This window comes from Rosa rugosa, chromosome 1 (assembly GCF_958449725.1).
Source record: "Rosa rugosa chromosome 1, drRosRugo1.1, whole genome shotgun sequence".
In the NCBI taxonomy this organism is placed as follows: domain Eukaryota; kingdom Viridiplantae; phylum Streptophyta; class Magnoliopsida; order Rosales; family Rosaceae; genus Rosa; species Rosa rugosa.
Window position 1 is genome coordinate 27,184,811 of NC_084820.1, and position 141,726 is coordinate 27,326,536.

The window sequence follows — 141,726 nt, forward strand, 5'->3', positions numbered from 1 at the left end:
GTCTCAATCATATTAAGATTTGGGGTTGTCCAGCTTATGTCAAAAGACTAGAAGCAGGCAAGCTTGAAGCTAGATCAAGCAAGTGTTTATTTGTGGGATATCCTAAAGATAGTTTAGGATATTATTTCTATCAACCTGAAGAACAAAAGGTGTTTGTTAGCAGGAATGCCACTTTCCTTGAAAGGGACTATGTCCTTGATGGAAATGTTGAGCAAATGGTAGAACTCAAGGAAGTGTCCAACAAGCCACAAACTAACACTCCATTTCCCATTGAACAACTTCCTGAACCAACTATAACACAAACTCTAAGAATTTCTAGTAGGATCCGGATACCTCCCAAGAGGTATGGTTTGTGTCATGAAAGCCTTGGGGAGTTAAATCTCCTTGGTGACAATGAAAACCTGTATGATCCTTCTAGTTATAATGAAGCAATGTCAAATGTTGACTCAAAGCAATGGCAAGAAGCCATGGAATCCGAGATTGACTCTATGTATACCAATCAAGTCTGGACTCTCGTTGACCCTCCACCTGGTATTAGACCAATTGGAAACAAATGGGTCTTCAAGAAAAAGATAGGTTCAGATGGTAAAATAGAAACCTACAAAGCAAGGTTGGTGGCAAAGGGCTATAAGCAAAGAGAGGGCATTGATTATGAAGATACGTTCTCTCCTGTTGCCATGGTTAAATCTGTTCGGATATTATTTGCTATAGCTGCTCACTATGATTATGAGATATGGCAAATGGACGTAAAGACTGCCTTTCTGAATGGCAACCTTGAGGAAGACCTTTATATGGATCAACCTGAAGGCTTTACGTCTAAAGATGACATTCATAAAATGTGTAAGCTTCATAGGTCCATCTATGGACTCAAGCAAGCTTCAAGGAGTTGGAACATCCGTTTTGATGATGCAGTCAAATCTTTTGGTTTCACACAAAACATGGATGAACCTTGTGTTTACAAGAAGGTCAGTGGGAGTGCTGTTGTGTTCCTTGTACTTTATGTAGATGACATCCTACTATTTGGGAATGATGTAGGAATGTTATCTTCAATTAAAGTTTGGTTGTCCAAGACCTTCCTTATGAAGGATCTTGGAGAAGCTGCCTATGTACTAGGAATAAAAATCTACAGAGATAGATCAAGGAGATTAATTGGATTATCTCAATCCTTGTACATAGACAAAGTGTTGAATAGATTTCACATGGAACAATCTAGGAAGGGTTTTCTGCCTGTCAGACATGGCATTCACATTTCTAAGAAAATGTGCCCACAAACGATTGAGGAAGTGCAAAAGATGAGCAAGATCCCATATGCATCTGCAATAGGGAGCCTCATGTATGCGATGCTATGCACAAGACCTGATATCAGTTATGGCGTAAGCATAACTAGTCGATATCAGTCCAATCCAGGTTTAGAACACTGGAATGCTGTTAAGAATATCCTTAAGTACTTGAGAAGGACTAAAGATTTATTCCTCGTTTATGGAGGTGGTGATTTGCAATCAGAGTTGCAAGTGGAAGCATACACAGACTCAGATTTTCAATCTGATGTGAATGACAGAAAATCCACATCAGGGTTTGTCTTCACCTTGAATGGAGGTGCAGTAAATTGGAGAAGCTGCAAACAAAGCGTTACTGCAGATTCCACTACTGAGGCAGAATACATTGCAGCTGCAGAGGCTGCAAAGGAAGCAGTTTGGATGAAAAAGTTCATCACTGAACTTGATGTTGTTCCTACCATTGAGTCACCGATTCCACTTTACTGTGACAACAATGGGGCAATTGCTCAAGCCAAGGAACCAAGGTCTCATCAAAAATCCAAACACATCGAAAGACGTTTCCATATCATAAGGGAGATTGTTAATCGTGGAGACGTTAACATTCTCAAAGTAGCATCTGTTGATAACATATCAGATCCATTCACTAAGCCTTTATCACAAGCAAAGCTAGAACAACATCTTGAGAAGATGGGTGTACGTTTCATGGCTGATTGGGTTTAGTACAAGTGGGAGATTGAAGGAATTGTGTCCTAAAACAATCATTTTGATGTAATTATTATTGTAATTATTATTATTCAAAAGGGCAAGTTTATTGTTCATTGCTTATATTTAATATTTGATTGAACAAGGTCCAAGGAATATGAGTTAAAGAGAAAGTAATCTAAAGAGTTAGATGTGTGAGACCTTTACTCTTTCACACTCTTATCCTAAAAGGTTCCTAGTCATAGGATTATCACTTGGACATTGATAATCCGGAAAGACTAGCACATACTATGTATGCTCAATATGGAGGATGATATGTCTCTTGTCATTTGTGTAGAGACACTAATACAAGTATGTGGGTGCTCTTAACTTAAAGAGTACACTGAACGCGATCATTAGAGTTCTTGTATGGAGTCTTACTTACATGTCAAACTTGAACTCTAAATTGCAATAATACAAATTAGTCCTTTGACCTGAGACACCATAGTTGTCTTATGAGTGAATGGATTATCTCTTGATGATGCAATAATATTGTGTCCCTTAATGGATATAATAGATGCATTCATTGGTATAATCAATTCGGTCATGGAGACATGTGAGTGTACAATAAGGAATCTCTATCCTTAAGTAAATAAGGTGTATGTTCAAAGATGTGATTCAATGAGTCTTTGGCCAAAGCATTGAATGAGATTAAAAAGGAGTTTTTAATCACATTCTAAGAATCACATAAGAATGAAAATCACATTAGGGGATTGACATATCAATTCCATACCCCGATGATGTGATTTAGAACATAGTGTTAGAGAAGGACCGTATTGTATTGTAATTCCAATTGAATAGGTTCTTTGTCATTCTACATTAACTAGGGTAGTCATGATATGTTGCAAGACGTCACTCATGACTTGTGAAGTCCCCGAGGATTAATAAACATTTATAATCCTAATAACAAGGGAGAATCAAAAATGGAGTTTTTGATTCGTAAACAAAATAGAATGGTTTCTATAAACTTCACTGCCTTGTTAATTAGAACCTAAGAGATCGCACACCATATAAGTGGATCCTTGAGATTGTATATGAAGAAGATTAAACAAGAGTTGGTTATGACCAAATAATTAATTAGATTTATTATTTGGACATAATTAGGTTTTTCGGGTAAAACCGAACCTATTGGGCCTAAACGATTGTCGGGCTTTTCGTGTGGACTTGGGCTTCACTAAATGAGATTTAAATGAAAGCCCAAGACACATTTTTAGTGCCCAATAACAAGTATGGACCAGCCAAAATATTGGCTTTATGAAAGTCAATATTTTCTTTTAGTAATTGGAGTTATTTCCTATTATATAAAAGTGAAAGCATGGACAAAGAGAATAAGTGTGTCTCCACACTATTATTTTCAGATTTGAGATTTGAGAGAGAGAGAGAAAGAGTTCTCTCTTGGTCCATCACAAAATTAAAGGAAAGAAGAACACTTGCATAATTTCTTCTTTTCTTTCATCTTTCTTCATCTCTTGATTCACTTGGTGAAGATCCTTAGAGGCCATATATTTTGTGGCTCTACTTGTTACATCAAGGAGAATATTACAAGCACAAGGAGTACAAGAAGGAGTTCTTAATTCAAGGTGCTTCAAGGTGGAGGAAACACACACAAGGAGAGATCAAGGAGAGGAACTTTAGTGGTTCACTTGGATCGGATTAAAATCACGCTCCAAGGGTGAGTAGAACATAAACTCCCTCTTTGTTCTTCCTTACTATGCATGCTTTGTTTATATACATATCACAATAAGCCAAGATCATGGGTTAAAGGAATGGATTTTATGTTTAGTTAGTAGTTTAATTGTTAAACTTATTCCGCACTAATTAAAAAGTTTTGAAATCCATCCATTCCTTCAATTGGTATCAGAGCCATTGGCTTAATTTTGATATGTTATAAACATGGCTAAGTATGTTGGTTGATGTGATTTTCTTAAGCTTAAAGTAATATGTAATTTAGATCATAAAATTTGCTTTATCATAAAAGTTATGAAGCATGTGATGTAAGGTAGATTTTATGATAGCTAGAAAAAGTTTTCTGGAAATTACATGTAAGAAGTGGTTTAAGTTTTATGAAACTTTGATGCATATGAGATATGTATTAAGGGATTCTATATGTTTCTTAATTAAGGCGTTAATCTTAGAAACATGTTAGATTATATATGTTTTAGGGTATGCATGATTTTTGGCTTCAAAGATGAAGTAAACAAGTGTTCAATGGAAGAACACAAAGCTGAAATTTTATTTCCAGCTTTGGAACATGTCTAATCTAGTTATGAACTAGCTAATTTTTCATGGTGTTTGTTTTTCACTTTTGATCCATAAATTCATGAATTCAAATTTACCTAATAGTTAATGATGACATAAAATCATTTCCATGTTTCCCTCACCAAAAGGTTGGTAGAGTTAGTCATCTTTACTATTAGTTTCTCTAAATTACTCACCAAAAGTTGGAATGAGATAAAAGACATGTCTCCCTAAATCACTCACCAAAGGTTGGTGAATCATGATGTAAAACATCATCCCCTAAATCACTCACCAAAAGTTAGTGATGCATGATGTAAAACATCATTCCCTAAATCACTCATCAAAAGTGATGTGAGACATCATCCCCTAAATTACTCACCAAAAGTTAGTGTTGCATGATGTAAGACATCATCCCCTAAATCACTCAATTAATTTACTTGCATTAAATTAAAGTAATTTAGTGGTTAATTTATTTTGAATAAGTTAATTATGCTTGTTTAATTAACCCTATTAATCTTGGTTAATTAAAGGATGATTATGGACTATGGCCTAATATAATTGAGCATGAGATTGGCCGACTATTCATTTTGAATGAATGTGGTTATGTAATTAAAGTAGTTAATTCATTTGGGCTATGTAGTTAAAGTAGTTAATTCATTTGGTTGTGTAACTAAGTAGCTTATTTAATTTATTCAAGTTTGATTAAATTAAATGGGAGCTTGTATGCCCCTCATCCACTCTTGTAATCAAAGATGGAAGCACATGAGGATGATCTAAAGAAGAAGTTTGAAGTCATCAAGCCTTGAAAGGAGTTCAAGTGCAAAGTGTAATAGCTTAGCTTAGTTATTTAATTCTCGTAATCGTTACGCGTAATTAAAATCAACCACTCAAACATGACCTTGATCCAACATATTGGCTCATGTTGGATCAAACAACAAGTCCATAATCATCCTTTGTGACCTATTATAATTGCATGTTCATTGCACTTGATCAAGTAATTTTATATTTCCTACGATTCCATTTGAAAAATGTTTTTGATGAAATCAAATTGTTTTCTGAAAACAATTAGTGGGAGTATTTTATTATAGATCAAGTATAATGAATGTGTGATTGCATTAGGATCAAAGCAAATGCAATGTGATTGTTATTAATGAGATTATTAAAGATGAGACCTTAAAATTCCCTCAAAGTGATATTAAGTTGAAAAACGAAGAAGTCATTATGAATGCTTCTTTGTGGCCTTCCAACATTGTAATCTCCTAGTAGATGTTCTTGCATGTGAATATCATTCCGAACGGAGGTATTTCTTGCTAGGAGCATTAAAGAGAGGTTATTCAACATTTGATGTTGTAAGGTAGGGACAAATCTTGGTCAATATTCTATTATGATGAGATTTAATTTTTGATCCCTATACTTACATGAGATGAAGGGTATAGCTTAACTAGAGTAATTTATCAATATCCTATTATTGTCACGCCCCGAATTTTGAATAACAAATTCAAATCCGAAACATGAATTTAACAACTTAATCAAATAAACGTTCTGAATTTTTTTTTTCTCAGAACAAACACACCACTCGCCACTCAAATATAAAATCTCGAAGACCTCGAGTTTATTAGTACAAATTCACTCTCACAAGTAAAATTGTAAAGCTCTAAATGAGCATAACAAACCTCACAATAGAAAATCAGAATAACACACTTGCAGCTACTCTACGCAGCTCGATCACCTTCCTGATTTTCCTGACCTGTAGTAGTACCCGCTACACAATTTGAATAGTGTACCGGGATTGCAACAACACAAAACCCGGTAAGCTTTTGACAGCTCGTATGAGTAAACAAGAATGAACTGTTGATTTAATAAAATACATTTCCTTTAACTCAAGTATAGAAATGTAGAAACATCACAATTACAATGATCACCACAAAACCACTTCACTTTCTCACTCTCATATATATATAAATATATATATATATAAATATTATACACTTATGAGTCACTCCCCGTTACCCTCATAAGGTCACTCAACATTTGGCAGACAGACTAGAGCTCTAACTGATCGTTTCCACCTACCCGGCGCGAGGGCGTGGTTCACGATTTAATGCTATTAGTTTCCACCTACCCGGTACAAGGGCGTGGTTCACTAATAGATGCCATGGTCACCCCCGTGACCTATTGATCTCCACAGATCAATATATCTCAACAAATCAACAATTTATTGTTTCTCAACAATAAATTTAATACCTCTCACAATATTGTTGCTTTTCAACAATAAACTCAACACAACCATAACAGTACATAATATCTCACAATTTCAACAATACATATTATTTCACATAAATAATATATATATAGATAGACATTCACACAGGAATGCCCATTAATACCAACTATAGTTCACACAATGACGACAAAAAATAAATTAATTAAAAGTACTCGGTTCGTAATATGAACCACGTGAGGTTTACTCACCTCGATAATCCCGCTGCGTCTTCAATTCCGCTCAAAATACGATCCACAATCGTCCACTAACTCAAACCGTCAATCACCTAGTCAGATACGATCTTAACTTAGCAATCATTCATAAACCACACATATACGGAAATCCAACGGTCGGATTCTAATTTAATGATGATCCAACGGCCAGATCGAATTTATATGATGATCCAACGGTCGGATCCTCACGGATCGCCCTTAGGATCATCCTCCAAAATTATCACGAAGATCCAACGGTCAGATCTTCTTGAATCACTCTAACAAACATCTCCTCAAAATTATACGAAAATCCGACGGTCAGATTCTCACGAATCGCCTTCCGAATCACTATTTCACAATTATACGAAGATCCAATGGTGGGATCTTCGCCCGTGACCACACAAAGTCATCGGGACAGTCATACGATCAACATATTCAAATTTGAAGCAAATCTGACGGTCGGATCTTAGCGGATCGTAAACCGAAGATAAAACGTAAAAACGTTAAATAGTAACGTCAAAACATAAATCCACTATTTATCAACGTTTTCTAAAATGACCTTGTAATATATCAAAACGCTCGTAAGGATGCGTAGATCATCACCTAGATAATAAAAACTCGAAATATGGTCGAATACGCCGCCACAAGCGGCGGTCAGTGGGTGGTCAACGCGGCGGTCAACGACGGTCAACCACCTCCGATGCAAAAGTTGTCAACTACAAACTTGTTCAAAATGACGAGTTGATCCACTTTCATAACTAGCATGAAGTCTGAAAACGAAAGGAAGTAGTCGGAAATTACCTAGAACAGTCGAGGTGACTGGAAAATTTCCAGAATCCGGCGAGAAACTGCAGAAAACGGCGAGCTCCAATTCGACGTAAAAACGTCAATTTAAGGCTTCGATTCCTTCTGAAGAGTTGTTAAGAAACTCAAGAAGAACACACTGGTTCAAGAATCAAAGAAATATATGGTCTGTAGCTCGAGATATACCGATCGAAAGCTTCGGTGGTCGGAAAAATTCCAGAATTTTGCAGAATCCGGCAAGGCTCGATTTCGACGTCAAAACTTCAATTTAAGGCTTCGATTCCTTCTGAAGAGTTGTTAAGAAACTCAAGAAGAACTCACTGGTTCAAGAATCACTCAAAACGACGTCCTGTAGCTCAAGATATTTGGATCGATAGTTCCGGTCTCGTTCTTGGCGGGGTTGACTTGTAGTTGCTGCTACGGGATGCGCCGCCATGCAAGGCTGCTTCTGGGGGCTTCAAGAGGTTGAGGCGAGCTCGTGGATGGAGTTTTGCGAGGAGTGGTGACCGGTAGCTTGAGATATCAAGCTTGGAACCAAATCGGGGCTGGACGAACCCGGTCTCTTCGCCGCTGCTTCCGGCTGTGCCGTGACCCAAGACCGCAGCAGGTAGCTTCGCAAGGCTGAGACGAAGCCACTGAAGGTTGTCCGGCGTCGATTGATGGCAGGTGGAGGAAGGAAAAGAACGGAGAGCGTTTGCTCTGTTTTTGTGTTTTTCGGACGAGAGAGAGAGAGAATGATTTCGGACAAGAGAGAGAGAGAATGATTTCGGACAAGAGAGAGTTATGTTCTGTTTCTTCAATTATGCTCTGGTGTGGTCAATGACAGAAGCTGGGGCATAACGAATTATGGGTAATCATGAAAGCTAAAGCATTACAATCATGAAAAGTAAAGCACCGGTAATCATGTTTTGCTTTGATTAAAAATCACGGTTATTACAATTATGGTGAGACTTAATTACTTTAGAGGCCAAAGTTATGGATATTCACATTTGATGTGATTGGATAAGAGTATCCTCTCATGGAAATTAAGTTGACTTATAGTTCTATTATGATGCGGTTGGCTTAATGAAAATGAGTCTTCCATACTCACTAAGAGTTTTAATTTATACTCTCGAATTCCTTTGAGGGATTTGGAATTTGTTAAAATAGTGAGAGGGTGCCATTTGATTCTTAAGACCCGAGTCACTTGGTTTTAAAATCAATCTCACTTCTTTTATTTTATGTTATGTAGACTGCAATATGTCAGGACATCCTATCACCAAAATTCTCAATGAAAATCGTCTTGAGGGCCCAAACTTCAATGACTGGCTCCGCAATTTGAAAATTGTATTGACATTCGATAAGATCGCTTATGTCTTACAAAATGCACCTCCTCACACTCCATTGGCTCAAGATGCAACCGATGAGCAACGTGTTGCTTATCAAAAGCATAAGGATGATGACACGCAAGCTAAATGTGTTATGCTTGCATCCATGAACTCACAACTTCAGAAGCAACATGAGAATATGGATAGCGCCAGTTCTATATTACTTCATCTCACTGAATTGTTTGGTGAGAGAAATAGAAATGTGCGCTTCACAGTAGTCAATGAGCTTGTTAAGACAAAGCATGTGAGGGGTGCACCTGTTCATCAACATGGTCTAAAAATGATAGGCCTTATTGAGCAAATTCAAGACCTTGGATTTGCACTTGATGCGGAGCTAGCTCAAGATCTTCTTCTTTCCTCCCTAGATGATTCATTTTCTCAGTTCATAATGAACTATAATATGCAACAAATGGATCATACTCTTTCTGATCTTCTCAATATGCTGGTAACAGCTGAGAAGCAAATTAAGAAAGAGAGTGGGAGTGCGGCTATTATCGCTTCTTCTTCATCCAGTAAGTCCAAATGTAAAGGCAAAGGGAAGAAGAAACAAGTGATAAAGCCTAAGGGAGTAGTCCAAAAGAAGAAGAAGAAGGAACAAAAGGAACCAAAAGGTATTTGTTTCTTTTGCAACAAAGATGGACACTGGAAGAGGAATTGCAAAGCTTATCTTGCATCCTTGAAGAACAAGTCTTCAACAGAATGTATGATCAATGTGATTGAATCAATATTTACAGTTAATAATACTTCCACTTGGATAATTGATTCAGGTGCATCCCACCATGTTTGCACTTCGTTGCAGGACCTAGTGGGAGCAAGGAAGCTTAAAGCTGGAGAAATTTCCCTACGTGTAGGAAATGGCACAAGAGTTGATGCCAAAGCCGTGGGGACTTATATTTTGAAGTTACCATCAGGAGATACATTAGAGTTAAATAATTGTCTTTATCTTCCTATATGTATAAAGAACATTATCTCCATCTCCATGCTTTTGAAGGATGGTTATAGAGTAGTTTTTGATAAACTAAGTGGTTTTGTATCTATTAATGAACGCATGATATGTCATGCTAATATTATTGATGGTCTCTTTCATCTAGCTTTAGATTGTAGTATTAACTGTATGAAGGAAAATGCTTTGGGATCTAAGAGAGCTCGAGAAACGGTTAACCCCATTAAGATGTGGCACCTTAAACTTGGTCATATTAGCCAAGATAGAATTCACAAATTATCCAAAAATGGATACTTAGAGTCATTAGGATCTGATCCTATGCCTACTTGTGAGTCTTGTCTAAAAGGAAAAATGACCAAGTCACATTATGGTGGACAAAGAACAAGAGTTAAAGAACTCCTAGGCCTAATACATACCGATGTATGTGGTCCCATGTCCACTATTAGTAGAGGTGGATTCTCATACTTCATAACCTTTACCGATGATTATTCTCGGTTTGGTTATTTATACCTTATGAAGAACAAATCTGAAGCCTTTGAAAAGTTCAAAGAATTTAAGAATGAAGTTGAGAAACAAACCGACAGAAGTATTAAGGCTCTAAGATCTGATCGAGGAGGCGAATACTTAAACAATGAGTTTATTGATTATCTCAAACAAGAAGGCATTGTTTCTTCATTAGCTCCTCCTGGAACACCACAACTCAATGGTGTCTCTGAAAGGAGAAATCGAACTTTGTTAGACATGGTTCGTTCCATGATGAGCTATACTGATTTACCTATATCCTTTTGGGGATATGCACTTCAAACAGCAATTTATTTGTTGAATAAAGTGCCTTCCAAGTCCGTCCCTCTTACACCATATGAGATGTGGCATGGGAAGAAACCAAGTCTCAATCATATTAAGATTTGGGGTTGTCCAGCTTATGTCAAAAGACTAGAAGCAGGCAAGCTTGAAGCTAGATCAAGCAAGTGTTTATTTGTGGGATATCCTAAAGATAGTTTAGGATATTATTTCTATCAACCTGAAGAACAAAAGGTGTTTGTTAGCAGGAATGCCACTTTCCTTGAAAGGGACTATGTCCTTGATGGAAATGTTGAGCAAATGGTAGAACTCAAGGAAGTGTCCAACAAGCCACAAACTAACACTCCATTTCCCATTGAACAACTTCCTGAACCAACTATAACACAAACTCTAAGAATTTCTAGTAGGATCCGGATACCTCCCAAGAGGTATGGTTTGTGTCATGAAAGCCTTGGGGAGTTAAATCTCCTTGGTGACAATGAAAACCTGTATGATCCTTCTAGTTATAATGAAGCAATGTCAAATGTTGACTCAAAGCAATGGCAAGAAGCCATGGAATCCGAGATTGACTCTATGTATACCAATCAAGTCTGGACTCTCGTTGACCCTCCACCTGGTATTAGACCAATTGGAAACAAATGGGTCTTCAAGAAAAAGATAGGTTCAGATGGTAAAATAGAAACCTACAAAGCAAGGTTGGTGGCAAAGGGCTATAAGCAAAGAGAGGGCATTGATTATGAAGATACGTTCTCTCCTGTTGCCATGGTTAAATCTGTTCGGATATTATTTGCTATAGCTGCTCACTATGATTATGAGATATGGCAAATGGACGTAAAGACTGCCTTTCTGAATGGCAACCTTGAGGAAGACCTTTATATGGATCAACCTGAAGGCTTTACGTCTAAAGATGACATTCATAAAATGTGTAAGCTTCATAGGTCCATCTATGGACTCAAGCAAGCTTCAAGGAGTTGGAACATCCGTTTTGATGATGCAGTCAAATCTTTTGGTTTCACACAAAACATGGATGAACCTTGTGTTTACAAGAAGGTCAGTGGGAGTGCTGTTGTGTTCCTTGTACTTTATGTAGATGACATCCTACTATTTGGGAATGATGTAGGAATGTTATCTTCAATTAAAGTTTGGTTGTCCAAGACCTTCCTTATGAAGGATCTTGGAGAAGCTGCCTATGTACTAGGAATAAAAATCTACAGAGATAGATCAAGGAGATTAATTGGATTATCTCAATCCTTGTACATAGACAAAGTGTTGAATAGATTTCACATGGAACAATCTAGGAAGGGTTTTCTGCCTGTCAGACATGGCATTCACATTTCTAAGAAAATGTGCCCACAAACGATTGAGGAAGTGCAAAAGATGAGCAAGATCCCATATGCATCTGCAATAGGGAGCCTCATGTATGCGATGCTATGCACAAGACCTGATATCAGTTATGGCGTAAGCATAACTAGTCGATATCAGTCCAATCCAGGTTTAGAACACTGGAATGCTGTTAAGAATATCCTTAAGTACTTGAGAAGGACTAAAGATTTATTCCTCGTTTATGGAGGTGGTGATTTGCAATCAGAGTTGCAAGTGGAAGCATACACAGACTCAGATTTTCAATCTGATGTGAATGACAGAAAATCCACATCAGGGTTTGTCTTCACCTTGAATGGAGGTGCAGTAAATTGGAGAAGCTGCAAACAAAGCGTTACTGCAGATTCCACTACTGAGGCAGAATACATTGCAGCTGCAGAGGCTGCAAAGGAAGCAGTTTGGATGAAAAAGTTCATCACTGAACTTGATGTTGTTCCTACCATTGAGTCACCGATTCCACTTTACTGTGACAACAATGGGGCAATTGCTCAAGCCAAGGAACCAAGGTCTCATCAAAAATCCAAACACATCGAAAGACGTTTCCATATCATAAGGGAGATTGTTAATCGTGGAGACGTTAACATTCTCAAAGTAGCATCTGTTGATAACATATCAGATCCATTCACTAAGCCTTTATCACAAGCAAAGCTAGAACAACATCTTGAGAAGATGGGTGTACGTTTCATGGCTGATTGGGTTTAGTACAAGTGGGAGATTGAAGGAATTGTGTCCTAAAACAATCATTTTGATGTAATTATTATTGTAATTATTATTATTCAAAAGGGCAAGTTTATTGTTCATTGCTTATATTTAATATTTGATTGAACAAGGTCCAAGGAATATGAGTTAAAGAGAAAGTAATCTAAAGAGTTAGATGTGTGAGACCTTTACTCTTTCACACTCTTATCCTAAAAGGTTCCTAGTCATAGGATTATCACTTGGACATTGATAATCCGGAAAGACTAGCACATACTATGTATGCTCAATATGGAGGATGATATGTCTCTTGTCATTTGTGTAGAGACACTAATACAAGTATGTGGGTGCTCTTAACTTAAAGAGTACACTGAACGCGATCATTAGAGTTCTTGTATGGAGTCTTACTTACATGTCAAACTTGAACTCTAAATTGCAATAATACAAATTAGTCCTTTGACCTGAGACACCATAGTTGTCTTATGAGTGAATGGATTATCTCTTGATGATGCAATAATATTGTGTCCCTTAATGGATATAATAGATGCATTCATTGGTATAATCAATTCGGTCATGGAGACATGTGAGTGTACAATAAGGAATCTCTATCCTTAAGTAAATAAGGTGTATGTTCAAAGATGTGATTCAATGAGTCTTTGGCCAAAGCATTGAATGAGATTAAAAAGGAGTTTTTAATCACATTCTAAGAATCACATAAGAATGAAAATCACATTAGGGGATTGACATATCAATTCCATACCCCGATGATGTGATTTAGAACATAGTGTTAGAGAAGGACCGTATTGTATTGTAATTCCAATTGAATAGGTTCTTTGTCATTCTACATTAACTAGGGTAGTCATGATATGTTGCAAGACGTCACTCATGACTTGTGAAGTCCCCGAGGATTAATAAACATTTATAATCCTAATAACAAGGGAGAATCAAAAATGGAGTTTTTGATTCGTAAACAAAATAGAATGGTTTCTATAAACTTCACTGCCTTGTTAATTAGAACCTAAGAGATCGCACACCATATAAGTGGATCCTTGAGATTGTATATGAAGAAGATTAAACAAGAGTTGGTTATGACCAAATAATTAATTAGATTTATTATTTGGACATAATTAGGTTTTTCGGGTAAAACCGAACCTATTGGGCCTAAACGATTGTCGGGCTTTTCGTGTGGACTTGGGCTTCACTAAATGAGATTTAAATGAAAGCCCAAGACACATTTTTAGTGCCCAATAACAAGTATGGACCAGCCAAAATATTGGCTTTATGAAAGTCAATATTTTCTTTTAGTAATTGGAGTTATTTCCTATTATATAAAAGTGAAAGCATGGACAAAGAGAATAAGTGTGTCTCCACACTATTATTTTCAGATTTGAGATTTGAGAGAGAGAGAGAAAGAGTTCTCTCTTGGTCCATCACAAAATTAAAGGAAAGAAGAACACTTGCATAATTTCTTCTTTTCTTTCATCTTTCTTCATCTCTTGATTCACTTGGTGAAGATCCTTAGAGGCCATATATTTTGTGGCTCTACTTGTTACATCAAGGAGAATATTACAAGCACAAGGAGTACAAGAAGGAGTTCTTAATTCAAGGTGCTTCAAGGTGGAGGAAACACACACAAGGAGAGATCAAGGAGAGGAACTTTAGTGGTTCACTTGGATCGGATTAAAATCACGCTCCAAGGGTGAGTAGAACATAAACTCCCTCTTTGTTCTTCCTTACTATGCATGCTTTGTTTATATACATATCACAATAAGCCAAGATCATGGGTTAAAGGAATGGATTTTATGTTTAGTTAGTAGTTTAATTGTTAAACTTATTCCGCACTAATTAAAAAGTTTTGAAATCCATCCATTCCTTCAGCAACTCCACATGGTTGCTGCAATTATGAGAGCTGCCATGCTTGTAGTGGCTTCAATGATCATAGCTGCAACTCCACATGGTTGCTGCAATTATAAGAGCTGCCATGCTTGTAGTGGCTTCAATGATCATAGCTGCAACTCCACATGATATAGACATTTATATTACAACACTCCCCCTTGGATATTTCATGTTAATAGTATTGTCTAGGTCGTGCGCTTCTAAGTTGCCTCGTTAAAAAAAAACTTGCCAAGTAATAAAAACCCTGTGGGAAAAACAACCTTGGTCGAAGGAGAAAAAGAGCACAACGCTCATGAGTGTGGGGTAGCAATATCATAGCTTCGGAGATAAGTGGAGTCTTCTTATCAGCATCATAAGTAGGTAGTATGTCTACGAGAGGGATGCATTTAGATTTGCTACACCAAAACCTTGCCCGGTAAACCCAGTGGGAAAAACCCGTGGTCGAAGGGAAAAGATGAGCAAATGCATATATGTTGAATCAAAACATCTTCAGGATGGAGCGACTATGCTAAAGATGTGCCTCGTTAAAACCTTGCCAGGTAATAAAACCCAGTGGGACAAAATAACCCTGGACGAAGGACAAAAGAGTACACGATGGTCAAGTGGGTATGCTTCTGGATACTCCCCCTGATTTCAACTTCCCCTAAAAGTTACATGTTAGGTAATTCAGATAATTTACGTAGACCAATACCTTGTACATGCTTCTGGAATGTAGACTTTGGTAGTGACTTAGTGAAGAGGTCTGCACGATTGTCTTCAGATCGAATCTGCTTGACCTCAATCTTCTGATGCTCTTGTTGTTGCTGATTGAAGAAAAACTTTGGTGCAATATGTTTGGTGTTGTCTCCTTTGATGAAACCTGTCTTCATTTGCTCGATGCAAGCAGCATTATCCTCGTGGATAGTGGTTGGTTCATCAGTGGTGGAATGCAGGCCAGATGTGCTTTGAACATGCTTTGTGATGGCTCTCAACCATATACATTCACGTACTGCTTCATGAAGAGCTAGAATCTCAGCATGATTCGAAGAGGTAGCAACAAGGGTCTGTTTTGTAGACCTCCAAGAAATTGCGGTATTCCCAATGGTAAAGACATAACCAGTTTGGGAACGTGCCTTGTGTGGGTCTGATAGATAGCCTGCATCAGCATATCCAACAAGGCGAGCATCATTCTGAGGATCAAGGGGGTTTGATCCATTTCTTGATGCATAGGGATAAAATAAGCCCATATCAATCGTTCCTCTAAGATAACGAAAAATATCTTTTATACCATTTGTGGCGGCGTGTTGGTGCAGAGCTATATCTAGCTAACAAGTTCACAGAAAATGAAATGCCTGGTCTAGTGCATTGAGTCAAGTACAATAATGCACCTATTGCACTTAGATATGGGACTTCTGGTGCCAATATCTCTTCGTTATCATCTGCGGGACGAAACGGATCTCTCTTAGGGTCTAGACTTCGGATGACCATGGGTGTGCTTGAAGGTTTCGCTTTATCCTCATTAAAGCGTCTTAACATCTTCTAGATGTAGTTTGATTGATGAAGCAGAATCCCATCAGCACGGTGCTCAAGCTCCAGGCCGAGGCAGTAATTCGTTCTCCCAAGATCTTTCATTTCGAATTCAGACTTCAGGTGCTTGGCGGTTTCTTTGATCTCTTCAGGAGTACCAATCAGATTCATGTCATCGACATAAACTGCCACAATTGCAAATCCAGAACTTGTTTTCTTAATAAACACGCATGGGCATAGTTCATTGTTTACATATCCCATCTCAATCAAATATTCACTTAGACGGTTGTACCACATCCGTCCGGATTGTTTCAATCCATAAAGTGAACGCCTCAAACGAATGGAGAGGGTGTTCCGTGGTCTAGAACTATTTGTATCTGGTATCTTAAGTCCTTTAGGAACTTTCATGTATATCTCTGTATCAAGATCCCCATAGAGATAAGCTGTGACCACATCCATTAGCTGCATATTCAGTTTTTTGGAAATTGCTAAACTGATGAGGTAGCGGAACGTTATAACATCCATTACAGGAGAATATGTCTCATCGTAATCAATCCCAGGGCGTTGAGAGAATCCTTGCGCCACTAGACGAGCCTTGTATCTTACAATCTCGTTTTCCTCATTACGCTTCCTTACAAATACCCATTTAAATCCTACAGGTTTAACATGGTGAGGTGTGGGAACGACAGGTCCGAACACTTTTCTCTTTGTCAAGGAATCTAATTCGACCTGAATTGCTTCTTTCCATTTTGGCCAGTCGTCTCTACGTTGACATTCATCAACAGAGCGAGGTTCGATGTCATCGCTAGTTATAATTTCGGTAGCTACCGCGAATACAAATATATCATCGATGATAATCTCATTCCGATTCCAAATCTCACTTAAGCATGCATAATTTATAGAGATTTCTCTATTCTCGAGAGTGGGTTCAGACGTTGGAGCGTCCCCCAACGTTGTCTCTTCTAGGACGGACCCATAATCTGGAATTATCTCGTGAGATGGATCAGTTGAGATCGCGATGTCTAGTGGATTCGTTTGTGCCGGTTTTACCCTCTTCCGGGGATAGGAATCCTTCGAACCTAGTGGTCTACCTCGCTTCTGGGCAGGGACATGTGACTGGTTAGCCGCCATGGTCGTACCTCGTCCATCCGGGACAACGCGTCCTACAGGGACATCTATTCTTGCAGGCACATTTGCAGCAGGTATATGTGATCTCGTCACTTTAGCTAGATCAGAGAAAGCGTCTGGCATATTTTGGGCTACACTCTGTAGATCTAGAATTCTTCGCACTTCATTATCGCATTGTGCGGTTCGGGGATCAAGATGAGACATAGTGGGGACATTCCACGTCAATTCACGTCGTTCATCAGGAACGGTAACGTTCTTATCTCCCCCTAACGGCGGGAAGACTGTCTCATCAAAGTGACAATCCACAAATCTAGCGGTAAAGAGATCGCCTGTCAAGGGCTCTAAAAAGCGTATAATGGATGGAGATTCATAACCGATATATATGCCCATCCTTCGTTGAGGACCCATTTTTGTACGTTGTGGCGGCGCAATTGGCACGAGAACTGCACACCCAAATACACGTAAGTGCGAAACATCAGGTTCGTACCCAGTCACCAACTGTAACGCGGAATAAGGTTGGGTGGAAATGGGCCTCAGTCGGACCAACATGGCTGCATGCAAAATTGCATGGCCCCACGCAGATACTGGAAGCTTGGTTCGCATTACCAAGGTCCGTGCGATCATTTGTAATCTTTTAATGAACGCTTCTGCGAGACCATTCTGGGTGTGAACATAGGGAACTGGATGCTCAACATTAATCCCAAGGGACATGCAATAATCATCAAAAGATTTTGATGTAAACTCTCCGGCATTATCAAGTCTTATGGACTTGATTGGATAATCCGGGTGGTGAGCCCTTAATTTAATGATCTGGGCAAGGAGTTTAGCAAACGCAGCATTTCTTGTGGACAATAGTGTAACATGTGACCACCTTGTCGATGCATCAACCAAAACCATGAAATATTTAAATGGTCCGCATGGTGGTTGGATAGGTCCACATATATCCCCTTGTATCCTTTGTAGAAAAAGGTTGGAGTCTTTTTCAGTCTTTGCATATGATGGTCTTATATTTAATTTTCCCAATGAGCAAGCTTGGCATAATGTGTTACTGTACACAAGATCCTTATTGGTAAGGGGATGCCCGTGGGATGAATTTAGGATACGGCGCATCATACTTTGACCTGGGTGTCCCAAACGGTCATGCCAAAGCAAGTAGTTGCTCGAATTGGTTAGCTTCTGGCTGGTTATGTGATTTGCCTCAATTGATCTAATGGTAGCCATGTAGAGACCACTCGAGAGGCATTTTAGCTTCTCCAATGTACGCTTCCGGCCATACAAATTGGAGGTTATGCAAAGATATTCCACTCCTTTTTCCTCAGTGGTTTCAACGTGATAACCGTTGGCTCGAATATCCTTAAAACTCAATAACGTTCTTCTGGAACGTGGAGAATATAAGGCCTCATTAATGGTAAATTCAGTACCATTGGACAACATAAATTGGGCTTTGCCATGGCCCTCTATCAGGTTGGATTGACCTGATATAGTTGTCACAGAGGTATGAGTAGGCAATAAGTTTAAAAAAAACTTCATATCTCGGAGTATGGTGTGCGTAGTAGCACTATCAGCTAGACAACAAACTTCCTCACAAGACATGCCTATTCACATATTTAACTCAATGGATCACATGTATGAAAATAAATAACTTTATTGAATTAAACATCCAAGCATAACCAAATTATGTAAAACTAATATTCCAAAAATCACCAAAGATAATCTGAAAAATAGAAAGCATTATTCATAACAATAACATAGATATGGCACAAGTGCCTATTATGCCCATGTCCTCGAGTTTTCAATCCTCGATGTATCCATTGGCTGCTTGGAAATCAGTAATCTCCAAGGTGGTATCCATAGGGACTGACTCTTCCACAAGGTTGGCCTCTCGAGTTCCGCGTCTGGCGTGATACTCTCCTATCTCTTCATCTGTTGCACGACAGGTGCGGGACCAATGGTCAGTGCCTCCACATCTATAACATAGATTATGCTGATTTTGAGGGCGACGGGCCGGACCAGGGTTCTCTCTAATTTGAGCTTGTCGGACTTGGCCATTTCGGTTTCCACCACGTGGGCCTTGTCCACGTCCTCCTCGACCCCTTGGGCCATTGCCTGGGTGGTCACGATCATATGGGCCATTTCTGGGCCCATTTCTCCTTCCATGCCTTGGACGTTCAGACCTTCTTCCCCTTCCACGGCCCCGGTTCCTCCTTCCACGATTATTTTCGTGATGGGCAATAGTATTTGCTTCAGGCAAAGGAATTGCTCTAGTACCGGTGGGCCTTGCTTGATCATTCCTCAGAAGTAGGTTGTTGTTCTTTTCAGCGAGCAACAGGATGGTGATTAATTCGGAGAATCTAGCAAAGTTTCTTTCCCTGTATTGTTGCTGCAGGACCATACAGGAAGGTGGGAAGGTGGAGAAAGTTTTCTCCAGTAGGTCGGCTTCTGTGAGCTCTTCTCCACAGAATTTTAGGAGTGACCGAATCCGGCAGATTTCAGAGTTATACTCATTGACAGTCTTGAAATCTTGGAAACGTATGTTCTGCCAATCGTGCCTTGCTTCCGGCAAGTAGATGGCCCTTTGGTGGTTGAATCGCTCTTCTAGAGCGACCCAAAGAGATCGTGGGTCTTCTTCAGCTAAATATTCCACCTTGAGTGCTTCTTCCATATGTTTCCTGATGAAAATCATAGCCCTTGCCTTCATGTCTTCAGGGGTGATGTTGTCAGCAATAATCGTTGATCTCATCTTATTTGCAGTCAGATGAAGCTTGACATCTTGGGTCCACTTGAGATAGTTCCTTCCGGAAACTTCCAAAGCGACAAAGTCAAGTTTGTTGAGATTTGACATTCTTTGGTTGTAGAGCTGGTAGAGTGAAGTTGATTGAATGATGAACTGCCTCTTCTCTGCAACCCAAGAGTTATTCACCTCTCCTCTTGTCAATCTGCAATCCAAATCGTAGAGCTATTCGTGCTGATAACGTATTGAAAAACGAACATAAAACTGTTTCAGAAAATGGAAAGAGCTTTGTTGGGAAGAACTTGAGAGAGAGAGAGTTTAGATGCAGAGAATGATGGAGATTCAAGTGTTTATTCATCTCACAATGGAGGGTTTATATAGGAATACAAAGCTAGTGTGAATGCTATGGTAAGAAGTCCATTATAGTGCCTTCAATGATCATAGCTGCAACTCCACATGGTTGCTGCAATTATGAGAGCTGCCATGCTTGTAGTGGCTTCAATGATCATAGCTGCAACTCCACATGGTTGCTGCAATTATGAGAGCTGCCATGCTTGTAGTGGCTTCAATGATCATAGCTGCAACTCCACATGATATAGACATTTATATTACAACACAATTGGTATTATATGGGGAATGTTCCTCTCAACTTTAATTAACCAAACAAAACCAACTAGCTAGCTTTCTCGCATATGCAGAACTATCATCACATTTCTGTCTCAGTTTTTCATCAACAGCATGTCCATTAACTTTGTATCGTGCATGTATAAACCTAGCTAGAAATTTGCTTCAAAAGGAAGACTTTATCATGACCAGCGAGGGTTTAGTGAAATAGTCATGCACATGGTTTGCTCCCGTGCGCTGAGGGCTGCTAGTTTCCGGTCTTCTAAATATTGTAGGGTTCGGAGGGGGCCCGGGGGGAGAGCATAACAGTTGAAAATTCCAAGGCCCAGTCTTCTAAATAACTAATTTGCTCTCGAAATGACAGAAAAAATTCCAAGACTTGGAAATTATATGTCCTCAAAACTGAAAAAAAGACTTTTTTTACCTAACTTCTCCTTTCCTGGTTGGGGGATGGGTCCTGTTATTAAAGGTGCAAAAGACCAGGGGACGACTTCGTCAAAAATTCAAAAGATTACTAGAGTCTCTTTTCGTTTCTGGTGAAAAGAAAAAGTACAATTCTGACCATACAGTATGAACTCAGGAATACGGAACCAACTACAATTACGGATTTAGAGAAAGTTGGGTCTTTAGCAACTACACTTCATAAGTCAATTCTAACACAGCTGTTTCCGATTTGTTTCATTTTATGGGGTGTGTTCTTCAATAATAGAGATTTTTCTGTGTTGATTGATCAGTCTAGCTATCGAGCTCCTAGCTCCCTCATGGCTTCTTCTTCTGTAATGGTTATATTCTTACTCAGTACTGTTTTGATTATCTCGATCATACCCAATGTAAAAGCTCAAAGAAACCACTCCAAATCCAATTTAATCAGCCTGGGCTCCTCTCTATCCCCCCATGTTAATGACCTCAGTATTTCTTCATGGCTGTCATCTTCTGGCCGTTTCGCCTTCGGTTTCTACCCACAAGGCAACGGCTTTGCTGTTGGTATACAGCTTCTTAATCCACCACAAAACACAGTTGTGTGGACTGCAAATCGAGATGACCCCCCTGTCTCTCCAAACTCTACACTGAAACTAACAAGAGACGGTCTCTTGCTTCGGTCAGAGGGAGGCCAAGAAATACGTATTACTAATGGCTCAAGTTTACTTGAAACTAAGGCGATATCAAATGCATCAACTGCAGCTGCAGCTATGCTTGATTCCGGAAACTTTGTGCTGTATAATGAGACGTTTTTTGTCATATGGAAGAGCTTTGTTTTCCCAACTGATACAATACTGGCAGGACAAGATTTGCAGATGTCCATGGGTCTGGTATCTAGTGCATCTGTCGCAGACCACTCCAGCGGGCGATTTTCCCTGAAGATGCAGAATGGAAACCTTGCAGCCTACCCGCCAAACAGTTCTTCTGCTTATTGGTCTATTATGACCACTAGTTACCGACTTAGTCTCAACCTATCAGGCTTTCTCGTTTTGAATAGCCAAATAAGCCAATACAGCCGTCTGAGTACTCCGACCACTCAGGTCTTGGCAAACAGCTCGTACCATCAGCCACAAGACAATCAAACCACAATCTATCGAGCAACACTTGATGTCGATGGGAATTTCAGATTGTACTTGCATAACTTTCTGATGTCCGGTAGTTCAGAGGGAGCTGTAATGGCTATTTGGTCAGCTTTGCAACATCCATGCGACGTCCAAGGCATTTGTGGCTTCAACAGTTATTGTGAAGTAGTCATGCAAAAGAAAGCAGCTGAAGTTGAGTGCAAATGTTACCCTGGATTTGTTTACCACAACGCCAGTCAGAAGTCTCTGGGGTGCTATCATAATTTCACTGTAGACGGCTGCACCGGAAATGAAGAGCCACGGCTGCGGTACAAGGTAGAGGCCTTGGACAATGCATCGTGGAATAATCATCCTTATTTAGTGACACCTATTCGAAACAAGGAAGATTGCAGTGACTCTTGCCTGGGAGACTGCAATTGTTGGGCTGTGCTATATACAGATGCTGATTGCAGAAAATACAAGCTTCCACTTTTATATGGCAAAACAACTTCAAGTATATCCTCTAAGGGTTTCTTCAAAGTGCTTCTACCGAGAAATATGGATGGCATGCCAAACAATTTTCCCGAACTACCCAAAAGCCCGACGGTAACTGAAAGCAAGAATAATAGTCTAATTCTAATTCTTGCCATCACTCTGGGTTCCATTGCATTCTTGTGTTTTGTCTTTGCCATCTCGAGTTTCACCATATACAAGCACCGAGTTCATAGGTACGAGAAGCTCTTGAAACATTCGAGTTTGGCATTAGCTGATCAAGAGTACTTCACTTTACAATCGTTTTCTTATGCTGAGCTCGAAAGAGCAACAGATGGCTTCAAGGAAGAGATAGGAAGGGGTACTTTCGGAGCTGTTTATAAAGGAACTCTATCCGGGGGCAGCTCTAACAAAACTGTTGCTGTTAAAAGACTGGAGAAAGTGGTTGATGAAGGAGTAAGGGAATTTATAGCTGAAATTACCACCATTGGACGAACTCACCACAGAAACTTAATTCAGTTGCTTGGTTTCTGTATTGAGGGTTCTCGGAAGCTTCTTGTTTATGAATACATGAGCAACGGCTCACTTGCGGATCTTATCTTTAAGGCCAAAAGTGTGCACTCATCTTGGAAAGAAAGGGTAAGACTTATATTCGATGTGGCTAAAGGGGTCCTCTATTTACATGACGAATGCAGTGTCCATATCATTCATTCCAATTTGAAACCCCAAAACGTACTCTTGGATCATACTTGGACGGCTAAGATATCTGATTTCGGTTTGGCCAGGCTGGTGCCAAATGAAACAAAAATCAACTCTACTGGAGGAGAAGGAGGAGGAGCGGGAACAGTCGAACAGGTGAGAAGAGGTTACTTGGCGCCTGAATGGCAGAAGAATGCTCTCATATCTGTAAAAGCTGATATCTACAGTTTTGGTATTGTGCTTTTAGAGATTGTATGTTGTAGAAGAAACATAGAAGTAAATGTTTCAATACCAGATGAGATAATTCTTTCGAGTTGGGTCAGTAAATGCTTTGCTGCTGGAGAATTAGATAAGCTTGTGGAGGAAGATGAAAATGTAGATTTGAAGACCCTAGAAAGAATGGTGAAAGTGGGGTTGTGGTGCGTTCAAGATGATCCAGCTTTGCGTCCTTTCATGAAGAATGTAATCTTGATGTTGGAAGGGACAATGGACATACCAGTTCCACCATGTCCAGAGCTTCCCTCTCTTGTTTGATGAATGTGTTTCCAACTTATGTCTTGATAAATTATGTATACGTGATATCAGTTCGGGTCGTACTCTTTATGCCTATTGTAATCAGGGGTTTAGGCTAAATGTCCCCCCCATGTATTCGACAGTTTCATTATTCAAGGCGTGAGGGCAGCCGCACCGGCCCTTTTCAAAAAAAAAAAAAAAAAAAATTATGTATACGTGTGCAATATTGTACGTGTGTGTTATAGGAATAACCTAGACTTATCGATCTAGACTCTTTCATGCTAATTTGGTGTTGGTAAAGATTAGTCTCTTCCAGCTGAAAGAAATATTTCTGGACTGTTCTTTGTAATTGAAAGAAATCATGGCTTCAATGCGTTATGACAAATCATGTTCGTATCAGTAATGTTTCTGGACTCTGTTCTCTGTCATTGAAAGAAATTCGATTGGATCAATTACGAGTATCTTTTTCTTGAGTGTAAGTTGCTGCAAATTGTGCCTCAATTTTCAACTGTATATTCAATTCTTCGAAAGACCCGAGCGGTGTACGAATTTTTCGTTCTATCATTTCGTAGAAATTTCATCCCACCTGTTCTGCACTAAATTACGGATGAAACTAAAGACTAGTCTTATCAAGCTTACACATGTGAAGACTTTGATCATCACATCACATGTGGTAAGTCACTAATATTAATGCATCTTTTGACTCCTGGTCTACGATGTTGAAACTTGCCTAGCATCCACTATTAGCTCCTAGGTGGGGGCATTTACCAACACATTTTGGAAAACTAAACTGCCATTAATTCAATGAACTAAACAGTAACTAATGAACACATTTCTATCTTACTTACTTTCAATTATTAGAAAAAATTATATTAAGTTAAAGTAACCTTGGAATTTTAATGAATTTTAAAGTTACCTTGCAAGTCAAGCACGCTGATATGCTCAATAATGAAATAGAAGACTAGGAATTTTTCTTCTCCTTTCCTGGTTTGGGATGAGTGGCTTGTTCAGTTGGGTATTTTCCGTCAATAGATAAGTCTACACACTGCATTAAAACTTATATTAATCCTTTTGCTCACACATTGATGAGAGTAAGGAGAGAGTTCTGAAAATAATCCAAGCATGCATAGGATTATGGCTTCCGTTGGCATTGCTATCCTTCTCTTCTCACTATATTCTCTATGTGAAGGAGCTCAACAAAACAACGATTCTAGCCACATAGGCCTGGGATCTTCACTCTTTCCAGAAACTCGCCCCAGCTCATGGCCTTCTGCCTCTGGCCAGTTCGAATTCGGCTTTTATCAGCAAGGAAATGGTTTTGCTGTTGGAATTTGGTTGGTGGGAGTAGATGGAAACACAACTGTATGGACAGCAAACCGTGATGATCCCCCACTGCTGCCCTCACCAAATAATACAGTGCAGCTGCAGTTAGCCACTGATGGCAAGCTTGTTCTAACGAGTGACCAAGGTCATAAAAAAGTAGTCATCGCAAGTGCAACAAACGGTTCTGTTTCCTCTGCCTCCATGCTTGATTCTGGAAACTTCGTTCTTTACGACGAAAACGATGAAATGATCTGGGAGAGTTTCAATCATCCTACTGATACTATCCTGGGTGGTCAGACTCTGCCGGCTGGGGGTCAATTAGTCTCCAGTTTGTCCGATGCTGACCACTCAACAGGAAATTTTCATCTCAACATGCAGGCTGACGGAAACCTTGTTCTCTACCCAGCAAACTCTGAAAACTCTCCGATAGATGCCTACTATGCTACAGATACTTGGAGGAACTTGACGCTTAACCTCCATCTTAACAGTACAGATGGCGGTCTTGCTCTAATCAACACCACCAGCTCGGAAGTTTACAGGGTCATCAGTAGGGATATTGGCATCATCAGTAGGGGTAGTGGTAATGATGATCTAGCCATTAACAGTGTATATCGGGCAACTGTTAGTGTGAACGGAGTTTTACGGGTGTATTCTCATCAGATGGATCCTGACAAAGGCAAACTCCAAGCACCTGTTATTATGTGGTACAAACCAGATGATCCTTGCGATGTTAATGGCGTGTGTGGCCTTAACAGCTATTGCACACTCAATGATGGCCAACCAGACTGTCTTTGCCTTCCTGGATCAGATTACGCTGACCTCAACCGCAGGACTATGGGTTGCTTGAGAAACTATTCAGAACCAGTGTGTGCAGCCGGCGGGAAAGAGAACAAAACCTTTTATGACATACTCACCATGGAAAATATGGCCTGGGTAGATACTCCTGACTTTGAAGCCACAATGACCATGGAAGAATGCAAGAGGTCTTGTCTAGAGGACTGCAATTGCGGAGCAGCTCTGTTCGAGCAGACAAATTGTAAGAAACAGAATCCACCACTCAGATATGTGAGAAGAGATCTGCAGAAATCCAACACAGCTTTCTTCAAGGTAAGCATGTTAACAACAAGTCCTGAAAGCAAGAATAATGGAACTGAAACTAAAGAACCATTTCCAAAGAATCCCACTACGGTTGTTATCAGAAGCAAGAAAGTCATTGTGCAAATTCTTGTTTTAACCTTAGGTCTCATCCTCTTCTCATGTGTTGCGCTTGCAATATCTGGATTTTACATTTTCAAAATTCGAGTTCTGAGGTACAAAAGGCTGACAGAGGTTAATGGGAATCTGGAGCTGGCTGATGAGGAACTCACTATGAGAGTTTTTTCATACAACGAGCTGAAAAGGGCTACAAATGGTTTCAAGCAAGAATTGGGGAAGGGCTCCTTTGGAGCAGTTTACAAAGGGGCTCTAAATAGAGGGAAAAAACTCATTGCAGTGAAAAGACTAGAGAAGTTGGTGGAAGAAGGTGAGCGGGAGTTTCGAGCGGAGATGCAAGCAATTGGAAGAACTCATCACAAGAACTTAGTTCGATTGCTGGGTTACTCTGCTGAGGACTCGAAAAGGCTCCTGGTCTATGAATATATGAGCAATGGCTCCCTTGCAGATCTTCTTTTCAAGGCAGAATTGCTTCCAGCTTGGGATGAAAGAGTGAGAATTGCAGTTGATGTCGCAAGAGGTCTCCTCTATCTACATGAAGAGTGCAAGTCCCCTATCATTCATTGCGACATAAAGCCTCAAAACATTCTGATGGATGATTTTTGGAATGCAAAAATAGCTGATTTTGGACTTGCAAAACTGCTAATGCCGGATCAAACAAGGACCTTCACAGGGATAAGAGGGACAAGAGGGTATTTGGCACCGGAATGGCAAAAGAACACTCCAATCTCAGTGAAGGCAGATATCTACAGTTTTGGTATAGTGCTTCTTGAACTTGTGTGTTGCAGGAGGAACTTGGACATCAGTGTTAGAGCAGAGGAGATGGTTCTTTCTACTTGGGTTTATAAGTGCTTTGTCAGTAGAGAGCTGCATAAGCTTATTGTGGGTGGCGAAGAAGTGAAAAAGAAGAGCTTGGAGAATATGGTTACGGTGGGATTATGGTGTATACAAGATGAACCAGCTCTGCGTCCATCAATGAAGTCTGTAGTATTGATGTTACAAGGCATTACTGATATATCTATCCCTCCCTGTCCAACCACTGCTTCTATGTGATAAACCACTAGCAGTGTGGGGAAATGCTCCTCTGCTTATTTGCAGTCTGTTAAAGTATAAGCTACCAGAATGCTATTGGCACACGGCATGGTGCTAGTATGGGAAAAATAAATAGAATGAAATATCAAATAGAGTTCTCTCTAGTATGGTTCATTGTATTGATGCTTGATGGTAGTGGTGATCTTACTAAATGTGTTAAGCTAAGAGAGATCGTATCTATCCATGTTGCAAGTATTTTAAGTATATCTAAACACCCTTTAATTGTCTTGTACTCTTGGCTATCCTTGACTTCGGAACCAGATTATATAAGAAATTCAGGGGTGCAATTCAAACAAATTTCAATAGGGTTAGCACATCATAGAAATTTGACAGACTATTCAATCCCAGAATGCAAGTGAAGAAGTGAGAGAATAAAAGAGAACTAGTTTGCTTTTCTTATATAGGCAGATTTCTTAGCTATAATAACTAAATTTAGCATGCTCTTACCTTTCCACAATATCTTTCAAGCTGAAGAACATCGGTTGCCATGTCCAATTGGGATCCAATAGCCTCAACATAATCACCTGCACCTGTTTCTGCTGGAGACTACCTTGAGAGGCCGAAATTCAGCCACGTGAACTTAGGCCTCATCATCTTAGAGCAAGTCCACCCGTAGTCAAGAAAAGGCAAAGTCGAGAAGTCAAGAATTCGACCAGTCAAGCTACTATTCACTGCCACTGGACATGGGTTTGCACCCGTTGTTTTTCTTGCCCGGTCAACACTGTTCACTTTCTCACTGTTCACAGTACTGTTCATTAAATCCACTGTTCACCCGTGGGGTTTCACTGTTCATTTTTATTGTTTTTTTTTTTACTGTTCATCCGGTTTATTTAGAAAATTTTTTTTTAAAATAAAATATATTTAATGATAATAATGAATATTTATGGATAATTATGCAATTTACTTTTTTCAAAAATATTTTGGAAAGTTGGTTGGTATTATGTTTTGGAAAGTTGGTGTCATTTTAGTTTGGCCAATGTCTATGTTTTTTATGTCAATGTGATCTAAATTTGTCATCGTATTATGTTTATTATGTGCTATTTATTTGAATATAAGGTGTGTGCTTTAATACGTGGAATTTCCAAATACAACTTTTATTTCATTAAATTGTCGCTTACATAAATGAAAAACTAGGAAAAAGTACAATACAATAACAAACATGCATAATAACCTAATTATTCAAATCATAATCCTCATCCTCTCTAGAAAGGTAATTTGTGTTTGAAGGCTCATCATTAGGGTTGGTGGACTCACCCGTAGAGAAAGGTGAAAATTGTGGTTGTGTAGGATATCTCCCGGGGTAAGGTGGTTGCGGATAGTATCCACCAGGGTAAGGGGGTTGTGGGAATCCACCGGTGAAGGGAGGTGGTGGGAATCCACCGGTTAAGGGAGGTTGTGGGAATGCATCGGGGTAAGGTGGTTGTGGGTATGCACCGGGGTAAGGAGGTTGTGGGTATGCACCACCAAAATTTGGTTGTGGGAATGCACCACCAAAATTGGGTTGCGGATAGTATCCACCCATAGAAGGTGGCGGCTGCTCATCAAGATCTTCTTTCTCCGTTATCTTCTTTTGTTTTCTTGACCAATAACGCTTTTTATTTGGCGTCATTTTACTTGTATCAATCTCCATAATACGCTCTTCCCTCTCTTTAATACGCTCTTCCATCTCTTTAATTCGATCTTGCCTTTCTTGAAATAGGAGTTGCTCTTTTCGCATTTCGATTTGCAAGAGGATACATGCTCTTTTCTCTTCCTCTTGGAGACTTCGAGTGAATTCGTCATCGAGTTTTTTCTTGCCCTTCGTTGCCTCTATTTGGTTGTTCGCTATACTCTCGAGACTGCTTGAGTAAGGACTTCCTTCTTTCGCTGCCTTTTTGGCTTTCCGGATTGCTTCTTTCGCAACCTTCCTTCCTTGAGGCCTCACATTAGGACCTGCAGTTTCACCTGCAATTACCTCATCTACATCCATGTCCAAGTTGATGGGGGAATTTTCAGCAATTGGTTGTGTGTGCGTATGTTGACTTCCTACATTTGATGTTCCTCCGGATGTATGGCTAGGGAAGTCTTTAAATTGTGCAAAGCCCTCCACAACAGCGTAACTATCAAAACTCTGAAACAGGTATCTTTTGATCTTCCCTTTTTTCTTCATCCCGTTATGCCACAATTTTTGTGCTTCATCTTGCTACGTAATTAAAAAAAGTAATAAAAAATGCAATTAGTACAAATATAAACATCGTTGTAATTACATCATTATTTATCAACTAATTATTTTAATTATAAAGAAAAACAATTACTACAATTAAAACGATATTATAATTATTACATTATTTATCAAGACATATTTTACTATAATGTATCAACAAATTAAATGATTTATCAAAAAATATAAAGGTCATAATTTTAATAAGAATGTATTTTTACCGTTTTACAACAAAAATCAATAAGTACAAATATAAACATCGTTGTAATTACATCATTATTTATCAACTATGAATTCTTAATTGTAACAAAAAGCAATTACTACAATTAAAATGATATTATAAATAATGATTATCATGTAATATTTTACTATAATGTATCAACAAATTAAATGATTTATCAACAAAAACATACCTCATCAACCGCATTCGAACCGCTCTTGTACCAATTTTTCGCTTGCCTTAATGCACAATGCCACTCAAAGAGTTCAACCTTCAAAATTTTCCACCTTCCCTGCAAAGATTGGGTTGTTCGGCTCTTGGGCCAATTTGCGTCAAAGTGTCGCTTCACGCGCAACCATAAGTCGTTTTTTTTCTGATTTGTGCCCACAGCCGGATCTTGGCTTACAACTTTCCAAGACTTGCACAATTGAACATCTTCCTCATCCGTCCATCTCCTTTTATCTTGGGTATCTTCACTTTGATCTCCCTCTTGTCCGGGCACTGGACGTGTGTTTCCCATTTGTTCGGCCATATTGGATAATGAAAAAATTGAATGGTGAGAGCTATATGAAGAGGAGGAATGTGTAACTATGAACTCTAATTTTTTTGGTGTGAGATGTCAAGAAAATGCTAGGTATTTATAGGGAAATTTATAGAATTTTTTAACAATTTTTTTTCTTACCGTTTCTTACCGTTACAATTAATGTATATACATATTAAAAACTACCGTTGTTTTTTACCGTTGGATTCTGAACAGCATCATTCATATATATACATATTAATTCCACCGTCGGATTGTAAACATTAATTGAAACCAACGGCCCAGATTAAAGGACCGTTGGTTTCAAATTTTCTGAACAAACCAACGGCTCGATGCCACCTGTCCCCTGAGCCCACTCACTGTCGCTACGCGACAAAAATGCATTTCAGTCTGATGCTTGGCCACATGGCGCGTTTCTATTGAGCCGTGTCCTCCACTCTGGGCTTGCAACGCGTTTGATAAGGTGTGTCAGCCAATGACGTCACCCACGTTCCTCTCTTTCTTCAGCTGGCAGCCAGTTGCCTCCGGGCAAGAGTTTAGTCATGGGCTTGCCCATTAATTTGACCTGGGTCATGCCAAGCCAAAGTTTGCCCAGTCATAATTGGACCGGTGGAAGCCTGATTTTGATTATACCCAGTCAAAATCAATGAAAGCTGAGCTGGTGCCCGGGCAAAATAGCACCGGTGGACTTGCTCTTAGTGTTCTAGTGCAACAAAACACAAGAATATGTCATTCATATATTATGTTCTAGCAATCAGTAAACTTTTCTTTTGCAGCTACTATGCTGTGTACGACAGCAGCATTTCTATTGTTCTCTGTTCACAATATAGCATATTATCAAATTAAGAATAAAGTGATATGTAAATCTGGAGTAGCCTTTTATTCACAAGACATCACTGAAAGTAGAAAGCAAATATGCTCCAAGAAAAGAAAATATGAGTTCTGTTTAAGTAAAATAGATTCGAGAGAGAATGTAGAGAGAATTCTGTGTATTATTATTGAGAATAGGAGCCCTATATATAGGGATTACAAAGTACTAGTTCTAATAAGGGTTTTTTGCACCAACAGTGTCTGGACACTCAGGTGACTGACAATATGATACCCAAACTTACAAAGTTATCAAAATGATACCCAGACTCAATTTTTCGTATCAACGTCGTACCTGCTGTCAATTTCCGTCATGTTTCCGTCAATTTTGAGGGCAAAAAAGTCTTTTCCCCTCTATTAAATCCTAAATGAATAAATTCAAAATTAAAAATAAAAACTGAATTTTTTTTTACTTTGTTTATTAACCAAAGATACCAATCGGTGATTCTCAAAAAAAAAAAAAAATCCCAATCGGTGGGGAGAGGTTTTTTGCGTTTTCTTTGTCGACTCGCTGACTGAGAGTGTGGATCGGGTTGGGTTGCTGCAGCGGTAGATCGGGTTGCCGCAGCGGTGGTCGGGTTGGTCTCGGACGCCCAAAACTGGGGCTGAGAAGACTGGAACTGGGCCAGGGACGAACATGAGTTCCGGCAAGTCGAGGTTGAACTGCGGCGAGGAGGGGAAAGAGGTTATCTTTTTTGAACCCATGACGCCAGCTTCGGGTCTTTTAGGGAATGGTGAGGCGGCTACCGACCTCGTTTGTCAAGTCGTGAAGTGAGGAAGGAGAATCGAAGGGGAGAAGCTTCATGGATTTCCGGCGAGCTTTCCAGATTCAGGCCGTTTCGAGACCTTCAACAGGTGGCCGTAGCTTCCTCTTGACGTCGTGGACGTCCTTGTGGTGTCGGATTGTCCCAACAACGAAGCATGAGTGAGAATCGAAGGAGAGATGGTGTAGGGATTTCACGGTGAGTTTTCTTCCTTTTCCGGCGACCTTCGATTTCAATTGAGATATCAAAATCGGTCTACTTGTCGAGCTCTACATGCTTCTGCACTTGAATTTCAGTTTGGTTGAGATTTGGAGAAATTGGGATTTTTTGCAGGTTTGGCCACCGTGTGTTGCAGGTTCGGCCACCGTGTGTGGCTACTGTGCACGTCGGTGATTTAGTCTATTTTGGTCATTTCCCATAGCTTTGATCACTTCTACTAGCATAATTAACCGAAATTGAAGAAGTGGGTGGGTAGAAGACAAATCACTGGAGTTGAGAGAAGTGCTCTTCGAAGAAATGGATCCTCCTCGAATTCAAAACTGGTTACCTTAAAGACCCGGATTTGATCCCCGACAACAGCGTTTCATTTTTCCTTTCAAAAAAAAAATAATAATAATAAATAAATAAATAAATAAATAAATAAATTAATAATAATAATAATAATAATAATAATAATAATAATAATAATAATAATAAAATAAAGAAAAAGAAATTGAGGGCAAATCGGACTTTTTAGCCTCATTTAACGAGTCACGCGCTACGCACGTGTCAAAATTGACGGAAACGTGACGGAAATTGACAGCAGGTACGACGTTGATACGAAAAATTGAGTCTGGGTATCATTTTGATAACTTTGTAAGTTCGGGTATCATATTGTCAGTCACCTGAGTGTCCAGACACTGTTGGAATACCATATTGTCATATTATCATACAAGGAATACCAATCCGTGTAGGATTGGGAAATCTAGAACCTTCTCTCCTATTCCTATTCCTAGTTTGATAAGGCACACTAAACTTGATTTTCCTTCAACACTCCCCCTTGTGCCGCTCAAACTTGGTGGTGACACCTCATCCGTTGCCTCGTTAAAAACCTTGCCAGGTAACAAAAACCCTGTGGGATAAAAATAACCCTGGTCGAAGGACAAAAAGAGCACAACACGTCCTTCACTCTTCGAGATCGAACATGTAGACATCATAACTCCCCCTGATGTCGATATCTCCCCCTGATTGCTACAATCGTGGGAGTTCGGATAACTTTCTCAATCCGATGCTCTTCACATGTTTCTCGAAGGTGGATTTAGGTAACGACTTAGTGAATAAGTCCGCTACATTATCCTCTGATCGGATTTGATTCACTTCAATCTTTAGAAGTGATTGTTGTTGCTGATTATAAAAGAACTTAGGCGATATATGCTTGGTGTTGTCGCCCTTGATGAAACCTAACTTCATTTGCTCAATACAAGCTGCATTATCCTCATAAATGCATGTAGGTTCATCCGTGGTAGACTTCAAACCACAATTTCCTTGTATATGCCTAATTATAGACCTTAGCCATATACATTCACGTACGGCTTCATGTAGAGCAATAATCTCTGCATGATTTGAGGAAGTAGCAACAAGGGTCTGTTTTGTAGACCTCCAAGATATCGCAGTGCTTCCCATGGTAAAGACATAACCCGTTTGGGAGCGACCTTTGTGAGGGTCAGAGAGGTACCCTGCATCAGCAAATCCCATCAAAACATCACTGTCGTTTTGATGGAGGGGGATAGAGTGAGGCTGGCCACCCTTGGTGGTGGTGGCGGCGTTGGCGGCAGCATGGCCGGCCACTTTGGCATGGTGGACGGTGGCTCCATGCCTAATGGGGTCCGATCCCATTCTTTCGTCATTCATCTTCTCTCTGTAGGGATAAAATAGGCCCATATCAATCGTACCTCTTAGGTATCGAAAGATGGTCTTTACACCAATCCAATGGCGGCGTGTTGGCGCAGAGCTATGTCGAGCTAACAAGTTCACTGCGAATGAGATATCCGGTCTTGTGCATTGAGCTAAGTACAATAATGCGCCTATTGCACTTAAATAGGGCACTTCGGCCTCTAATGGTTCTTCGTCCTCATCCCTTGGACGAAACGGATCTTTTCCGGGCTCAAGACTACGGCCGATCATGGGAGTACTCACAGGCTTTGCTTTATCTTCATTAAAGCGCCTTAGGATTTTCTGAGTATATGCAGACTGATGGATCAAAATCCCATCACTACGGTGCTCGAGTTCTAAACCGAGACAAAACCGTGTTTTCCCAAGATCTTTCATCTCAAATTCGGATTTTAAATATGTAGCAGTCTCCTTTAACTCATCTAGAGTTCCAATTAGATTCATGTCATCGACATAAACTGCTACGATTGCAAATCCGGAACTTGTTCTTTTAATGAACACGCATGGGCATATTTCGTTATTAACATATCCCTTCCCAATCAAGTAGTCACTTAGACGGTTATACCACATCCGTCCGGATTGCTTTAATCAATATAGTGAGCGTTTTAATCTTATTGAAAACGCGCTCCGTGGTTTAGAGCCACTTGATTTGGGTAATTGAAGTCCATCTGGAACCTTCATGTATATCTCTGAATCTAGATCCCCATAGAGATATGCAGTAACCACATCCATAAGCTGCATGTCAAGTTTTTCGGAAACTACCAAACTGACAAGGTAGCGGAACGTTATAACGTCCATTACGGGAGAATATGTCTCCTCGTAGTCGATTCCAGGGCATTGTGAGAAACCTTGCGCCACAAGGCGGGCTTTATATCTTACCACCTCATTTTTCTCATTACGCTTTCTAACAAAGACCCATTTATGGCCAACAGGTTTTACACTTGGGGTGTCTGCGTTACAGGCCCAAATACATGTCTCTTTGTTAGTGAATCCAATTCAACCTGGATCGCATCTTTCCATTTAGGCCAATCTGCTCTTCGTTGACATTCTTCAACAGAGCGAGGTTCGATATCATCATATTCTATAATTCCTTTTGCAATATGATATGCAAATGCATCATCAATCGTCATAGAATTTCTATCCATCATCTCATGTACACTAGTGTAATTTATGGAGATCTCTCTATTCTCTGGAGTTGGTTCTGACATTGGAGCGTCCCCCAATGATGTCTCTTGGACATAACCATAATCCGAAATATTCTCATGAGATGGATTATTCACATCGATGATTAATGGATTATTCTGTGCCAAACTCGCTTTCTTTCTTGGGCGAGAATCCATCGAACCTATGGGCCTCCCGCGCTTCCTGGCAGGAGCCGTGGGCCTAGCCAAAACGTCACCATCACTGTGAGATGGGACGTTGGCGCCATGCTCATATACTTTTGAGTTGGCGTCATGTCCTCTAGTTTTAGGGACATCAATCCTTGCAGGCACGTTTGCAGCAGGTATGTGTGATCTCGTCACTTTAGCGATATCAGAAAACGCATCAGGCATCGATTCTGCTACGTTCTGAAGATCGAGAATTCTCCGCACTTCAATTTCGGACTGTGCGGTTCGGGGATCAAGATGAGACAGAGTGGGGACAGACCACGACAATTCCTGTCGTTCCTGTTGAACATTGATGTTCTTATCTCCCCCTAACGACGGGAAGACTGTCTCATCAAAGTGACAATCCGCAAATCTTGCGGTAAAGAGATCGCCTGTCAAGGGTTCTATGTAGCGGATAATTGTTGGAGAATCATATCCAACGTAGACACCTAATCGTCGTTGAGGACCCATTTTGGTGCACTGTGGCGGCGCAATTGGCACATAAACTGCACACCCAAATATGCGTAAGTGTGAGACATCAGGCTCATACCCAGTCACCATCTGGGACGCAGAAAAGGGTTGAGTGGCAGTGGGCCTCAGACGAATAAGCACGGCTGCATGCAATATTGCATAGCCCCAAGCAGAAATAGGGAGATTGGTGCGCATTACCAATGCCCTAGCGACCATTTGTAGTCGTTTAATGGCGGTTTCTGCGAGACCATTTTGGGTGTGAACATGAGGAACTGGATGTTCAACTTCAATCCCAATGGACATGCAATAATCATCAAAAGTTTTTGATGTAAACTCCCCAACATTGTCTAACCTTATAGACTTAATAGGATGATCAGGGTGGTGAGCCCTTAACTTAATAATTTGTGCTAGGAGTTTAGCAAATGCAGCGTTCCTAGTGGACAATAGCATGACATGTGACCAGCGTGTCGATGCATCAACCAACACCATAAAATATCGAAATGGTCCGCAAGGTGGTTGAATAGGTCCACAAATATCACCTTGAATTCTTTGCAAGAATGGTATATTTTCTTTAGTGTCCTGTGCATAGGATGGTCTCGATCCTAGTTTTGCTAAAGAGCAGGCTTTGTAGAACGAATAATGGGCTTTAGAAATAACCAATGAGGATTTTGGTTGAGCCATGAAGTCACAATTGACTTTAGAAGTAGAAATTGGAGTCAGGGGAGCAGAGGTGGCGTCAAAGCCACCCTTGAGCTGCAGGGGGATGGCGGCGCCGGCTAGTGGTGGCCGGACTTGAAGGGGGAAGGCGCCATGAGGCGCAGGTGCTCCTCCTTGATCCAAATTTCGAGTTTTACTTCCTTTCGTTCGGAAAAAGGGATGTCCGTGTGAAGTCTTTAGTATACGGATCATCATGTCACGACCTGGGTGTCCCAAACGGTCGTGCCAAAGCCTATATGTGTCCGAATCCTATAAATCATCTCTCATAACATGATTGGATTCAATTACTCGAATAGTGGTTGCATACAACCCACTAGATCGACACATAAGTTTCTCTAAGACTCTTTTATATCCGTAGTCATTAGAGGTAATGCAAAGGAACTCTTGTCCATTCTCACATTGCGTTTCCGCATGAAAACCATTGGCTCTTATATCTTTAAAACTCAATAGGGTTCTTCCTGCCCTAGGAGCGTAAAGAGCTTCGGTGACATTTAAAATTGTGCCATTTGGCAGCATAAATTGGGCTGGACCTCTACCATAAATTAATTGAGATGATCCAGCCATCGTAGTCACGGAAGATCGAGATGGCGTCATCCATAGAAATAGTTGCCTATTTCGAAGGATGGTATGTGTAGTTGCACTATCCACGAGGCATTCTAGCTCTCCGGGAAACATACTGAAAAATAATAAAGTTCGAAATTAAAATATGTCCAAGACATTGAATTAAAATAAATCGATACTTTATTAATAATAGCCAATGATTACATCAAAGTTTCGTGACCAAAATCTAATCCAACATAAAAATCAAATCGTAGACAAATCGTAGTCACTCTATCCGTTTGGTAACTCCAATTAAATATGACCAGGGAAGTAGAGAAAGATGTCGGTGGAGCAAAGCTCTCTTAAGTACCACTAATCTTAATTACTTTCCTAGACATCATATTTAATTGGATGCGCCACATAAGATAGAATTAATACAAAATGTCCTTTATTGACTAAGGCATATTGCCATTACATAATTCTTGGAAATAAAAATAAGGACTAAACTAATCAAAATCTGCAGCATCCTTGTGCAATTCTTTGTCAGATTTGAAGTCCGCTATGGTGAGATTGACGTTGGCATCATAACCATCTTCTTCTTCTTCTTCGGCCAAATGGGCTTCATGCTCTTTGAAGTCTCTATATGCCTTGTAATGTGCAGCTAATTGTTTGCTTGCATTGCATTGCTTGAACCAATGTTCAATAGATCCACATCTATGGCATGCATCATTACGATTTCCTCCCTTAAATTGAGATGTATCTTGTGTATGAGGACGAGATTGACGTCCTTGATGGACAATGGCGCCACCTCTATGGCCGGCGGCCTTGTGTCCCCCTCTCCCACGTTGGCCTTTGTTGCCACGTGCTCCCGCTCCATTTTGGCGGTTTCCTTCCTTTGTGGGGCGGTTATATGGACTAAAACGTCTGTTGTGTCCCTTAAATTTAGGGTTCCGCTCCTTGCGCCCTCCTTTGGGTGCATGATTATAATTCGCCTCTTGAACGCTCTTAGTTCCTATAGGCCTTGAATTATAATTCCTCACGAGGATATTATCATGTTTTTCAGCTACAGACATGACATTAATTAGCTGATGAAACCTCGTGATCCGTCCAGTATTGAATTCGGTTCGATATTGCTTTGATAGCAAAATAGCTGAGACGGGGAAGGTGGAGAGAGTTTTCTCAATTAGTTCTTGCTCTGTGACAGGTTGTCCACAGAACCCCAACATGGTTTTGAGGCGTAGACCTTCTGAATTATATTCAGCTACAGACTTGAAATCGGCGAATCGTAGATTGCCCCATCGAACTTTCAAGTCGGGGAGGAGGGTATCCTGAACATTACCAAAACGCTCTTCTAGCGCAACCCATAATTCCCTAGCATCCTTGATTGCCATGTACTCCAATCGGAGTGATTTATCCATGTGGCGTCTCAATAAGATGAGAGCGGTGGCATTATTTGTAGCCGTACGCTCAAATATGAGGTCGGGATTGCTTGAATTACGGGTAGGATCCCTTTTGAGTGAGGTGGTTCTCAACATCCGTGACCCAACTATGATATTCCAAGCCAGTTGAGTCAAGTATAGGAAAGTCAAGCTTTGGCTTCGACATCCTGAAATAAGAAGAAGAAATATATTAGTTTCGGAGTTTAAAACTTCCACGACAACTAATAATAAGATTTTCGAGCTATGCTACCAAGAAATCGATTTCCAAGAATAATTGGATTAGACCGAAACAATGATGTTTATATGGTCAAAATTCGATGCTTACGGACGCTCTTAGTCCGAAGTCTTACGAACGCTCTTAGTTCGTTAATTGCGTGAATCCCCACAATTCCGCTTTTCAATGATCGAACCCACGTTATAAGAAAGGTGGGATGTAGAAGAAGGGAGGTTGCAAGTCCCCGAAGAAAAAGAAGGAGGAATTTAAATTCGGAAAGCGGGAACTTTAATTATAAAAACTTACTTGGTTAATTGAAGCTTGAAACCTTGATTCTTGAAATCTTGAACTTATGGAAGCTTGAACTGTTGTTGATTGATGGAGGACTCGGTGATGATGGCAGTAGGAGGTTGTAGTTTCTGCTGAAAGTTGCAGAAAACTGGGCCGAAAATATGGCAGTTGCAAGTCCGGTTTCGGTGGCCGGTTGGATGATCGGAAAGGCTGCATGGGCAGCGGTGGCGTGCGGTGGTCCGAGGGGGCTGCAGGGGCTGCGGTGATGCAGGAGAATGCAGGGCCGAGAGGGCTGCAAGGCTTGGCTAGCAAGGGCTAGGTGCTGCGGCAGATTTTGGAGTTTTTGGGTTTTTGGTTTTTGCTTTGTGGTTAGAACTCGTCCTGATAACGTGTTTAAGTAAAATAGATTCGAGAGAGAATGTAGAGAGAATTGTGTGTATTATTATTGAGAATAGGAGCCCAATATATAGGGATTACAAAGTACTAGTTCTAATAATACAAGGAATACCAATCCGTGTAGGATTGGGAAATCTAGAACCTTCTCTCCTATTCTCATTCCTAGTTTGATAAGGCACACTAAACTTGATTTTCCTTCAACAAGTTCCAAATTCGATGATAAACATATACATTTTACTTTTGGATCTTCTAAATGATAATAGTCAGGTGGACACCCTTTGTTTAAGTCTGCAAACCTAGTTAACGAGGGGGTGGTGGCGCAAGCATGAAGTAAGGATTAAAAGTCAACCACTTCAGATTCCATCAGATGAGTCTTGCATAGAGGTTCACAAATAGGTTACGGAAAAGTGGACAGAGGTGCCAAAATAGGTAATGGAAATTAGTTCAGGTAACACTAGGGTAGTTTAAGGTACCATTTGAGGGATTTTTTTTTTTCCCTCTTTAAATGATGCAGTGAGACTGTAGCACTTCCAAGCTAGACTTGCATAACAAACAAATTGACTGAATGCAGGACCAGAGAAGCAATATCAGACTGATAAGCCATGCCATTAGTAACAACGCAAGTAAGGAGCTACCATGCAGCTGCAGAAACCAATCTGTTGGCAATTTGTTCTTTGACTCTCCTATGCTGCTGAATATATATAAGCACTCACATCTCTCCCTAGCCTGCACAAACTTCCACCATTGCAAATATGCAACCTGCATCCGACGATCATTTTTTTTTTGGGGGGGGGGATAAGGTTCTATGAATCCGTCAGCAGATTTCAGATGTCATGAAAGTGAAAAAAGAATGGGGAGAAGACTAATATAGTGTTTTGCATCTGCATTAGTACTCATATGGCAATCTTCAACATCAGTTTGCATATGTTCATCTATTTCATCCTACTAATTAAATATAGATACATATCACTTAAGTGACTTAACTGATACTAGATATAAGATATAAGAAGACGCATTCCAGATTTCAGAAGCCTGACAATGTATCAAATGGAACAAGTGGCGCATAGATTACACACCAGATACTTGAAGAGTACTGAAGGTTACCACTGAATAGATTACAAATCCTATATACAGGAATCTGCCTATTTTCTAGCAATCTAATTTGGATTTGAAGCCTTTTAAACATCAGACACAACTTGCATTACAGCATGGGACATATAATTTGCAGTTCCCAACTAGTTATCAAAGGAGCTGAAACAGTAAAATGAAGATTCACTCAATTCTACTCGACACATTCCCTGATTAGCCGTAGGCCCAAAACACAGATAGCTTCCACATTTCACCCCAAGATCATCAGATTAAATCTGTTTGGCTCTAAGTGCCGTCTTATCATTTATAGCGAGTAAAAAGTTCAACCCAAGGCATAAGATATAGTGCAACGTGGTTTTCATGTTTTACTATCCTGGAGAATGAAACATTAACATATTGCACATACTCCACCACAAAATAAGGTCTAACTCTCAAACAAGAATGCTAGGTGTCTCACATGCATTTCCTTTAGGTGAGAAAGATTCATCGATCTCCACGTCATTCAGGAGAAAATTAGTCACTTTTATGTACCAGATCATGATGAAACTGTTAGCTCATCAAGTAAAGACCTGAACGAAAGCGGAAGCAGTAATGTAGTATCAAATGTAAGATCAAATATGGACATAACACATATCATCATAAAGTAATTGATGATTAGCTTAATATCAATCCTAGTTTAACATGGATACAAACAGTGAATCAATACTAGTGACTTAATGAAGTAGTGTATCAATTCATTAAGGATAGTAATCCATTGCTTAGTCTACAAGAAAGGCTACAAGTTGTGATACATTAGGAATCTAACCGTGAAACCTAAACCGACAAGGAATGCTTTAATGGGAAGCTTCTTGAGGTTTAAGTCTCATATATATACAGATGAATTGGTCCCTGATTACTACCACGACTATTGCATAAGTTCTGTCCATTGAGAAGCAAGTTGGTAAGTAACAGAAGACCACATTCAGTGATCGAGTTAAGCAGTTGCATAAGATGGAATCCATGTCTGTTATTGATGAAGGTAAGCCTTAATCCTTTTATGATTGTTGTGCATATGTTGTGAGCATGTAATTATGGTTTTACAATTGGTATCAGAGCATAGGCTCACAAATATGAAAAATCGTTTTAGGGTTTTGCAAAACAAACATAAATTTTTTTTTTTTAAGGGTTTTTGCTTTACGGGTCAAGTAACTGATTAGGTTACTGACCAAGTCACTGGTCATGTAACTGATCCGGTACCTGACCAAGTAAGTAACTGACCAAGTAACTGGTCAGGTACCTGATCAAGGTAAGTTACTTAAGTCGACTGCTGCATCTGGTTAATTATAAAATTCACGCTTCCGCTATGATTTTTTAGCAGCAAATTGGGGAAAAAGCAAAAACAGGTTTTTCTGTGAAATTGATTTTGATTCATAGCATGACAATTGAGTTTTTGATTGTGCTCAAGAACCCTAGTTGCATTCCTGGCTTGCGTTAGGCTAGAGTAGATGGTGACCGGATGAAATTTACAATTTCTTGATTGTTCTGTGGGTTCTTGGAATCGAACCAATTTTGGTTATGCTAGAATGTGCATGTTGAATTGATTGATAATATGGTATTGTATCTGTGATTGTGTAAAATTATATGAAGAATCTCCCAGAAATTGTTTACACATTGTTAAAGTTGACAGATACAAGAGTTTAATTTTCTTACAAGGATGAATCTGGATAGAATGTAAAGTAAAAGAGCTCATGATTTTTGTGGTTTTCTGTTGGCATAAGTGATTATGATGCACAAAGCATTTTTCATTGATGTTGGCAGAAAACACTGATCAGGTACCTGACCATGTAACTGATCGAGTACATGTAACTGGTCAAGTCACTGACCAGGTCACTGATCATGTACCTAATCAAGTACATGTAACTGGTCAAGTCACTGACCAAGTAACTGATCATGTACCTGATCAAGTAACAAAACTGAAATTGTGTTTTGTGTTTTAAAACTATGCTTCAATTTTATCTTCCAAAGAAGTGGTCAAGTGTGGTTTTAGAATACAAAACAGCAGTATGCATGCTTGATGAAAATAAATTCGGATACTTAGAAATTTTTCTTCTGTCTAAAGATGTGGATAAATTTCTTTGGATAACTTGTTTTCATTGAACATGGCATATTGATAAAGAACTCCAGGATATTAAGTTTCTGCTCAAAAGTGATGCTTAATATTGTTTTTTGTTATGGACTGACATAAATGCAAGTATGATTGTTTAGGTTTTCTGTATGTTCTTGTTTTGGTTACTTAAAGCTAAATAAAACACAGAAAACTTGAACATATTTTCTTTACAAACTGAGAACTCACTCGAATTTTTGTTTTGCTCCTTAGGTAACTCTTACATGAACTTGAACAGTGTCTTGATGTTAACTGGAACCAACTATAGAGCTTGGCTAGACTCTATGGAAAATTATATGGGAATGCATGAGAACATAGACTACTGCTTTACTGAGGATAAGCCTGAAGAGTTAAATGAAAAGAGCACCAAGAAAGATACTGACCTTTACAAGAAGTGGCATAGATCCAATAGAATGGCTAAGAACCTCATCAGAACATCTATGTCTAAGACTGTCAGGGGAAGTATAGAAGAGCCTGAGCTAGCATCAGATTTTCTGGAACTCATAGGTGCTAAGTTTAAAGAAAGTGAAAAAGCAGAAGCAGCTAGGCTAACCAAGGAGTTTCATGATTTGAAGTACATGGGTTCAAGGGGAGTCAGAGAGCATATTATGAAGATGATCAATATAAATGGCAGACTCAGAGAACTCTTGATGGGGGTTAGGGATGAGCAGGTAGTGCATTATGCACTACATTCCTTGCCTAACAGTTTTAGTCATCTTAGGACCAGTTACAACTCTCAAAAGGGAAACTGGACTCTAGATGAACTTATATCCATCTGTGTGGATGAGGAATCTAGGATCAAGGAAGAAAAGGAACATGCTACAACCATTAACCTCATTGAGAAGCCTAAAAGGAAAAAGCCCCAGAATAAGCTCAAGCCTACCAAAGCCATAACTAAGAGTTCAACAGCTGCAGTGGCCAAGGAAAACAGGCCATTCAGGTTCAAGTGCTACTTTTGCAAAAGAGTAGGACACATGAAAAAAGACTGCACTGGCTATAAGAACTGGTTAGCCAAAAAGGGTAAGATTTTTTCTAATACAGTTTTTTCCTTAGAAATTAATCTTATAAATGTTGAACCACAGTCTTGGTGGATAGATTCAGGCTCACCTTTTCATATTATTAATTCTTTGCAGGGATTCATAAGGAGGAGAATCCCAAAAGGTGATGAAGTGAACCTGTGTGTAGGCAATGGCATGAGAGTGGCAGTCAAGGCTATTGGAACCTTAAAGCTCGATTTAGGTTTAGGAAAATTATTAGTTCTGGACAATGTTTTTTATGTACCTTCCATGAGAAGGAATTTGGTTTCAGTTTCTCTTTTAGTAAAATCTGGTTGTAGATTTGTTATGGATAGTAATGGAATTCTTATTTCTAAAAATTCTGTTCAAATTGGTTCTTGTGTTATTATGAATGATTATTTACAGTTAAATTGGTCAATGGCTCAACAAGAAATTTTACTTGTTGAAAATAACACCAACAGTACTAGCACTTTAACAGGTGTTAAAAGAACCAAACTAAATGAAAAGTCTGCATTTTTATGGCATAGAAGACTCGGCCATGTTTCAAAAGAGAGACTGAAAATTTTGGTGAAAAACAACATCCTAAATGAACTTGATTTTTCTGATCTAACAGACTGTGTTGAATGCTTTAAGGGAAAAATAACTAATACTAGAAAGAAGACTGCATATAGAAGCCAAAATTTATTAGAACTCATACACACTGATATATGTGGACCATTTAGGCATCAAACTATCTGTGGGAATGTGTATTTTATCACATTCATTGATGATTTTTCTAGATACAGTTATGTTTATCTACTTTCAGAAAAGGCACAAGCATTGAAAGCTTTTCAAATCTTTAAGTCTGAGGTAGAAAATCAACTAGAAAAGAAAATCAAAACAGTAAGATCAGATAGAGGGGGTGAGTTCTATGGCAAGTACACTGAATCCGGCCAACAAAAGGGTCCATTTGCCTTGTTTTTGCAAGACAGTGGAATTAAAGCTCAATATACAACACCCTATAACCCACAACAGAATGGTGTTGCAGAGAGAAAGAATAGGACTCTTTTGAACATGGTTAGATGTATGATGTGTACAACAGGTTTGCCTAAATTTCTGTGGGGTGAGGCTTTAAAAACTGCAAATTATATTTGCAACAGAACACCTAGCAAAGCCATAGAAAATACTGCTTTTGAGCTTTGGTGTGGCAGAAAACCTAGTCTTCATCACTGCCATGTTTGGGGATGTCATGCAGAAGCTAGGATTTATAATCCAAGCTTGAATAAACTTGATCCTAAGACAGTTAGTTGCTATTTTATAGGTTATCCAGATAAATCTAAAGGCTATAAATTATATTCTGCTCATCATTCACCTAGAATTTTTGAAACAGATCAAGTAAAGTTTCTAAGTGAAAAAGTTCACAATACAAACCTTGAGGATTAATTAACCTCAGATTTTGAGGAAATTGTGTCGGATGAGAATATAAGTGTTGTATTGCCTTTAGAACAAGATGTAACTGATCGAGTCACTGGTCGAGTAACTGACCACGTAACTGTCCCTGATCAAGTAACCGGTCATGTAACTGGTCATGTCACTGACCATGTAACTGACCAAGTAACTGTACCCAATGAATTAAAAAGCGCGCCTCCTGAGGCGCAAAAAGCGATTTTCTGGCCTGAAAATGAGTGTGTTTCAGGGGCTAGGCGACGACGCTGGTGAGGCGTTCTCCAAGGCGCGAAAGGCGTGAAAGGCGTCCTCCAAGGCGTGAAAGGCGTACGCGCAGAAAAAATGCGAAGTGACGTCGTTTTGAAACAGAATGGGTTTAAAGGCTTCCAGGTCGCGACTGCTACCCCAAATTCGATTTCAGCCCTCTGCCCCTCTCTGTTCCAAAAGGTAGCGATTCGATCCCTAACCCAGAGTTCGAGTTAGGAGTTCGATTTCAGCCCGATTTCAGCCCTCTGCCCCTCTCTGCGCAGCAGTCAATTTGAGCTTGATTGGAGGTCGATTCGCAACAGGCTATTTGAAGGTATTGGAGTTGGATACTTGGATTCGCAACATGCCATTTGAACTTCTGAAGGTATGATTCCCGATTTCCCGTCTATATTTACTTGGGTTTGAGTTGTTCTTGTCTAGACAATCATATATGTCCAGCAACCCCATTAATTTGGTTGCAATAGTTTGTGGGTTACTGTCAATTACTCAATTTTGCAGATTTTGATCTTTTAGATATTCTTGTTTGTGGGTTACTGTCAATTTTGCAGATTTTGTGATCCCATTGGAAAATGAGGGAGAAGGGGTTTGATTATACTGTGGTGTTAATGTCAGAGATTAGTATGCTGCGGATGGAGGGGAGTGGAACTCCTCTTATGTCAACAAGCTGACACGCCCTGTTCGCAGGGATTCCGCATTGGCAACTGCCAACATTGAATAGGTTAGCTTTCCTTCTTGACTTTTTGTACTAGATAGTTAGTCTTGTTTTCAATCTCCATTGGTCAATTCCCTGTTACAGATTTACATGCATCTTGTTTGAAGTTGCTGAAGTTTACTGCACTGTAATGTGTTTATTGTTTTACATAGACTCTAATGTGTATTGTTTTACCTCGAATTGATCACATTGAGCTTTGTTTTTGAATTTATGTTTACTGCATTACAACAGTAATACTAGGGAAGCAACAGGCTTTTCCTTGGGTTAGTCTTTAGTTTTTGCACGTCTGGATAGATTTTGTTAATGCAAGTCTGGCAGGAAGGCCTTAACCCTCTATTCAGTTGATAAAAGGAAGGAATTAGGATCACACACTTATCTAGTTTACATTTCTTTATCAACATTAGGCTTGTAGAGCTATCTAAACTTGTAGAAATAAGAAATGCGGCAATTCATTGTTCCATGAGTTAGCCTGAAAGAAAGTTACTAGTAGTTTTAAGATTTGAGAAACTGCTAATTGGTCTGGGGGTGTATTCAGGATACTGCCACCATAAAATAGGTATGATTTGCTTCTTGGAGAGAAAGTTAGTTTTGTATTCTATCTCTGTTGGTTCCCGCTTTAAGTTAGAAACTCGCACATCAATTTGAAGTTGTTAAATTTCACAATTGTTGTACTTTTACCTAGAATTGAGAATCACAATTGTTGTACTTTTACCTAGAATTGAGAATGACTGAACTTTGTTTCTGAATAAGTTAAGTGCATTACAACATTAATTGACCAATCTCATACTTGAGAAGCATAAGCCTAAGAAACTCCTGAACTTCTAACTATAGTTCTCATTTATTCTTGATCTTTGGTGTTTGAACTTTAAATCCTTGATTTCATTTTATGTTGGTAATTTTGTTGAATCATATGCTTCTAGTACTTCATTTATTGTGAGTGAATGACAATTAGTAATGTTCTTTTGGTTGAATCATAATGTGGTATGTATAAGAGTAGAAATTACATGAATATATGTGATTTATACGTAAGGCTTACGCCTTATGCGCCTTATGCCTCAAGGCTGCAAGGCTCTCCCGAAAACGCCTCGGGTACGCCTTCAGCGTTTTAAAACATTGACTGTACCTGGTCATGTAACTGACCATGTAACTGGTCAAGTACCTGTTACTGGTCAAGTCACTGACCAAGTAACTGTCGCTGGACAAGTAACTGACCATGTCACTGGTCAAGTAACTACCCAAGTAACTGTCACTGGTCAAGTAACTGACCCTGTAACTGATCAAGTCCTTGTCAACCCTCAGCCTAGAAGATCACAGAGAGCAAGAAAACCAACTTATGGGGGGGGAAGATAGTGACTACATTGTTTATCTGCAAGAAGCAGAAATTGAAATGGACTGTGCAGAGGGCAATGATCCAACTACAGTTAACCAGGCTATTGAAAGTAATGAATCTCACCAATGGCAGCTAGCAATGGAAGCAGAAATTGATTCCATGAGCCAAAATGCAGTTTGGGAATTAGTTGAACCTGACCCTAATCAGAAACCTATAGGTTGTAAATGGGTTTTCAAAACCAAAAGAGATGCAAATGGCAATGTAGAGAGACATAAAGCAAGATTAGTTGCCAAGGGTTTTACACAGAAGGAGGGCATTGATTTTACTGAGACTTTTTCTCCAGTTTCTACAAAAGACTCGTTTAGGATAATCATGGCTTTAGTGGCTCATTTTGATATGGAGCTGCACCAAATGGATGTTAAAACAGCCTTCTTGAATGGTGAACTAGATGAAGTGATTTATATGAGGCAGCCAGAAGGTTTTGTGCAAGCTGGAAGTGAAAACTTAGTATGCAGGTTAAGAAAATCAATTTATGGCCTTAAACAAGCTTCTAGACAATGGTACAAGAAATTTGATTCTGTGATTTCTACTTTTGGATTTACAGAGAATCTTGTTGATGAGTGTGTTTACTTGAAGACAGTTGGGAACAATTTTATTTTCCTAGTTCTCTATGTGGATGATATACTTTTGGCTAGCAGTAACATTAAACTGCTTAAAGACACTAAGAGCTTTCTGTCAAATAATTTTGACATGAAAGACTTAGGAGAAGCATCCTATGTACTAGGTATTGAGATTAAAAGAGATAGAGCACAGAGACTACTTGGTTTGTCTCAACAGAATTATATTACCAAAGTTTTAAAGAGATTTGGTATGGAAAAGTGTGCAGCTGGAGAAGTTCCCATGTCCAAAGGTGATAAGTTAACCAAGAAGCAGAGTCCTAATAGTGATGTTGAGAAAGAAATTATGGAGTCAAAGCCTTATGCTAGACTTGTAGGAAGTCTCATGTATGCACAAGTCTGCACTAGGCCAGACTTGTCTTTTGCAGTAGGGATTTTATTGAGATTCCAGTCTAATCCAGGCCATGAACATTGGGTAGCTGGGAAGAAAGTGTTGAGATACCTGCAGAAAACTAAAAGTTATATGTGTTTGGACCCAAAATGAACATTTTGGCCTGACAAGGCACGTCTTGGAGAAATTGAGCCAATATCAGTGGCTCAAGCTATATATTGTCGACAAGCTCGAAATATATATTTAGAGGCTAAATAAAGCCTACTATGAAAGCATGGAAGCATGGAAACATGAAAAGTCAACTTTAGCACATTTTCCTACTTCGGCTAGGAGAAACCGAGCTAAACAAGGAAGGAGGGGCGGCACACTGACCAAATGAACTTGAAATGAGCTGAAACTCTGTATATCCATTATAGACAGCCCAAGGATCATTTCTTATGAAGAGTGCCAGAGCTTTTTTTGAGTGGAAGGCCTTCAAACAATCAGTCCAATTTTCTACAGAAGCAAAACTGGAAAACTGGACCTGTAAGAGGTCCAGCAGCATTTTCGGCCCAACCACATGAAATAAAAATCTGAAAATTTGTCAGGATGATCTACACTCATAGTGGAACATTTCATATGAAGAAGTCGAAGGCATATAATGAAGTCTTGTTGGACAAATAATTGAAGGAATAAAGGGGCAGAAACTGACCTAAAACCAGCTCAATATTCACATGTTCATGTTTCCTACCCACATGAAGAAAGCTAGATGCTTTTCTCTTTTTCCTTGGATATATTTTTCTTCTACAATCTCTTTAATAGATCATCACCACTTCCATGTTGTTGCACCTTCATGCTTTGCTTTCATTTCATCTTTTCTCTATCTTTTCCATATTTTACAAGTGAACTTAGATCTACTTTCATTATTTTTCTTCCACTCATCATTTCACTCTTCTTTTTCTTCCCTATATAAACACCTTCTCCTCTCATTCTAAGAGACACATTCACAACACAACATCAAAACATCTCTAAGATGATCTAAGTTCTCTCTAGAGCAACCTCTCTAAGAGCAACTCCTCTCCTTCTCTTTCTTTTACCGGTGATCACACTCTTAGTCCTAGTCTTCTCAGAAGCCGACTTTCAGTGCCACCAAACCCTCTGTCAACGTGCTTCGGTCCTAGTCTCCTCGGGAGCCGACGGTAGTGCCGCGACCACAACGGTTACAGAACCAGCCAAGCAAGGGTAACGCCCTAGCAACCCAGCCAAGCTAAAGTCACGCTTTAGCAAGTTCTCCTCACTTCCCAGTGGTTCTCGCTCTGCTCGATCTACAACATCGAGTATCGATTGTGATTTTCAAGAAGCTCAGCAAAAGTCCTCGCCACGAGGCACAAAGAATCCCACGACGAGGTTGGTGCTCTCCTCGTCCACAATTGCTTGAAAGAAGTCAGGTCAAGGGACACCCCCGACGACTGCACCCGAACGGTGCTGGCACGCCCGCGCAAGAAAAGAGACTGTTGACCAGCTGCAGCAAAATTGGAGCCAAACAATATGCTAGTTTATAGGCAAGTGGAGGATCTGAAACTTGTTGGATTTTCAGATTCTGATTTCGCAGGGAATTATCCAGACTCCAAGAAGTCAACTTGTGGATACGTGTACATGCTAGCAGGAGGTGCAGTTGCTTGGAAAACCATGAAGCAAACTCTAGTTTCAACCTCCACCATGCAAGCTGAATTTATTGCAGTATATGAAACTGTGTGTGAAGGACTTTGGATCAGGAATTTCTTGATGCAGACTAAAGTGTTAAGTCACATTGTGGCAGGCACACTTGTGATTTATTGTGATAATGAAGCAGCAGTTTTCTTTAGCAAGAACAGTAAAAGATCAAATAATTCTAAACACATTGATTTAAAGTATTACAGTGTTAGAGAAAGGGTTAAGCATGGTGAGATAGCTGTTTTGAGCATTGACACGAATTCACAGCTAGCAGACCCCTTCACCAAGGCCTTGTCAGTAGCAGCATTCCAGAAACATACAGCCAGCATTGGAGTTTTAGCTAATCTAGATGCTTAGGTTCAGTAGAGAGTTAATCCAGTTGGAGCAATTTAAATTTCTAAGGTTTTTGAGTTCTTGTATTTTTTAGTTGTGATCTTTTGACTTTATTTATCACAACTTATTTGTAATGACAGATTTTATTATTAATAAATTTTGAGGTATTTTCAGATTTTGGTTATTGCTGCAGTTTTTGTTGAATGTTCTGAAAATTATCGATTTTGTGTTTAAAGTTATACTTGCTATCAGATGGCTTAAATCATGTGAAGCATGATGTTAAGGTTCAAGCAATATTTTTAAGCCATCAGTGTTCAGTGAATTTGCTTGAGTTTCTAGTTTTAGAAACATAAAGTAGGACCTAATATATGTTTACTTGTTGATACACATTAACATATATTGTATCACTTCTAGTTGAACATATGTGGATTGTAGAAGCTTGTGTTAGTGGTTTTGAAACTCTGCATTTTTGTTAAAATGTATACTGTTTCTTGCTCTGCATAAGTAACTGTGATCTGACCATGTTGGAATGGATTTTCAATTTGAGTTTGTTATCTGGCGCGCACTTCAGTAAGTTAAGTAGGTTTTGATGTTCTCTGGTGCAAATCATCGAGCATGATATGTGTGAGTCCAAGGGGGAGATTGTAAGATCAAATATGGACATAACACATATCATCATAAAGTAATTGATGATTAGCTTAATATCAATCCTAGTTTAACATGGATACAAACAGTGAATCAATACTAGTGACTTAATGAAGTAGTGTATCAATTCATTAAGGATAGTAATCCATTGCTTAGTCTACAAGAAAGGCTACAAGTTGTGATACATTAGGAATCTAACCGTGAAACCTAAACCGACAAGGAATGCTTTAATGGGAAGCTTCTTGAGGTTTAAGTCTCATATATATACAGATGAATTGGTCCCTGATTACTACCACGACTATTGCATAAGTTCTGTCCATTGAGAAGCAAGTTGGTAAGTAACAGAAGACCACATTCAGTGATCGAGTTAAGCAGTTGCATAAGATGGAATCCATGTCTGTTATTGCTGAAGGTAAGCCTTAATCCTTTTATGATTGTTGTGCATATGTTGTGAGCATGTAATTATGGTTTTACATCAAACTATCAACATCTTTGGAAAGAACAAAAATACAGTAATTGTAAGCTTAAATATATATATATTGGTTCAGAACAAGCATCAGCGACAAACCTACTCTCACATGGCAACGGCCTTTCTGCATTCACAATGCAAAGAGTAATGAACCCTGGCCTTTATGCTGATCTCAGCCTTTTACTGGGGACGTGGATGAAGGAACAACCTATAAATATCAGTTGGTCACCAATCGTTAATGTAACTAAACAATGACAGAATCGAAGTGATGACCCTAAAACATGCAACTCGATCCAGAAAGTTCCTCGGCACAATAAGTGAACAAATTAACTAAATAAATAACCAAGTGATAATCTAAACCAACATCTGCCGAAATCTCTAAATTACGTACCATATTGCTCTGAATGATGGGAACATTTTGGTAGAATTAAAAACAAAAATAAAAAGTCAAGAAATTAAAGGAATAGAGAGGATGATCAGGAACCTTCAGGAATAGGTAGGATCGAAATTAAAGCTACGACGGTTGAATGAAATAATATGATTAACTCAGTATTTGATTTTTGCCTCCGCCACCCCACCATGCTTCTGTCACAGGAGCTAAAATGCAGTGCAATATAACAGCGTAGAAAGAAAAAGGGGGACTAGTGGCAGTTTTAGGCACCAATACAAAATTACAAACCTTGCACAAGTTTAGCAACACAAATCAAAAGGGGTTGACATAGTTTTCCTTGATTTTGTAAGTTAAGGGCACCCAAATGGAAGCTGTTGTCAAAGGTCTTGATTTCCAACACAAAGCTAACCTGCCCTTCTCATGCTGCACCCAATATCCCCTATTGAAAAGACTCACCAAGTATTTTGCTTGAGAAACATTACAAGAACTTAAAGGGATAGACTTGAAGCCCTTCAACGAAGCAAAACAATCTTCCCACAACATTCTATCCTCCTTCTCACATGGGAACTGCCTGACACTTTCTAAAATCTTGATCCCCAAAACCTCTTTCTCTATCTGTCTTAACCCCATTTTATACTCACCACTAAAACTAGTTACAAGAGAGTGGCAAAGCGAATTGTAGTGATGGAGAGCCTCCGAGAAGAACTCTGCAAAGACCATTGATGGCATTTTGGAAAAGTTGAACAACTCTTCTTGTACTAGGACAATGAGTTTAGGTGATAATTTGCTCATGCCACCCAAGAAGGCCTTCACTATTGAGATACTTCTGTTAGGCATGTGAAGCTGGTGAATCATGCAATTGGCTACTACTGCATCAGCAACAACTTCGATTTTAGCAAAATCTTCTTCTGTGGCCATCATCATCTGATCAAAAATAAATAACAAATTGATAGACTCTGAGAACTCTTTAAGCCTTCTTCCAGTTTGTTGAGCAAGAGCGGCGCTTTGCTGGTCAACTGTGATGGCGGTTACCTTGAGAGAAGCACAGCGACGACCTTTCCTCATTGCAAGGTCAACCATCAATGAAGGCCACTGGCTACCCTCCATGATGTCAAAGTCAATGACATGAATGTCCTCATCCTCTTGTGTGGCCTCGAGAATCGCTTGGTTGGCAGTGAAATGCGCAAACTTAACAAAAGGAGAGAGCTCTTGGAGCATCTGAAATGAAGACATTGTGTCTGTGTTTCTAGAAACAGCTGGCTCATGGGGAACTTCAATAGAGTTAATGGTCTTGTAATGAAGACCTTGAGTGAAGAACGTGGCCAATTTGTTGAACGAGTTGTCTCCATTTTCGCTACCGGATAGAAGAGTGTTGAGCTTTGCGATTATATTTGAAGCAAAAACCCAGTTCTGTGCCTCAACAGCTTCAGCTCCTGCGAATAAAAGTTCAGTTAAGCAGCTCTCTTCCAGCAAATCTATCTGAATCTCCTTCAAAAGGGAATTGCCTTCTGTCGAAACATGGACATTTTCTGGTGCTTCTTCACTCATGTAAGAAGCGAATTCACTATCAACAACACCATCAAGACCGATTACATCACTTCCACTGCTGATAGACGAGTCTATGTCCATGAGCTGTGATTCTATTTGGAGCAATCTGTTGAGGCACTCGTGGTTCGAGTTTTGATCGACATTGGTGGTACAAGGAGTAAATAAATCTGATGTTTGGAAGGAAGAATCAGATTCAAAGCTACAGTCATAGAGGTCGTAGCTGGGGTTGAATGGGTGATCAATGAGCTCAACTTCCATTGCATATATATATCGGAAAATAGTAGCTTGGAACGGCTTATGCAGATCATCAGAGTATTAGTCCTTTATATATAGTTTCGCTTATTGCCAAGCTTTGGGAGCACAGATGGGTAGGACAAAATGGACTCATGTTGTTTTAACTTCTAACTTTTTCTAAGGGTTTTCTGATGTAACAAATTCGATTAAAAAATAACAAATTATCAACCTTGATGACTCTATATCGATCAGAAGATATTTAATATATGGGGCAATTTATTTACTGCTTCTCTTTAAGTCTAACACATTGTAGTAAGTCTGGTTTCTTTGATGAGTAAAGAGCAGTTCATATTAAAAATCAGAAAGAAAAAAAAAATGTGTATGACCCCCCATGTGCGCACTGTTGTTTAGGGTTTAATGTGACTTGGACATTTTGAAGAAGGTCAGCTATCCTAATATTATCCTCACTCCAACACACCTTAGAAATCGGATTAGATCTATAGATAGGAAAAGCTGTTCAAGAGCTAAACCCTAGGCGATAAACTATATACGTAAGAAAATTAAGTTAAATAAACAAGTCAAGTTGTTTATCAGCGCAACTCTAAACTCGATCCAAATGTAAGCAGCAAATCAGAGGAAGCTTCATGCACGGATATCATAATAAGAAGAAAAGAATATCCTAAGTGCATGACATGGGGGTGACAAATCTGGAATTCTGGATCTAGAACAAGTCCAATCAAAATTTAATTGCTTTGGTTTATATTTTCACGAGATGGAAGCAAACAAAGAAGATGATGAAATGAGCAAGAGTAAGGACAGAACCCAGAAGCATATTATAAAGCTTATAACTTGTCTAAGCACATGAAACTGTAGGTTGTGGCTTTCATCTCTGTTCATGTCAAAAATTCAAATAGAAAATAAAGATGTTGAGATCAGAACATTATTAGCACCTATTTAGTAGATCGGAACATTTGGTTTGGCGTTTATGGTGTTGTTTGCAAGAAAGATCGGGACGAAGATATTTCTTCCATGCAGAGTTTGCTGTTAAAAACCCTATAATTAAGCAACTGTAATGGTGACCACAGCAGCACCTGGTGATGATTAATTAACAAGTAATTTAATTACTGAGAGGTCCATTACATATTTGTAAATTTTGCATTATTTAAGAATCTGAACATACATGGACCCCAAACTTAAATTTTTAAAGGGTGGTCTTTTCCTTATTGAGATAATCAACAAAATTACAAATGTCAAACAAGAAAACAATTGCATGTTGGGTTGCAACTTGCCACAAGTAATATGTTCAACCGCATCTTTTGATTTCGGAAGAGGATCTGTGCTTTTAGTGCATGTAGGTTCCACGTATGTTGGGTTTAGAGATTTGTATCTATAGTTTTATCTCTATGAATTGTATTGCAATCAAATGGCGAAGCAAGCTGCAAAATTCAAGGGGGTGGTAGTCTGGTAGAAGTGGTTAAGTTTTTTTTAGGGCAATGGAAGATTGATTCATTGATATTAAAATCATACGACCTCACTCGGTCAAGCTTGAGAGGTCCGAAGACCCCTCATATTACAAATCAATGCTCAAATAAAATGACTAAAATTCAAAACTGAAATTCTAAAAAAAAAACTAAAATCCTAAAGGAACTGCATAAACAAAAGGGAAAATGATCATTTACCCAATTTTGGGGTTAATTAACCTCACTTACCCAAACACTCTATGAGATCATTTCCCTAATACCCAATTAAGTTTTTTTTTATTCCTTTTTATTTATTTTTGGGACAATTTTGCCCTTTCCTTATTTGTCACTTAGAGAGAGAAGTCATCGGAGACCTTGCCGGACTCCAGTGACCAATGGCCGGCCACGGACTCCAGTGACGGACTCTGGCGACTGGTCACCGGAATCCCGAATCCCGAATCCGGCTACCAGATCCCGGCGTCTTAATTTATTACCTCCTAATAATACCCAGTAACCATATTATTGCCCCCCCCCCAACAATCATATTATTGCCTCCCAATAATCATATTATTGCCTCCAATAATCATATTACTTCCCTCCAATAATCATATTATCGCCCTCAAGTGAATTGCATAAACTCCCAAAACCAAAATGAATACACTACAGACACAATTGATCAATTTATATGTTCAATTGTACACGTTCACTTTTTTTTTCTTTTTTTTCCTTCCCCATTCTCGGAGCTCACAGTATACCAAAAAAAAAAAGTGCTCTGGGCACCCACCGGAGTGTGAGGCCAGCTCGTTTTTTCGCCGGTGCTTCCCCGACGGCGGTTTCGAGGTCGTGATCGGATTGGGCGGCGGAAGATGCGACCGGCTTAGGTTGGAGAACTGGGCCGCGACCCTCGTCTTCATTTTCCACTTCCGCCTTCTCACCCCTCGGAAACGAACTTGATCTCAGACCCGACCCGGACTCGAATTAGAACTCCGGCTACCTCTCCAGCATTACTTCCGATCCTCACTGATTCTGATCCCGTTCCGGCGACTCAGGACCTCAACTCTGCCGTGGTCTCTGGTCTTTGCGGCGACGGGCACTGAGCCAGCACGCTGCCAATCGAAGATTGAGGCCAAAGGCGACGGCCACGTGTTCGGGTTCTTCATGTTGTGTCCACCGGCGAGACTGGTTCTGACGGAGCGATTCAATTTCGCCATGAATGAGATGAGAGAGAGAGAGAGAGAGAGAGAGAGAGAGAGAGGCTGAGGGGAGTAGTTATTAATTAAAATGAGGGCAATACTGTCAATAGATGTTAGATTGGGTAAATGGGAGTAAAAAACTCTTAGTGGAGTAAGTGGCCAATTTTTAGGCTGAAATTGGGTAAGTGTGACCCCTAAACAAAATGCAAAAATGAAAAACTCTCTAACCCTACACAGGCTTAAAATGGAACCACTAGATTGAACATCTTGACGCCTAAGACCTTCATGGTGTATGTCGCAACACTCAACACAGCTACAGAAACATTTGAGGAATAGTCGAGGGTAAAGAGCAGGAAAAACCACCTCCCAGAACTCGCAAAACCAAACCCAACCCAAGTGTTGGAGGAAAGGGGAACTGAACCAACTAGGCCCAGTTCACCAACTTGCATCTGCAGCCCAGATCGGTAAAGGCCCAAAAGCCCACTAACTAAACCCTTCACCTCCCACCTCCAAATCGACCGGTTCTGACCTTTCGGAAGATGAAGGCTCTGCCCATCACCGCTCTGGTGGCCGTCCACAGCCTTCCCCCATCAAGATAGCCTGAAAGAGACCACCTTGTATTTAACTTGGGATCACCTGCAAGCTAAGGAAGAGGATATCCTAACACGAAGCCCCGACAAGCGCTTCGCGCCTCCACAGAAAACCAGGTCGACGCAGCCTCACGCACCACTGTCTTACAACTCGATGCCCTCCGATTACAACAACCAATGTCGCAAAACCAGACCTAACGTCACCCTTGCCTTCAAATCCAGCACCGGAACAAAATCTTTGCCGCTGTCCACGTACCAGACTAGAACGACGCCTTAAGACATCCTCTGGCCGGCAGGATCGAACCCGACGTCGTCGCTCTGCTACACGAAACCCTAGGTTTCAATATATGGAGCTTCGAATTTTCGAGAGCTCTCTAAAATTTTGTTAAGTACGATTAATTTCTCTAAACGATGTAATAAGTACAGAAGTGGTTAAGTTGATCTTTAATTGCACCGAATTATCTTAGATAATGCTCCCTATTAGAAGTAAAAGAGGTCGTTTTGTTTTATTTTATTTTTTTAAATAAGGGTTGTGCGGCTGCCCTCAGGCCTTTACTAATGAAACGGATGAATACATAGGGGGGGACATGATGTCTAAACCCCTTATTACAATACGCATCAAGAGAACCTCCCGAATAATAACAGGAGTCTCTATATCTACAATGTATTCAAACATGCACCTGATAGCAAAAAGTGTCATACCGACTACTCCATTTGCTTTACAATAACAGTGGCATATCGGAAAGTTAGCAGTGCCATAGTACCAATAAATAATTAAGCAGCTTTCCCAATATGCTGCCGATCGGAAATAAAACCAACGAGACGTCGTTTCATCCTACCAGCAGGAGGTTGCAACTAATGCATGATCCGCCGCCTCGCTAAGGCAGACAAGGCATACTGAGAATGCAGACATGGACAAAGTCCACATGTCCTTACCAAGAGTCGGAAAGGATTTATTGTAGTTAAAATAAACCTACAATTGAAACCTAATAATAGGAAAACATAATACCTAGGACAGAACCACAAGCAAAGGCCCAAACCCACAGGAGTGGCCCAAACCCGCCTGACAGGTCCATAGCCACAAGAGAGGCCAAAACTCGTAGGACGGGTCCACAACCCGGACTTGGCAGTTGTCTCCCTCCCGTGCCCTCTGAGACGGATGACCGCCAATGACGAGCCACACCGCTAACGATCCGCGACCGGCATCAGTGGCCACACCAAGCGGTGGTCTTGTGAACACCGGCGTTGAACCATGAAGGCCAAAGATCTCCAAACACGGTGGTCCGCCATGGTGCCCAGTAACCAGGTAGATCCGGAACGCCACCCTGCACCAGACCGCCAAAGTCCCGGGAAGAGTGGGGTGCCGGCCTCGGTGACCCGCTTTGGTGGTTGCAGACATGGCTGCCAAAACATAGTGCTCCAGCACCGCTCCTTCTTGTCCCCGCCGCCACTCAGAATCGGGCCTTTACTTGTGGGATGACAACTGATACCTACGACATCTACAAGTCCGACGACACCATCACAGGGGCGGGCCGCCGGACGGAGCAACACAACCTCCAAAACTCCAAGCACGAAACCGTTTCTTTTTCTTAGTAACTACTGCAGAGCGATTTTTAGTATTTCTTAGGTCGTTTTGTTTTATATAATTTCGGTGTTGTATTAATCTATACTATTATTAAGAGAAGAGGCTTTGTTAGTCAAAATCAAAAATTTTGACAGAAATGACCCTAAAACCTTAACAACCTTTGAGAATTAATTAAATCACAAGGGCCATTATGACAATTGCAAATTATATATATATATTTTTTTTTTTGAAATAAGGGCCGATGCGGCTGCCCTCAAGTCTCCATAAATGAAACTGTCAAATACAAGGGGGGGACATTGAGCCTAAACCCCAGATTACAATAAGAACCTAGAGTACATCCTGAAAAGAGATCCAGTGACGACTCTACTAAACAATTGTATTCAAAACCACACCAACTAGCAAAGAACTCGCTCCAGACGGTTCTATTTGCTTCCCAGCGGTGACACAACGAAAAGATAACTAGATCTGCAACTCTTATACAGCTAAGCATAATGTCCATCCTCACAGCTCTCCTATCATGTTGCCACTGGAATCTACATCCAGTGGCACGAAGTCTCATCCTGCCACTAGGAGGCAGCGACCATTTGACAACGCAAGGAACTCGCCTCCTACCTAGAGCAGACAAGGCACTGAGAGTGCACCCACAGGCACGAGGCCCGACATGCCCTACACGCCAAATGTAGGGACTTATTGCTCGCAAAATGCGCAAACCAACTAAACAACAAACAACAGTAAACAACACACTGCAAACAAAAACAATAAAAACAACAACAAAAAACAAGAAGTAAAAGTCCAAGCAGCATGGCCCTGACAGTAAGGCCCAGCCCAACTCCCGTACACCACCACCAACCAGCTCCACCGTCCACCAGGCAAGCCACCAGAGCGCACCACCATCAACCCGCCACCTTGCACTGAACCGTCGCCGTTGCGCATCACAGCGCCACAACACCGCCACACCACAAAGCCAACCGACCCAGAACCCGGCCGACGTCAAAACCCAGCTCACCGGAGTAATCAGATCCAGATCTCTGCAACGAAATCGAAGATCCAGCCACCTCCTGGAACCCAGCCTCGACCGAGCCGCCCTACGCAAATTCCACAAATTCCACTTTTTTCTCCCACTAACTTCTCTCTGCAATAACTGTTTTCATCCATTATCTTTTATTTTATTTTATTTGTTCTGAAAAGAAAAATACTTCTACATGCAGAGCATGTGTAGAGAAATGTTAGTTAATAGTTAACTACATGGGGTCACATTTATCCACTATTTAACGTAATCAATATTCATTTATTTGTTTCAATCACGTCTTAGACGCACCACATGTTTACATTGTCTTGTCAAATTTATTCATCTATTACTTGTCTCACTTATAATGACTAATGAGCAGATCGGTAATAAAAAGGAGTCTAGTGTGAAAAAAAAAAAAAAAAAAAAAAACAAATGTGGCATATGTAGTTCCCCAACAGCTAGTAATTAGTTTGAGTAATGCTAATTGAACCACATTTTTGGATATCACCTGCATCGCACATTATATGGTAACTCATGTGACAAAAAGTCCAACCTATCACAGAATTTCATTAAATGACTTAATTCTACCACATCAGCTGCCACATAAAGTGTGATGCATGTGATATCCAAAAAAGTAGTTTACCTAGCATTATTCAATTGGTTTTGTATCATATTGTTTCAAACTTAACCCTCTTTGTCACTAAGTCTAGGTGTAAGATTTTAATTAAAATGACTCGGTGGTGCAGTTAGTAGTATTAAGGCATCAACATATAGGTTGTATTTTATTTTGTCAATTCTTAAATGAGACTTCTTTTCATTCTTTAACACAGGCATCCAATTCGCACTTTTAAAAAAAAAAAAAATAGAAGTTGAATTCATTAGATCAACAGTTAAAAACTAGAGTACCTACAAAAACTTACATAAGAAATCCGGCAAGAAAATTTGAACTACCTACCTAAGGTAAAGAAAACCATTAAGATCACTGGGAATCTGGGACGCTCACATTTAAGCAAGCCTATTCAAGAATGAGCAAACCTACTGCTCTACGGAAATGAAATCATTCAACTTGCCATCACTTGCCAATCATGCAATTGTGGTACAAACAAGAGACTAGAAACGTCATAGAAGACTCATAGAACTTCATTCAGACTCACACAAGCTTAGAACCTTAACAAAGAAAATTAAAAAATAACTAGCTCTTGCCTTTTCGAGTTGGAGCTTGTACCAATAGCATGATCAGCCAATTCGCACCTTTTGACAACCCTACAGTAATTAAATGAGCCAAAACATTTTGTTGGAAAAAGTGTAGTCATTTTTCATTTCTTGAATTTAAATTATATATTAGATATATGGACATAAAAACTTGATTCCATGGTTCTCGATAAAAATATATTAAATAATAGTAAGAGTCTCATCTAACTAAACACATTCTTTAAAAGAAGTTTTTTAACAACATTTTCTAATGTGTCACTGTATTTGCATCCCCTAGACATGTCGAACCCCAGAATGTGAAGAAGTGTATGGTCATTTCTAACCTAGCTCTTATTCATGTGGAAGCCACTACATTGTTTAAAACCCCTTAGCCCACCTCACTCTTACGCATGTCAGTGAGAATTGAACTCATGACCTTTACAATGTTGGAATTATAATTTACCAATAAATCACAATTCACCGACTGCTGGTGCACGTTAGTACTCTAAATTCCTTCCGATATTATTTAAGATTGTACAATTTTATAATGTTCAAACTCTTAAATCAATTGTCCCTCAGCATAGCTTTGAATTAGATTCTTTTTTCATTCCTACCGCGGTTTGTCTTTTACAATGATCCAATATTACTTCAACTATCACTTACAATATACTAGATGCACTAAGTTTCCAATCTGCTGGTCTCCATCTCTCTTCTAATAGGGCCTTATGACTATGCGGATAGCCTATCAATCATGGAATGGAATAATCTGGTTAACAAACTTGTCTCACTCTCTGTACTCAATGTGCTCCAAGTAATAGTGGTGTACATAAGTCCACCTATATCATTTATCTATATTAATTAGAAACATCAGAGCACCAATGGGACTAGGCGATTTGTTTAAAATATTGTAGGAGTCAAATGATTACACATATAGGCCTACTAAAACAAATTAGCAAAGTGCAGTTTAGGCTGTCCATCTCTATCATTTAGGCTTTTGAAAATCATGATAGTTTCACATTGTCCCCAAGAACAACAATTCAAAGTTGGTTTTAATTAGAGCTAAAATTATTTATCACCATGAACTTTATACCTAAAATTATTTGTATCCTTAAACTTCTAATATGAATGTTTGTGCCCTTGTACTCTCCAACGTGATTGATTATAGCCAATCCTTAACTAATCCATCAATTTCTTCATATAGTGTTACCCACTCAAACTAGATTTTAGCCTTCAAGCATGCAAGAAACACACCATTTACATGTCCAAAGCTAAAAACTGACCCTAAATGGACTCTCATCATCACCAATTTATGAAGAAATTGATGAATTAGTTTATTAATGGCTTTGGTTGATCGGAGAGTATAAGGGCATATGTGATCAAATTAAAAGTTTGGTGACACAAATGATATTAGGTGTAAAATTCAGGGTGGTAAAATGATTTTAGCTCTTTTAATTATTACCAAAAAAAAAAAAAAACAAAGTTGGTTTAAATTCAAATAAGGATTAATTAAAATACAGATTTCATACCGGATACTTTGCACAAAACCGGATTCTAGTCCAAGACACAAACTTGAACCACTTACATATGATTGGTTAACTAGGAATCAATTATCTGTTAGCTCAAATTTTTGTTTAGGAACTCGTATCAAAAGTTTCCATATGTTCTTTGAAGTTCTAAAGTTGTAGGAGATTACCGACCCTTCTCATTTCTTTAATTTCCGAACTGGAAAAACCATTCAAATGGAACTTCACATAACCCTAGCCATTTTTTTCTACGGTAAAAGGATTTGTTTTATTTTACAAACATAAACTTTCATAACCCTAGCCATTTGTAACCATCAAATGCAATCAAGAAGTCCAATGCATGAGGCATTAAGAGGGGATGTTGGTCCACCTTGCAAATGAATAAGGGTATGTGAGGCGCTAACCACAACCAAGGTCGTATATGAGGGTAGTAAAATGAGGCAACCGTTGCTAATATATATCTGGTTTCTGCATGTGCACACTTTTGGGTGTTGGTAATCTCTTTATAGCCGAACTTTCGGTGACATGTTTTGGATTAAAGATGGCTCTGCGACATAATGTTAAGTTACATGCATCTTTCAGATCAAAAAAAAAAAAAGTTACCTGCATCCTCGTGGAATCTTGCTAACTCGGTGATGGCAGGGCCAGCTTTGGGCGAAAGCGATGTGACAAATTAAGCCTGGGCTCTCAAGCCATGAGCCTTAAAAAAATTAAAAAAACATTATGCATAGAAACAAACACACCTTTAAGGATAAATTATTTTTCATTAAAGTCTCTTAAAAAAGTAAAATAAAAAGAGATACACTTTTAACCGATACATTGAGTGGCAATAAAACACTTCTATGAAAACATAACGGAGACAGCTTGCCGATATTGTTGTGTTGGTAATAGCCTCCCATAAAATTATAAAAAAAATAAAAAATATGACACAACTATGCCGTCGAAATATTCCTCGGCAAAAGCCTTTTATATATATATATATATAACTAGATACACCATTTCGTAAGACATTTTCATCAGTAAAAGCCTTCTATAAAAAAGGAGATGTGCCTAATGACTTTCATCAGCATAAGATACCACCCATAAAAAAATAAAAAATAAAAATAAATAAATAAATAAAATTTAAACAAAAAAACTAAATTACATAATGAAAAGGAAGACATCTCTACCAATGAATATAAAAATGGAGACACCTTCACGTACAAATTATATTGTATATCGGCAAAAGTCTCAGGTAAAAAATAATACATCAACTAATAATTTATCGTTTAAGACCATCAAAGTCTCACCATCTAAGGTACAACAATCCCCAGTTTCTACTAGTAGCATGACACTCGTTTGGGTATTCCACAACCCTATTTTCACAGTTTACACAATTACATTGCTCTCATTTTACTCACTATATATTCAAAGACAAAAATTCATGAACAAAAGAGAATGAATAGAGGACCTAGTTTCAACTTGAACTTCAATTCTCCTCTTCTTTGTTAGTTGATATTGAAGTACGAAGTTTATTCATAGAGAATCTTACTGTTATATGCATCTTATGAATTTGATTTTCTATTATTGAGTTTTTCATAATTCAATCCCCATTTTCAACTGGAGGAACAAAAAGACTTTTGATTAGAAACATTCATCTACGTGATGTGCTATATAATTTTATGTTTGGATCACTATATTTTTTTAATAATGTTTCTTATATCAATTATTTAAAAATAAAATAGTGTACCCAAGGTTTGGAGAATGCCATGAATTTAGTTTGTCGTGAGCGCTGAATTCTCAAGATCGGCCCTGGATAAGTGAGATAATCATCCTTTCTGCATCTTTAATGTCTAGCTGCAAAGCTCTCCGGTTGGGAAATTAAACAAGTACAATTATTCATATCTAGACTGTATCACTGTAATATGGATCGATCAGGTTGACGAAACCCCTCCCGCCCCTGGCAGTCCGGCACCCCCAAACCCACCCCAACAAAATAAAAAACATGCATCGGAGAGCTTATCAAGATAGATTAAGATGGAAAATCATATTTTGACACCGAATATTGGAGCAACAAATGAAGAGGTCTAAAATACTGCAATAGAAAATTATAACTAGTACCAAAAATATGGTTAACCGATGCATATTACGAATCCATGTTGAAAAAACTGTCTGCAGAGCTGTTGTCAAATATGATGCTGCATAAGTAGTTCCACTGCCTAAGCAAAATGCAAATACTTGTCATAGCAAATAACTATAAACAAACAAGAGCACACAATAAATAACAAAAATATATCAAACAAAAGGAAGTACCACTAGACAGCCAATAAGCCAACCTTTGCACATATTAGACAATTATGAACAAGGAGCAGCTCTCCAAATGAAATTATAAACATTATCCTCAAACTTACAGTATCAAATTTTCCCATATGTATATATGTACAAAATGAGAGTTGAGGCCAAAATATTAGTTCTTTCAGCCATATAGCATCAAACCATTAACACTCGAGCCAAAATGCTGTACATATGTTCAAAAAGGCTGCAGGAGCATGTCTGGACTACATGTGAGACTTACTACTTTGCGCCAGTAACGAGTTTTTTATATCCCTGTAACTTTGGAGCTCTTCTAAGGCATCAGCTGTAGTTTTTGATGTTATGAGCCCTGAAGATATAACACTTGAGGAATCACCAGGCTGAACTGGTGCCCGACTCTCAGAAGAAAGATTGGCCTCTTGTTTACTATCACTCCACATTTCAAGCCTGCAGCCTTGTGACAAACTTACTGAATCTGAGACCTCTTGCCGAAGAGGTGGGGCTTTCTTTAGCATTTTCACAAGCGCGCCAACAGCAGCATCTTGGGATTTTCTAATTGGAAATAATCCTCCAGGCTCATGCCTTTGGTCAAAGGATTCAGGTCTGCTAGGCAGCAAAAAAATGAGATCAAATTAGAGAAAAAAATTGATAGATATGAAAGCAGCAACTGCATTTGACAAGAAAATCAAGGAAACCTTAAAGTCATGACCAGAACCACTAGAGGCAAAGAAGACAATGACACCTTATTTCAGCTAAAACAAAAGTTGTTTAATGTGCATGTGATGAACTCCTTTTAGCTCAAATGCCTTTGTATTATAATCAAAGGACTCTTCTTTTTGTAGCTCCATGCAAACATTATTATCAATTCATGTATGGCACTTATCACCATATTAGACAACAGATGAGTTCAAACATGGACTCATGTCTATACCTATAGCAGACACAAGATCAGTTCATAAGTGAGCTCATGAAGTTTACATAATGTCAAAGAACCTTGCCCTAAAGATTAAAAAAAATCACGACGTTCATGGCATAATATCACACCATTCTCAAACGGTCCGCTCCTAAACCAGGACTTGTTCAGGAGTTCCTCAGTTCTTTTCAGCTAGTCAGAAGAAGCTCCTGTCAATTGTTAGCTTCTAAACTTCTCATAACCCTAAAATTCCTCAACATGTGAAATCCATTACCCTTTAGTCGCCCTTCCCCAACTAACGTACTTGACCCAAGTACAAACAACACATTTTAGTCATAAGAACAGTTACAATACAAAAGTTCAAGTACAGAATTTTAGTCCATCATTATATTACTTAACGCATGCACCAAACCTAGATAACCAGCTTTAGAGTCTAATTTCCAAGCTACAACACGTTTGAAGCATAGGATACTCAACTGTAGCAAATAGCTAGTTGGGTACTTGAGGGGATTCAAACCCCAGGCCAGATGGGAGCAAACCATTGGCCATTCCACTAAACCCTCGGTGGAAATAGAGTGCTCACAGGCAACTAAAATTGCAAAACAGAATCAAGTCCTAAACAGCTAAACGGCAATATCAATACTTTCTAAATTGAGAGCAGGAAAGGGGCACAAGCACAACAACAAAGGGGTGGCTCCCTGCAATAAGCAAGCATATCTTAGTTATTGTCAATATCTCCCAATCATTTCATGGATTCAACTAACCAACCTCCTCCTCCCCCTCCCCCCCCAAACCAAAAAAAAAAACACTGTCAACCATGTGATACTATTATGTTGAAGCATGTTAATTTCTTATTTCTGACTAGCCAATCTCACATTGTTTTTATGAGCCAAGACCACTAGATGTAGCACGCATGTCAATATGGTGCAGCCAAGATGCCAAAGTAATCAACTCTTGACTTAAAATTTATGTGTCAAACTATAAAACAATAAAAAAGCACAGACACATTAACGAGTAGAAAGTGGAATAGCTTATGTAAATACTTGAAAAAACATAAGTAATTCAGATATAATGTATTCACTAGATAAAAACAGAATATTTTACCTGCTACCGGGGTCTGTCACATCATCATCATAATCAAACGGGCAAGGATACTCCGAATCATCAAAATCATCAGGAAAAGACCTAGTGGAGCTTCTGGAAAAGGATATCTGCGGTGAGCCGCCTGATGGTATCTTAAGCCCAGAACATTGTCTAGACTCCCCTTTCCCAAAAGAGAATAACTACAATGGTAAAAAAATAAAAAGAGTCATAAATAAAGTACATAAAATAAACTTCAAATGAAAAGTTCAACTTGATGAGCATCTGCAGTACCTTTTCAACTGATGTCCCAACTGTAGCTTTATCAGTCTTCAAAGTACCAGAACTTGTACTCGTAAGGGGGGGAGATGGAGGAAAATATAGCTTCTGGGATGATGCAGGGGAATTAGCACGTTTGGCCACTGGGGCACTGAATGGTGCACTCTCAGATCGTAACAGATTCTTTGAAACATGATTGCCAGGAATAGAGATTGGCAATGATGGAGAGGCTGATGGGGACAGTGCGGGAGAAAAGCCAGGTGAAGGACAATACTCATAAAAACCTATATCCTTCTTATAATCAAGAGATGTTTCAGGCGGATAACGTGGTAAGCTTGTGGGTGGGAAATGGCGAGATCTTGGGTTAGAAATTGAAGCATGAGGTTCTGAACGCGTAGGCGAAGGTGAGAAAGAAACTGAAGGTGGTGAATCTATACCATGGTCATAACTCCAACTATGACGCCTCGAGAATGAAGACGATAATGGAGTGGCACGTGATAATGATCCTGTCACAGGAAGGGATGGGAACCTTTTAAGCGGGTCTGCCAATGGGCTCCCAACATAGTCTGGTATAACTTGTGGAGACATAGGAGTCGACGGTTCAGAGCTTACATCTGAAAGTGATGAACAATACAACACTGAAAGGCAAAGCCTACCACAAGCCGTATCCACAGGGGTAAACTCAAACCGCTGCATTTCTGCATCCTCTCTACATGTGAAGGGCTCAGCAAAAGAGGCCACCCGGTGAGCAAGAGTAAATGGAAGAATTTGGCCAGACGAATTGAGGTCACGATAAATTTTATAAGCAGGCAAAAGCCTAACAGTAACATACAAAGACCTCAAGAGTAATATTGATTTCTTATACAACATCTGTAAAGGATTATTGCTCGACCTCCTACTCCCTGATTTTGTATCTCTAGTCTTGCGAGTATCATACTGCAGTACCCATCTCTCTATAATCTTTTCACTCTTTGCCTCACACCAAAAATCTTCCTGCTCATAATTCCAACAGTATGGATACCGCTCTTTCAATGACAAGTTCCTAGCAATATCCCTTCTAGGTGAACATTCCACCGGGTCACTAACAAGTCGTCTCTGGACCAAAACCACATCAACCACCATAGGTTCAAAATTGCTCTGGCGCCAGAGATCAAGATTCTCCAGCGCAGCAGGGCATTCTCTTAGAGCTAAATTAAACCACTTATCCCTCGGCCTCACACTCGAGGAGGACGAAGAGGACGATGATGGCGACGACAAGGCTTGTTCGCCACTATAATTTCTCGAGGACATATATGGAGTCCTCGACTCGAGAATTATGTGAAGACTTTTAGCATAGAATTCAGTGATTATTTGTTCCTTCTTTGCTGCTTCAGAGTGAGTATTATTACCATGAGAAGATGCCATAATGTCAAAAATATATATAATCGGCACGTACCCTTTTAAGAAAATCACCCAATTGATTGATCCTAGCAAGACTCCAGTTTTATTCACTCCACTGCAAAACAACCAAACCATACAGAGATCAAATGGCTTCCAAAGCGAAAACCCATTATCAATACAACTCAAGAAAATCAAAGCAAGCTGATTTGCCTATAGATATAAACCACACATACTTCAACACAATCCCAGTCGGTCACAAAGACAGTGTAGCAACAATGATCAAAAACCCAGAAAAACCCAAAACAGCCAAAGACCACTGATTCAAAGAATTTCAGATTAAAAAGATAAGATCAAAGAAAAACCAGAGGTGCATCCAACTCAAGAATTAGAAACAAGGGGGGCAAAGACGAAGTCCTTGTTGAGCAAGAAACGCGTTTGGTGATGTGGGTTTTTTCACTTTGTCACTGATGGGTTTCCAGTTTATATCATTCGAAATTTCGGGAGCTAATATTTTCCGCGAAATTGAAGAACCCTAGAGAGGAGGTTATGCTAAAGAAGCAAAACCCAGTATGGATATCAAGAAAGAAAAAGAGAGAGTACGAAGCTGACTCACCAATGAGCGAGGGAGAGAGAAAGAGACCGAAGGTGAGAGTATATCTTTGTGTGTATTCTAGTTTGTAGACAGAGAACGTAGTCGAATACAGGCTTCTAATAATTTTCTTTTTTCTTTCAAAAAAAAAAAAAAATTGGAAAAGTTTTGGCTTTTTGGGGTTCTTATCTGCTTCTTCCACAAATTTCAAGGTTTGTTTTCCGTCGGAGGTCAAGGTCCCTGGGGCCAATCAGTGGGCTGGAGCTCCCCATTTACTTTTTCGATTACTTATGAACATAATTATTTGACCAGACTCGTTCACATACTTTGTTGTATGATTTTTTTTTTTTTTTTGCTTCTTATCCTTTATTGATGGATGGAGTCAAGGAGGATTCGTTGATGTTGAAAGGGTGTAGACACAAGAAATTTAATGAAAATAAAATTCATTAAATAATTCGGTCTAAACTTGAAATTGTGACTGACCAAGCTTAGTTGGCACGTGAGTCTCACACAATATACACGTGGCTCGTGAGTTATCAAAGTCAAGAGAAAACATATCGGTGAATGACAAAATATATCAAAGTATGCGAATGACACATGACAACCCGTGAAGCCGTGAAGGGGCTTTATTGCCGATGATTGATGTATCCCGATTAAATCAGGTGATATTAAGACGGATCAACTTAATCAAATTTGTGGGAGGAAATCACCAGTCCCAGTATTTTCTGTCCCACCAGTAGCACTCTGACACCTGTATTCTACATGACATCTGTTTAACTCTGTTAAACTCATTTCTTTTTATTAATCTTAAATGAAATATACTTCATGTCTCCTCTTCGGTCCCAAACATCCATTGCTGCAACGCCACTGTCGTGCTTCCCGAGTAAAGAAGTTTTGAACTCCAAGATTTCCAGCCGATGCAACCCAGTTGATAACCCTTCTCCTCTCAATCTACATTATCCTAAAGTTGATACATGCCAATATATTTTGAATATATTTTGAAGTCATCAAGTATTCAAGTGCTTCAAAGAAAGTATCGGTGGATTTTCAAATTTGGGTTTTGTTATTGAATTTTATAACTTTCTGTATTTTGTTCGTTTTGTGTGCTAGGTTGCTTCAGATTAGTATTCCTTATTAAGATTTGGGTCTTTGCTATCAATTCAATTTGGGTTCACTATCAATTAGTCTAGATCTCCAATCAATTTTGGGGAAGCTTAATTTTCATGAGCTGAGTTTCAATTGTTCAAGAGGAAAAAAGAAACGAAACAAAGGAAAAGGTAATCATTAATTGCTTCAGCAAGATTAGCTTTCAATTACGTGAATTGGTCTAAGTTGGAGGTGAAAGAATGAGAGTTCCAAAGTGACAGCCTTCCTATGGAAGATCCCATTCTTTTCATTCTTTTTTTGGAGGCTGAAGATTTAGCAAGAGATTGATGAGGTGGGGAAGAAGAGCCGACTCACCTGAGTCTTTCTTTCCTTTTCCATTTTTTGGTCATTGAGTATTTTTTTTTTCTTAAAAGAAAAAAAAAATTGTTGGTTCTAGTTGGACCTCCAAATTTGATATTTGGACCTCTCATACTTATTAAACCTCTACTTCACTTTTTTGAATACTTCAAAATCTAAGTACACCTCCTTAGTTTTACCAAAACACCCTTGAACAATTAAATCTATATTTTCAACAATTTGTTATTTTTTTTAATCTCTTATCAATTCAACCAAGAAAAATTTTGTGAGGGGAGCTGCTTACATTTTTTGTGTACTTTCAGTGACTGAATCAGAAAGTGATTCTTGGAGAGGCCGAACAACTAGACAATTATAAAGATTTTTCTTTTAATTCATATCATAGGCTTTTTATTTTATTTAAAAAAAAAAAATTTGCAATATTATCCGGTTGTAAAAAAGACTTTTGGTCCTTTCAAAAAAAAAAAAATTTGGTTATGAAATAATTTAGTAATAGCTATACCAAAATATTTGTTAAAGGAAAATCCAAATCAAATTGTTTTGATTTACTTTTGTATTAAATGATAAGGCCATATATAGAAATTATTTTAGGTAAATTATAAAGTTATATAAGGAAATTCCAAAAAAAAGTTTGAATGTTATATTAATGCTATGTCCAAAAGAAAATTGAATGTTATATTAATAAGGGAGGTAAGAAGAGTATTTGTTTTTTTTTTTTCCTCTCTTTGTCCTTATTTGTCTTTTCATATGAGTTGACAAAGTCTATTGATAATTGAAAAAAGATGGAGGTCCAAATATCAAATTTGGAGGGTCTAACTAGAACCACCCAAAAAAATTGAGACTTAACGGAGCTAGATTTCTGTTAGTGGGTTGATAGATGTCGTCGTTTTACTGGTGGGACAGAATAGGGACAGAAAATACTGAAACAGGTGATTTCCTCCCTAAATCTGTTGATTCCGAATAAAATCAAGCATTAAATGTCATGTATTGATTTGATATCATTTGAAATAAATTGATTGATCATGGAAATCAAACATTAAATTAATTGACCAAAATGATTAAATCAATTAATTCAGAGTGATTAATTTAATTATGTCATTAAGGAATATAATTAATGATATGTCATCAATGCGTTTCAATGATATGCTGACAATATAAATATCACCTCTCAAATTAAGGGGAGGGACTAGAGACAAACAGAAGAAATCTCTCTGAAGTTCAAAAGTCTCTCAAGCTCGTGAAGAACGAAGCTGCCAAATAGCTTGTTCCTTCACCTCACCGACTTCAGACAAACAAGGTAAAGCACCCAAAAGCTCAAAAGTTGTCAAACTCGTGGAGAATCAACAAGCACCAACCTGATTCATTCACCATCAAAGCCGAAAGACACTAACCACGTGACACTGCTCGTGGTCCAAGTCCGACCAAGATCAAGCCTCTGCAACCTTTGATAACTATCGTCACTTCTTCACCTTCTCTGAAGCCATCTCCCTCTGTTGGGATCCGCCCTCGCCTCCATCATCACCGACGCCATCTCCCAAACACAAGCAGATCCCAATCAGCTCGGAAATTCGCCGCTAAACCACTCCCCTCTTGTTTTCATAGCCTACTTCTCTCTCTCCCAGTCAAATCTCACTTTCTCTCTCCACATCAAGCCTCAATTTGGAAACTTTTCACTGAAAACTACCAAGGAAAAAAGAAATTAAAAAGGAAAAAGAAAAAAGAAAAGAAAAAAACGGGCCGCCGGCATGGAGAACAAGAATTGGGGTTTCGGGTCGATCTGGATTGGTTCGCTGACGTGGCGCTACCGATGCAGCAGGATACGATGGTCATTAAAAAGGAAAAAGAAAAAATAAAAAATAAAAAATAAAAAATAAAAAATAAAAAATAAAAAATAAAAAATAAAAAATAAAAAATAAAAAAGGAAAAAAGAAATTAAAAAGGAAAAAGAAAAAAGAAAAAAAGGAAAAAGAAATTAAAAAGGAAAAAGAAATAACATAGGGGTATATTGGACATTTCACCTAAGGCCAACTCCTAGTTTGACGAGGGAGGGACCAATCAGACGAAAATTTTGACGTTAGGGACTTTTCAGATTAATTGAGAATGTCATGGACTGAAACGAAAAAATGGTCATAGTACAATGACTAAACAGAATTTAATCCTTTTTTTTTTAGGAGAAGACGTCAGAGTATATATTGAAGTAGTCAATCAGTTTGTACACAAAGTGGCTATGAAGCCACTGATTTCTGTGGGGACAGACCCACTCCAATACAGATCAAAATTAGAACCTAATGCATACCTAGCCAGCATAGTGGCGACCTTATTTGCAGTCCGACTAATATAGCTGAAATAAGAGCCATGAAGGCTCCCCAATATAGTTGAGATATCGTCATAAACTCTACCCAGCAAAGAAGTATTCACCCCTTGTGAGTTGATGGTAGTCACAGCGTGCTGGCAAGCAGACTCAAAGGCAACTGGAGCAAGGCCAAACCTATCCACCAAATTGCATGCCGCTCGGCAAGCCAAAGCTTCAACAGTTTGCAAACTTGACACCCATCTCACCTTAGAGCAAACACCACCCACTATTGAGCCAGAACTATCTCTAAGCACAACCCCAATACCACCTGAAAGGCTGGAAGCATCATATATCCCAACACAATTAGCCTTAAGCCAACCCGGGGAAGGTGGAGTCCACTGTGAATTCCTTCTCCCCACAACCTGGCGTGAAGGAGCTTGAACTGACATGTGAAGATGATAAAAAGAAGTAACCTGGAAAGCTAACTGATCAAGAGATGCAAACCTGCCATTCCAAAGTCTCTTATTTCTCTCTTTCCACACAAACCAGATCAATATCAAGAATAAGGAAGCATTCGGTTTAGTTAGATGCCCCAAACACAAAGCCAACCAATCACGTACAGAACCATGCACCATATGCAACGTCTGCACTATTCCCAATGAAGGAAAATAATTCAATAAATCCTTCACAAAAGGGCATTCACAACTAACATGCATAATGGTCTCCTCAGCATTACAAAAGAAACAACCATCCAATATAGGTACTCGACGAGAACAGAGCTGTGAATTAGTGGGCAAAATGGAAGAACAAACCTTCCAAAAGTGAACTTTAATTTTTCCAGGAACATTTGCGAACCAAATAGACTTCCAAAATTCGGAAGTCCCACCACCTTCAGAAGAAGAAGAGCCCCCATGTAGTAAATCAAAAGCTAACAAATATGCGCTCTTCATAGTAAAATTACCTTTAGCATCATAATGCCAAACTAATCTGTCAGGTACATCCCATCGGCTCAAAAGGATGGCCAGGATCAGCTCAGCATCACACTGATTAAACCACTCTCGCACCAAATCGACATTCCAACAGAGTCCGGAAAGCAGATAATCCTTGACCCAAAGAGGACCCCCTTCCATATGAATAACAGGCCGGAAAGTCACAGGTCTAGGAATCCACAGATCATCCCAAGCATGAATAGTCGCTCCATTCCCCACCTGCCACCTTATACCACTTCGAAGTAGTGATAGAGCAGAATAAATGCTACGCCAACATGCAGAAGGAGGTGATGTAAGAACACAGTTCCAAATATCACCCTGCAAAAAGTATTTGGCCCCATACAATCTAGCTACCAACGAAGTGGGATTACATAAGAAGCGCCATTCCTGTTTAGCCAAGAGAGCAGTATTGTGTGCATGTAGATCTCTAAACCCCATCCCACCAACTTCCTTAGGTTGGCAAAGTTTAGCCCAAGAAAGCCAATGAATCTTCCGATTCTCAGCCTTACTACCCCACCAAAAACGAGCACATAACTGATGAAGTGAATCACAAAAATGTTGTGGGAGCATAAAGCAATTCATAGTGTAAGTAGGCAGTGACTGAGCAACCACCCTAATAAGAAGATCCTTACCTGCACCACTGAGTATTTTACCCTGCCAACCTACCAGCTTCTTACTAAGCCTTTCCTTAATAAAAGCAAAAGGCTCAGTTTTATTCCTACCCAAATAAGTCGGAAGACCCAAATACTCCTCATGCTTAAGCACAATCTTGACCCCCAAGGAATCAGACAATAGACTCTGTAGACCACCACACACTTTCTTACTAAACACCACACTGCTCTTAGCATAGTTAACCTTCTGCCCTGAAGCTAACTCATAAGTAGAGAAAACTGACTGGATATGTGTGAACTCTTCCTGGGTAGCTCTGCCAAAAAGCAGACTATCATCAGCAAAAAGTAAATGGTGAATAGTCGGCGCCTCCGGGCATATCTGTATACCCTGTAATAAACCCAAAGCCGCTTTACGCTCCAACAGCATAGAAAAGACCTCAGCACATAGCAAGAACAGATAAGGGGACAATGGGTCCCCTTGCCTCAACCCTCTAGAAGGAGACAAATAACCATAAGGTTGTCAATTAATCAGAAAATAATAACGGACAGTTGTCACACACTGCATAATAATCTAGACCCACCTCTCAGCAAAACCAAGCCACAACAAGACTGCTTCTAGGAAACACCATTCCATGCGATCATAAGCCTTACTCATATCCAGCTTCAATGACATTATCCCTTCAGTACTAGACTTCCAGTTGTTAATGTAATGAGAAATCTCATTGGCAATAAGTGTATTATCAGTAATCAACCTTCCAGGAATAAAAGCACTCTGTACTGGTGAGATCAATATATCAAGAATCCTCTTTAACCGGTTAGCCACAGCCTTAGAACATATCTTATAAATCACATTACAAAGAGCAATGGGACGTAAATCAGACATGTGTTCAGGATTTGGTACCTTTGGAATCAAGCAAATATGTGTATAATTGAGGGACCCAAGCAACCGCCCTGAGTGTAAGAAGCCTTGTACTGCAGCCACAACATCAGGCCCAACCACCTCCCAATACTGCTGGAAAAACAGTGGAGGCATCCCATCCGGACCAGGTGCCTTAGTGGGATACATTTGGAAAAGTGCGGCCTTAATCTCCTCCGCCGAGTATGGTGCACATAAGTCATCATTCATCTCCCTAGACACCTTAGGCTGTAACAAATTAATAGCCTCATCCATCTGAGATCGATCAACATCATCGGACGTGAACATAGTTGAGAAATACCCCAGAACAATCTCTTCCATACATGCCTCCGTGGACTGCTAGTTCCCATCATTATCAAATAAGCCCAATAATCTATTCTTAGCTCTTCGATTTGATGCTTTATGGTGAAAATACTTTGTATTACGATCGCCCTCAGTCAACCATGTAACCTTAGACCTTTGTTTCCAAAACTTATGCTCAGCAGATAAAAGATGATCCAGCTTAGAAGACAACTCAACTTGTTCCAGCTGCACCGAGTCTGAGTGAGAACCAGAAAGCAAGTGTTGTAGTCTACTACGTATCATATCCATCTCCCTCCACCTATTTCCAAAGGTGGCCCGCTGCCAGTGATTCAAAGCAAAATGAGAGTGCATAATCTTTTGCTGCACCTGGAACATCGCAGTACCACCAACCGGGGTTGCCCAGCCTTGTTCAACAACTTGATGGCAGTCCGCATGCTGGACCCAAAAAGACTCCAACCTAAACCTCCGGGACCGCGTTCGCAGTGGCAAAGCACCCCCACAACTCAGAAAAATTGGGATATGATCCCCATGAATCGGGTCCAAGTGGGAAACCCTAACTGCCGGAAACAGGTCCACCCATGATGCCGACGCTGCTACCCTATCCAACCGGCATTTCACACCACCTCCTTGCCAAGTATACGAAGAACCAAAGAAACCCAGATCATGCAAATCACAATGCGCTAAAGCATCTCGCATTAGCTGCATCTGCGATTCGCGTCATGGTGCGCCTCCCTCCTTTTCTGCACTGTGCAGTATCTCATTGTAGTCTCCTATCACCACCCACGACAAAGAAGATGTCGTGCTCAGTTCTCAGAGTAAAGCCCACGTACGAAATCTTTCTGATGTGGTCGGGTGTCCATAAAACCCGGTCAGCCGCCATTGCTGGCCTGACCCGTCAGTCTCCTTGACCACAATATCAACATGGTGCCTTGATTTTGACTGGAAGCAGACGTCCAGACCATCGCGCCAGAAGAGAGCCAGGCCGCCAGAATGCCCCTGACTGAAGACGGCCTCACAATTCAGATAACCCACCTTCAAGCGAAGATTTGTCATATAGTCAACATCAGAAACCTTAGTCTCACTAAGGAAGATGAAATCCGATTTGTGTTTCTGGATGAGAACACACAAAGCCTGCACAGAAGCATCATTACCGATGCCTCTGCAATTCCATGCCATGATCTCCATAGAAATCGAAGAATAGCGCTGAAAAACCCGAAACCCTAGCCTAAGCCCTAGCTCCGCGTTTTCAATATGAAAAATTTCACAATATAGATAAAATTTAGTATGGTTCAAGGTCTTAGGGTTAGACCACAATATTTGAGTTTTAGGGTTTCATAAATCATTTTTATTTCTATTAGGGTTCGAAGTATCACAATTGAAAAAAAAACAAAAAAAACAAAAAAACAAAAATCACAATATTCAACAACTACAATGAACATGTTGGGTATCAAAAAAAGTTGATATCATAAAAGATTAGAGAAAAGACAAAAAATTAAGAAAAAGAGATGATGAAGGACCAACTTCTTCGTGCGTAGAGAGAAGAACTTTGATGGACCTTTTTTTTTTTTTTTTGAAGAGGAAACTTTGATAGACTTTTTGAAATATTTGGTCTGGAGGCTGGAAAATTATTGGAGTTTGGTATGTATAGTTAACACTACAAAGTCCATGATTATCCATGATTTTCTAATTCCATAAGTATGAATGATATTTTGAATACCTCTGTACTTTTATTCATTTTTAAAAGTCCTAATTGAATACCCTAGATTTTGGTGGAATTCATGAAGTCTTTAAAAATCCTAATTGAATACCTCAAGACTTTCATGGACTGTTAAAAGTCTATATTGAATACACCCAGACTTTTAAATTCTATAGATTTCTTTAAAAGTTCCACTAATTCCATATACAATACACCCCCCGAAATCTCTTGAAGTTCAAAAGTCTCTCAAGCTCGTGAAGAACGAAGCTGCCAAATAGCATGTTCCTTCACCTCACCGACTTCAGACAAACAAGGTAAAGCACCCAAAAGCTCAAAAGTTGTCAAATTCGTAGAGAATCAACAAGCACCAACCCGATTCATTCACCATCAAAGCCGAAAGACACTAACCACGTGACACTGCTCGTGGTCCAAGTCCGACCAAGATCAAGCCTCTGCAACCTTTGATCAACTATCGTCTTCAATTCGTCAACAAAGCAAATTCTCTATAAAGTTCTTCATCAAGCTCGTGGAGAATCAACAAGTACTAAACACACATGTTGATTAATCATACCAAAGTCGAAGAACACTCACCACGTGACACACTCGTGGCCCAAATCCGATCAAGGTCAAGCCTCTATTGCCCTTGTTCAACCATCATCTTCAAATCTCTAACACAATAAGAAGTTCAAAACTACAACCGTTCGATTCAAGATTAAGTGTTCGTCACCGTTGGATCAAATCAACATCAAAGATCGAATCAGAGGAGATTCTTCGTAAAGAATGCCCACAGAGATTGTAACCCTCAAATTCATTAATAAATTATATTATTTTTTACATGTGTCCTTTTATTGTTGCAGGATTTTTGCATTTACAAAAGGATATTGAATTCAGGCTTGGACCGTGTTGCTGCTTCTCTTGTAGTGGCTCTACTGTTGGTTTGTCTTGTATAGGTACTAGTCTTGCTGAGTGAACTAATCAAGCTCGTGGTTGTTGCTGATTGTGTGGGTGAACTAATCTAGGGTGTTTAGATAAAGATGTGATGGTGCTAACATAGTGATCATGAGTGTTGTAGGTGGGTCAGGTATGAATCCATTTACTTTGGGTTTAAAATCTTTGGGACTTGCTAGTAGGGTTGTTATTGCTACTGTTGGACCTAGGGTTTTGGACTCGACTTGCGGCCTCTTATGTTTAGGGATATGTCATAGGTTATCACATAGATCTTAGGTCTTTGAGAATTTTTTATTTTCTTTAGAATTTGCTAGTGCTTAGAGCATCTCCAACGGTGGTGTCCAAATCCACCGTGGAGCTCCAACGAATACAAAAGACGGTTCTCAGCTTCTTCAACCCATCCTTCAAAGCCACCGTGAAAGACAGTTCTAGCTTCATCCTGTCAAATTTGACAGACTCAAGCGTTCTGTCTTTTCTTTTTTTTTATAATTATTTTTCTCTCCTTCTCTCTCATTATTTCTCGTCTCTCTTTCTTCATACTCGGTACCTAGACCAAAGCAAAACTTCTAATCTTGGTTCAAGTTTCACAAATAAAACAGGAAAGCAAGAAATGGGGTTCTGTGGGTTTTCTGGGTTTTTGGCTTCTGAGTTTTCTGTAAAAGTTTCTCTGCGATCGATTTGATGAAGCAGATGAAAGGGGTTGTTGCTGTGGAGCCTTCTTTGTATGCTCTGCATTAGGATTATGGAGCCTTCTTCGTATGCTCTGCATTAGGATTCAAGGGCTAGATTTAACATTAGAGTCTTATGCAAGACTATGAGAAGCTGCAGAAGATTTGAGTTGAAGAATGAGTAATCAATTTTGGATAGAGATGATGAAGGAGGAGAAGGAAGGGAGGAGAGAAGAGAGAAGCAGAAGGAGGAAGATAGAGATACGGATTTAAACAGAAGAGCAGAAAAAGAGGAGAAGAATAAGAGAAACATAAAGAGAAGAAGATGTGATCGTGCATTTTGTGTTTTAATAAAATATACATTTATTTTAACTGATAGATTGGAGCATAAATATAACAAAATTGTCAAATACCACATCATTTGTCAAATTCAAATTTGACCCAAAATTTTTAACATTTAACTTCAGAGAAGCGAGTTACTATATATATTGTAACACATTGAATTATTAATCAATTGATATTCTCCAAACAAAAAATAAAATAAAATATCTAGTAATGAAACCCTAATTTCTAAACGGCCTTTTACCTTGAACCAGATCTTTGCGAGATTTCCCCGTCCGGTGTTGGCCTTTGGCTACACTGATGATGTACACTTCTTGCTGTCAGACGAGTGATTTTTTCTATTGCAAGCTTAGGCTTTCTAGGATCAAGCTTGGAGGTTGCAGCAAAAGGGTCGACATAGGGTTTCAGTTTGCAGTTCCCAGGCTATGGAGGTTACGGGCACAAATTCAAGGGAGGGGTTTTGGATTGGGTGGGTTGGGTTGCTTGATCCATATCTATTATGAGCATCGATGGGGGGATCGATGAGAGTTGATGGTGGCTTTGGGCACTGTGGATCCGTATCCGATTGGATTTGGGTATGTTCGGTACATCGTTTCGTTTCAGGTCTCTTGGGTGGTGACATCGAGGTGGTGGTGTTTCTGGATTAGTAGTGGTGGTCGCGGTGGCAATAGTGGGATGTGCGCTCGTCTACCTTGTAAAGGAGTTGGAGCCTGGGCCTAAGCTGGGCCAAAATATGTGGGCCTTGGGCTAGGCTTTTCCTTTGGGATTTCAAGTTTAGATTTTTTTTTCTTTTCCAATAAATTCTTACCTTGTTTGGGGAAGCTAGCGGGTTTAGTCCCGTTGTTACGCCCCGTATCCGATTTACCCTTTTACTGTGTCTGAGTGAATTACTATACGTTTTACCGTCCTTGGTTTCAGTTTTTATCATGTAGGGGGGGTGCTAGAAGTTGACTTTTTATGGGTTAACAATTTGAGAAAATTTTCTTCACGAAAGTTGTGGGGGCCGTTAAACCGAGTCCGTGGACATGTGGTACACTTAAATCGGAGTTCGTATGTGAAATTTATAGCTTGAAATGTGAAAGTTACTGTTCATGGTAATAAGTATATATACGGAAAATTACTGTTGGTAGATTTCCATTTTCGGAAATCCACCCCTCACCTCAGTAACTCTCTCTGTCCTCTTTCCCGATTTTTCTCTTCCCCTTCGGCCTCCCTTTGATTTCCGGCCGATCTTCTCTTTCCGGCCACCCAACGACAAACCCAGGGCATAGGACGACGCTTCTCCTCCTCCTTGACACGCCTACGGTGGTGATTCATGACGATTTGGCCGGGATATTGCAGATCGAGCTTCCAAACTTTACTGTAGCAGTCGGCTTCAATCGTTGATTTCTTCCAATTCCGGCCATCTCCGGCCACAAAACCCGGCATAGTAGAAGCGCCTCGAGCCATTTGTCATTCCCCCTCAAGCTTCTAGCTTCAATTCGTGGTGTAGAGAGCGAATCGAAGAAATTTCAAATCCTAGGGTTCTTGAATTTTCTGGAAATTTTCCACCGGCCAAATTGGAGCTTTTCAAGGTAAAATTGGAACTTGTTGTAGTTGAGAAAGAGGTTGGGTTTGTTGAGTAGATGGTGCTGCCAAATTTTGGTGGCCATCGGAGGTGTTTGCCGGCGGCACGTGTAGCCCACGTGCCGCCACTGTGGCTGGCGCGTGGTGGCGCGTAGGGTGGAGTTTTGGTTTCTATTTTTAGCTAATTAAAATGTACATGAGTTGTGGAGGTTGTAAATGTGACTTTGGTGTAGTTTGGTTGGAATCCGACATGGATTGGAGGAGTTGGGTTTAAAGGAAATGTTAAGATTATCAATTTCTAATTATCGTCAATTTAATTTCCATCCTATAATTGCATTTTTACGAGTATTATTCGTACAGGACGAGAGGAGTCTCCATACGAGGAGAATATCGATCGACGACAGGATTAGCTGAATATTGTGAGTGGACTTTTGTTTTTAAGAATTGATGCATGCATTTATTTCTTAAAGTAATGCTCTAATTATTTATCATATTACATTTCGAGCATATGATTTATTTTCAGAGATTGATTATTATTTGACGAATTATTTATTTCCGAGGTGATTTCCGGAATTATACTTTTTTATTATATTTCTATTCGTCGATTTGAGACTTTTAAAGGATTTTCGAAATGGGATTTCGATGGAGTTATATTTCTTGTTTATTTATCGACTTTCGGTTTTGGCATTGGGAGTGCCTTGATGATGAACTTGGAATTGGTTTTGTTTCGATTTATGGAGATTATGTTTTATTATTATTTTCTCTCCTATTTATTTTTGAACTTGAGATTATCTTGGCGTGTGGGACACGTCGTTGGAAATTCATTTGCGAGAGTTGGGGAAACTTTATGGATTTATGTGGTTTTCGGATTTTCTTTTGCCATACTATGGGTGACTATTATCATTGCTAGCATTGATCTTCCGCCTTTGTGGCGAGGTGATGGGATCACTGAAGCCCGTCCGCCTTTGTGGCGCTGGTTACTGTCTTTGCCATAGTGGCGTAATGTTGAAGCCCAGTATCCTAATCGCTACACATAGTGGCGTGTGGGTATATAACGGGAGTATATGGGAGTACCTTAGCCTGGGAGGCTATCACCCGAGCCTGGGTGGCTCATTCGTATGGCTATCATCTTCCCCTACTCATTATATTATTGCTGGGCTAGCGGGGTCTAGTCCGATTCCCTTAACCAGCGGGGCTGGTCTTATTTTCTTGAGTATCAGAGTTCTTTCCTCTTTGCTTGGTTGTGGCTAGCGGGGCTAGTCGGTTTTCTTGAGCTGAACTAAAGTTGTGTTTCTTTAAATTGTTGCATGCATCGGGTTTTTAAAGAGATAAATGTGGGAAAGTATAAAATCTTTTTTCTTTTCAATTATTTATTTTTGTCCACTCACACTAACATGTTTTTCAATACTTTTCCCCTGGGCCCTTCGGTTTCAAATGCCCAGTTCTCAGAGTTGCTGCTTGGCGTGCTAGGAGCGAGCCATAGTGACCGCATCAGTTTCCCGCCATCTCATATTGTAGGTTACTTGTTTAACCTACTGTATTCTATCGTATTTTCTGTTTTGTTGCTCTGATTACTAAGGGAGTTGTGACCCGAACTTGTAATGAATTATATTTGAGGTTCATGACCTAACTTGGGTGAAATATTGTATTTTAATTTATGGAGCTTCGTTAGACTTTAAGCTTTTGGATTATTATTTCTATCTTGAGTTTGAGTTGGTTGGAAATTTGGGAGCAGGGTGGCTCCAGGAGGATACGGGGGTTATTAGAAGTGTATTTGGTTTCTTACAGGTTTGGGTTGCCTACTTTTAGGGGAGATTCTGCCAAAAATTTTTGTAAAATTTTCTTTAAAAGTGGGTCCCGCAGGGCTACTTCAGATTTCAAGATGAAATCTGGGGCGGGTTCTGTCACCCACTCACCCGTTCTACACACTTAGGATGATTTATTATGTTCTAGTTCCATAGTTCGTTACTAGATTAAGCGAAATTTGATATCAAATATATAGATGGTACTATCCTACATACAATTATGTTTTTTATCTGATTTAGCTGTCATCTATTCATATTAGTCATAACCTAATAATTAGAAAGTACACACTCTAGAATATAAAAGACTAGTCAAGCTGGAATGCTCAACCCCACGCCCATATTATTAACTAATTAAAGAAGAATACAACGGGGGGGGACATATTGCCTAAACCCCGTGAGCTAGAGATGACAGATAAATCTTGATCAATACAATCCATGAGCCAAGAAGGCCCTTCCTCTAACCAAAAGGTGACACCCACTATTCCGGACGATGAACTTGGCAATCGAGTGAGCCACCTTACTGCACTCACGCGATCGATAGAAAACTTCAGAAACATTAAGTTGCCTAAGGAGACTCTTAATCTCAGAGACGATAACACCATCGGCGGCAGAACAATCCTCTTCCATGTTTACTAGAGATACAACTTCTAGACAATCAGACTCAACGATCAGAGGGAAGAAAGAGCAATCTAGAGCAAATTCCAAACCTGTTTTGATAGCAAAGAGCTCAGTTGCCAAGACCGAGATATCACATGCCTCTTGCTTGGCAACTGCTCCCATTAGGACCCCCTCATGATTACGAACCACACCACCTACTCCCCGCTTGGCATTACCATCCGCATTAAGTTTGTAATACTCCATCGGTGGTGGTTGCCAAATGCCCTGTGCACTTCTATTTGTGACCGAGGCTATATCATGACTAGCGTTAGAAGCTTTGATATCCTCCCAACAGAAAATGGCCCGTTGTAAAAGAATATGAGGAGGAGTGGGAGCAGACCCATGAAAAGTTTGGTTACGTTCATACCAAAGAAACCAACAAATTACCACCAATAGAATCATGTCTCCCATACCAAGCTTAGACCATGCAAAGTCCATCCAATCTTGAAACGAGCCAAATGAAGAATGATTAATGAGATTATAGAAGCATACCTGCTGCCACACATTTTTACTAGCACCACAAGACCAAATAGCATGCAGTGGGGTTTCATCTTCCTCGCCGCAACGAAAACATACCCCACTTTGCAAAAGAAGGTGTCTAAACAATATATATCTAGTTGGAACAAAACCCTTAGACATACGCCACAATAGATGTAACATTTTGGAAGGAGCTTTTATATTCCATAATCTTTTCCAATATTGATTCCCAGAAGACATCCCAATATCATTATACCCATACAGAGCTGGTAGCACCCATTCTTTCATAGCTAGATGATACCCACTTTTGACTTCATACTTTCCTGATTTTGTATAATGCCATATTCTCCTGTCTTGAGCAACCAAAACGTACAAGAGGGAGCTTTAGAATATATTGCCACACTGCTGGGTTAAACAAAGTCAAAATCTTCTCAGCATCCCAACCACCAGTAGCAGTAAATAAGTAGTTCACCGTAGCATTAGGAGGAATGAGCGGATTTGGTTGAACTTTGAAACTGACTGGATTTGGAAGCCAGCTATCACCCACAATTTTAATCGTCTTTCCATCACCGACTCGCCATCTTATACCCAGTTGAAGCAATTCACGACCCCAAAGTATAGAGCGCCAAATAAAAGATGGATTATTATGATCAGGAGCCTCCATAAAGTCACATCGCGGAAAATACTTGGCCTTGAGGATGCGTGAAACCAAAGAATTCGGAAACTGTAGTAGTCTCCATCCCTGCCTCGCTAGCAAGGCTTGATTGAAAGACTATAAAAGGTGAACTTAGTGTTCCGTTACCTGTTGCGACATCTCAAGCTATAAACATAGGTGACAACTCTCATTTCAAAAAGAATCATCACCATTGGATCTATATAGGACTCTGAGGTTCAAAATGCTAAATCACCAACATGCCTCATTGATGAGTTTAGGTCTTAATTTGGTTCTTGATAAGTTTATTTAATTTTACGATAATTTGAAATCGCGAAGTCGTTGGGAAACTTGCAAAAGGAAACTAGGCAGGGATTACATGAAATATAGAACTATAGGAGTCATAACCAAGTGGAAAATTAGAGAAGAAGTTAAGGCTCAACCCCTAGATGAAAAGACATGGTAAAATTAAGCCAAAGCCCAAAAAACGTGTCGATTACTTGTTAATTGGCTCAGGGTTCCAACGTTCCAGGACCCTCATATTTGAGGTGCATTATTAGGCTATCCAAACAGACGGTTCGTCACTCTACCAACTGTTTGGACTCAAAATGAGCATTTTGGCCTGACAAGGCACGTCTTGGAGAAATTGAGCCAATGTCAGTGGCTCAAGCTATATATTTTCGACAAGTTCGAAATATATAGAGGCTAAATAAAGCCTACTATGGAAGCATGGAAGCATGAAAGCATGAAAAGTCAACTTTAGCACATTTTCCTACTTCGGCTAGGAGAAACCGAGCTAAACAAGGAAGGAGGGGCGGCAGACTAACCAAACGAAAATCAAATGAGCTGAAACTTTCCAGATTAAATATAGAAAGCCCAAGGATCATTTCTTCTGAAGAGTGACAGAGCTAGTTTTGAGTGGAAGACCTTCAAACAATCAGTCAAATTTCCTTGTCTAGAGAGGCTTGGAAAACTGGACCTGTAAGAGGTCCAGCAGCGTTTTCGGCCCAACCACTATATCAAAAGCTCTGAAATTTTACCAGGGTGATCTACACTCATAGTGGAACATTTCTTATGAAGAAGTCATGGTCAAAATCTGAGTGCTTGATGGAGATAAAATTGAAGGAATAAATGAGCAGAAAGTGCTTCCTTATCTCCAAAATTCATCATTCCTTATCTCCAATTATGCCTCCTTATCTCCTTATCTCCGAAATTCATCATGCTTTATCTCCAATTATGCTTCCTTATCTCCAAAATTCATCATTTCTTATCTCCAATTTATGCTCCACTATCATTTGTTTAATGCTAAACACCTTGGCATGGTAGCCTATAAATAGAGGTTACAATGAAACACTTAAAGACACAATTCATTCATCAAAACATCTCTAAGATGATCTAAGTTCTCTCTAGAGCAACCTCTCTAAGAGCAACTCCTCTCCTTCTCTTTCTCTTACCGGTGATCACACTCCTAGTCCCAGTCTTCTCAGAAGCCGACTTTCAGTGCCACCAAACCCTCTGTCAACGTACTTCGGTCCTAGTCTCCTCGGGAGCCGATTGTAGTACCACGACCACAACGGTTACGGAACCAGCCAAGCAAGGGTAACGCCCTCGCAAACCAGCCAAGCTAAAGTCACGCTTTAGCAAGTTCTCTCTACTTCCCAGTGGTTCTCGCTCTGCTCGATCTACAACATCGAGTATCGATTGTGATTTTCAAGAAGCTCAGTAAAAGTCCTCGCCACGAGGCATAAAGAATCCCACGACGAGGTTGGTGCTCTCCTCGTCTACAATTGCTTGAAAGAAGTCAGGTCAAGAGATACCTCCGACGACCGCACCCGAACGGTGCTGGCACGCCCGCGCAAAAAAGAGACTGTTGACTAGCTGCAACAAAATTGGAGCCAAACACCAACATCATTGCTACTAACCCGAACTAGTTTCTCCATCGAAATTTTAGTAGTGTTTTTACGATCACTATACACAGAATACACTCATTGAAATTTTAGTAGTGCTTTTACGAACACTATACACAGAATACACTCATTAAATTAATGTTGTGACGGAATTTATCCAGTTTGTAGTTTAACTAAAAGACTAATAGAGCTTCATTTACTCTTTTGTAATTTTTATCTTCTAGTAATATTGACATGGAATGGTAAAAGGAAAAATCTATATCGACATGTAGTCTTGCTCAACTAAGGAACAATTTTAAAAGACTGTAATAGACAAATGCATCTCAATCACGTGTATTAAATTTAAAAGTTGAATTTATAATAACTTAAACTGTGCATTTGTTTTTAGCTATTAGAATTTCTTATCCCTGAGAGTCCCCTAAAAACCGTCTATTAAGTGAGCATGCCTCTATCGACACGACCCTCTAGTTGTGGTTTTTGGTCAAACATCTTTTTGTTTTTTTTGAGAATTTTGGTCAACCCATTTTATTTTAGATTGATCATTGATCATACAACATAGCGAATATGATATGCTTTTTTTAATTCACAATTTGGGCCTCTACGTATTATTATTCCATGTACCTTACGAGCTTTTTTAGCTTTAGCTCCTCATATCATACGCCTTTTTCAGCTCTTGACTGCCTTCACTCTTCTTCTTCTTCATCACTTTGTGGGAGCTGCAGGACCCTTTTGCTTTTGCCCAGGCAAGTTTAATCTAATCCTTCTTTTTCCTTTCATCGCTCCCCTTTCTCTTCGATTTCTAGGGTTTAATCGCTTTCTCTTTTGTTTTCTCTCACAACTCCACTGCAGGTCGGTCAATCTCTCTTGATTTCTGAATTTATAAGCGCGATTCCCAATTTCCTCTTGGATTCTCACTTGTAACTTTTGATTCTTGGTGTATTTTGTGTTTTCTCTTTCAGGCTCTCTCGAATCCACATTCAGTTCACACTGATATAGGTAATTGTCATCTCTCTTACTCTCATTTGAGTTGTGTATTTACATTAAAGATTTCTGATTTAACTCGGAAATGCGTCTTTGTTTTAGGGTTTGATTACTAGGTTTATGATTCTTTGTTACCGAGTATTTGCGAAATGTGTTACTGTGATATGTTGTATTGCACTATTGCTAGTTACTGGAATTTGGAATAGGTTAGAGATTCTTGTTATGGAGTATATGCGACATGTGTTACTGTTAATGTTATGTTGCTAGTTGCTCAGTTACTGGAATATGAGATAGGTTATAGTTAGTAATAATGCCGATTCATCATCATTCAACAAAAATCTCATGAAGAATTTTTAGCCTTTTATATTCATTTGTACCGTTGAGCTTTTCTGTACAGATATGAAAATAATCGATAGAAATGCAAACAGGTTTCTTAGACTTGGAATATCTTTAGTAAATGAAAACTTTAAGAAAAGCAAATGAGAAGCTGTTTTTAACTGTCCGAGGAAAAAAAAAAAAAACAATTGGATGTCCGCCCGCCCCAAAGCTTGCCTGAGTTGTTCTTATTGTGGTTTGTATGTAGCTACTTATATAATCACTTGCATGTTTACATGGAAAATATGGGAAACAAAAAAAGAAAAGAATTGTTTGGGTGAGTTTTCATTTGCCCTTATTATAGAATCTTGTTCTCAGAATTTAAATTGTAAGCTGAAACTCTCTGCCTTTCCTCTAAGTTGAGTATTGCCAATATTGGAAATGGAGATGCTTATAGTAGTTTTTTTTCTGTTTTGTAGGGATTACACATGCTTGCTAGTTTCAGCAGCTCAGCCTCATGTGAAAGTGAACCCCTTTTATAGATTCGTACCCCAAAACCCTTTGTAGATTGTACCAACCTAAAACTGGTACTGATATAGTATTTCGCAACAGCCATAAAAGCCATTTTCTGGATTAGACAAAAAGATGATAGGAAATTCTTTGGCCCAAGTCTCAACATGCCCCACAATGTTGTCTTTGTCACGGTTTTCTTCAAATGGCTTGCCTTATCTCCCTCCAAGGTCAACAAAATTAACCCAGATAAGGGCTACATCTGCTAATACTGGACACAGTCAACCACAATCCTCTTCTAAGAGAGAAAGGAATATTCTTGCAGTTGTTTTGGATGCTCCTCGTACTATTTGGAGGCAAACATTACGACCATTGAGTGATTTTGGGTTTGGTCGTAGAAGCATATGGGAAGGTGGGGTAGGGCTGTTTCTAGTCTCAGGGGCAGTTCTCCTTGCACTCACTTTGGCTTGGTTGAGGGGTTATCAATTGCGGTCTAGATTCAGGAAGTACTTAGCTGTTTTTGAGTTTACTCAAGCTTGTGGAATATCCACTGGAACGCCAGTGCGGATCAGAGGGGTCACTGTTGGAAATGTTATCCGTGTTAACTCTTCCTTGAAAAGTATCGAAGCTGTTGTTGAGGTATGCCTCAGTGACATAATATTCCTTTATCTTTTGAAGTGGAAACACAACATTGTTTAACAATGAGATTACTATGTTTGTAGGTTGAAGATGATAAAACTATGATACCTCGAAATTCACTGATTGAGGTAAATCAGTCAGGTCTTCTCATGGAAACGAGAATTGACATTACACCTAGAGATCCAATTCCTAATATTTCAGTTGGGCCCCTTCATCCTGAATGTGACAAAGAAGGTGTAATTGTATGTGATAGGCAAAAGATGAAGGGATTTCAAGGGGTAAGTTTAGATGAATTGGTAGGCATATTCACCCGTCTGGGACGTGAAGTGGAGGAGATTGGTATTGCGAACACCTATTCACTTGCTGAGCGCGTTGCTTCTGTTATAGAAGAGGCAAAGCCACTGCTGAAAAAGGTGTGATGTGCCCCCTCTTATGTTTCTTGTTTAGTTTTGGTACCCTTCAATCCCTTCTTCTTTGTCCTTTCTATTCCTCCCTCAATCCTTTCACTGGGAACCTAAGGTTGTTGAATATAGTTGCTTCTTAGGAGAAAGATATTTAGAACCATTCATTTACTCAAAATTTTTTTGCATATGGATTGCTTTATTGAGGGCTGATTGTTCCAGGATTAATTGGGGTCATATATATTTGCTACAGAATTTAAATCTCAAAGTATTAAGAATTTAATAGTCAGACTTTTGTATGGGACACCTATTAATATGTGGGAGGGTCCTAGAGTATGTGAAAGATACTCCTTTACATGTCACAATGGGAAAATTGCAATAGGAATTCACCTTTTATCAGTGTTCTAAGGCTGCATATTTATTTAATAGAAGTTGAAATAGCCTTCATAATCACTGCATAGGTTTCAAATCAATTAACAATAAGTGCTGGCGTGTAATTACAATCATTTCATGTTTAATTAAAAGAAATTGATTGTGTGTAAATTTCCTGTGCTTTCAGCTATTTAAGAATTTTTACCATTCTCTGTACTTTAAAATTTAGTATTCAAGTCATTATAACTATTGTGGAGCTTTTATGATGAGTTTGCGTGTTAAATTTTCTACATTCTTTAGCCGCATTTAATAATGCAAGGTGAATTTAGTTTTACGCGGACATTGGTGGCAGACTATTAGACTCCCAATTCATTCATAAAAGCTCCACAATTTGATGTCATAAGTGATGAGTTTTCAGACTGTCAGACCCCCAATTTGATGAGTTTTCACAATAAGTTGTCATAAAAGGTGTCTTACTTAAAATTTATTATTCCACCCTCTTTTTGCAGCTAGGTATAAACATGTGTTGACATACTGATCCTGTGTGAGTCTTGAAAAAGAAAATTTACATAGCTTGATCCTGTATTTAACTTCATATGCTTTCTGGTCAATTCCGTCCTTTAGTATGAACCTCTAATATATTGACTGGTTTGCTATTGCCTATACTTTCTTTTTCACAATGGAACCCACATCAATGCATCAGGGGGGCTCTGTAAATACACTTTTTTTTTTCATTTGTGTAGAGTTCTTTTTCGCATAGCGATATAGTCATGTATTAGATTTTTGTCAACTTGGTGACAAAATGGTCAGAAAAGCCATCATATAGAACTTGGAACTCACCTTATAGTTCCTTGTGATAACAGGGTGTTTACTTCTCACTATCAGCTGATTCATCATTTGTATCATAATTTAATGTCCTGCCAGAGTGCATATGGTGTAAAGTGTAAACTGGGTGTTTGCTTCTCACTATCAACTGATTCATCATTTGTATCATACATATAATATGTCCTCATGCACAAGTGAATGGCTCTGATGTAGTGATGCCTCAGATCCAAGCCATGGCTGAAGATGTTCAACCTTTGTTGGCTGAGGTTCATGATAGTGGTCTGCTAAAGGAAGTTGAGACTTTGACCAAAAGCCTTACACAAGCCTCGGAAGATTTGAGGTAAATTATCTCAATCTAGTTATTTCACATGGTACTATACTCACGTACTGGAAATATGAACAACATTTCTGCGAACATTCTACAGAGAGTTATGAGTATTGGCCGGATGGTTTATTTTTAATATTGTTTGGCTACTTGGCAATTTCTTTGTATACAACAGATGGCTGTTATCTTCAAGTTCTACTGTACTTTCTAGATCCACCATTTACCAGCTTCCGTAGTCCTTAAAGCAGTTCAGTCTGATCCCCCTACCATTCACCTTCTTGCCTGCCACAGCTGATTCATTATTATGCTATCTTTGTTACCACTGTTGTGCCATGCTATTCACTCGTAGCACTCACACTGCTTGCCTATGAGTTCAATAACATGTTTCCTTCAACTCTAGAGTTTAAGACCATAGTAGAAGAGCTTGTTGTCCATCTCCTACATGCTGTAATGTCTTATGCTAGTTTCTCCTGCTACTGAGCAAGGGACTAGTTTTTCCTTTGAGATAAATGCAGTTACATAACTTACATGTATTGGGATTCAGAAGTTCAATTTGATATAGATGCTGAAGAAAGTTTTGCTTTGAGAATTTTAGATTTTGCAAGTGCAGAGCTTCAAGGAACTGATTATAACATGGTGTTTTCAGTTAGTTTTATGATGAGCTTTTCAAATGTTAAAATAGTCGCATTCAAGTGATTATGCCATTAAAGGTTTGAATAAACCATGAGTGATGGAAATCTCTCTCTGACTTTCCCGGATTCTAATGATATATCGCATCATTTTGTGCAGGAGAGTGCACTCATCTATTATGACTCCTGAGAATACAGAACTGATTCAGAAGTCCATATACACTTTGATTTTCACCATGAAGAACATTGAGGTTATCCTATTTTTTATATTTCAATTTATTTTTCTCTCTTTGTCATAGAGCCTTTACAAATCTGTTTTCTTCTTTCAATTTTATTATACTTGATGCAGAATATAAGCTCTGATATTTTGGGATTCACGGGTGATGAGGCTACAAGAAAAAATTTGAAGTTACTCATCAAGTCTCTCAGCAGGCTATTATGAAGATTGAAGGTGGACTTGAGATAGCTGCTTACCTTAGTTGAGATGGCCAAATATGGTCTAGTTGAGATGGCCAAATATGGTCTCTAGCATACATTTATAACTCTGTAGAGGGGATAAAATGAAGTGTGGCTCCTCATGGCCCTTTCTTTTTACTTGTGATCTTTTGTTTTGTTTTGTTTTGTTTTTGTTTTTCTTTTTCAAATGCACATAAAGGCTTCTACCGCAGAGCTACATTTCCATTCTGTAGAAAATTTTGTCAAAATCTACATCAAATTTGAACTTTGATTCTAGTCTTCTAGATCTATCCCAAGTTTCACAATACTCCGAACTAAACCCCTGTTTGCACAGCCCCCAAATCAGATCCATCCCCGAAACTTGTGAGAAGCACGTCTCAGTTCCCACAATAAGTGCTGGAGCCACCGTGTCGGGCAGGTTGTGTGCAACTATTGGCACTTTTAGATTCTTGTGGCTATGGAGCAGCCTATCAACCTGAATTGAAGAAACAAGCACCTAAAACAGCAAGAACCTGAAACAAAAAAACAAAAACAAAAAAAATTGAATAATGAAAAAGAAAATTTTGAAAGGCCAAATTTGGCCTTCATTTTTTTCTTTTTTGATCAAATACTAGTCTATTGTGAGTCACTTACGACCTCCTATTTACAAAGAGGAGACTTATGCCACTAGACCAAATGGTTCTAGGCATTTGACCTCTATTTTTATAAGCCAAATAGTGGGTTCCATTTTTTTTTTCTTTTCTTTGTGTATTATTATTATACATGTAAGTAAAGACAATTTTCTTATATAAAATATGTTATTTATAATAACAATTATTTCATTGAGATCTTCAATACAAGCTCAATAATTAATATGTTTAAAATTTTTAAAATAAATATGTAGTCATTAATTTTTATGATATACTTGTTTTTATTTAAGTAAATAAACTAATTTTATTAATAGCTTCATCAAAATCATACTCGGAGTTATATTCCGAGCTGGGAAATAGAGTATTAGAATATGATGTACCAAAACATAAACAGCAAGTCAACAACATAAAGTAAAACAAAGAATTATAGCCATTGGAGATGATGATGTTTCATTTTTAACTTATAGAATTTGGCCTATGATCGTAGCACTATTTTTTTGTTGATAGGCCAAATGGATATCTTGGAGGGAATATTTTGTTTTTGATAGGCTAAATTGATTTGGCTTTTAGCCTATGGTGGAAGATGCTCTTAGGTCCGTAAGTTTACTTATTACCATATTTTTAATGCAATTGAAAAACGATCATACGAGGGATAAATTTAGGGTGCAGCTATTGCCACCCTACCATTTTCTTAGTTCCCTACAGACATTTGAATTATTGAAAGACTATATTACCCAGGTGCAAAATGACTAATAAGTACCCTAATTTTATAAAATCTAAATTTGTAAGAAAAATAAATACATAACAAATTAAATACAAAGACTATCTAATTTCTCATTGGATAATATCAGTCTTCATCTTCTCCACACAAATTTGAATTGATTATTATTTTTCCATTTTTTGTTGTATCCTCATCGTTAATTTATTATTCAATTCACAAAACCATTAGTGTTAACTTCATCAAAATATTTGCAATTCCCTTTGTGAGCACCGAAAGTAAAAAAATTTTAAAAAAATTAATGTCTTTTTTTTTTTTGAATGAAAAATCAATCTCTTCTTCATTGCTCATTGTTATTGATTTACTAATCTTTTGACATTGATTGAAATAGACGAACATCGAAACTGAAAGAAAAAAATTAAAAAAAATGGAAGTAAATCATGTTATAATTTTATTAGGAAACTTTAATAGATTTTTTTTTTATTATGATAGATTTTCCTTAAAAAAAAATCTCTTTCTAATTGGATATGTCATATGAGGATATTCTTGGAAACAGAAATGGGTTAGATAAGTAAATTTAATAATTAAAATTAAAATGTAGGGTGTAATGAGCAAGTATGGTGAATAAAGAAAATGGTAAGGTGGTAATAGCCGCACAAATTTATCCTTAATGAATTCTTTTGTAACCCACAATTCCAAAACTTAAGGAGGCTGAGTGCTCCAACCTTAAGGGGGAGGAGCTCGTAGTTACTTTGTTGTTTTTTTTTTCATTCAAGTCTATTCTAGTGAAAGCTCTTCAATGAGTCTTTGTATAAGTACTTGGCGTATACTAGTGTGCTCTACGTATGATAGCAAGTAATCTAGATTGCCTATCGTATGATAGCAAGTAATCTAGATTGCCTAAGAAGGGGAAATGTTTTTGCTTAGGTATAGACTGCTCAGCACTCAAATTGTTTGAAGTGAGTAGTCTTTCGTACTATTCAACTTATGGAGAATTACTTGGTCTTAGGTTCTTGCTGGTTCCACTTGGCTCTTTAGTTCTTAAGAGACCCTTCCTCTATCATTTCCAAATTTGGGCTTCTTGACTGTACTTTGGTGAGTAATATTGTGTTTAGTGCTTAGAGTTTGCCATATTGTTATTTTTAAGATTTGGTGAATTTAGTGTCTTCTCTAGTTCTCTTTTCATGTGGTTGATAAGTGATAATGTTATGTTCTATATTGAATAAACCATTTTTACTAATGAAATTTACTAAGCCTCTTTGGCTTGGGATGTTGTCCTTCCTCCTTCTAGAGGAGGGGGGTGTTTAATATCGTTTAGTTTGATCGATATAGCTTCACCACAAATCTCCCCACCATGGATAGGGTAACTTGTTACTGGGTATGATCCCTTCGTTCTGCTGGGGATGAGTTGCACGACCAGCTTAGATTGTGGTATCAAAGTTCATGATTTTTTTTTTTCTTTCAAGAAAGTGAAATAAAATAAAGGATGCAGTGCTGCTATTATCTTGGGGATGTGACACTTTTTCAGGCAGCCGACACTCCATGACCTTGATGCTAACAATCGGTTACCGTCCACATGCACCCATTTGCATCCTCTCCATACTAAAGTCAAAAAAACCCGAACTACAAAATTGCATTGAAACGTAAAAATCATTTAAAATTTCAATAAACTAAACAAAAATATAAACCGATACGTTTCGTTTTCTGCAAAGATTCCCCACCTCAGTAGTTGCTAGCTGCAACAATTCTTGCGACCCTTTAACCGCTTTCCTTGGCTCCACATTCATTCCCAAACCAAATGAATCAAATCAGAGGAGCCAAAGTGGGTCACCTTCCGAGTTTTATATCTGTTTTATGATGTGCATGTGTGTACTGTGTTTGTGTCAGACCCTGACAGCTCTATGCAACACTCAAATGACTCAATCATACATTAAGCCTGGCATCAATCATCTCTCTCCCTTTTTCTCCATTCCCATTCCTGTTCAGTGCTCACAACCCTCCTCCTTTTGCTGATCTGTAATTTTCTCCATAAACCCAGTGGCTAGTTTTTGTTTTCTTCTTTACCCAAAAAGCAAAAATAATAGAATCCAGCTGAAGTTTCCAAGTTTGTACTTCTTCCCAATTTTGGTTGTTTATGAGATTCAATTAAATTTTCCATATTTTCCAAATGCCTCTATTTCCCATAGTCCTTTACTCAATTCCCTCTTCTGGGTCGGTGCTTCTTGTTCTGTGCCTCACACAATCATTAATGCCATTTGTTGATAACCCTTTATTATTTTGTAGTGGTTGATGATTTGGTTTTTTTATATATATCAAAATTTCATATTTCGGTTGGCCTCTAATATTTTTTCCTGAAAAGGATGGTCTGCATTATTAGTGGCAAAAGCTCACTCACACCTACCAAACATGAATCTTGTGCAATGCATGTTTCCCTAGTTATGTGCTTTGTGTGATTAAACCTTTCTTTGGTATCAAATTTTATTTGCTTCTAAAGCATTGTTCCCGTTTTGCCAATCTCCGCAACCCGTCAAAGTCCATAGATTCAATCTGGGTACCTTGGACAAAGGAAAAAAGAAGGCTTTTTTTTTCATCTGGGTATTCACAAATCTGTGTTCTTAATCTGGGTTTTGAGGAAAAATTGAATCTTGAAGCTTTTTCTCATCTGGGTTTTGAGAAAAGTTTGAATCTTGAGGCTTTTCTCACCTGGGTTTTGAGAAAAGTTTGAAACTTGAGGCTTTTCTCATCCGGGTTTTGGAGTATTTGGCTTCTGTCTGATGCGTATTGGAGTTGGAGGTGAGATCAAAAATGGCGAATCTTGTCCCGGGTGTGCTGCTCAAGCTTTTACAGCACATGAACACAGATGTGAAAGTGGCTGGTGAGCACAGGTCGTCTCTGTTACAAGTTGTGAGCATTGTTCCAGCTCTGGCAGGGGGTGAGCTTTTCCCAAACCAAGGCTTCTATCTTAAGGTATCAGATTCCTCTCATGCCACTTATGTATCTCTGCCTGATGAACATGATGATTTAATTCTCAGTGATAAGATTCAATTGGGTCAGTTCATTCATGTGGACCGGCTTCAAGCCGCTACGCCAGTCCCCATACTTCATGGGGTTAGGCCTGTTCCGGGGCGACACCCTTGTGTAGGGAGCCCTGAGGACATTGTTGCAACACATTCTCTTGGATTTCTTAACAATAATGCAAATTCGGGTTCGAAAAATGGAGACAAAGTGAAATCTGAGTCTAAAGATTTAGGAACTAGTCATGGTGGAGCAAGACTAAATAGTAGTAGTGTCAAGGAGGAGAAATTAGATAAGAAAATCGGGTCTTTTAACAGATCAAAGTCTCAGCCATCTAAACCATCATTGAATATAGAGGTGAAGAAGGAATCTTTGGCCAGATTGAAGTCCTTGAATTCAAGGTCTATTCCATCATCTCCAACAAGTTGTTATTCATTGCCAACTACTTTTGAGAAATTTTCGAATAGTGTCAAGAATCAGGGAAAAGTAAAGGCAACAGCTAAGGTGGGAGGTGTAGAAAAGATTAGTTCCAATGGGAGGAAATCAGTATCCGGAAACCCAATCAAGAATTTGGTTCAGGGATTTGATATGGGGGCCAAGGCTCTGAGAAAGAGCTGGGAAGGAAATATGGAGGTGAAGAGTAGTTCAAAATCAAGGGATACCAGACGCGATTCGATGCTAGAAGTTCGCACATCTGTAAGTTCTATTGTTCTTCAACTTTGGTTCTGAAATTGATGTAACTAGATTTTACCTGTGCTTTGGGTTGGTTGACATTCATTTTGTGGTCTGATTGATATTTTTTTTGGATATACTCTTTATTTGATATTGATTCATTGAATGAACTTATTTGCTGATTTGGATATTCTTGTTAGAGAGTATTTGAATTTGGAAATAGACAATTCAAACTAAATTGTGCAGTAATAATAAATTACATTGTTTGAAAATTCTTCTTCCCTATGTTCTTTTTATTTGAATTTGCAGCAACTTCCAAAAGATTCAGAAAAAAGAAATTCACTTTTTGTTTCCCTTATGCGCAAACTTTGATTATTGACAATGAAAAAAAAACATGCATTGTCCAGACTCCTAGGAAAAGTATATCAAATGAGAGGTTGCTGTCTAAAGAGGAGCATAAGATGCAGATATCTGCAAAGTCATTGAAGGAGGAGAATAAGGTTCAACAGTCAACAAAGAAAGTTACAGCAAATGGAACTTTGGGTGATCAAGACAGGTCAATTAAACCAAGAATATCAGTTGGAAAAAAATCATCGGATGCATCTAACAATGGATTTCCTGGAAACTTGGTCAAGGTTCCTTTAAATAACAGAAAATTAACAGATGGAGGTTTTCCATGGCCTTCACTCCCATCCTCACTTGCAAAGCTTGCAAAGGTATAGTTCCTCTAACATCTTAGATTTTGGTTAATTTACTGCATAAAGCTTCTCGTTTTCTGCTTATCGAGTAATATGAGTGTCCTTCCGCCATTGTATTGGGTAGAGAGTGCCCTCAAATTTCAGAGGTTTTTACTACTGAAGTTTGATATTTGAAAAAGAACTAAGTCTCAGATATGTGAATTCCCAAATTGTGTTTGCAAATTAGGTTATGATCTTGCCTTAATTTGTAGCCCTTTGTTTTGCTTTGACCAATTATTTATTTCCCTAAACCCAGAATTCTTAATTAGGAGCGTAATTTTCAACAATAGTTTCATTTATTTCTGAGCAACAGCTAACTTTTCTCTTCACTGTGTAAGACATGCATGATTATTTGGTATGCTGTGTCTTTCTACATGTGTACTATGTTCTGCAACTCAGCACTCCTCTCACTATATACTTTCACATCTATCATAACAGGAAGTTTTGAGGCACAGGGATTCAGCACAAATGGCAGCAATAGAGGCAATGCAGGAGGCTTCTACTGCAGAGAGCTTACTACGGTGTTTGAGGTAAGGTCAATTCTTATTACCAGTGACATAGAATAGTTCAATTACTTGTAGCTTCCTTTTGTTGATTCAAAATTATCGGCTGTCAAATTTTAACTTATAGCACTTCTCAAACTACACGTCTTCCTCCTGGACTCTAGGCTATTATTCACTTTGTGCCTGTAAATTTCAATTTGGTTGTACGTCGTGGAGATGGAATCTAACTAATAATAACCCAAAGAATCTAAAATAGCAATATATGTTGCAATCAGGTCTGTTTGTAAATTTATCCGGCTGCAGAGCATGATAGAGATAAAAATATCCATTTTCCCTGTAGCTAAAAATATTCATGCCCTTAAAGTTATGAAAGCATAAGAGATCATTGTGTTGGTGGTGAGGAGCCAGGGCGGTAGTGCATATAGTTAGTCTAGCGGTACCAAGTCATAGTAGACGTGGGGGATATGAACAGCAATGGTGGCGTGCGTGAGATTATAAACAGATATAACAATGCTCATTTGGCATAGTAATAAGAAAAATCTTTGTATTTTATGTACACAAAATTATGGTCTTCGGGTGGTTATGCATGTAGATATCACGAAGGCAAAGGTTAATGTGAAGGTGATATGTATGGATGGTGGCAGTCATATCTGGGGTTGATGAAGCTGGATAGGCTGCTCTAACCATAAGGTTGAGGCAAGTGATTACTTTAGCACCTTAGAAAGTAATGAATAATGAGGCAGTGATTAGCGCTTAGTAGAAATGGTCAGGCCCATGGTTTGCTCCTAGTGCTGTGGAGTTCAAGCCTCCTCATGGTATCTCCCTAGCTATTTGCTAAAGTTTCCTTCCTCCTTAAAATTCTAGGGTCTGGCAGGTTGAGCATTCGAATCCAGAAAATATGGAAGATTAGAATGTTTATTTCTTTATTAGTATTCGCAATCTAATGCATATATATGATCCCTAAGTATCCAAGCCATAGCTAGATGGTTATTGTGATCAATGCAATCCAATTCCATTCTGGCTGCTTTTGGGTTGAACTTCCTGATTAATTCTTCATCAGCCTATGTCATCATAATCCTACATTCTTCTGCACAAACAATACATGGGTACCCTGTTTTCTTTTCCTCGTATACTCTCCTGAGATATTGTGCATGTTAAAAGCCGTCCAATGTATTTTTTTCAGAAGCAAAAGTGCTCTTGCAGACACTTGATTGTTTGTCACTGTTGCTTAGTTTTATGAAGTTACTCTTACAGTGCAATTCATTCACTTAGAAGGTACAGAGTCGCAGTAACTTACAAGTTATGTGGATACAGATGCCTCAAATCTATAATTTGTTATATAAGCTGAGAGAAGTTACTCTTAGAGTGCAATTCATTCACTTAGATGGTACAGAGTAGCAGCAACTTACAAGTTATGTGGATACAGATGCCTCAAATGTATGATTTGTTCTATAAGCTGAGAGAAATTAACTGTCATATGAGTAATAAACTCAAACCGGGTATGGAGGTGATAGATACCCACATGTGGCTGTTTCTGTATCTTAAATAGGGATTCCTTCAGCCACTTTTTGGGAGTAGATGTAATTTGTAATTTTGAGCTATTTTAGTTGTAGCTTTGTAAGTTTAAAGAGTTTCTTTTTCAGTGGTCTTTGCATTCCTTTTTTCTAATGAACTCATGTTTCCTAAAAATATAAAGAAATATAAAAAATAAAATATAAAAATAGAAGAAGAAGGCTTCAACCACAAAGTATATACAACGTAGCTGTAGCAATAACTGTGAAATCTGTGAACTGAGTGATTTACCCAATGTAACGCGTTTTTATAAGTCAGTCATAGAACCTTGCTTTATGGTTTGGACTTTAGAGAGGAAATACTTTTCAATCAAAAACTAACATAGGTCTAGTTTGTATTTTGAAATATCTAGAATGGCTAGGAATCAAAGCAGTACTTGTACTAACTACTAATTCATCTTGTTTGTCCTGGGCATGTTGGGAGCAGGCTTTGCTCCATACTTCACATCCTCAGGGATTGTAGAACATAAGATATTAGATTCAGATCCCTTATTGTGATTACTTCTCACTGTTTAATAACTTGGAGGATGATGTTTCAGATGTTCAAACATATATTACTAGGCTAGTAGGATTAAGTTGAAGGGTGACTAACATATAGCTTTCTTTGTTTCCTTTACATGTTTATTTTACTTCTGTGACTTCTCATTTTACGAGGCTTTCGTCATTTTTTTCGTTGACACCCCATTCTATATATCATGTGTAGTTCGATGCATGATGGGTAGGATACCTGCCGTGCCATGTCCTGGAGAAAAAAATTAATGTACAGTAAATGCATGCCAGAATAAAGCAATCCTGGAAGATAATTCTAGCTTGCATCACCAAAACCAATTCTTCCAAACAGCTAACCTAAATGACTTGGTCAATAATTGAAAGATTTTGGAATTTACTCATTGTTTGCCAAGATGACTGGCATAACTTTTAAGACTAGTTTATAATAAGAACAATACCGAAAAGAAAAAAAAAACACTCTGGATTTGTTAGACTAAGTTTGTAGAGAATCAATCACAGTTGGGTGATTTTGGACGTCTGAATTGTGAATTTGTGATTGCGGAAACAATGAGAATTGAAGTATCTAGATTGTGCAAACGGAATTACTTCCAAGTGTGGCATAGATTGATATTACCTTTGTGTGAGCTTAAGATTTTTACTTTATTGTCTGACATTCTGTGTTTTAATGATTTGGCCATGCAGCATATATTCCGAGCTAATTACCACTGCAAAGGAAGATAATCCACAGCCTGCGGTAGAGCAGTTTTTAGCCCTCCATGCTAGCTTGAATAATGCTCGTCTAGTAGCTGATTCTCTATCCAAAATTACACCAGCTGGTTCATCCCCAGATCGTGAAGAAAGCCCGTCAGAAGAAGTGCTAAAGGTTACATCAGAGAGGCGGAAACGGGCAGCATCATGGGTACAAGCTGCATTAGCCACTAATTTGTCTTCCTTTGCTGTATTTAGTAAAGAGTCTTGTTCAACCTCAGTTCCAGCTTCAGCTTCCTCTCAAAACCAAAAGAATGTCTCTGCAAATCAACCCATCTTAGTTTTAGACAACTCTACCAAGAATGGCACAACAAAATCCCAGGGAAAAATTCGCCAGACAGTTGGCTCCAAGGTTGGTGCCTCACCAGGGACTCCTCGACGACTAGGGGATGGATCAGCCATCAGTCAAAAACCACAGGCACAACCTCTACCTGAATGGATTAAAGGAAATGGCCTATATGAGACTGTCGACTTGGCTGAAATGTTGCGACTGCAGTCACAAGATTGGTTCTTGGGATTTGTGGAGAGGTTCCTGGATGCTGATGTGGACACTTCAGCTCTGTCAGATAATGGTCAAATATCAGGAATGCTAACTCAGCTCAAGAGTGTGAATGATTGGTTGGATAGTATTGGTTCTAATACAGATGCAGAAGAAGCAACTGCTGTTTCTGAAGAGACCATTGATAGGCTAAGGAAGAAGATCTACGAGTATCTTCTTACGCATGTTGAATCTGCTGCCGCTGCCCTTGGTGGTGGATCACAGTCATCACCGCGACTTCAAACAACAGATACAAAAGTTAGAAAATGAATCAATTTATACTGCACTGTAGTTTGGTACTGGTGAGTTTTTCGTGTCTGCATTTGCCTTGATGCCAGTGCCTAGCCTCGAAGCTGAGCCCTTAAACCACCAAAGTGGTCCTAGGAGCTCGGTTCGACTCTGTACATAATTCACATGGGTCCGAGGAGAGGTATAGATGGAGTGGTGGTTAGTTAGAAGAGAGAATTTGATTTGAAAGTGCTAGATATGTTTTGCTTTTTTGAATCCTTTGATACAGCTTGTTTCATGAGATGGATGACAGAAAATTGAAATGGTTTGGGGAGTTGGAAGTTTGAAATTTCTTATATCGTGGTGATTATGACAGAGGGTGGAGTGACCTCCAATTGTGTTGCCTAGGTTTAGCTTTGAATGGACTTATATAAAGGTGATATATTGGCATGAGAAACGTTACCGTTGCGACTTACAACCCAATAACATTGGCTTCCAAAGTTCCAATCATATTTCAGCAAGCTTAAGAAGCCCGGCTCTAAGTAATTTTTTTTTTTAATAAAAAAAAAGGGTTTGATAACCAATTAAGTAGGAAGGCTCATTTCCACGCTAATTTAAAAAATTTGTTGGAATTGTCACATCAAGGCTCATTTCCCTCGAATACTCATAGAAACATTACACAAATTCTCATAAAGAACAGTTCACATAAGCGTTTCTCTGTTGTAAGGGAGGTGATAGGAATTTTTATTTTTTTTAAGGACGACTGTTTATATTAAATGAAACTAGTCTGCAATCACATGCTCTGCATATGTACGAAATTTTTGTTTTTTTAAAAAAAGGTGGGTAGTTATTGCAGAGGAAATAAATTCACTGGTAGTTATTGCAAAGAGAAAATAGTGGGAGAGAAAAGTGGGGGTTGTGGAATCATTTCTTTTTAATTTTATTAATAAAAATCTATTTTATAATTGTCCTATTTATCCTTGTGATTTAATTTATTCTCAAAGTTTTTTAATCTTTCAGGGTTAAATTTGTCAAAATTTTCAGTTTTGGCTAACAAAGCCTCTTCTCTTAATAATAATATAGATTAATGAGTAATGCTAAAAACATCAAAAATAAGGGTATGAAATTAGAGAAGAAACGCAATACATCTAAAATAAAAGATAAGAACATGACTAAATATCAATATGCATTGGATAATGCTGAAATAGGAAAAATTCTGAACTCTAAAACGAGAATTTCATGAGTATTTTCAAATCGACGGTTATAATATATTTTTATAGGTATGGTTTATTTTTGAAAGATTCGCGAAAGAAAGAAAGGAAAGAAAAGAAAAGAAAAAGGCTACGTCGAACTTGGTTAATAGTACTGTTAATCCTGCACTGGTTTTCTGAAATGAGAGAGCTGCGAAAGATGAAGCTTCTCGAATCTCTTCTTCTTCTTCTTCTGGTTCCGCTTCTATGCCTCCACTTCCGTCTCGCCGTCTCCGAAATCTTCTTCGAAGAGCGATTTGAAGGTAAGCGAGTTTCGCAAGTCAAAGTAGTGAACGCCTTTCTCCGTCTACAATCTTGTGCCGTTTCAGATCGGTCTTGATAGTCATAGATTGCCTAGATTTGGTTCTTGCTTTGCTTAATTTAGCTGCTAAAGTAGTGATTTAGAGTTTGTGATTGTTCTTTAACTGTGTTGCTTTCGTGTGATCGTTCGGATTTAACAAGCTCTGTGATACACCTTCGTTTGTTTTCTGGAAAATGGAATGTTAGTAAGTAAACATCATCTATTGTATGCATGTATGAACCTACAATATGCGCTTGTATAGTAAGAAATTGTTAACTTTGAGTAGGTAACTAAGTTAAGCGGGAAACTTAATTTTATGTGTGTAACTACGGATTATCATTTGATTTTTTTTTTTTTTTTTCCCGAGTTTGTGATGAGTTGTAATTGGTAATTGTTTGTTGTGGAAAAAGATGGGTGGAAGAGCCGGTGGGTGTTGTCGGACTGGAAAAGGGCCGAAGGAAAAGCAGGAACGTTTAAGTACACTGCAGGGAAATGGTCTGGAGATCCTGATGATAAAGGTATGCTAAGGACATGCGTGCTCGTCAGCTCTTTTTTCAAATATGCATAACTGATTTTGTGCTTTTTGATGATTGACGATACTGTGTAAATGATTATTTATGTGTTTATGTACGATTTGTTGATTGATTTCGTTACTCAATTAAACCTGATTTGTTGTTTGAGTTGATTTATTGATTAGTATGACTTGCAATACTGTCTAATGTCCCAAGGATCATCTTTGTATAATTGATTCGTTGTTGAACTTACATTGGTGATTGTCAATACCATCTTAGTGATTATCTATATGATATGTTGATATATTGATCGATTTAAAGTTGTTACTCTAAGTTTTAGTACTTATCTCATCAGTTGATTTGGTTTAATCTGTTGATCTGATGTGCATGTTATTGACATGAGAATGGTTGCAAAAACTAAGGCATGAGGAAAACATCCAATGAGATCTGACAGCTTACTCTGGCTCTGAGTCCTTGAGTTGAACCTTGGGTTATTCTCTAGTCTTTAAAAATCTTTTGTTGATTTAGATTTTAATCATTTTATGCACAAACACACATTGGTAGAAGTAATATGAGAGCAAGGAAAAGGAGGACCTCTTATAAAGAAGCATAAAATGTAGAGTCTATGAACAAACAATGAATTGACGTCTGCTGATATGTTTTCTTCTTCCTATGGTTTAACAAAGTTCTCTTGTCATAAAGAATATAATAGTCAAAGAACTAATGCACTTGGATCATGCTTTCAAGTGGTCAGAAATGCTAGCCTTAACTAAAAATTGGCATAAACCATACCAGATGATTGATTCTAGAATCTGTAGGACTTTTTGCCACAAGAATAAATGTAAATTATGTATGGTGAGAAACCTAACATGGCATAGGTAGCAATAATTCACATGATTGTAAAGCTGGTGAGAATTAATTTTTCATAATCAAAAGGTAATGGTTTCACTTTTTCATTAGAAGCCGTAATAGGGTGTCAGTTACTTAATCCCTTAAAAATGAGTTTGTGTACTGAGCATATGCCATAAATTTATTCAGGCATTCAGACATATAATGATGCCAAGCATTATGCCATATCTGCAAAAATTCCTGAGTTCAGCAACAAAAACAGAACTCTAGTGGTCCAGTATTCAATTAAACTTGAGCAAGACATTGAATGTGGTGGCGGTTACATCAAGCTTCTATCTGGCTATGTGAATCAGAAAAAGTTCGGCGGTGATACCCCATACAGGTTTGTGAATTATTTACCTAGTCCAACCACGCACACAAATATATACTTTTTGCTTAATGCTTTTGTCAATCTGAGAACTCTTATATTGCTCAAGCATCTATTTAGAAAAATATTTTGGCAAGCTGTCTTCTGTGTGATTATTGTGTTTGACCAATTCTAATAACAATACTCATATAGTGATTAATTCATTATTGTTTGTAGTGGTGATGAACTAATGATTCCATATGTGGTAATTTATGAGTTTTAGTTTGTTTCTGATACATACGTTGAGTGAACAAGTTTTTGAGTTGATAATTCCCCGGGCTGCATGTCTCTTTCATGGCCCGGATGAGTACTCTAATAACAATACTCATATACTCATTATTGCTTGTAGCGGTAATGGTTCCATATATAGTAACATTTTGTCAATTTTAGTTTATTTCTGATACATTTGTGGAGTGAACAAAGTTTTTGAGTTGGATAATGCCCTAGCCTGCATGCCTCTTTCATGGCCAGCTAACATAATACCTTGTTAAAGGCACTCAGCCAAATCTTGTTGGAGTTAGATTTTGGAATTCAAAATTAGTGAGCAATAAATGGTCCTGTAAGTAGTATGCTTCAACAAAGTCCTTACCCGAATACAGGCAGAGAAAAAATAATGCAGGCCGACTAGGTTAGGAAGACTTAAGAACTGGTCATGAAAGGATAGGCCTTCAGAAATCAAGCCGACTCTAATGCTTGGTAGTGTTGAGTTCATCTTGCAGTTTTCACCAAAAAAGAAGTCATCTTGAAGTTGTTTTACGTTTGCCTTTGCCAGTTTGCCTATATGAAGTACTTGGTTCTATTTGGCAAGCTTGCATGCTGTGTAATTTTATTAATTGTTATGGCTCTTACTTCACGTTATGTTTTCTGCAGTTTCATGTTTGGACCAGATATATGTGGCTCACAGACCAAAAAACTCCATCTTATACTTTCTTACCAGGGGCAGAACTATCCCATAAAAAAGGAGCTTCAATGTGAAACAGACAAGTTGACTCATTTCTATACATTTATTCTTAGACCTGATGCAACTTACAGTGTCCTTGTTGATAATCGAGAAAGAGATTCTGGAAGCATGTATACTGATTGGGATATCCTTCCTCCACGAAAAATCAAGGATGTCAATGCAAGAAAGGTATTGTTTAATATCTAAATTGTAGAAATAATTGATGCCACGCACAATTAATAAATTAAACTTTTAAGAATTGAGAGGTGCTTTGTCTGGAAGTTATTTCTAAATCAGTACTATTTGTGGATATCCTTCCTCCACGAAAAATCAAGGATGTCAATGCAAGAAAGGTATTGTTTAATATCTAAATTGTGGAAATAATTGATGCCACGCACAATTAATAAATTAAACTTTTAAGAATTGAGAGGTGCTTTGTCTGGAAGTTATTTCTAAATCAGTACTATTTGATCTTGTAGAACCCTTTGGTAAATGTATAATTATCCATCAAAATGGGTCTCTCATAATTTTGATTATTTCAATATTTACTCCCTCCCTATCATACCTCAACCTACCTCTATCATAGATTCATATCACAAATTTATATATTTTACTTTTGTTGTCCTCACAGCCATCAGAATGGGATGACAGAGAGTACATTGACGACCTTAAAGCCGTCAAACCGGAGGTATCATACTCAGCTCTAGTAATAAGTTACGTGTAATCATTTGACATAATTTTCACACTCAATTTATCTCTTTTAATGTTGTAGGGATATGATTCAGTTCCATCTGAAATTCCTGATCCAAAGGCCAAAGAGGTTTGTTATCTATTTATCATTGCATTGGATTAAGTTGGTGGCGTTAATGCAAACACAGTTTCTGGAAAGAAAGATTTCTTTTGTCATGCTTGATGTGGAATATTTGTTATTATTAATGGATAGGATTTAGCGGGAAATCTACCCCCAATGTTAGTTTATTCATTAACAACTGACCAAGACATAGTATCACCTGGAATTATTTATTAGATCTTGTTTATATTGATTAAATGAATTTGTTAGTTTTCATGAATTACTAAGATAGTAGTGTAAACTTATCGGATGACAAATTTTCTGAAAAAAAAAACGCTGATGATTTCATAGCCCGAGGACTGGGATGAGGAAGAGAACGGATTATGGAGACCACCAAAGATCCCAAATCCAGCTTATAAGGGTCCATGGAAGCGCAAGGTGCTTTTATACTAAAAACATATTAGATTGAAAATCATTTTTGATGTAGCTTCTAATTTTTGAAATGTGACGTCATGCAGAAAATCAAGAACCCCAACTACAAGGGGAAGTGGAAGACTCCGTGGATTGATAACCCAGGTATGTTCATGAGCTTCAGAAGATTTCAATAGTGGAGACGGTTTATATTGACACAAAACAAGGAATGGAAGAAAAAAATTATATATCGGAGATCTTGTATTGAATGCTTTCAAGTCAGGACTTGATCGTCCTATATGGTCAACCTAATTGATCATTCAACTTCCAGTGGCTCCTGAATTTAAGTGCATGGCTACCATATAAACTAGTGTAGCCCAGTAACAAATACAATCCTCCTTTAGGTTCTACTTACTTTATTAAAAGGATTTAAAGTGCTGTTGACATAGTTTGACATGAGTTGAGCGTCCCATATCATCGGCCTAGTGACTTGTATTTTAAATGGCTTGCTACATAGAAGATGTCCAGTCATAAATATATATATATATATATATATATATAAAATCCTCTGTCTATTTATTTCATTTGAAGGACTCTAACGTCCTGTTGACATAGACTGCATTTCCTTGCCTATACACAGATGAGTTTGTCTGTGTATGTGTCTGTGATGTTGCAAGTTTTCTCAAGAGGGATAAATGGTGTGTGTTTGTGTGTGCCTAAGCATGTGGAGTCATAGACTGCTGTACTTAGCCAATTTTCTAAATGTATAGCTTCGTATTTTTCCTGAACTCTTGCAGAGTTTGAGGATGATCCTGACCTTTATGTGCTGAAGCCAATAAAATATGTGGGCATTGAAGTTTGGCAGGTAGGTGTCAATCATGTCATGAGTTAACATATTCTACCAGGATTCAACTAATTAGGTTCAAGTTGAAATAACTACATTCAGAGAGGTGTGAAAATGATTTTCTTATGACAAAAATTGGAATTAAAAATCTTGTTCCAATCCTTTACTGGAATTTTGACCTCATCAAATGCTTTGCAGGTAAAAGCTGGTTCAGTTTTTGACAACATTTTGATCTGTGATGATCCACAGTATGCAAAACAAGTTGTAGAAGAGATCTTTTCCAATAGAGAGGTGAATTGCTACTTCTAATGTTTATATTTGTCATTTATCTCAGTTAAAATGTCAAACTTCAGTAACACTGTAATTTTAGGCTGAAGAAGAAGCTTTTGAGGAAGCAGAGAAGGAGAGAAGAGCACGAGAAGAAGAGGTGAATAACAGGAATTGCATCTCTAGATTTTAAATCTGAGGTACTACTGTAGTCAAACACTAATCCTTCTGATTGATACCAATCCAATTTGATTGCTCGTGTAGGATGCTAGAAGAGCAAGAGAGGAAGGTGAAAGAAAGAAGAGGGAGAGGGATCGTCAGTATGGAGATAGGAGGCGCCATAGAAGGGTATTGTATTCCTTGATTTTGTTTCATTTGTGATACTTGATTTGTAGTCTTTGTCTCAGTATTACATGTATAAAATGGACTCCATGCTTTCACCCCTAAAAAAAAAAAAAAAAAAAGATAGATACCATGCACATCTGTCTCATATCATCACACTGGTAGCCATCGGACTTTGACTTGCATTATGAATCTCTGAGACAACCAAGATTTTACAGATACAGAACCTGAAGGTAATACAGCATATTTGAAAATGAAATTTATGGCTTATATCCGTGCACTGAGGAAGATGTCAGAAGGAAGCCTAATAAGGAGTAGGGAAAAAGGTCTTATGGATGAAGTTTTTTTTTTTTTTTTTTTTTGGTTCATACATGGTTGTCTAAATGATCATATATCCACGAAAAAACAGATGAACGCTAATTAGATAAGTATGCCTACAAGTCCTCTCAAGGTCACAATATACTTTAGATAGTACACACCTGTCACGATTCAGGATGGATGTAAAATTGCAATTGATCCTCTCACATTTGGATACAGACTTGTGATAATGACATATTATGGCCACTGAGAGTCTAATTAGAAAACTTTGTTTTGTTTTGCAGCATGATCCCCGGGATTATTTGGATGATTACCATGTAAGGAGGAATAACTTTTTGCTTTATTTCCCTTCTCTTTTCATGATTTAATAGTGTCATAGTAATTCTATATTTCATATAAAACCCAGTAAGTGGAACCTTTAGCAAAATGATATTCCAAAATTGTATGTAGAAGTCCTTCACCATGAACATTACTGCTGCACCTTTTATAGTACATATGGTGTAATTTACGCAGTGGGCAACCTATCAACAAGAAAGTAAAAAAGAAATGTGTTTAGGCACCTTTACCATTTACCAGCCCTTCACTGAAGAATATTCAAGCTCCCATCATCATTGTTTTACCAAGTGTGCTAGTGGCAATAGTGATCTTGAGCTCCTTAATGCTGCATCTTAACTATGACCCAAAGTTTTACATAGCATGTTTTAAGCTTAGCTGCTAATTTCCATACTGATCACAAGATACTGATTCTGAGTTTTCTTTTTATTTTCAATGTAATTTTTCTTGACTTGCAGGATGAACTATGAGGCGTCAGACTGGTGTTTCGATCCATGTTACACCTCAGCAAAAGCATTCCCCATTATTAATCAAGAGGCATGTTTATTGTCCAAATTATGGACTTGCTATTGATATTGTTATTCAAGTATTATTAGACCATGGATCTACTGTAGCTTTAGGGGGTTCTTAGGGACCAAAAAATATGAAACGGTGATGCATGTTTTTGGTTGAATACAAGGAAGTTACGATTTTGTATTCTATGGCACGATTTCATCCGACTTGAACCAAACTTAGATTCTGTCCAGAGAATGCATTCACTTTTTGTTTTATTTCTTTGCTACATCATCTTCAATCTTTCTTGTTCTTTTTTGTTTCGAAGGGGAATGGTTAATTGGTTTGTTGACACCTGGATAATGCATAAATGATCTCTGAAAATAGGGAAATTCGTCCAAACAGTGTCTGAACTTTTCTAGACTATTAATTTTCATACATATACTATGAAAAATGTCATAATGGTATCTGAAGATTTTGCCCCGACCCAATTTGCGTACCTAGCAACAGTAAAGTCGTCAAAGGCGTTAAATTTTGAGGGGTAAATCTGGAACTTCAGTTATTCTCGCCAATTTGAAAAGTATGAACAGTGAATTCATGATTTAGCGCCAAATGTCTATTGTCATTGGCCAATTGCTCAGTTGACTATAACAAAAATTGAAAGTTGACCCTGCCAATTTGTAGACTTTGGTGTAAATGTAAGCTGATACTCGTTAGTGCCACAACAAAAGGGATCATTCATTACATAATTTTCAATCAAGTAAATTAGTGCTATTGTCATGAACAGAAGCAATTGCCAACAAAAATTGCCTGAAAATAGCTTCAATGTATCCAAAGCTACTGAAAAAGTCATAATCCCAACCGGAACAAAAAGTTCACTACACACTAGGCCCTACATATATTTCCACTACAATACTCTATTCAGATGATGATGCAAGTCACTTCATGTGTTCCGAGTCTTTGGTTTTCTGTGTGCAAGGGATTTGAACCTCCTGTCTGTGAACCCAGGCCTAGATGAGGAACTCTCTGGAGCTTGACTAGATTGCATTACATTATAATGGCCAAACTAAACTAATCAACATATTTCCATAACAGCACAGCTTAGAACAAAATTTGCTTGCAGAAGTGGGAAAAAATATACTTGTGTTGCCCAAAATACATTAGTGGACTGTTGTGACTGCATAAAAGGCACAAAATCAGGGGCTGGAATGCTTTCCTCAGCTTGAACCTCCTGCTGCACATTATTAGTTGGCACCTCTTCAATTTGAACCTCCTGCTGCACAGCCTCATGTTCAACCTCCTCATGTTGAGCTTCAGGTTGGTCATTAGCATTTGGAGCCTACATTACAGCATACACACAAAATTAATGTATAAAACCCAACATAAATAGCTCCATGGACAACAAATAAAATTACCTAATTTCTGCTGAGACATGTCCTCCTATTGTGGACTTTTTTCTTACAGATGCCACATTTAACTTGAGTGTAATAAACTCTGGGCAGCTTGGTTAATCCAGCAGGTGGTTCCACTTCACCTAATACCAAAAATTGACAAAATTTAAAGTTATGAGCATTCAAAAACAACTAATTATAGCTATCATCATAAAGGAACATAGACATGCATTAAAAGACTGACCTGCTTCTTTGTTTCTAGCCATCTTAGGTCTCTCAGGCTGTCTCCTATAGAGAGGTGGGGCAATAGGCCTGTTTATCATCTCCCACTCCTGCACTCCAGTTATTGGGTACATGATTGGTTCATATGCCTTCATGTACCTCTCCTTTGTAAAGTAGTCATCCACAAACTCATCTGGGGACCTTCCCTTTGAGTATATTGCAGCTATGGCATGGCCACAAGGAAGACCAGAAATATCCCATCTCTTACAGGTACAAGACTTCATATCTAAAGCCACAGAATGTTGTGCCACCACCCCACTTGCACAGCCCACCCCTCTTCCTTGAATTTCAAACCTGAGGTCACTTGACTCCCTTGGTCTATAATCAGCAGCCAACTCTGCTTGTTTCTTCAACTGTTTCTTCACCCTTGCGCCAACTCTACACCTCTAATTTGGCCCACTTTGCCTCCTGTTTGCCAACCTCAACATTGTGGCCATTCTGATATATTCCAAGCATGGGAGAATATGTTTCTTCCTTGTTTCTAGAATGCTTTTGTTGAAGCTTTCACTATGGTTATTGAGCAGAACATCACACTTGAATTTCTCATGAAAATGAGACTTGGACCAGTGTATAGCTGGCCTATCCAAGTACCACTGCCATGCTCCAACTGAACTCTTCTTCATATCTTCCATTGCACTTGCATATGTCTTCATTGTACAAGCTCTAGCCACTGCCCATAGCTTCTGCTTCAACTCCAACCCTCTATGGCCATCATTCTTGAAATTGTTATGCATGTGTCTGACACAATGTCTATGTTGGGAGTCTGGAAACAGATCCTTAATTACTTGCTCAAGACTTTTCTGCTTGTCACTCATGAATGAGTAGTGACTTGAGTGATGTATATCCGAGTCTTCCTTCAGAAATTTCAGAAACCACTGCCATGATTCTCTGCTTTCAGCTTCAGCTATTGCCCATGCAATAGGATATATACCATTGTTCCCATTTATTCCTACAGCAGATAAAAGCTGTCCCTTAGGCATACCCTTGAGGTGACAACCATTCAACCCTATTATGGGCTTGCACCCCTTCTTCCAACATTTCTTCAAAGCCTCGATGCAAATATATATTCTTTTAAACCTAGTCAAATCCCCATCCAACTCAATGGCTATCCAAATTGAGATTCCTGGGTTCCTTTTCTTCAATTCATGTGCATAGCTTTCTAAGAGGCTGTACTGGTTTGCATAACTTCCCTGAGCCATCTTAGTTGCCTTCACCTTGGCTCTATAAGCCATTTGATATCCCACTTCCATTCTGAAGTCCTTGTTGACTGCATTTTGTATACCTTATGTTGACCACTTGGGATCATTCAAAAAAAAAATCCATGTACTCCTAGCCAGGAATGGTGCATGCATGTGATACACTTTGCCTGCCAGAGAACAACACTTGTGCTCAAGCTACAGGCCTTTTATGTAGATGGTAGGATTGTCGAGGTCAGTGGAACTAGCATATATCCTCCATGGACAATCCGCTGAAGTTATGCATACAGCACACACCTTATGGCTTGTGATTGTCTGAAACCTGAGTTCCTTCTTAGTCTGCACAGAGTGCTTCCTAATTGCACTCTTGAACTCCCTAGAATTAGCAAAAGTCATCCCAAGTTCAAATGTAGGCTTCCTCATGTCAGATTTCCTGTTGAACTCCCTCTAATCATAGTACCTTCTTCTGCACTTCACTGCAAATTTGCCTCGATCCTCACCCTCATTAGAAGATCCATCTGAACCTTCCAAATCATCTTCAGAAATAGCTCCCTCGAACCCCATTTGCTCATACTCTTCTGCTAACCCGGGGTCACCATCCACATTGTTGTTGAACTGTTGATCATCATCTGAACTGATATCCTCATAGTCTGAGTCCACTATCCCCTCAAAATCAGGGTCATCTGAATCCGTTGAACTATCCGAGTTAACTACCTCCTCAGACTGCCTGTTAGCTGCTGTAGAACTCTCCCCAGTAGACCTTGTTGAATACCTCTTTGCACATCCTTTCTTGGCCCTAGCAGTTTGTTTCTTAGTCTTGTTCACTGCTTCTTCTTCAACTGCAGGCCTTTTCCCTTTGTCCATGGCCCTCTTCTTACTTTTCAGTGTCACTCTTGCATTTGGCCCATGGGCCCTCTGTCTAGCTTCACCACCAGTTTGCCCAGTTTCCCTATCTGGCCCAGTTGGCCCAACACCACTATCTGGCCCATGTCCAGGCCCATCAATCCCAACTTCCCTATCTGGCCCAGTTAGTCCAACACCACTATCTGGCCCATGTCCAGGCACTTCAGTCCCAACTTCCCTATCTGGCCCATCAGTCCCAACTTCCCTTTCTGCATCATCATCAACATGAACCTCCCTATCTGACCCTAAACCGTCATGCTCTTCTTCAGCACCAGTTGATCCAAATTCTTTTGCAAAAGAAAAAGGCCCATGTCCATATTCAAACCCTACATCAGGATCATCATCATCATCTTCAAGGTCGATAATATTTGGGCCATCTTCTATATCTTCAATATAATGGCCAATGAAACTAATATGATCGAGATCCTCCTAAAACACACGTAATTCCTCTTCAGTAAACACCTTCCTTTCTACTAAGCACACAATGTACATTTCCAGCATCTTGATTGTCTGAGGTACAAATTTGCACATATCAATTGCATCCTTATCAGTCACAATTGGCAAGTACCCTGTGCCATGTTCACTGCCTGGAACCCTAAACCAATACCCTATTGGACCTGCCTGATAACCCAGGTCATGAGCCCAATAATTTAACCCAGTATAAGACAGCTTATCAGGGTCTACACCATCCACATAGACCACATCCCCCCTCTATACTCCCTATTACAACCCTTCTGACTATAAAACCTCCCTCCATGGTGAATTTTCATGGTAAACACATCTCCTACATTTCACAAAATAATCATATTAAGCTAGGATTCAAAAATTACAGTGTGCATTGTAAGCTGAAAACCCTAAATTTGGACCTAACATCCCTAAACCCACAAAACCACCAGCCTGCCATGCACTTTTTTTTTTTGATGCAATGAGTGATAGCAGAGGAGCAACCTCTCTAACACTCCAATTTATTAAGCCAAAAAAATGTGAATGATAATGGAGGGGGACCTAACCAAAACCTCCATAATAAACAAGCAAAACAAACAAGTCAACGAGATCTAAACTCTGGAAGACCCAAAACATCACTCTCATAGAACGACAAGAGAAATGGAGGAGGCATATCCCACCATACTTGCTCCGACAAAGAAGTTTCATGATTAGCTAGAGCATCTGCTACTTTATTCCCTTCTCTAAATATGTGTGAAGATTTGAAGTTCATATGTGAGATCCTATATAAGCAATTTAATCAACGAACTCGGAGTTGCCAAGGCACAAGAGAAGGAGAGCGAATATAATCCAATACAATAGATGAATCTACCTCTAGCCATATATGTTTCCAATCGTGAAGCCAAGCACACTACAAAAAAGAATTCCAATGGCTTCACCAATTTGTGTCGGCCTTCAATTGCCGTCGCCAAAGCTTCCTCTTTCGCGACGGCAAAACCTGAGGGGTCGTGATTGTGCAAAATATTTGCGACGGTAACAACTGCCGTCACCACTGGGTGTCGCAGACCCAATGGTTTACTTCGGCAAGAGTTAGCCGTGGTAAAATATTAACAGTTTGCGACTGTAAAGACATGCCGTCGCGTTTCTTCAATTCTTCCCGTGGCTTTTATGTTTTTATTTTCCCGTGCTTTCTATTCCTTTAAGATTAGCATCTGAACTAATGACATGTTTACTAACTTGGAATCGGAATGGGAATGGATGGAATGATTTCAGAATAAGAGAATTCCGTCGTTTACTTACATGTAAGGGAATCGGAATGAATGTGGGTCCCGCATCCTTATCAGGAATCAATTCCTGAATACTCAGGAATTCGATAACCTAGGGGGGAGATGGGTTTAGGAATCAACCACCCGGAATCAATTTTTTATACCAAAAATACCCTAACATAATTTCAATAACATCAATTTTTTCCCTTTTCATTTTCTAGGGGTATTTTAGTAATCGAAGTAGTTTAATTCTCATTCCTAAATGTAAGTAAACAACATCAATCGTAATCAGTTTCATTCTTATTCCGATTCCACATGGTAAGTAAACAGCGTAATGGAATTAAATTATTCTCATACCGATTCCTCTCTTCTCCCATTCCAGCTGTCTCCGATTCATGATTTATTCCGATTCCAAGTTAGTAAACGTGCCATAAATGATTTTACTTCTCTTTCTCTCTACTTTGCCGTCCTTCTTCTTTGAGTCCATCTCGATTCGATACCGATGAGTGCTATAGATTTCCTCTCTCCATCACCTCCTTCAACTATTTTCCCCTCTCGATCTGTCATATTCTTTGCGGAATGCAACGCCATCCAAATGCGCCAATTTAGGTTAAATCCGATGAGTTTGCCATGAGATCCACCAACCAATCGTTCCTTTCGAAAGCGGCCTCTATAAAACCCAACAAAAGGGAAAGATTTGGGTTTTGATTTGATTGGGTTTATGTTAAGTTTCTGTTAATTTGATAGGGTCAGTCTCTCATATCTTCTATCACTCTCTTTTCTTTCGTTCTGTCATGGAACACAATGGTAAGTCTTTGATCTTCCTCTTCCTTTCTCATTTTTCTTGTTCGCTCTATGTTATAGGTGATTTGGATTTAGGTTCTTGAACATTCTTGATCTCATTAAAAGTTAGGATAGTAATTTGGGATTAATTTGTCAGGGTACGAGAATGTGAAATTGGGGGTTAGGATTTCTGTTTCTCAATTTGAATTTAGGTTACTGGTGATTGTTGACAGTTATCTTCTATGTTTAATCATAGATTGGAGATATTGTTAAAAGCAAGACGGTGAGCATCGCGGAGCCGCAGTTCGCGACAGCAAAAACGTCAAGGTACCCGGTCTCATTAGTGGACAGCCACACCATTGCCCAGAACATAAGATGAGCCCTTGTCAAATTGAACTGTGGTAACACCTAAATCGCATCTATAGTCTTGTAACTTTTTTTTTCCCTTCAATATGATTTAATTGGTTATTTCTAAATTTCAATTGTTTATTTTTCTTCTCAACCGGGATGCAAAATGAAAACCCAGTTAACTAATGTGTTTTGTTTTGATTTATTTAGAGTGTTCAATGATGGTTCTGATTATATCGGGCATAAGTTCTCTAAATTTTTACTTTCTGTTTTGGTTTCTTCTTATAATTAATCCCTTTTGTGTTCTTGTTATGCTTACACCTTCAAAGAAGACGTAGTAGTAAGTCAATAGAGAAGAATTTTTTCTGGAACACATTCTAAAACTTCTTATAATTGGGTATTGTACAATTTTGTTGCTATTGGTTGATTATAAAGTTGCTGGAAGGTTTAAGGATAACTACGTTGGCTGTAAAAGCAGCTCTTAGACCCACTTATAAGGTTGCTTTCTCTGTCCCTCCCTCCCTCACTTCTTATTTTATGTTCTCTTAGTTGATTTGTTGGTTTCAAATCAGTAGTTATTTGCTGATTCGTAGGATTTAGAGTTTTGGCTGTATATTCTTCACTCATTTGATATATTGGTTATGTGAATGAGGCAATGATTATCCTTCACAATACATGTTCATTGATGCATGAATGTTATTGCTGGAATGTTCCAATGTCTTATTTAGAAGCAACTTTCATTTGGTTTTCATTGAATCACTAGTATCCTGTTGCTTCCTTAAAAGAGTTTAGTTTTCTTAACTAATTTGATTTTATGTCTGACGATTGCCTTTGATGTTTGCTTTATTTGACTAGTTAGTTGAAGTGATTCATCTTTTATATAAACATTTTCTAATGTATTTAATTGATTCATATGACAGCTACAAAATAATATAAGCATGGAGCATTTAAATTTGTAAATGGCTTAGCAACCTCTTGGTACAAACCGAGTCAACAAATTGATGAAGGAAAATTTTCTGCTGACAAGCTTGGTTTCATATTGCTGGGAAAAGTTTAGGTGGATATTGCCATGAAATAGAAGCCCTGTTATTTGGCCGATAAGCTAGCAGCCTAGCACTTGCATATGGTCAGCATACTGATATTCTGATTGCCACTGTAACTCTACAACTACAACCCTACTAGCTTGGTAGATGCCTCCTTTTCTTATTCTCAAAAGCAGATCCTTTTGAACCACTTCTTTATGTTGTTAATCTTCTGAATATCCAATAATCAAGTGGATATTCACTACCAGGCTGAATTTGCTACCAGACTGAATTTGCTTAAAATATTTCACTACCAGGCTGAATTTGCTTTTACCAGGCTAAAATATTCCTCTTAATTACTTTTTGACATTTTGAGTCAGCAAGTATTTCTTTCTATTTCACTACCAGGCTGAATTTTCTTAAAATATTTCACAACGGATAGAGTCTGAGATATGAGTCGATGGCTAGATGCAATACATTTGAAATGGATTTCAAATAACAATGTGCAATGAACTTGGGTTTAAACTGCTCTTCCCATGAACTTGGGTCTCATTCGTTCATTTTTCATGTTCCTTCAGGATTACTCTCAGCAGCCCCCTATGCAGGAATTAATTGCAAGGGATCTTCATGATAATGAATGGAAATTCATACATATATTTCGAGGTAAGTATGGAACTGTGGATTTAGCATTCTTCAAATCAACTACTCTAGCTTTAATGTCGAAGAAAGACCAGGTGAACTACTTCGCACACTTGCTGACTCAAAATGTCAAAAAGTAATTAAGAGTTCAAGTGAAATATATATTAATTGTATTTACTGGTATGAACAATATCTGTGTCATGTACATCTCCCATTAATTTTCTAGCTTTTTGTTTCTTTAATGACTACTTGAAGATTTCTTTCTATTATAGGAGGCTTGCAACAACACTATAGTAATTGGTACGTGAAGTAGATCGAGGGGGTCCCTGCAAAGTTTATCTTGAAGTAGAGGAAAATAACCAACTTGTAAAGCTTAATTATCTTGTAAATTTTGGTAGAAGCTCCATTCCTTTTGTAACATTCATGAGGAAAATTAAAATGTAACATTTCCTTTTATACAAGCTTCATTCCTTTTGTATAGTTTTATTCATAAAAAAAAAAAAAAAAAATTGACATGCATATTTGCATGGCAATTTTTTTTTATTCATAAAAAATATTTTTGCGACGGCATTTTTGCCGTAGCAAAGGACTTTTAGCGACGGCAAAATGCTTCTGACGCAATTGGTGGCGTCGCCATTGGTATTTGCGACGGCATTTTTCAGTCGCAAAATTCTTGCGACGGTAAATGGTTTGCCGTCGCTAATAATCTTGCGTCGGTGCATTTGCCGTCGCAAATACTATTGGCGACGCCACCAATTGCGTCAGAAGCATTGCCGTCGCAGAGCCGTCGCCAATGCTCTTTTGCGACGGCAAAAGAGGCTTTTGCGACGGCATGACGCCGTGGCAAAAGCAATTTTTTTTTGTAGTGGCAATCTCTATAGCCGTAATGACTGCCATTATTTCTGCCGCAATAGAACTAGGAATATCCAGGTTAGAAGCAAAAGCACCAATAAACTGACCTTTATAATCACGAAAGACAGCTCGAAATCCTCCAATACCCTCTTCATGTTTTCAAGCGCCGTCAGAATTAATCTTGATCTACCCAATAATGGGGGGATGCCAATTAACCTCAACCACTCTAGGAGTACGTCGCGGTCTACAACAAGCACCAAAACTTTTCAAGATACGTAGATCTTGAATTGTATTATGCATATGACCTGTTGCAAGTCAACTAGCTGCTTGGATATGCCCTGAGATTAGGCGACAAACTCCAAGAACTGAAAATGCCCTGCTCTCAAATCTGATTTGATTTCTAGCATGCCAAATATACCACAAAACAGTAGTGAAGCATATTAACCAAAGTTCTTGAAGCTGGGGACTCCTCTCCAATCCATACCCAAATTAAATACTTCATGAATTGTAGTAGGAGCTATGCCAATTTCAAAAATAGAGATGAAGTGATTCCATATTAAAGCAGCAAAAGAACAATGAAGAAAAATATGGTTTAGAGTTTCAGTACAGTGACCACAAAAGTCACAACGAGATGCCAAAGCCACTCCTCGTTGTTGTAAAAGCTCATCTGAAATTACTCTACCCCGCAAAACCTTCCAAGCGTGCAAAGACATTCGAGGAAAAATAAATTTAGACCATAAATGCTTACCCCATGGCACCATAGGAGAAAGTTGTCTCATAAAGGAAAAAGCATCCTTAGCAGTAAGCTCTCCAGTAGAAGAAGACTGCCAAACCATTTTGTCCTCCATCATCGGATCCATTACAATGGGAACTTGTCTAATCAAATCACACAACATCGGAAAATTAATTTGCAAGAGAGGAGGAAAAGCCCAAGATCCATTATCAATGTAATCTAAGACCAAGGAAGGATTATCGTTCAAAGCACCATGATCACCAAACAATTCAATGAGAGGTCTACCCAAGAAGTTGTCCCTCCAAAAAGAAATATTAACTCCAGGACCAATCAACCACCGAGTATTTTCTTGGACTACACCCCAAAACTTACGCACTCCAGGCCATATAGAAGATCGAGCATAAGAACGTCGTTGTGAAAATCGATTTCTAATAAAGGAACAACCTTCAGATGAGGAGGTAAAAATCTCTCAACAACGCTTGAGCAAGAGGGACCTGTTTAGAATCTCAAGTTGCTTAAGTCCCAAACCCCCTTCTTCAACTGGCATGCAACAAGATTTCCAAGCAACTAGGGGAATTCCTCGCTTATCTATAGAACCAGACTAAAGAAAGTTATGGCACCAAATCTCAATTTGTCTTAATAAAGACACGGGCCATTCATATACTTGAAATGTATAAACAAACATGCTGAAGATGACAGACCCTAAACCACCAGTTTGCCACTTAACACCCTAAACCCTGAAGGCATTAATCCACCCAATAACCAATTCCACCCATCAATTAACTCCATCACATGAATTCCAGCCCAGTAGCTGCGGATTTAATAAACCCACCAACCCAGCCCCAAACCATAAAACAAAGTAATTTAACAAACTCTTCTACCTCACTCCCGACATCACACAGACAAAATGTATAAAGAATGCATATGCAGACAAAAGCCAAACACAAAACAACTCAACATCTTCAAAACCCTAAAACAAAGCTACTTTCTTGTCCAGTTCTGTTACTTTCCTATTCATTTCTATCCCAATTGAGTATAAAGAAGACAAAGAAAAGCTTTTGAAATGGGGACCATTGCTTTTCATTGTAGTTTTACTTGAATAGTGGCCTCGCTCCCCATCCAGACGAAAGTATCGCCAGTAATTTGCCAGGTCGGATTCGATTCCAGAAACAGATATGTTGTACGGGGACTGAACGATTCTCTTCTATCACTCAGAGAATCGAATATCTCTGACTCACTGAAGATAAGAATCGGGTGAATGAGAGAAAGAGTTTGACTCGTATGCCAGAGGCAATGACCCAATTTGGGGGAAAAGGGTTCGTTTGAATCGAGAATACCTGAAGTTCCAGATTTACCCCTCAAAATTTAACGCCGTTGACGACTTTACTGTTGCTAGGTACGCAAATTGGGTCGGGGCAAAATCTTCAGATACCATTATGACATTTTTCAAATTATAGGTATGAAAATTAATAGTTTGGAAAAGTTCAGACACTGTTTGGACGAATTTCCCCTGAAAATATACAAAATCCAGCTCCGCGGTCAAACAAAACTCGTAAGTTAACATACTACTACAATCCAAGCCGGAAGTAGATTGTATTCTTGTTGGGATTTAACACAGATGGGGAATATATAGATTGAAGGGCAGAAATAATGCATTGGCTAGAACTCTTCTTTTGTAGCATCCCAGAACCTATCATTACATCATTTCTGTTGATCGATGCAGATGACTAATAGAACTGCGGCTCTGATATCATGAATAGAGTGGAAACCACTGATCTTGTTGTCCAATAGTATCCGAAAGCGCTTTCATCATTGTTAACTTAATGAGCAAACCAAGATCGTTTCACAAAATGCATAAACACAACCAAATGATCAATACAATATGAACTAGAATACAACAAGAGGAGATGCATCACCTGCTTCATGCACAACAGCCATTCCTTCAAAAGCAGTAGCAGCAACACAGCTATTCAACACAAATAATCCGAGCTCCAAAACTTAAAGCAGCCACACGCAAGAAATCCCATGTTTTCAACATGCTTCTTGAAAACTGAAACTGGTAATGCCTTGGTAAAAGGGTCTGCAAGCTGTGCATCTGTGCTAATGGCAGCTATTTCAATCTCTCCATCTTTTACCCTCTTTCTCACACTGTAGAACTTCAAGTCTATATGTTTTGAATTATTGGACCTTTTGCTATTCTTACTGAATAACACAGCAGCTTCATTATCACAATAAACTTTCAGCTTTCCATCAACAAGATTACTTAAAATCTTTGTTACCAAAAGAAAGTTTCTGATCCATAGGCCTTCACATACACCTTCATATATGGCTATAATTTCTGCTTGCATGGTGGATGTGGCTATCAATGATTGTTTCATTGTTTTCCAAGCCACTGCACCACCTGCCAACACATATACACAGCCACAAGTAGACTTCATTGATGCAGGATAATTGCCTGTAAAATCTGAGTCTGTGAAGCCTACAAGTTCAAGTTTCTTCACACGCTTATACACAAGCATGTGACTCTTAGTCCTTTGTAGGTATCTCAATACCTTTTTGCCAGCAGTCCAATGCTTGTGTCCAGGATCAGATTGAAATCTAGACAACATGCCAACTGCAAAGGATAAATCTGGCCTAGTGCACACTTGTGCATACATGAGACTGCCAACTAATCTAGCATATGGTACAAACTCCATTTCCCTTTTCTCAACACTTGTTTTAGGGCATTGATCCTTATTTAATTTATCTCCCTTAGATATTGGAACCTCCCCATGAGCACAAGTAGCCATATCATATCTCTGAAGTATTTTTGAAATGTAGGCTTGTTGAGATAATCCCAATAAACCTTGTGCTCTGTCTCTCTTTATCTCAATTCCTAATACATAAGAAGCCTCTCCTAGATCCTTCATATCAAAAATTTTCGACAGAAATATTTTGGTATCTTTCAGTAACTTAATGTTACTGCTAGCAAGGAGAATGTCATCTACATATAGGATAAGAAAAACAAACTGGTTTCCAACAACTTTAAGATAAACACATTCATCTACTAGATTTTCTGTAAAACCAAAAGATGCAACCACATAATCAAATTTTCTATACCATTGTCTAGATGCCTGTTTAAGTCCATATATAGATTTCTTAAGCTTACAGACTAAGTTTTCTTTTCCAGTTTCAATATAGCCTTCTGGTTGTGACATGTATATCACTTCCTCCAGTTCACCATTTAAGAAGGCTGTTTTTACGTCCATTTGATGTAACTCCATATCATAGTGAGCTACAAGAGCCATTATGATTCTAAAAGAGTCCTTAGTTGAAACTGGTGAAAATGTTTTTGTAAAATTTATGCCCTCCTTTTGTGTGAACCCTTTAGCTACAAGTCTTGCTTTGTGTCTCTCAATGTTTCCCTTGGCATCTCTCTTAGCTTTGAACACCCACTTGCTGCCTATAGGCTTGTGATTTGGATCTGGCTTCACAAGCTCCCACACTTCATTATTATACATGGATTCAAGCTCTGCATCCATGGCTTTCTTCCATTGTTTTGACTCATTACTTTCTGCAGCTTGCTTAAAATTTACAGGGTCATTATCATCTGCTAAAGTGCTCTCAACTTCTTGCAGATAAACCTCATAAATATCATTTTGACCACCAAAAGTTGGCTTCTTAGTTCTTTGTGATCTTCTAGGTTCAGCTACATTTTGTTGAGGTTTAGGAACATTTTGATCTGGTATAGGTTCAGCCACTTCAACATTTTGGTTTTCAAGTTCTAAGTCACCACCTACTGCATTGTGAACTTCACTTTCAGTTTCTGCATTATTTTTAAAGTTTGGCATTTCTATTTCTGTATCCTCACTTTCTGCAATTTCCTCAAAATAATCAGTTAAATCTTCAAATTTTGTATTGCAAATACTCTCCCCCAGAAATTTAACCTGATAAGTTTCAAAAATTCTAGGTGAGTAGTGAGGTGCATAGAGTTTATAACCTTTAGATTTTTCATAATAGCCTATAAAATGACAAGTTACAGATTTAGGGTCAAGTTTTCCTAAATTGGGATTGTAAATTCTTGCCTCAGCTTTACAACCCCATACATGGCAATGATGCAGACTAGGTTGCCTACCACCCCAAGACTCAAATGGTGTTTTATCCACAGACTTGCTTGGGGACCTATTGCAAAGATAGTTTGCAGTTCTTAAAGTTTCTCCCCAAAACATTTTTGGCAACCCAGAAGTACACATCATACTTCTTACCATATTCAACAAAGTTCTATTCTTTCTCTCTACAACACCATTCTGTTGGGGATTGTATAGTGTTGTATATTGAGCTTTTATACCTACATCATGCAGATATAAAGCAAATGGACCCTTTTGTTGTCCTTGCTCAGTATATTTACCATAAAATTCACCCCCCTATCAGACCTCACAGTCTTAATTTTCATTTCTAGTTGATGTTCAACTTCAGTTTTGAAAATTTTAAATGCCTCAAGTGACTGTGATTTTTCTAACAATAGGTAGATGTAACAGTACCTTGAATAGTCATCTATGAATGTAATGAAATAAACATTTCCACATATTGTTCTATGCCTGAAGGGACCACATATATCTGTATGAATTAACTCTAGCAGTTTTTCACTTCTGCTAGCAGTCTTTTTTCTTAAGTTTGTCATTTTACCCTTAAAACATTCAATGCAGTCTGCTAGGTCTGAAAAGTCTAGTTCTGGAAGTGTTTTGTTCTTTACTAATATTTGCAGTCTTTCTTTTGAAATGTGGCTTAGTCTCCTATGCCACATGTAAGCTGATTTATCATTAAACAAGGTCCTTTTAACACCTGTGATGGTATTGTTACTTAATGTGTTATTTCTGTCTTCAACAAGTGAGATTACTTGTTGAGGTATTGAACAATTCAATTTCATATAATTATCCAAAATAACACCAGAACCATATAACAAGGAACCTTTAGAAATTTTTATTCCATCCAAATCAATGTAAAAACAGCAACCAGTCTTAACCAAAAGAGACATAGAAAGCAAATTCCTCTTAATCGAGGGAATGTAATAAACATCATCCAAAACTAAAAAAATTTCCAAAACCTAGATCTAGTCTTAAGGTTCCTATAGCCTTCACTGCAACCCTCATGCCATTTCCCACACAGACATTGGTTTCCTCACTTCTTGGTGCCCTCTTCTTTGTGAATCCCTGTAAAGAATTCGTAATATGCAAGGGTGAGCCAGAATCTAACCAATAAGTGTGAGGTTCAATATTGACAAAATTAATTTCTAAAGAAAAAGTTTCTGTAGTACTTAAGAAATTCATACCCTTCTTCACCAACCAAGCCTTAAAACCTGAGCAGTCCTTCTTCATATGTCCTACTTTCTTACAAAAGTAACACTTGAACTTAAAAGCTTTGGTGGTGTTAGGTGCTGCAGTGTTTCCAGATGGCTTAGTGATGGTTTTGGTGACCTTAAGCTTGTTCTTCTTTTTCTTTGGCTTTTCCACCAGGTTCGCAGAGGTTGCAGGCTCTCTCTCTTTCTTAATTCTATCTTCTTCATCAGCACAGATAGATATGAGCTCATCTATGGTCCAGGTACCCTTTAGAGCATTGTAGCTAGTTCTAAGCCCACTGAAGGTATTTGGCAAAGAATGCAGTGCAACATGCACCACTTGGCTATCACACTCCTATCAGTAACTCCCTGAGCCTAGCATTAATGTGGATCAGCTTCATTATGTGCTCTCTAACTCCCCCAAATCCTTCATACTTCAACTCATGGAAAGCCTTAGACAATCTTGCAGCCTCTGCTTTCTCACTCTCTTTAAATTTTCTCTCAATGGCCTCCATATAGTCAGTAGCCAAGTCAGGTTCTTCTACACTACCTCTTACAGTGTCAGACATAGTGTTTCTAATGGTGTTCTTGGCCATTCTATTTGACCTGTGCCAAGCTTTAAATGCCTTAACCTCCTCAGTTGAACTATCTTTAGTTAATGCCTCAGGTTCATCCTCATGAAAGACTAGGTCTATATTCTCATGCATCATCATATAACGCTCTACCGAATCTCTCCAGGCTCTAAAGTTTGTTCCAGTGAGCATCAAAACATTGTTGAGGTTCATGTAAATACTTCCTAATGAGCAAAGTCAAAAAGAAAAATTCTGTAAGTTTCAGTTTCAAAACTCAAAAAATACAAAGTTTCAATTTAGCAATATTTCTGCAGATTTATGTGTTAGTTCCAAAAGCAGTTCAAAAACGCATAAAACACCAAAACAAAATATCAACCATAATGGCAACAAGTACCACAAGATACTATGTCAATGAAAATACCCCAAATATGAATTTCACATTAGGCAACACTTTTGTAGCAGTAGACATAATGTACTTAAGTTTCTGAATCTTCACCCCATAAATATTAGAGAACTCAAGTTATCCAAAAGACAATCAACATCTTATGACAGTAGAAGAGTCTTTAAGTATCAAAATATGAATTCAAAATCATGTGTGAAGCTGTTTGTCACCAAACTATGCTATATTAACACTTCTTTGGAAGACACGAGTAAGCACATTTTGAAAACAATTAACACAAGTTTCCAAGTCATTTTTATCTTAATGATCAAATGCAAATAATAACAGAAATTGCTTTGTGCAACATGCCTATTTTTATTTGCAACAACCTGTGACCTAAATAAAGTTTAACTAAATTCAATTCAAGACATCAAGGCACTTGAAAAGAAACTTTACTCAATCTGCAATTTTCTCAATGAAAATATGACAACATTTACATGGAGATAGTGAACTTCTTAACTCTAACATTCATCAATTTATCATATAATCATTGTTCAATCACAGATATATATTAGTAGAATGCAAAATATTAAGCACAACCATCCATAAGCAATCACAGAGAAAGCACAAAATCGTTTCAATTCAACTCAATTCAATTCAGAGACACAAGCACACTAAAACTTAAATTTCATCCGGTCACCATCTACTCTAGCCTAGGTGCACGCCGGGAATGCTTCTAGTGTTCTTGTAATTCAACAGAAAACGAATTAAAGCTTTGAATCGAAACATGGTTCTCGGAAGGCCTAACCTTTGCGACTGCAATTCTGCAACAATTTTAGCGGAAGCAATAATTCCCAATACTTGTATTCCCCAAGAACGATCTTTATCCGATTTTAATTTTTTTTTTCTTGGCCTGTTAACCAAAACCCTAATTTCCCAAAACGTTTTACAATTCAACATAACACAAAACTCTAGTTCAAAATACAATGAATTGATCTTCTAAAAATGATTTATGAATTGTGAAATTTGGCTCTGATACCATTTGTTAACTTAATGAGTAAACCAAGATCGTTTCACAAAATGCATAAACACAACCAATTAATGATCAATACAATATGAACTAGAATACAACAAGAGGAGATGCATCACCTGCTTCATGCACAACAGCCATTCCTTCAAAAGCAGTAGCAGCAACACAGTTATTCAACACAAATAATCCGAGCTCCAAAACTTCAAGCAGCCACACGCAAGAAATCTTCTACTCAACTATGTGTTTAACTCCTCTCTAGGGGCAGGACTGAATGTTTTGTCACACATTGAATAGGGACTTCAAGCACCTATATATACAAGCTAGATAGGTCTTCCCATAAAAGAATCATTGATTCTAGCCAATGAGTTATTTCTGAAAGATGCTATAATTATCATATCAACTAATTAGATATTTATCTTTATCAAAATGGATTCCTAACCATATGAGTGACATACCAAAACTCATTAGGTGTCTAGATAGATAATTCATATATTTCCCATTTATTGTAATAAATTTAATCATTTTGTTATTTACTTAATACAGATAATATTAGGTCCAAATAATATTTTACAATCACTAGTAAAAGCACTGCAGAATCGGCCCTGACAGTGTTATTTTGCACTTTCGTACTACTTCATAAGATTGGGAGAGCTTTTTTAAGGGATCAGTGCTTGACAATATTTTTATATCTAAAATGAGCACATTTTCAACTAGCCTGAGAAATTAATCAAATTCAATTCCCAGCCGCCGGGCCTAGCTAGGTTAGCTAGTGTTTATATGACAGCCAGTGCTTAACGCCTATTTCGAGACATTTCACGTGAGTACTATGTAACAAAATCACCCTTTTAGTACAGACTTTAATTTGATTTGAAACTTGAAAGCAAGTAGTGGTTTCATCCTCAGCTTCCAATTCTGTTTATGCTCCATTAATTAACTTCCTCGATCAAATCCTTCTTTTATATACTTTGCTTTCTGCCCCTGTTTCAGTGTGTACGGCGCTATCTTTTGAATATATATATATATATATATATATATATATATGGAAAATTCTGCTATATATATATATATATATATATATATATATTAGCAGCAAGGTTGGTACTGTAGTCCATTTTGTTGTGTTTGCATGTGCCGCCTTAATAATGCTATAGGCCAGCAAGAAAAACGAGAGACAATTATTGGCTTTTAAGGGTTTAAAAATAGCACTGGCAATCACTTTTTAGCAAAATATCGGTTCAAATTAAAAGTTTAGTATAAAGGAAAAGGTAGAAATTCAGTTGTCTCATCTGATTAGGAAACCCCTTGGAGGCTTTCTGGGTCTTTAAGTGGCTTTCTTTATCAGAATAGACAGCCACTTTAGACAAAGCTTAATCTTGCAATGTTGAGTCACCCCTTGGACATATCAATCAAGTTTCAAAGACGGGATGGAAATGCAGCGACTTGTACGTTTACCGGTAGAGGGCATTTAGATTGTGCTCAAAAACGAAAAAATGAGATCGAAATTCTTCACTACTTTCACACAATTAGGAGCAAAAAAAATTTAATAATTCACAATTCCAAAGTACTCTGTACAAATTCACAACTACTAGCATTGATTACACTATGCCTTGCTGGTGGGATGGCTTAGCTAGCTATATAGTGACCTCTAACCAGAAATGAAGATACTTGAATGAGTGCTTCATCCATTAAAACCCTAAAGGCACATAGCTCAACCTCAGCAATCCAGCACATATATATAATTATGCAACTAAATAACAAAAAAGAATTATAAATTTAGCTAGCTAGCTTGGCTAATAATTCCCCTATAATTACGAATAAACCCTTCAGGTTCAAGTGCTGCAATGCTTACTGTAGTTTCCTGCACAGGAAGAGCACGAGTTGTCTCCGACGAGCTAGCTGCCTGGCTGAAGCCAACGATCTTCTGACACGTCTCGATCAAGCTGTGCCGGCATTTAGGGCACGAAGAGTGAGAGCTCAGCCACTTATCGATGCACCTCACATGGAATCCATGGTTACACTTGGGAAGTAGCCGCACGCGCTCGCCGGTTGTAAACTCCGACAAACAAATTATGCACTCACTGTCCAACCCGGGAAGCTTAAGCTCAGCTGAGTAATTAACCGTCGTAAAAGTCTTGAGGGCTTTCTTCTTGACTCCGGTGTTGGCCAGCCTCGCCGAGTTGTCTCTTGAGGAAGAAGAAGACTCCGAGGACACGAAGCTCGAGCACCTCAGAGCGCACTTTATGATGGAGTTGAGCCCCAAAGAGCAAATTAGGGCGCAGAGGAGGACAGAGAGTACCATGACCACATTAGCATCGAAGCTGTTGTCTCCGGGGTACTGATCGGGAGAAGACGAAGATGTGTCGTGCGAGGTTGAAGATGGAGAGATGGGTGGAGGGTAAAGTGGGTTGTGGAGGAGTAGTCTCCTGGAGTAGAAGTCCCCAAGAAGATCGTGAAGTTGGTGAGAAGCAGAAGCAGAAGCAGAAGCAGAAGCAGGCATGTTCAGTTTTGGGAAGAGGTTGAGGTTGGTCTGAGAGTGAATTAATGGTTGCAGAAGCTGGAGAAGGGGATAATATATACGAAAAAGTTCAAATTTTTAAAGGGGGTGAATTTGCTTTTTTTTCGTTTTTTAATATACAGGGATTACTGTAATATACTTGGAGAATATTCTGAGGGGGTTTTAGTCCGCATTATAGGGAAGGTTTTATTTTAAGTTGCAGATAATAGAGATTTTTGAAATCCTATGGGTACTCCACTGAGCCTCTTGGTAGTTTTAATGATGGTTTCTAATCAAGGTGGGAGAGAGCCTCTCCCACCTTCGGCGCAGTTGAGAATCACACGCGGCACTTATTCTGTGAATGAATCATATCTAGAAATGAGATTTTTTTTTTTTTTGAGGGAAATGAAATAGATTTCATTGACTTACAAGTCATTACAATCAATGGATATAAGCTCCACCACATTTGGAGGAGGTACAGTAAAGAGCTGCATAAAAAACTGTCCCTTTTTAGCATCTTGTATTCTTGTGCTAAAGTATGAGTCACTATGTTTGCTGCTCGGCGCACATGGTGAACCTGCGCAAAGAATAACGGACAGTAGAAATGAGATTTGGGACCCATTAGGGCAACAAAAGGAAGGGGCTAAGAAGCTTCGCGGGAGAAATGAACCTTATCTCTACTACTATAAATGGAGGCCCTCTTTTGGTGTCAAAGGGCTTCACCAAATTTTGAAGTGTCTATAATACCCTTTTATAACATAATTATTAAATTAAGTCAATAAAATATAAATAGATAAAAGTGTAAACTGAAATTAAAAATAGCCAAACCACCACTATTCTATTTAAATATATATATATATATATATATATATATATATATATATATATATATATATTCATTTTAGTCGACCATTTTCTCTTAACACAATGTCACCTGCGAGAAACGCGGGCATGTTGCTAGTTCAATCAATAATAGGAGGGTTTAAGGCTTAATATAGACCACAGTAGTCTCCGCTAGGTCAAAATTTGAGTTAGTAATTCTCAATTAGGAGGGGATTCGAAAAGTGTAGATTCTTTAAGTACTCAATTATTGGGTGCCTATTTGAAGTGTCTTGTTTTCTTTAAATAATTAAAAGGGTGATTCTAGTTAGACCTCCAAATTTAATATTTGGACCTCCCTAATTTTTTAAAAATTTTAAAATCCAAATCTACCCCTGAAAAAAAAAACAAGAAAAAAAAAAGGAAATTGAGGTCTTCAAGATCGTTGCTGTCACTGCTCCTGGACGTAGGAGAGTGATTTCTGGCTTATGACATCAAAGTTTATTCCTTCAATCTGCTAACGACAGGATGGATTACAATTAAGAACCAAAGCATAATGAACAAAAATCCCATAATTTCTTCATGCTTCATTTTGTCTTTTACAATTATTAGAATTGTTTTCATTTTGAAATCTGGGTAAAGCATTATTCACAATTCAATATACCTTTGGTTGTGAATCATTCTCAGTTCTCAGCTACTATTGCTACTTTAATTGGTCTTGATTTTTTGTATGAATTTTTGTTAAGGTTTATTAATCAAAATTCAAGGTGAGAGCTTAACGAAAGCTCCTTCAATTCCCATCCTCCATCAACATCGATGGAAGAAAACAAAAAGAGGAGAGAGAATGAGTTTGATCAACTTAGGAGTTCGGAGACGAAGTCATCCATCTTGCTTCACAACAATTATGTTAAGAGTGTTTTGGTCGACAGAGAGAGTGACAAGGTTTAGGTCGCAAAGATAACAGTTGAGACGGGGAAGAGGAGGCAAAACTGAAAAAAGAAAAAATATGGGCAAAATTGGAAGTTTGATGTGTAAAAATATGAAAGGAGGTCCATATAGCAAATAGAGAGGTCTGAATAGAACCACCCTAATTAAAAAATTAAAAAGTAAAAAAAAAAAAAAAACAGAGAGAGAGGCCCTAGACGTAATATATCTTGAACCCTAATTAAGTCTTTCGGGCAAGGTTTTTTTTTGGTTGGTAATAAGTGGTGAATTTGCTCGAAATGCTATATGACTGACATACTACACTTACACTGGATTAACATAATAGCTCTTCCAAATTGAGTGTTGAAGTTATGAGACCAATTCTTCCATATATCTAGAGTATTGGTTGAGAAAGTCTAAATCAGGAGATCATAAGTTCAAATCAAATTCGCAACAATTCATGGAGCATAAGAGTCATAACAATAGTTTATGTGATTACTCGAGAAAAAAGTAATTCATTAATCATTTACGATTACGATACTTTAAAAGAAAATTTCTGAATAAAATTGAAAGTAGATAACTACCAAACAGAACTTGCATATGATAATCAATACCCAGCGAGCTAGCCAAGGTGCGGACAGTATGGCTTGGCGCCCAACATGATGCACCACCATTTTGACTCTAGAACAACTTCTAATCTGATAGCGTATAACAGATCACTAGGCTGAGCATTATTACCAAAATGTTAAATTTCTCCTGAACAACTTGCAGAAAACATATTTCAATGATGAGAGAGACTTCCATACGGCACCCGCACCAAGTGGCAGTGCGGCGGCCCAATCAGTGCCCAAGTAGGGGGGGTATTTTGGGTATTTCACATTAAAAACCAGGGGCAGTTTCGGAAAAGAGGGAAAAAAATTTTCTCCTGATTGGAGGGCCGCACCGCCACGTGGTGCGGGTGCCCCTACGCAAGAATTTCTCTTCAATGATTAACCGAGAAGAGACAATGTTTTTGTTGACAAAAGATCGATAATATAGCTTACCCCTAAACCCTGAACCCTACTCTACCTATTCGTCCTATAGTTTCTACGGTACGGTGTTAGTTTTTTTAGACAACAAGTTGCAGCTCACCTGCAAAATTTCAGGGTTAACATCAAAACAAAAATAGGAGAATCATATCGTTTGGAGGAGGAGAGTGTATAACTGTATATATACCAGTCGGAAATGTCAAATTAAGCTTCTTATTCCAAGCTTTCCTTGAAGTGGTTGAGAGAAAATTGGATACCTTTCTTGATTGAGAAAATTCAAAATAGGGAGAATTCCACAAATGGTCACTCAACTATGACTCATTCGACACTTTGGTCACTCAAGTTTCAAATATATCACTTTGGTCACTCAGCTATTACACTGTCAATCACTTTAGTCACCCAAGGAGTTTTTTTTCTCACTTTAATCACTTCTCCCAATCATTCTAATACATATATCTCAATTTTTCACAATTGTTTGATGAAAATATCATTAATATTGTGACAAATATTTTTTTTAAAATGAAAAAAATTAACAAAGTGACTAAAGTGATTGACAGTGTAATAGTTGAGTGACCAAAGTGATATATTTGAAACTTCAGTAACTAAAGTGTCGAATGAGTCATAGTTGAGTGACAATTTGTGGAATTTTCCCTTCAAAATATGGAAGTTTTTAACTTAATTAAAGTATAAAACTTTCATTGTTGGGAAAAACTCACAAACAGTACCTGAACTTCAAGCCACTAATAACTTTCGTACCTCAAGTTCAAAAAATATCAGATTAGTACCTGAACTTCTGACCCCGACCCAATATCAGTATCTGGGAACAGTAAAATCGTTAACGGAGTTAATTTTTGAAGGGTAAATCTGTCATTTTATTGTTCATCATCTCCAAAACTCTCCCCTCTCTCTGCAAACCCAGATTTTTCATTATCTTCTTCATACCTCACACACACAAACCCAAATCGACCAAATGAGAGGTGAGAGGAGTTGGTGGTGGATGGGACTGTGGCTGTTGAAGAAGTGAAAGGTTGGTTGATAGTGGTGATGAGGTATGAAGAAGAAGAAGAAGAAATCTGGTATTGCAGAGAGAAAGGAGAGTTTTGGAGATGAAGAACAGTGAAATGACAGATTTACCCTTCAAAAATTAACCCCGTTAACGATTTTACTGTTCCCAGGTACTGATATTGGGTCGGGGTCAAAAGTTCAGGTACCAATCTGATATTTTTTGAACTTGAGATACGAAAGTTATTAGTGGCCGATAGGTCAGGTACTGTTTGTGAGATTTTCCCTTCATTGTTTGGAGGTTAATTTTAAGGTGGAAATAAAGGAGGATCGTCCCTAAAAGTATGATCATATATAACACCTTAGCCTTTACTGATGTAACGAGTATAACAGATCATCAAAAAGTTAATACCTTTATTTAAAACAAAACGAGAGAATTCTATTGAAAACAAAAAAACAAAAGAAAAGATAATAAATATTGCCGCACTCACAATTAACTGTTTACTCTGCTGTGCTCAATTGCATGCATGTTATTAGATCTAAAAAAAATTTAAACAGAAATTTAAGAGTAGAGAATAATGAGACGGTTGAAATAGATTGATTTTCTCCAACGTTGGTTAATAGCAGTTAAACTGAATAAGTTATCTACATGTGCATTAATAAAATTGCAGGTATTCCATCATTGGTGACACAATTTAAGACCAGTCCTGATAATGTACTCCTTTTATCATGGGATAAGACGACCTAAACCCATACCAAAGACCCCTTATTACAATTTCCCTTAACTATCAAAACACAAGTCCTTTCACTTGTTGATGCTCTTAGATGTTCAAACCATAAACAACTCTGAAGTATGAACTCTTGTGGCCTGATATATGTTTTTGTTTTCTTAATTGGAAAACCTCGGAACTATGGAGAAATAGTCAACGACTCCTACTTTATTAGCATAGCTTACTTTGATTAGCAAGATTTTGGGTTGGTCGTGCTGACTCGTTTATCATGAACAAATTGAATATTGCAATGGAATGCTCTTTGTAGTTTAATAATTAGTATAGGGCACTACTAGTCAGGACAACGCGCTAGTCACAGTGATCCTAAATCCTCTCAATATCCCATCGTACTTATCACCGATTTGCAAATCTGTCATTCATTGTACCATCTATATTAAGTTATTACCTTTTTTAGATTTCGTAATCTACGCTTAGGAACTACTACATTCATCAAACTATTCATTCTTCAAATAATGTTATGATCGATGTTCTATGTTAGTCCAATCGATCAAGGGCAGATTTGCTAACACAACTAAAATCTAGAGGTTGAGTAGCAAATTTCTAACCCTCTAAACAATGCGGCAATTTTACTAGTTCACAATCTCCGCTCCATAACAGATTCTATGTTTTATATATTTGAACTCTAGCCTAAAAATTAAAACTTCCTTATATTCATAAAAATTTATATACCGATACATTTTTTAGTAAACAAATGAACTGTACATTAATGTAATGGTACATCAATAAAAACTAACTTTTAATCAATATTGTATACAATTATGCAATACAATATTTGTCGGCGCCCTTTATAATCAACTATGAAGAGCCAGCAGAGCAGAATTGGATAAGAAGATGGTCCCTTGAGGATCTTACCCTTTTGCTTTCAACTTGCAACGAAATCAAGTATGATCTTCTGGCCATGCAAGTAGCTAGATATATTGTAATCTGAAAGGGTTCAGTGCAGGGTCTTCACTTTATGGCTCCTAACTAAAGCAAACATTAGCAAAATTATCTGCTACTGTAAAATAATGACAAGTTGCACCTACTTTAAAGTGTTATTATTAAAATTAACTGGTAGGTACGTACATACTATTTTCATTACTTATTGTTGTCATGGAACTTTTGGCCAAGAACTTTTGTGCCAACTTTCGTGACATGGCACACGAAAGGCCAACATCGACCTCTTGAACTTCCGACATCGTACAATCAATGAGGGAGTTTTCTACGGAAGGAGGACACCCGAGTTCTTTCATTTTAAAACTTTGCAATTCCATTTTGAGGTCGGAATGGGATCAAGTACAGTCACGTCTCACGTACCGTAGTGTCGGATGTTAATTGTATTAAGTTTTTCTATATCCTCCCCACCCTCCCAAAATTTAGTTCGCCTATTAAACTATCAACTTGCAAAAATAAAGGCAAAACTTTTACAGAAACACCTTAAAGAAACTCGAAGAAGAAGAAGAAGCGATAGAATACTTTCATACATGATACATGGAAAGTAAAAGGTACAATATTGATTAGTTTTAATTTTTAACCAGGTTAATTGCCTTTGTCTGAGTTTCTTTAATCAAAACTAATCAATATTGTATCTTTTACTTTCCATGTATCATGTATGAAAGTATTCTATCGCTTCTTCTTCTTCTTTTTTTAGCCGGTTTTTTTTTTACTGTACAGTTGTTGCTGTCTACGATAATCGTGTAATGAATATTGTCGTCTAATGGTTAACAAAATTAATTAAGTAAGAAGTAAAGTACCATGCTTATGTGATGGGATATTAATCATATTATAAAGGGAAAAATCCTCATATGGTACCTGGACTATCGTCTATTGTATTTTTTGGTACTTTAACTTTTAAAACTACCCTGATGGTACCTGAACTAAAGCACCGTTTCACAATATGGTACTTCCATCCATTCTGCCGTTAAGTTTGCTTACGTGGTGCCAACGTGTCCATATTACAAGTTAGGGAAAATCCTCATATGGTACCTTGACTATCGTCTATTGCATTTTTTGGTACCTTAACTTTTAAAACTATTTTGATGGTACCTGAACTAAAGCACAGTTTCCCTATATGGTACTTCCATCCATTCTGCCGTAACAAATTCAAAAATAATTTCACGTAGCTGAAATATGAATTATCAATTCATAACCAAGGATTAAAATATTTGTATCTACATATCTATCGGAACATTGAAAAAAAGGAGATATCGGAAATGTCAGGGATATATTAGGGGTAGGAGAAAATATATCATCCGCCAAAATACATACATTTTCTCTCTAAATTTTAGTAAGCCTAAAAATCTGACCTTGCTATGTTATAATTGATAGGGGAAGACAATCAATTCTATACTGCCATTTTTCTACGTCCTTTTTTTTTTTTAGATGAATGTCCTCCCTATTAAAAAAATTCAAAAATAGTTTCATGTAGCGCGCTGAAATATAATTGATAACTCACAACCAAGGATTAAAATATCTATATCTACATATCTATCGGAACTTTGAAAAAAGTGAGATATCGGAAATGTCGGGGATATAGCAGAGATATAGGAGAAAATATATCGTTTTTGAAAAATAGAGAAACTGTGCTTTAGTTCAGGTACCATTACGGTAGTTTTAAAAGTTAAGGTACCAAAAAATGCAATAGACGATAGTCCAGGTACCATATGAGGATTTTTCCCTAACGGCAATATGGACACGTTGGCACCACGTAAGCAAACTTAACAGCAGAATGGATGGAAGTACCATATGGGGAAACGGTGCTTTAGTTCAGGTACCATCAGAGTAATTTTAAAAGTTAACCTACCAAAAAATGCAATAGACGATAGTTCAAGTAGCATATGAAGTTTCTTCCCTATTATAAACTTGAGATATAATAGCTGCCAGAGACGAGGAAGCCATCATTTTATGTGATGGGATACTTGTTTGTGCTTTGCTTTTCATTTTTATGCTTCTGTCGTTTTAGAGTAGGAAGCGATCAAAGATAGGCTAAGATAAAAGGGCATGGCTTTTTGGGTTTTGTTTGTACTACCAAGTACCACTACTTGGATCTATATCTTGGTGGGTTGGATTTCACTAGGTTTGTTGCTGCTCTTTGGGACCCAGAAAGAGATAAGTATATTTATCTTCTCCCTCACTTTAATCTGCTGACAGAAATTGTGGCACGTGCCTAGTGCCGATTGAGAGAGTTCATCCATGGAGAAAACAATGGGTGTTGCTTCTTAATTGAATGGGAAAAAAGTGTGAAGAAAGGAACCTCTACCTTTGCATTTTAAAGTTACGTTTAGATATCTCGTATCAAGTTCTAGCCACAACTCACACATTCTCTTTTAAAACCATAACCAGTCACTACTTTTATAGTAAAGTACATGCATTTATTTATTTTTTAATGAAAAATTACTAAAACAAACTACAAGGAGAAGCCATGAATGCAGCCAACTTAAAATTTATCATACAAAAAAAACAAATACAACCTTCTAAGGAAAATCATGACTCCATGAAAAGGCAATTAAAAAGGAATGATCAATCTTAATTTGTAAGCTTGTCATCAGCAACAAAATTATCTTTCTTATGAACTTGAATGAAGGACATGTGATTAAAGGACTGAGCTAACTGACGGATATCTCTAAAAATATGATAATGGATTTGATTTTCCGTGGAATGGAATAATGACCTTTGATTTTTCACATGCAATTACATTACTGATATCCAGTCAAGTAAATATCAAAGTCGTGAAACTAATAATATGCTCTTTACATTCTGCACAACTTTAAGTTCGAAGAAATAGTATAAACAACCTGAAAGAAGCAAATGAGATTGGAACGTAAACATAGAGGTGCCAATTTTTAATTTAACTTCTTCTTCTTTTCATTTTCTTTAATTAGAAGGTCTTTACTAATTACTAGTGTTTGGACCCAAAATGAGCATTTTGGCCTGACAAGGCACGTCTTGGAGAAATTGAGCCAATGTCAGTGGCTCAAGCTATATATTGTCGACAAGTTCGAAATATATATTTAGAGGCTAAATAAAGCCTACTATGGAAGCATGGAAGCATGAAAGCATGAAAAGTCAACTTTAGCACATTTTTCTACTTCGGTTAGGAGAAACCGAGCTAAACAAGGAAGGAGGGGTGGCAGACTAACCAAACGAAATTCAAATGAGCTGAAACTTTCCAGATTAAATCTAGAAAGCCCAAGGATAATTTATTATGAAGAGTGCCAGAGCTAGTTTTTAGTGGAAGACCTTCAAACAATCAGTCCAATTTCCTTGTCTAGAAAGGCTTGGAAAACTGGACCTGTAAGAGGTCCAGCAGCGTTTTCGGCCCAACCACTATATAAAAATCTCTGAAATTTTACCAGGGTGATCTACACTCATAGTGGAACATTTCTTATGAAGAAGTCATGGTCAAAATCTGAGTGCTTGATGGAGATAAAATTGAAGGAATAAAGGAGCAGAAAGTGCTTCCTTATCTCCAAAATTCATCATTTCTTATCTCTAATTAATGCTCCACTATCATTTGTTTAATGCTAAACACTTTGGCATGGTAGCCTATAAATAGAGGTTACAATGAAACACTTAAATACAACAACACAATTCACTCTACAAACATCTCTAAGATGATCTAAGTTCTCTCTAGAGCAAATCTCTCTAAGAGCAACTCCTCTCCTTCTGTTTCTCTTACCGGTGATCACACTCCTAGTCCTAGTCTTCTCAGAAGCCGACTTTCAGTGCCACCAAACCCTCTGTCAATGTACTTCGGTCTTAGTCTCCTCGGGAGCCGATTGTAGTACCACGACCACAACGGTTATGGAACCAGCCAAGCAAGGGTAACGCCCTCGCAAACCAGCCAAGCTAAAGTCACGCTTTAGCAAGTTCTCTTTACTTCCCAGTGGTTCTCGCTCTGCTCGATCTACAACATCGAGTATCGATTGTGATTTTCAAGAAGCTCAGCAAAAGTCCTCACCACGAGGCATAAAGAATCCCACGACGAGGTTGGTGCTCTCCTCGTCTACAATTGCTTGAAAGAAGTCAGGTCAAGGGACACCCCCGACGACCGCACCCGAACGGTGCTGGCACGCCCGCGCAGAAAATAGACTGTTGACCAACTGCAACAAAATTGGAGCCAAACATTTTGGCACGCCCGGTGGGACTACACCAGAGTCTTTTTATGTTCACCATCATTGGGATGCCAGAGGAAAATCTTTACCAAAAGAAATTCCTGAAGTCATGGCGACGATAGAAGGCTATGTGCCCATTCCCATTCCAGAGAATGCGAGCATAGAAGAGCGGCTTGATATCCTTCAAAATAATTCTACCGCATACCATGAGAATCTGAGAAAAGCCCTCGCGGAAGACTGTCGACGGCTCGATGAGTTCACGATTCCGATCAAGAGGCTCGAGTTGGGGGCACAACAAACACAAGGTGAATTGGAACGTCAAGAACCTGCTCGCGAAGAGGTCGTTTCTGAGACTAACTTGCCTATAGGTGGCAATCAACCTAAGGGTCTCACTGGTGAGTCACAGCCTTACACAGAGGTTGTGCATTGAGAAGACGGTCCACAAGAATGTTTTTCTGACAATGAAATTGTCTCGGAACAAATATCTGATTTCTCCACTGATCAAGCCAAATACGTGGCTACTGATCAGATGCATGAAGGGCAAGATATGACCCATGATCATCCCTTTGATCAAGAGAAGTTGGCAACAGTTGGCGACAAAGCCGATCTTGGGACACCGTCATCTCCCAAATTGCAATTGAAGATCATGCCTCGTCAACCAACAAAGATACTTGGGGGGCAAGATTACCCCTCTCACGAGCCAAATTCCTCCAAATTCTTCAACGAGAAATATCTTTTTCTTTTCCTACAAGCTCTCACAGGAGGGATTTTTACCCTACAAATTTTGATACATCAGAGCTTGGAATGAAGCATAGATGGCCTCCCCCGTGGTCTTCTAGAGGTTAGCTAAACATGGTGCTGCTAGCTTCTTTCTTTCTTTGCTTTTAATTTTCTGTTAATTTTTTCGTTTCTAGTTTTCTTTTCATTAAAAAATCAGTTAAAAAAAAATTTAAAAAAAAAAAAAGTTGAATTTGGTAAGGGGTTGTGAATCATAACGGAATAGGTGAAGTCTCTTTTGTTAATATTGGCCTAAACTCCTTATTGATGCCTAGTTCATGTCTCTTAAGGTTAATGGCGACTTTTATTAACACTTGTTGAACTGTCTTCACACTTATGACCTTTCTCATCTTAGTAAGTATAGCCTATGTGAAATGGTGTCTAGAAAGGGGACAACGTTCATGACAGGTTCTTGAATCCAGAAGTGCGTGCAAATGGGCCTAAACCACTATGTGGGAGTAGCTCATGCCAAAATGGATTCTGCCTCTCTTGTTCGCCCTCCCCCACCTGGCCATTTCAGTAAGGTTTCCCAAAGGATTGGAAAGAAAATTTGTGTCTAGGCGACTATACTTGGGCCGCATGTCTAAACCTTGATTCACCTTGTCTTATTGAATTCAGCTACTTATTTAAAAAAAAAAAAAAAAAATTAGTACGATCCAAAAATTACTGCGGAGTCAAAACACTAAGCGATTAATTTAGTAGACAGTTTATTCGCATAAGACATGGGGGACAATTCTAGTGTTCCTACACTCGCAAAGCCCATTTATGAAGGCCTGTTTTTGAGGCCCATAATCATTTCTTTGCTATGCCTATCAACACTCGGGGGGCAACACTATACAATACTAAGCCCATTTAGCCTAAAGTTAAAAACATAAAAATAAAATAAAAATAGGCAAATTTCGTTAACTTTGTTTTAGGTTTTATATTCATATTTCAGTTTTTGTTTATCTTTGTTCTTTATTTCGTTGGTTGTTTGTTTATTATTAGAGTCAAAATGAATTTTGGGTAAATATCTTCTTCATCGGGCGCATCCAATGGGATGTGATGTCTAAGGTCTAGTTTGGATACGAGAAGTGCTGACAAAGGGTCTCGTCCCCTGTCAATCAAGTGAGCTGAGCTCCGCCAAAATCGTTCCTCTCTTCACCTGGTCATGTTCCAAAGGAGTTACCGAAAGGAGAAGAGAAATATCCCTAAGTCCAAAACGTTTTTTCTTGTATGTTGCGTCACTTTATGTGTTGTTCTTGTTTTTGTTTTGTTTTGAGTCTTAGGATGCCCTTTCAACTGTCTGTGATGAGTTTATATCTCCAAAAAAAAAAATATATATATATATATATATATATATATATATATATATATATATATATATATATATATATATATATATATAAAAACAAAAAAATAAATAAAAAGTCATAAATACAACTCTTAGGGGGCAATTCTAAGTGTTCCTACACTCGCAAAGCTACTAAGTCGAGTCAGCGGCTCCGGAAACTTTTTCCAGCTTTGCCCTCGCAGGAAAGGCTAAGATCAAGGGAAATGTGAGAGCCACCACCGTGACCGCCACCTCCATCGGAAGTAGTCTTCATGTTGCCAAAGATGTCCTCACCATGCATGGGGAACAGAGGAAGGGTTTCAATCTCCATGTTCATAGATCCATAACCACCATAGTTCCCCATCTGCCCGTTAACAGCAATCATCACACCAGCGGAAGAAGCAGAAGCAGGTGCAGAAGATCCAAAGTTAATATACTGATCCTCATGTTTCCAATTGGTAACATTGTCATCACCAACAAGCCCTGATCTTTGCATGGGCACATGAACATCCGAAGTGGACTTCTTCTTCTGCTTCTCCCGAGCCCTTTGGTTCACGAACCAAAAATAGACGTTCTTGAACTCGATCTTGCCGTACCATTTCAGCTGGAGATAGATCCTCTCAACCTGCTCTACAGTTGGGGACCTAACTCCCTTATTGTAGAAAAGCTCCTTGAGGATTCTTATCTGATCTGTAGTGGGAGTCCACCTGTTCCGCTTACAAAGCATGTTAGCACTACTCCCGGATGCTTTGTTGCTTCCTCCATCCTCGGTTGGTTGCTGGGTTTGTGGTTCCATTGGTGATGGATTGAGAGAATGCGAGAATTGAAGAGTGATGATGATGAGT

The 141,726-nt window shown here is 38.5% G+C and overlaps 15 protein-coding genes and 3 long non-coding RNA genes across 26 annotated transcripts; 9 read left to right on the forward strand and 9 right to left on the reverse strand.

The window, feature by feature from the left end:
- The first annotated feature begins 1,292 nt into the window (after nt 1–1,292).
- Nucleotides 1,293–2,018, forward strand: LOC133708244 (secreted RxLR effector protein 161-like). Its single transcript, XM_062133706.1, has one exon. The coding sequence runs from the start codon at nt 1,293–1,295 to the stop codon at nt 1,995–1,997; it is 705 nt and encodes a 234-aa protein (XP_061989690.1). The 3' UTR covers nt 1,998–2,018.
- A 10,005-nt stretch (nt 2,019–12,023) lies between these two features.
- LOC133708670 (secreted RxLR effector protein 161-like) lies at nt 12,024–12,749 on the forward strand. The gene has a single exon (XM_062134150.1). The coding sequence runs from the start codon at nt 12,024–12,026 to the stop codon at nt 12,726–12,728; it is 705 nt and encodes a 234-aa protein (XP_061990134.1). The 3' UTR covers nt 12,729–12,749.
- A 6,295-nt stretch (nt 12,750–19,044) lies between these two features.
- On the reverse strand, nt 19,045–19,992 carry LOC133725371 (uncharacterized). The gene has a single exon (XM_062152597.1). The coding sequence runs from the start codon at nt 19,990–19,992 to the stop codon at nt 19,045–19,047; it is 948 nt and encodes a 315-aa protein (XP_062008581.1).
- A 1,252-nt stretch (nt 19,993–21,244) lies between these two features.
- Nucleotides 21,245–23,946, forward strand: LOC133728397 (G-type lectin S-receptor-like serine/threonine-protein kinase LECRK4). The gene has a single exon (XM_062155815.1). The coding sequence runs from the start codon at nt 21,369–21,371 to the stop codon at nt 23,871–23,873; it is 2,505 nt and encodes an 834-aa protein (XP_062011799.1). The 5' UTR covers nt 21,245–21,368; the 3' UTR covers nt 23,874–23,946.
- Nucleotides 23,947–24,785: 839 nt separating this feature from the next.
- On the forward strand, nt 24,786–27,695 carry LOC133724476 (G-type lectin S-receptor-like serine/threonine-protein kinase LECRK1). The gene has a single exon (XM_062151228.1). It carries the CDS (start codon nt 24,975–24,977, stop codon nt 27,438–27,440), a length of 2,466 nt encoding a protein of 821 aa, XP_062007212.1. The 5' UTR covers nt 24,786–24,974; the 3' UTR covers nt 27,441–27,695.
- A 901-nt stretch (nt 27,696–28,596) lies between these two features.
- Nucleotides 28,597–30,500, reverse strand: LOC133735351 (glutathione S-transferase T3-like). Its single transcript, XM_062162771.1, has 2 exons — nt 30,093–30,500; nt 28,597–29,661 (listed from the first exon to the last, which is right to left on the reverse strand). Exons 1-2 carry the CDS (start codon nt 30,429–30,431, stop codon nt 28,651–28,653), a joined length of 1,350 nt encoding a protein of 449 aa, XP_062018755.1. The 5' UTR covers nt 30,432–30,500; the 3' UTR covers nt 28,597–28,650.
- A 14,823-nt stretch (nt 30,501–45,323) lies between these two features.
- LOC133728528 (uncharacterized) lies at nt 45,324–46,294 on the forward strand. The gene is made up of 2 exons (XR_009855894.1): nt 45,324–45,739; nt 45,924–46,294. It is a non-coding gene; the product is annotated as an uncharacterized LOC133728528 (long non-coding RNA).
- Nucleotides 46,295–46,396: 102 nt separating this feature from the next.
- On the reverse strand, nt 46,397–47,157 carry LOC133728533 (uncharacterized). Its single transcript, XR_009855898.1, has 2 exons — nt 46,800–47,157; nt 46,397–46,765 (listed from the first exon to the last, which is right to left on the reverse strand). It is a non-coding gene; the product is annotated as an uncharacterized LOC133728533 (long non-coding RNA).
- A 4,833-nt stretch (nt 47,158–51,990) lies between these two features.
- On the reverse strand, nt 51,991–53,946 carry LOC133728591 (protein NODULATION SIGNALING PATHWAY 2-like). Its single transcript, XM_062156010.1, has one exon. The coding sequence runs from the start codon at nt 53,759–53,761 to the stop codon at nt 52,268–52,270; it is 1,494 nt and encodes a 497-aa protein (XP_062011994.1). The 5' UTR covers nt 53,762–53,946; the 3' UTR covers nt 51,991–52,267.
- Nucleotides 53,947–64,547: 10,601 nt separating this feature from the next.
- LOC133724477 (autophagy-related protein 13b) lies at nt 64,548–68,966 on the reverse strand. Of its 4 annotated transcripts, none has more exons than XM_062151232.1 (4): nt 68,846–68,966; nt 66,868–68,347; nt 66,598–66,776; nt 64,548–65,183 (listed from the first exon to the last, which is right to left on the reverse strand). In XM_062151232.1, the coding sequence occupies exons 2-4, from the start codon at nt 68,254–68,256 to the stop codon at nt 64,826–64,828; spliced, it is 1,926 nt and encodes a 641-aa protein (XP_062007216.1). In that variant the 5' UTR covers nt 68,257–68,347; nt 68,846–68,966; the 3' UTR covers nt 64,548–64,825. The 4 variants fall into 4 exon arrangements, with proteins under 4 accessions (XP_062007216.1, XP_062007214.1, XP_062007215.1 ...); XM_062151230.1 differs by lacking the exon at nt 68,846–68,966 and adding an exon at nt 68,595–68,839; XM_062151231.1 differs by lacking the exon at nt 68,846–68,966 and adding an exon at nt 68,466–68,839.
- Nucleotides 68,967–72,487: 3,521 nt separating this feature from the next.
- On the reverse strand, nt 72,488–76,099 carry LOC133725376 (uncharacterized). The gene is made up of 3 exons (XM_062152601.1): nt 75,542–76,099; nt 74,757–75,427; nt 72,488–74,666 (listed from the first exon to the last, which is right to left on the reverse strand). Exons 1-3 carry the CDS (start codon nt 76,097–76,099, stop codon nt 72,488–72,490), a joined length of 3,408 nt encoding a protein of 1,135 aa, XP_062008585.1.
- A 6,743-nt stretch (nt 76,100–82,842) lies between these two features.
- LOC133725379 (uncharacterized) lies at nt 82,843–83,841 on the reverse strand. Its single transcript, XM_062152614.1, has one exon. It carries the CDS (start codon nt 83,839–83,841, stop codon nt 82,843–82,845), a length of 999 nt encoding a protein of 332 aa, XP_062008598.1.
- Nucleotides 83,842–87,065: 3,224 nt separating this feature from the next.
- Nucleotides 87,066–91,841, forward strand: LOC133724478 (protein TRIGALACTOSYLDIACYLGLYCEROL 2, chloroplastic). Of its 3 annotated transcripts, XM_062151233.1 has the most exons (6): nt 87,066–87,108; nt 87,888–88,557; nt 88,641–88,970; nt 90,380–90,495; nt 91,270–91,360; nt 91,459–91,841. In XM_062151233.1, exons 2-6 carry the CDS (start codon nt 88,054–88,056, stop codon nt 91,549–91,551), a joined length of 1,134 nt encoding a protein of 377 aa, XP_062007217.1. In that variant the 5' UTR covers nt 87,066–87,108; nt 87,888–88,053; the 3' UTR covers nt 91,552–91,841. The 3 variants fall into 3 exon arrangements, with proteins under 3 accessions (XP_062007217.1, XP_062007219.1, XP_062007218.1); XM_062151235.1 differs by lacking the exons at nt 91,270–91,360; nt 91,459–91,841 and having other exon boundaries at nt 90,369–90,495; XM_062151234.1 differs by lacking the exons at nt 90,380–90,495; nt 91,270–91,360; nt 91,459–91,841 and adding an exon at nt 90,194–90,352.
- Nucleotides 91,842–94,671: 2,830 nt separating this feature from the next.
- On the forward strand, nt 94,672–101,808 carry LOC133724479 (uncharacterized). The gene is made up of 4 exons (XM_062151236.1): nt 94,672–96,623; nt 97,007–97,315; nt 97,775–97,866; nt 100,602–101,808. Exons 1-4 carry the CDS (start codon nt 95,718–95,720, stop codon nt 101,473–101,475), a joined length of 2,181 nt encoding a protein of 726 aa, XP_062007220.1. The 5' UTR covers nt 94,672–95,717; the 3' UTR covers nt 101,476–101,808.
- A 927-nt stretch (nt 101,809–102,735) lies between these two features.
- LOC133724480 (calreticulin-3) lies at nt 102,736–109,769 on the forward strand. Its single transcript, XM_062151237.1, has 14 exons — nt 102,736–102,946; nt 103,395–103,502; nt 104,535–104,727; nt 105,622–105,880; nt 106,323–106,379; nt 106,464–106,511; nt 106,833–106,919; nt 107,000–107,057; nt 107,690–107,757; nt 107,935–108,027; nt 108,107–108,163; nt 108,268–108,351; nt 108,948–108,980; nt 109,455–109,769. The coding sequence occupies exons 1-14, from the start codon at nt 102,826–102,828 to the stop codon at nt 109,464–109,466; spliced, it is 1,278 nt and encodes a 425-aa protein (XP_062007221.1). The 5' UTR covers nt 102,736–102,825; the 3' UTR covers nt 109,467–109,769.
- Nucleotides 109,770–110,380: 611 nt separating this feature from the next.
- On the reverse strand, nt 110,381–114,017 carry LOC133725383 (uncharacterized). Its single transcript, XM_062152628.1, has 4 exons — nt 114,000–114,017; nt 113,780–113,881; nt 111,124–113,689; nt 110,381–111,022 (listed from the first exon to the last, which is right to left on the reverse strand). Exons 1-3 carry the CDS (start codon nt 114,015–114,017, stop codon nt 112,805–112,807), a joined length of 1,005 nt encoding a protein of 334 aa, XP_062008612.1. The 3' UTR covers nt 110,381–111,022; nt 111,124–112,804.
- Nucleotides 114,018–115,345: 1,328 nt separating this feature from the next.
- Nucleotides 115,346–118,237, forward strand: LOC133724481 (uncharacterized). Of its 4 annotated transcripts, none has more exons than XR_009853732.1 (4): nt 115,356–116,153; nt 117,021–117,286; nt 117,701–117,785; nt 118,034–118,237. It is a non-coding gene; the product is annotated as an uncharacterized LOC133724481 (long non-coding RNA). The 4 variants fall into 4 exon arrangements; XR_009853731.1 differs by having other exon boundaries at nt 115,358–115,776; nt 116,009–116,153; nt 117,021–117,785; XR_009853733.1 differs by having other exon boundaries at nt 115,346–116,598; nt 117,021–117,785.
- A 9,895-nt stretch (nt 118,238–128,132) lies between these two features.
- Nucleotides 128,133–129,320, reverse strand: LOC133728729 (RING-H2 finger protein ATL78-like). Its single transcript, XM_062156164.1, has one exon. It carries the CDS (start codon nt 129,136–129,138, stop codon nt 128,419–128,421), a length of 720 nt encoding a protein of 239 aa, XP_062012148.1. The 5' UTR covers nt 129,139–129,320; the 3' UTR covers nt 128,133–128,418.
- Nucleotides 129,321–141,726: the final 12,406 nt, after the last annotated feature.

Bases quoted from the DNA above. Each gene is read 5' to 3' on its own strand.
- LOC133708244 (XM_062133706.1), top strand. From the start codon at position 1,293: ATGAGCAAGATCCCATATGCATCTGCAATAGGGAGCCTCATGTATGCG.
- LOC133708670 (XM_062134150.1), top strand. From the start codon at position 12,024: ATGAGCAAGATCCCATATGCATCTGCAATAGGGAGCCTCATGTATGCG.
- LOC133725371 (XM_062152597.1), bottom strand. From the start codon at position 19,992: ATGAGATCAACGATTATTGCTGACAACATCACCCCTGAAGACATGAAG.
- LOC133728397 (XM_062155815.1), top strand. From the start codon at position 21,369: ATGGCTTCTTCTTCTGTAATGGTTATATTCTTACTCAGTACTGTTTTG.
- LOC133724476 (XM_062151228.1), top strand. From the start codon at position 24,975: ATGCATAGGATTATGGCTTCCGTTGGCATTGCTATCCTTCTCTTCTCA.
- LOC133735351 (XM_062162771.1), bottom strand. From the start codon at position 30,431: ATGGCCGAACAAATGGGAAACACACGTCCAGTGCCCGGACAAGAGGGA. The intron at 29,662-30,092 runs GTATGTTTTTGT...TTAATTACGTAG, and splicing joins GTTCGAATGCGGTTGATGAG to CAAGATGAAGCACAAAAATT.
- LOC133728591 (XM_062156010.1), bottom strand. From the start codon at position 53,761: ATGGAAGTTGAGCTCATTGATCACCCATTCAACCCCAGCTACGACCTC.
- LOC133724477 (XM_062151229.1), bottom strand. From the start codon at position 68,367: ATGGTTTGGTTGTTTTGCAGTGGAGTGAATAAAACTGGAGTCTTGCTA. The intron at 66,777-66,867 runs GTACTGCAGATG...TTACCATTGTAG, and splicing joins TTGGGACATCAGTTGAAAAG to TTATTCTCTTTTGGGAAAGG. The intron at 65,184-66,597 runs GTAAAATATTCT...GCTGCCTAGCAG, and splicing joins GTGACAGACCCCGGTAGCAG to ACCTGAATCCTTTGACCAAA.
- LOC133725376 (XM_062152601.1), bottom strand. From the start codon at position 76,099: ATGCAGCTAATGCGAGATGCTTTAGCGCATTGTGATTTGCATGATCTG. The intron at 75,428-75,541 runs GTTACATGGTTG...GGGAACTAGCAG, and splicing joins TTTGGAAACAAAGGTCTAAG to TCCACGGAGGCATGTATGGA. The intron at 74,667-74,756 runs GTGGGTCTAGAT...GTCTCCTTCTAG, and splicing joins TGGCTTGGTTTTGCTGAGAG to AGGGTTGAGGCAAGGGGACC.
- LOC133725379 (XM_062152614.1), bottom strand. From the start codon at position 83,841: ATGAAAGAATGGGTGCTACCAGCTCTGTATGGGTATAATGATATTGGG.
- LOC133724478 (XM_062151233.1), top strand. From the start codon at position 88,054: ATGATAGGAAATTCTTTGGCCCAAGTCTCAACATGCCCCACAATGTTG. The intron at 88,558-88,640 runs GTATGCCTCAGT...CTATGTTTGTAG, and splicing joins GTATCGAAGCTGTTGTTGAG to GTTGAAGATGATAAAACTAT. The intron at 88,971-90,379 runs GTGTGATGTGCC...GTGATGCCTCAG, and splicing joins CAAAGCCACTGCTGAAAAAG to ATCCAAGCCATGGCTGAAGA.
- LOC133724479 (XM_062151236.1), top strand. From the start codon at position 95,718: ATGGCGAATCTTGTCCCGGGTGTGCTGCTCAAGCTTTTACAGCACATG. The intron at 96,624-97,006 runs GTAAGTTCTATT...TGCATTGTCCAG, and splicing joins TGCTAGAAGTTCGCACATCT to ACTCCTAGGAAAAGTATATC. The intron at 97,867-100,601 runs GTAAGGTCAATT...TTGGCCATGCAG, and splicing joins AGCTTACTACGGTGTTTGAG to CATATATTCCGAGCTAATTA.
- LOC133724480 (XM_062151237.1), top strand. From the start codon at position 102,826: ATGAGAGAGCTGCGAAAGATGAAGCTTCTCGAATCTCTTCTTCTTCTT. The intron at 107,758-107,934 runs GTAGGTGTCAAT...AATGCTTTGCAG, and splicing joins TGGGCATTGAAGTTTGGCAG to GTAAAAGCTGGTTCAGTTTT. The intron at 108,028-108,106 runs GTGAATTGCTAC...CTGTAATTTTAG, and splicing joins AGATCTTTTCCAATAGAGAG to GCTGAAGAAGAAGCTTTTGA.
- LOC133725383 (XM_062152628.1), bottom strand. The intron at 113,690-113,779 runs GTACCTCAGACA...CGTGTGTTTTAG, and splicing joins CAATTGATATGTGCAAATTT to GAGGATCTCGATCATATTAG.
- LOC133728729 (XM_062156164.1), bottom strand. From the start codon at position 129,138: ATGCCTGCTTCTGCTTCTGCTTCTGCTTCTGCTTCTCACCAACTTCAC.